General features: G+C 44.6%; 1 protein-coding gene and 2 pseudogenes across 1 annotated transcript; 2 read left to right on the plus strand and 1 right to left on the minus strand.

Moving 5' to 3' along the window:
* The first annotated feature begins 13,063 nt into the window (after positions 1-13,063).
* Positions 13,064-33,304, plus strand: LOC140724316 (uncharacterized). The gene is made up of 4 exons (XM_073038767.1): positions 13,064-13,087; positions 17,970-19,540; positions 30,874-31,258; positions 33,300-33,304. The coding sequence occupies exons 2-4, from the start codon at positions 18,362-18,364 to the stop codon at positions 33,302-33,304; spliced, it is 1,569 nt and encodes a 522-aa protein (XP_072894868.1). The 5' UTR covers positions 13,064-13,087; positions 17,970-18,361.
* Positions 33,305-34,024: 720 nt separating this feature from the next.
* Positions 34,025-45,605, plus strand: LOC140724317 (uncharacterized; annotated as a pseudogene).
* Positions 45,606-55,551: 9,946 nt separating this feature from the next.
* Positions 55,552-59,568, minus strand: LOC140724318 (uncharacterized; annotated as a pseudogene).
* Between the last annotated feature and the right edge of the window lie 50,251 nt (positions 59,569-109,819).

Below are 109,819 nucleotides of genomic sequence, written 5' to 3' on the forward strand. Positions count from 1 at the left end.
CAGGAGTAGCTCGCCCAGCCTGGTGCTGGAGATTCCTCGTCCAGCCCTAGCCACATCCAAGATCCTGGTCTAGTCCAAGCCACGTCCCTGTGATCCCAGTGTTATCTTGTGTCTAGTCTGTTCCTAGTCCCTAGTCCTCGACTGGATCCGGGTTCCGAGCCCGAGTCAAGACCCATGTTCCGGGTCACTGTCCAGTCTCTGTCTCGGAGTCCTAGTCCAGACATCTAGTTCCAAGTTCCTCATCCAGGTCCCGCTTTCACAGTCTGAGTCCTAGACCCGGCTCGGTGTGCTTGTCTCGTCCAGGGCCTGTATCCATGTCCAGCGTCCTTTCCTCCTGACTTCCCTTGCATTCTGGATAATCTTAGCCCTGCTCCCAGTACTTCAGTGTCTGTGTCTTGCATTTGGATCCGCTACCAGCACCCCCCCTCCCCCCGCTGGCAACATACATAAACCAGCCCTAACTGTTCCTAACTGTGATTTCCTCAATATAACGGACATTACCGGGAATCTGGAATCTGCAGCGTTCGCGGTTACAGAGCTACTGACTTGTTAAGTCATCTTTATGTGAGGGTGGAGGTAGAGGTAGAACGCTACCTCCCTCCATTGCTGAGGAATGGGAGGAGAGTGAGGTGTTGAGAAAGTTGTGTGTGGAAAGTGGAGAGCGGGTAGCTGCAGATGAAAGTGAGTGTGTGGAGAGATGGTGGGGAAAAGAGAGGAGGAGAAAGAGAGACCATAAGACATGGAAGTAGAATGAGGCCATCTGGCCTATCGAGTCTGCTCCGCCATTTAATCATGACTAAACCTTTTCCCCTCCTCCTCAATCCCAGTTCCCGCTCTTCTCCCCGTAATGTTCATTGTCATGTCTAATCAAGAACTTGTCAATCTCTGCCTTAAACATACCCAATGATCTGGCCAGCACCGCTGCATGTGGCAACGAATTCCACACATTCAACATACTTTGGCTCGGGAAATTTTTCCGGATCTGTTTTGAAAGGGCGCCCCTCTATCCCGAGGCTGTGCTCTCTTGTCCTAGACTGTCCCACGATGGAAAACATCCTTTCCACACCTACTCTGTCCGGGCCTTTCAACATTTGAAAGGTTTCAATGAGATTCCCCCTCATCCTTCTGAATTCCAGCGATACAGACTCAGAGCCATGTAAAGCTCCTCGTGTGATAACCCTTTCATTCCTGGAATCACCCTTGTGAACCTCCTCTAGACCCTCTCCAATGGCAGCACATCTTTTCTAAGATGACGGGCTCGAAGCTGTTCAAAATACTCAAGGTGAGGCCTCACCAGTGCCTTATAAGGCCTCAGCATCTGATCCTTGCTCTTGTATGCTAGACCTCTTGAAATGAATGCTAACATGGCATTTGCCTTCCTCACCACCGAATGAGCCTGTAAGTTAACCTTCATGGTGTTCTGCACAAGGACTCCCATCTCCCATTGCATCTTAGATTCCTGGAATTTCTCACAGTTTAAAAAATAGTCCGCACATTTGTTTCTGCTACCAAATTGCATGACCCTGCATTTTCCCACATTGTACTTCATTTGCCACTTTCTTCCCCATTCTCCTAAACTAAATCATTCTTCATCCTTCCTGTTTCCTCAACACTATTGCCCCTTCACCAACCTTCGCATCATCTGAAAACTTGGCAGCAAAACAATCTATTCCATTATCTAACTCATTTATATAAAGCATAAAAAGAAGCGGTCCCGTCACTGACCCCTGTGGAACTAGTGACTGGCAAACAACCAGAAATGGGTCCTTTTTATTTTAACTCGCTGCCTCCTGCCAATCAGCCAATGCTCCAACCATTTTAGTGACTTTCCTGTAATACCATGGACTCTTCACTTGGTAAGCAGTTCATGTGTGTGCACCTGGTCAAAGACCTTCTGGAGTTCCAAATGTACAGCATCCAATTCATCACCTTTATCTAATCTACTTGTAATCTCCTTCGAGAATTCCGAAAGATTCGCCAGGCAGGATTTTCCCTGAAGGAAACCATGCTGACTTTGTATTATCTTGTCCTCTGTCACCAGATACTGCATCACCTCACTCTTAACAATTGATTCTAACATCTTCCCAACAACTGAGGTCAGGCTAACTGGTCTATAGTTGCCTTTCTGCTGCCTTCCTCCTTTCTTAAAGAGTGGAGTGGCATCTGCAGTTTTCCAGTCCTCCGACACCATGCTGGAGTCTAATGAATTTTGAAAGGTAATTTCTAATGCCAGCAGAATCTCTAACGCTACCTCTTTCAGCACCCCAGGGTGCAGTTCTTCTGGTCACGGTGACTTGTGTACCTTTAGGTCTCTCAGTATTCTGAGCAGCTTCTCTCTTGTAATAGTAACTGCACCCACTTCTCTTCCTTCCCACAACACAACATCAGGCGTGTTGTTAGTGTCTTCCACAGTGAAGAATGATGCAAAATACTCAATTAGTTTCATCAGCCATCTCATTGTACCCGGTTATTATTTCTCCTGCCTCGTTTTCTAGCGGTCCTTGATCCACTCCAATTTCTCTTTTATTTTTAATATACACTTGGGGAAAAACTTTTATATTCCACTTTGATATTATTTCTCAGCTTGCTTTCATATTTCATCTTTTTCCCTTCTGATGATGTTAGTTGCTCGCACTCGTGTTGCGATCACATTTTCCAAAGGTTCTTCTACTTTAAGCTCCCTAATCGCCTCCCGTTCATTGTATAGCACCCAATCCAGTACAGCTGATTCCGTAGTAGGCTCAACGACAAACTGTTCTGAAAGGCTATCCCTCGGGCATTCAACAAACTCATTACCTTGAGACCCATTACTAACTTGATTTTCCCAGTTGACCTTCATGTTAACATGTCCCATGACTGCCATAACATTGCCCTTTTGACTCGCCTTTTCTATTTCCTGTTGTACCCTGTGGTCCACCTCCCAGCCACTGTTAGAGGCCTCTATATAAGTGCCATCAGCGTCTTTTTACACTTGCTGTTTCTTAACTCAATCCACAAGGATTCAACATCTTCCGGTCCTATGTAACATCACCCTAACTTTACCAGTAGAGCCGCACTACCCACTCTGCCTGCCTTCCTCTCCCTCTTGTATAACATGTAACCTTGGGCATTCAGCTCCCAACTGCAATCATCCTTCAACCACGATTCAGTGATGGCCGCATCATCATACCTGGCAATGTATGATGTTGAGAGTGGACAGTCACGGGGGATATAGAGAGGGGGATTTAGAGATGGTTGGAGCGAGGGGAGAGAGCTGGAGAGTGAGGAGAGTGAGGTAGAGAGAAAGGGATAGAGGGCTAAAAGAAAGGGAGTGGGAGGTTTTTTTTACGGACTTGGATGGAAAGGTGGAATTGGTGGGGGGGGAGGCGGCGTGGTGGGCTACAGAAAGGGGTGAGGAAGGATGGGTGTGCAGGATACCGAGGTGAGCTATAGGGGTGGGGAGGAAGGAGATGTGAGTGAAAATGGCGTCAAGAGAAAGGAGAGGGGGAGACGAGTTTGCAGCGTAAATGAATGAATGAGTGCAGTGTGGAGGGTGTGGTAAACTGACCGGGTTCGTGGAAAGGAGGGTTCAGTGTTTTGGGTGGCGAGGAGAGTGGAGCGATTTGGAAGGGAAGAGGGAGAGGCTGGAAGAAGAGTCCACTGTGAAGGGGAGCGGCAGTGAGGAGTCATGGATGAGTGAGAGGCGGTGCGTCTGGTCAGAATGATTAAACTAACCAGTTATTTATCCACAGTGGCGAATATGTTAGTCATGGGTGAGATTGTGGCCCTCGTTTCGGAATCCCACAGCGAAACTTTTACGGCACATGGCCCCGGTTCTGCAACCCGATGCTGGGGTGGGGTAGGGGGTGTTGTGGGGTGAGGCGGGGGTTGGGGGTATTGCGATTTCCACGCACTGCTCCCGATCTCTGTGTCGACCTGTAAATCCGTCAGATCATGCCCTCCCATCCATGTACTTAACCAAGTTTCTGTATGTACACCAAGTGAGTGTATATTGGACAGCGAAGGAGGCCATCATATCTTGCAGAGGGATTTGGATCAGCTGGATAAATAGCAAATGGACCTTCGGTAGGAACCAGAGGCTAGGGTTTACAGATTAAAAGTCGGACACTGATGAGTGTGTACAACGATGGGGTCTGGGAATACAAGGTCACAATGCGTTGGAAATGGCGTGCTATGTGGATAGGGTCGTAAGGAAATGTTTTGACGCATTGGACTTCATGTACTGGGTGCAGGAGATGGGATGTTATGTCGAAGTTGGTGAGGCCTAATGTAGAGTATTGTTTGCAGTTTTGGTCACTTAACTGCATGAAATATGTAAATAGGTTTGTAAGAATACTTTGAGAATTTACAAGGATAATGCCGCGATTGGAGGACCTACGTTATAAGGAAAGATTGAATAGGTTAGGACTTTATTCCTTGGAATGTAGATTTCCGGGACATTGGATAGAGATTATACAAATTATGAGGCTTACAGGTAGGGTTAATGGAGCGGAGGGATGGGAAGAGAGGGATAGACCGGGGGAAGGGGGAATGAAGGACAAAGGATGTGCAGAGGAGAGTATAGTGGTGGTGAGGGGGGTGCTGACGGAGCGGTGCAGAGCTAGAGGCGAGAGTGTGGGCGGAGAGCGAGGGGGTTGAGAGAGTGCAGAGTGAGTGGAAAGACTGGTGGAGAGAGGGACAGAAATGTGAAGGGTAAGTGGAGTTGGAGCACACAGGGGTGATGATGGTTTCACTCATCTTTCCTCCTCTTCTACACTTCGCTTTCCCCACTCTCTTCCCCAATCTCTTCCCATCCCCTCTCCCGCACTCCATGTCCCCTGTAGAAGATGGTCTTGATTGACGCTAACCAACTCGCACCTTTAAACCTCGCCTCCAGTTGGCACAGAAATCCATTGAAGACACCTTCCCCGGTCTACAGCCTGAAGAGGTCAGTGCATTTCATCACGGGTGGCCATTTTCAATCCGCGGCTCACTCCTTCGCTGATTGTCAATCAGTTTGTCATACCCTCCCTTCGGGCATTTTAACACAGGTGAAAATTTTCAGTGAATGCATCTCTCCCTCCCAGACGACATTCTGACAACAATTTTTTACTGAAGTTCTTCCCTCACCTCCTCCATGGTTCCCAGTTTGGATCAGCCCATCACTCTTTCCCGTGCTAAATCATTTGGCCCTTTGGAATAAGCGACATTCCAAGAGGATTTCGAAAGTGTCTTTCGAAACATAGTCAGAAACAAAATGCGAGACTAGGTGTCGGACACTGGGAAAAGACGCTGGAGAGATAGTAATGGGGAAAGGAAATGGCGGACGAACTGTTTGAGTATTTTGCATCAGCCTTCACATGTGGACGACACGAGCAATATGGTGGAATTTCCGGGTGTCATGGTTCATGAAGTGTGTGAAGTTACCATCATTAGAGCGAAGGCTGTTGGGGAACTAAAAGGTCTGAAGGAAGATAAGTCACCTGGACCAGATGGTGTAGATCCCAGGATTCTGAAAGAGGTGTCTGAGGAGATTGTGGAAGCATTAGTGATGATCATTCAAGAAGCACTGGTTTCTGGAAAGGTTCCAGAACACTGGAAGTTTGCATGTGTCACTCCACTCTTCCAGAAGGGAAAGAGTCAGAAGAAAGGAAATTGTCGGCCAGTTAGGCTGACCTCGGGTTGGAAAGGTGTTGGAGTCTATTATTAAGTAGCTCTGACGGTACTTGGAATCACATGATAAGATAAGCCGTCGTCAGCATGGTTTCCTCAAAGGACAATCTCGACTGATAAATCTGTTGGAATTACCTGAAGAAATAACAAGCAGGAGAGGCAAAGGAGAATCGATCGAAACTGTGTACTCGGATTTTCAGAAGGCCTTTGTCAAGACTCCATACATAGAACATAGAATAGTACAGCACATTACATGCCCTTTGGCCCAGAATGTTGTGCCGACCCTCAAACAGTGCCTCACATATAACTCCCACCTTAAATTCCTCCATATACCTGTCTAGTAGTCTCTTAAACTTCACTAGTGTATCTGCCTCCACCACTGACTCAGGCAGTGCATTCCACGCAGCAACCACTCTGAGTAAAAAATCTTCCTCTAATACCCCCCTTGAACTTCCTTCCCCTTAACTGAAAGCCATGTCCTCGTGTACCGAGCAGTGGTGCCCTGGGGGAAAGGCGCTGGCTGTCCACTCTATCTATTCATCTTAATATCTTGTACATCTCTATCATGACTCCTCTCATCCACCTTCTCTCCAAAGAGTAAAGCCCTAGCTCCCTTAATCTCTGATCATCATCCATACTCTCTAAACCGGGAAGCATCCTGATAAATCTCCTCCGTACTCTTTCGAATGCTTTCACATCCTTCCTACAGTGAGGCTGCTTAAAAAGTTACGAACTCGTGGTATTACAGGAAAGATTCTGGCATAGATAAATCAGTGGCTGATTGGCAGGCGGCAAAGAGCGTGAATAAATCGAGCCTCTTCTGGTTAGCTGGCGATGGCTAGTGGTGTTCCACAGGGACATGTGTTGGGACTGCTTCTTTTTGCGTTGTACGCCAGAATTTGGATGATGTTATTGATTACCTTGTTGAAAAGTTTCAGGTGAGATGAAGAAGGGTGGAGGGACAGGTAGTTTTGAGGAAGTTGAGGAGGTACAGGGGGACGGACAGCCAGATTAGGAGAGTGGACAAAGAAATGGCAGTTGGAACACAGTGTCTGCAAATGTACTGTCAGGCACTTTGGTTGAAGAAGTGGAAGGATTGGGTATTTTCGAAACGGAGGGAAATTACGAAAAAACACGAGGGCGCCAATGCATTTGGGAGTCCTTGTGTTGGATTCCCTAAAGGTGAGTTTTCCGGGTGAGTCTGTGGTGAGGAAGGCAGGTGCAATATTAGCATTCATTTCAAGAGGAATAGAATATAAAAGCAAAGATGTCCTGTTGAGACTTTGTAAAGCACTGGTGAGGCCGCACTGTCAGCAGTTCAGGCCATTACCTTAGAAAAAGTGCTGTGAACCTGGAAGGAGTTCAGACGAAGTTGACGAAAACGATTCTGCGATTGAACGGCTTGTCATATGAAAAGTGTTTGATTCTGGGCCTGTATTCACTGGATTTCAGAAGGATAAGAGGTGACGTAATTGAAGCCTGACTGAAGAGTTTGACGGAGTGGATGTGGAGAGGATGTTCCCTCTGGTGGGAGAGTCTGAGACCAGAGGACGCAACCTCACAATGGAGAGTCGTCCTTCTGGAAGGCATTTATTTTGCCAGGAAGCGGTGAATGTGTGGAATTCTTTGTTACAGGCTGCTGTGGAGGCCAAATCTTTATGTATATTTAAGGAAGAGTTTGATCGACTCTTGATTGGTCAGGGCATGAATGGATACACGGAGAAGGCAGGAGACTGGGGCTCAGACGGAAACGGAATCAGTCGTGATGAAATGGCGGCGCAGACTCGATGGATCTGATGGGCTGATTCTGCACCGATGTCTTATGGTCATTTTGTCTTGTGGACTTTCAGGGAGACAAATTCCACAAATGATTCCGGTTGGATGGGGGCAACAACCCCTGCTTGTGAAATGAAACCCGCTGTTTACCGCGGAGGAGGGGGTTTCTTGCGACAGCAGTTGCCCGGATGGTATGGAAATAATCTCTTAATGTTTGTGTTAAATAATGAACGTGAATAGACTCCTTTAGTTCTAGAATCACTGAGAAAATAATTGCCAACATTTGTTCCTGTTGAGTGAGAGTAAATTGTCGAACGTGTTTTCTCTAATTTCAGCAGAGATTCTAACTCCCCTTCCCGATTTATTAATCTAATACAAAATACACATGGACGGGAGGGATATGGAGGACTCTCCATATTCCAGTTTTAGCTCCAGAGGACCATAAGATCAGAAGACGAAATGCCAGAATTGGGCATCGAGTCTGCTCCGCCAGTTCATGGCTGATCCTGGATTCCACGCAACCCCATATAGTGTCTTCACACTATATCCTTTGATGCCCTGACCTTTCAGGAAACGACAGACTTGCGCTTGAGATGTAAAGCAAGACTTGTCCTCCACCGCAGACTGTAGCAGAGCGTTTCACAGACTCTCATGCTCCATGATAGGTAATTGTAGTATGGCAAGCGGCTGCGGATTGTAACATTAACTCCGTGGTCACACTGGCGCTGCTCAGAATTCTGCATTCTGAGAGACATAACTACCTCTCAAAACTTCAGGAGCTTCACCGCACAGTCGGCGGTGACGTCACATGAAGCGGCTGCTGTGCAGAACGACTTTGAGGAACCTGCTTACAATCATGGGCACAGTATATCCCTCGGTTACTGACATAGGTAAACAGACAGGGCTCTCCATTACTTTAACCTCAGTAACACCTGCTCTCTATGCTCCGGCAAACATGGAACATTATTCACTGCATTATTAAAATGGATATTTTAAATATCTGGCAAATTGACTTATAAATAAATAACTGCAGACCGCCGTTATACCTGTTTCTGTGCTCCATATTCACTGTCCCTGACGACACTGAAACATTCTTTACTCTGACCGAAGAGCACATCGCGGGAATTGCAAAACTTGGACGTTGAAGCGGTCGATTGAAGTGGAATATGGACAGAAACTTCACAGAAAGGCCCTGCCCTGTGTTCACATAATCTGTCGCATTGCGCTGTCTATAGTCAGCACTTAGAATTGATTGGGCAGAAATGATTTCTGATTGTAACAATATCTGGCACCAATAGAATCTGCTGCTGAACCTAGGTTTTGTCTGAAATCGAGATGGTATGTTGTTTCTGTAATCGGTACTATTGAATGGAAATTAATGCAATGAGCTACCTGCACAATCACAGTTAATTTGCAGGTAGATCCCTGCGCTGTCGCGATTGTAGCCATTGGTCACGGTCCATTTATATTCTTCCTGTCATTTTTGTACAGATGTACATCTACAACCTGGCCTCGGTTCCGTCACCCAGCTTACAGCATCGTGTCCTCTCTCCCTCATCCCCTCGGGCCGACTCCCCAAAAGCCCGCCAAAACTAGCTTACAGACCCAGAAGAGAGAATAACATTAATCCCAATTGGTTAACAAATGAATGCAATTCTCGTTATCAGTAAATTTTAACCCAAACAAGCTTCCAGCGCTCTTTTATAACAAAGAAGCATTCTTACTTTTAACAAGACAAAGAAGCCATTTTGATTAACAGACGGAGTAACAAAGAAGAAACGCCCTTTACACTCTCCCCCCCACCAAATAAAAGTCATGTCCTCCTAACTTCTAAATAACTCCCCAACCCTTCCTGCCAATACATACACTAACCCAGGCACAAACAGTGACATTGCTCCCCAACCAGTAGACCTCACGCCCTGTTCCTCAGGGGCTACACAGGTCAACTTATCTGGGAGTTCCTTAACCCTCCGAGACCTCCGTACCCCTTCAGCAAAACCCTTCAGGCTCGGACACAACCGGGGATTCCTCGGGTCCGCTTGCCAACTCCTCTCTCAATCTCTCACTCATGCCCCCACTGCAACTCTGATCCGCCTGCTCTCCACGGCTAACCCTCCCCACTACACCTGACTCAGTGGTGGAAGGGCCAAAGGTCTCTTCCTCAATCGAGGGGAAGTTAGCAAAAGGCAGCATGTACCACACATCCAGCGCATCATCCTTCGAATCCGTATTCTTCCTCACTTCTGCGATCGGTAGCTGCTGTTTGATCTTCTCCAAACGGAAGCACGTGGCCTGCACTGCTCCCCCAGCCTCTTTAGCCTCCCGCAATCGAGACATCAGCTTCCTCTCTGGCTCCTCCAACTCCCGCCACAGTCTCAACAATTCTGTATTCACTGCACTTATCTCCAGCTTTTCCTTCCTGATGACTTCTTCAAGGTCAACCTTCAGGGTTTCCACTTCATTTGGACTGTCGATGGTCATCTTCAGGTTCCCTTCAAGCTTCCGCTTCCCTCTTCCAAGATCTGTCCGCAATTGCTTCACCTCCTCAAACTCCCCTCTCCCCTCGGTTTGCTGTTACTCTTAATCAGATAACTTTCTTGGTCTTCCAACTGATTCCGGATCACTTTCTCCGGTTTCTGCTGAGAATTCGGCCTCTCCATCTCCACATCAAACTTGATTCCGTAGAGACAGTCACTCACGAGCTGCGACTTTCGCCAGACCTGACACGTGACCAGAGAAAGCTTTAGCTCTTTAGTTCTCAGTCGCTCCTGCAACAGTCTCGCTTCAGATTCTCCCGAGGCAAATCCAAATACCAGGAGAACGCCAAAACGCCAAAACTCCAGACACCTCCACATCCCCCATGGTCTTCCACATGCCCCGCGGGAAGGTTGCAAGGGCTCCGGATATGCCCTCTGGCATCTTTTCGTACCGGAAGAATCCTAGGGGACCTATAAAGGCCGTCTTCTCCTTGTCGGCCTCACTCATCGGGATCTGGCAACATTCGCTCCTCAGATCCAGCACCTTAAACCACTTCGCACCACTCAGACAGGCCATCGCCTCTTCGGCCCTCAGGGCCGTATTCTGGTCACTGACAGTGCGCCTCTTCACCGCACTATACTCCACACACACGCTGCCTACGTCTCCTACGGCTTCAGGGCCCAGTCGCCGCGACCTCTCTCTCTCACCGAGGTATCTTCAGCGGTCAACTCCCCTCCCTCGTGGTATTTCGGAGCGTCTACTAAGAGGGTCTCACCCTCAGATACTTGCCCCAGGCCGTACCACCACCGGCTCTCGTTTGAATTCGGTACCGGCCCGTGGCTATTACACAAGTCCTCACAAGCAGCTCGAAACTCTGGGTTTAATAATAATAATAGACAGTACACCATTTGCGATCAAATGATAACACTTTACAGATATTACTAGAACTATGTGATTAATAATGATACAATATATATATAAAGGAAAATAAAATAAAGAAAAGGCCCTAGACTTATCAAATTCCAAACCACTTCGTGTACAACCGTTGGGGCTCAATTAACAAAGTCTTCTGGCCACCATTTGATCTCCTCCGAACTCCTCGACTCGTAGCTCAGGACCACCCGAAGTGATCAACCAAGCACATCTATTTTCGTCTTCTGTCCTCGCCGAACATCCTGGCCTCGGAGCCCCACTCGGGGTCCGTTCCTCACCCAGTTTACAGCATCGCGTCCTCTCTCTCTCTCTCTCACCCCCTCGCGGCGATCTTCCCAAAAGCCCGCCAACAATAGCTTACAGACCCAGAAGAGAGAATAACGTTAATTCCAATTGGTTAACAAATGAATACAATTCCCGTTATCAGTAAATTTAACTCAAACAAGCTTCCAGCACTCTCTTGCAACAAAGAAGGATTCCTACTTTTAACAAAACTAAGAGGCCATTTGATTAACATACGCAGTAACAAAAAAGAAAAATAAACCCTCACAAAGAAGAAACCCCCTTATACTAATAAGAAACCCCCTCTACACAACGTTCTCATGGATGCTGCCCGACCTGCTGAGTTCCTCCAGTGTGTTGTACGTGTTGCCTTTACCAGCGTTTGAATGCCACCGATCCTTGAATGTGGAGTTAGAGATGCAGGAGAAGACAGCGCCCCACTGACGTTTAATATTGTGGATCTGTGAAAGATAAATCAATTCTGTATCAAATCCCACGTCGCAGGTACTTACTGTCACTGCCAAACTCACAATGTACACTAGAGAGGCCACTTGGTCCATCTGCTCTCTGCCCAGGTTTCTGTTCCATATCAGTATTTTAAAAGTTATCTCTCACTCTCCCTGTTGCAACTTGTCACGACTCCGTGGGAGAAGAGATTTCCCTTGAATTCCCAGAATCAGAGAAACCTGCAGCAAATTACAGGTCCTTCGGCCCACAGCAACCAACTCTAGAAAATGCCTAGAATTATCCTACGACAGAACCCTCTATTTTCCTAAGCTCCGTGTACCTATCTAAGGTTCTCTTGAGAGGCTCAATTGTACCCGTCTGTACCACCGTCGCTGGCAGTGCAGTCCACACACCCACCACTCTCTGTATAAAAAAATATATCTCTGACATCTCCCTTGAACTACTTCCAAGCACCTTAACTATGCCCCCCACATGTTAGCCATCTCAGCCCTGGGGGAAAAAAGCCTCTGACTTTTCACACGATCAATGCCTCTCATCATCTTGTACACCTGCATGAATTTCCTGCATGATTTCCCCCAGGCTAATTAACACGATGAGCTCAGTGAGTATTTGACCTTCCCCAGAGCTCTGGACTAAGGTGGTTAAAGTCCTTTTTCCCTGCTTTTTTCAAATTTTGTGTCATTTTCACCAATTTCAAAGGACTGTACCTCAGACAGCTGGGTTCCTGCAATGCACCTCTTAAGCTTGACAGCAGACTAGTGAGTGAATCTTCAGTGGAGCAGAGTCAGAAACCAAAGAGTTGCCAGCACCAATCAGGGCTTTGGGGCTCTGGAAAGAGATGGGGTCTGGAGGTTACGAGCAGGAGGAGGAAGAGGAACCAGACCAGCAGGATGTGGCTATGAATGAAAGATGAGAAACATTTGGAAACTGGTTAATTGAAAAACAAAATGGTTAATTTCTACAAAACATTGCAGGTAATCAGCAGATCAGGCAGCAAATGTGGAGAGGAATAAATGGGCAGCATTTAATCCGAGCCCCTTCAGCATGTCTAGACTGTGTACTCCTCTGCTTAGTTGCTGCCTGAACTGCAGAGTTCCTCCAGTATTGTGTGTGTGTGTGTGTGTATGTGTGTGTGTGTGTCTCTGTATTTCCAGCAACTGCAGAATCTCTTTTGTTTCACATCTGCATTTGTAAGAGGATTGTACTTTGGCATTAGATACACGAAATGCATGTTGATAATGAGTGTATCGTTTATGGGAGCCGCTTTCTGCGTTAAGAAAGCTGCTGAGTTTTCTACACACACAAAAAAACTGAGATATGGACATGGAACCGATGCTTGCAAGAAATTTTTAATGGCACCATGATTACCCATAAAGCCCCGCGGTTCAAATTTCGCTGTCGTTTGAAGCACCGATCAAATGCGCAGGCGTCAGGATTGCTGCCGGCTCTGATAATTACGCATGCGCGCAGTATACAAAATGTCGGGAGGAGCGGAAAGGTAAGGGCTTTTTCGACTCTAATTGAGTGACAATTGCTGTGAGAACCGGAGACTGTGGCCCGCAAACTCGGCACAGGCCAGGTCTTTATCCTATCTCTCAGCCCCAAGATCCGTATACGGGCCCCGGGGAGCTTCCGGCTAATCGGAATGGGAGCAGATAGATCTCACAGACAGAGCTGAGCTCTAGCAATCTGAATGCAAGGATTATGAACTCGGAAAAAGAGAACACAATCTCCCTATCAGCTGTTGAGGAAATCACCTTTGTTCTGCCTCCAACCGCAGCAAGAGAAAATCTGCAGCGGCTGGAAATCCAAGCAACACACAAAATGCCGGAGGAACTCAGCATTAGTACTCTTTTCCATAGATGCTGCCTGGCCTGCTGAGTTCCTCCAGCATTTTGTGTGTGTTGCTTGTTCTACCTCCTCTTGCTCTGGACTTTTCTACCAGTGAGAACATGTTTTGTCCTATTCTCTCTCGGTCCGTAATAATATCAAGCACCTTTGCCCTGGGCAACAAGCAGCTTTAACATCACAAATGTGCCAGACTCAAATGAGACAGACACTGCCCTTGTCTTCATATTCATTGGCATTACCATCACTGAGTTCACCACCATCAGTCATTGGGGGAGGGTTCAGGGGGAATATTTATGTAGAGTACAGAAACTGGGGATGCCTGTTTGCATTTTGGTGATGCAAAAGTTACTGGAGAATTTGCAAGTGGGAAGAAGTGGCGTGATATTTGGAAATCTGACTTTTTAAAGCATAGTTTAGCAAGCAAACCACATATGGACAATGTGCAAAAGCTTTGGTGAGAAAATCCTCTGTTACCCGTTCCAGGCCTGCTACATAGGTTGTGTGAGAGTGCAGATGAACTGGATCAAACCCAGAGGAGATCAAAGTTCCTATTGACAGTGATTTGCCAGCTGTTAGAATGAATGCCTCTCTATATAAAATTCACTGTGCACATCTTGTCACTGGGTAAAAAATGCACAGTACAAGATTTATCTGCACAGTAGTTATTACAAATTAGAGGGGAGCTTTTTACAAATTAGAGAAGTATTGGAGGGAAGGAGGGGAGACCTCCCGTGTCCCTGATGCCCTCACCTACAAGATGTGCATCCAGCTGCAGCTTGTAACCCTGCACTTCAATGAGCTGCAACTTGAAATGGGTGAATTCCAGATCATCCAGCAGTTGGAGGGCGTGATAGATATGACATGAAGAGAGGTGAGTTACACCCAAGGGGCAGGACAAAGGAAACTGGGTGAGAGTCAGGAAGGAAAATGAGGTTAAATAGGCATCACAGAGTACTCTAGTGGCCATCCCCCACAACAACAGGTGGACCACTTTAGAAGCTGTTGGGGGTAATTACCTGGCAGAGGAGTCAAATGATGAGGGGTATTGAGCGTGTGGGTGGCCAGCAGTTTTTTCCCAGGGTTGAAATGGTTAACATGAGGGGGCATAGTTTTAAGGTGCTTGGAAATAGATACTGAGGGGATGTCAGGGGTAAGTTTTTACACAGAGAGTGGTGGGTGCGTGGAATGTGCTGCCAGCTGTGGTTGTTGAGGCAGATACAACAGGGTCTTTCAACAGCCTCTTAGATAGGTACATGTAGCTTAGAAAAATAGAGGGTGTGTGCTGGGGAAATTCGGGGCAGTTACTAGAGTAGGTCACATGATTGGCACAACATTTTAGTCAGAATGGCCTGGAATATGCTGTAGATTTCTACGTTCCATTTCGAACAGTGAAGTAACTTCTCTTCTTTAAACTGTACAGGGTCCATGATTTTAATGCCGCTTTTCCACACTCCCATAGAATCTTTGTCCATATCCTGAGTAAATAGAGAATGGAAAAATATTTAAGATCTCCCCCATCTGCTTTGGTTCCACACGTGGATTGCCATTCTGTTCTTCCAGAGGACCAACTTTGTGTCTTGCAATCCTTTTGCTCTTAATCTATCACTAGAATCCCTGAGGATTATCCTTCACCTTTTCTGTGACAGCAACCTCATGCCTTCTTTTAGCCATCCTGATTTATTTCTTATGTGTTCTCTTGCATTTCTTATACTCCATAAGAAACTGACTGCCTATCCCTGTTATGCAATTCCATTTTGTGCTTTACCAGGGTCTCAATATCTCTTGCAATCCAAGTTTCCCTACAGTTTCTATCTTTACCTTTTATTCTGACAAGCGCATACCCACTTTGTACTTTCAAAATTTTGGTTTGAAGGCCTCCCATTTACCAAGCACACCTTTGCCATAAAGCAGCCTGTCCCAATCCACAGTTGTCAGATGCTAGTGTTGATTCCAGGTGTTGATCCATGCCCTGAACACATCCACCTTTCCTACGCTGCTCCTTGTATTGAAATATATAGGGCTCAGCATATTCACTGCACCATGCTCAACGTTTTCATTCCTGACTTTGTCTGAGGCCTGAACAACATCTGTCTCCACAACCTCTCCACTACCATTCAGGCTCCCATTCCCCCTGCAACTTTAGTTTAAGCCTCCTTACCCCCACCTCCCAGCATGCAGATCTATCACCCCTTTGGCTTTCCTCTCCCAGATCAATAAAAAGGACGTTCATACCAGGTACAGGCAGATAGGAACAAAAGGGGTCCTTATGAAATACAGGAAATTCAAGTGAACACTGATGAAAGAAATAAAAGAAGGCATGAGGTTGCCCCAGCAGACAAGGTGAAGGAGAAACCTCAGGGATTCTGCAGATATGTTAAGAGCAAAACGATTGCATGGGAAAAAAATTAATTCTCTGGAAGATCAGAATGGTAATCCATAAGAAGGGATAACATAGACTTGGGGAGATTTTTTTTGCATCCGTATATACTCAAGAGCTGAACACAGAGTCTACAGAAGTGAGGCAAAGCCGCATCAACTTCATGGACCCTGTACAGATTACAGAGGTGGAGGTGTTTGCTGTCTTAAGGCAGATTAGTGTGGATGAATCCCCAGGGCCTGACAAGTTGTTCCCCAGGATCCTGCGGAGGACAAGTGCAGAAATTGTCAGGGCACAAGCACAGATATTTAAATAATCGTAAGTGACAGGTGAGGTACTGCAGGATTGGAGGACAGCCGATGTTGTTCTGCTGTTCAAGAAAGGCTCTGAAACTAAACTGAGAAATTGTACATTGGTGAGCTTGACATCAGTAGTGGGAAAGTTCTTGGAATGTTATGTGCAGGAACCCAATATATAAGTATTTGGATCGATGTGGACTGATTAAGGAGAGACACCATGGCTTTGTGCATGGTAGGTCATGTCTAACCAATCTTATAGAGTCTCTTGAGGAAGTTATCAGGGAAGTGTATGAAGGCCAAGCAGCAGATGTCTACATGGACTTTAGCAAGGCACTTGACAAAGTCTCATATGGGAGTTTGGTCAAGAAGTTTCAGTCACTCAGCATTCAAGATGAGATAGTAAATTGGATGAGACACTGTCTTTGGGAGAAGCCAGAGTGTGGTAGCAGATGGTTGCCTCTCTGACTAGAGGCCTGTGACTAGTGGTTGCCGCAGGGATCAGTGCTGGATCTGTTGTTGTTTGTCATCTATATCAGTAATCTGGATAATAGTGTGGTTAACTGGATCATTTTGTGGATGACACCAAGACTGGTGGTGTAGTGGACAGTGAGGAAGATTATCGTGGCTTGCAGTGCGATCTGCACCAGCTGGGAAAATGGTTTGAGAAATGGAAAATGGAATTTAATGGAGACACGTGTGAGGTGTTGCACTTTGGTCTGACCTACCAAGGGAGGTCTTTCACAGTGAGTGGTCGGGCACGGAGGAGTGTTGTAGAAGAAAGGGTCCTGGGAGTACAGGTCCTTAATTCACTGAAATTGGTATCACAGTTAGATAGAGATGGAAAAAAAGATTTCAGCCCAATGGCCTTCATGAACCAAAGTACTGACAAATATAGATGGATTTTATGTTCACTTGTAGAAGACATTGGTGAGGCCTAATTTAGAGTATTGTGTGCAGTTTTGGTCACCTGCCTACAGGAAAGATGTAAAAGGTTCAGAGAGTTCAGAGAAAATTCTCAATAAAGTTGCCAGATCCAGAGGACTTGGGTTATAAGGAAAGATTGAACAGGTCAGGGCTTTATTCATTGGAATGTAGAAGATTGAGGGGAGATTTGATTGTGATAGAGGGGCATAGATAGTGTAAATGCAAGCTGGCTTTCTCCACTGAGATTGGCTGGGACTACAACCAGAGGCCATGGGTTAAGGGTGAAAGGTGAAATGTTAAGTGGAACATGAGGGGAAACTTCTTCACACAGTCAGTCATCCGGGTGTGGAATGAGCAGCCAGCATAAGTGGTGCATGCAAGCTCGATCTCAACATTTAAGAGGTTTGTGTAGATACCTGGATGGTAAGGGTATGGGATTGGGCAATTTAAATAGTTCGACATAAACTAGATGGCCGAAAGGGCCTGTTTCTGTGTTGTAATTTTTTATGACTGTGACAAGAACCTGAAATAATACAAAAATTCACTCTAAATCCTTTTATCAGACGTGCGGACATCTCAGCAGGAATTTTTCATATGGTGTTAAAACTGTGGCACTTTAAGTTTATAATACATAAAAGAAAATCCCAGTTGCACGAGGGAATAATACCAATGGAGAGAGTCAAACTGAGCGAGGGTACAAATTGGTGATGGCAGAAATGCCCCATTCTTATAGAGACAGGAAGAGCATCAGGGAATTGATGGTCATTCCAGATACCAGCACTCTGCCCAGTCAGGAGATGATTTCTCTGTCCAGCTTGGGTTGAACCTCACTGTAACAGTGTGATACAGATCAAACCTTGGCAACTCAAGTAATTTCAACTGAAATATTGTCCTAAACCCATTGATGGATTTTGCAAATCTTTTTACAGGTTAAAAACGAGAAGGAATTTGTCGCTGTGAATCTCAAACATGACACGCCAGTTTTGCTGCCTCTGTCTGGATGTTTAAGAAGTGGAGCAAGGGATTCACTCGATCATCCTTCCTGCTCAGACCTTGGAATGGATTCACTCGGTCAACTGACCAACTGGCACACCCATCATTTTACACAAGAGAAAGGCCGTTCACCTCCTCAGACAGTGGGAATGGATTCACTCGGTCATCTCAACTGAAGGTACATTAGCAAGTTCACACTGGGCAAGGCCATTCACCTGTTCTGTGTGTGAGAAAGGATTCAGTCAGTTTTCCCACCTGTGGACACACCAGGCAGAGGCTGGTCATCTGCTGAATTTCTGGGAAAAGATTCACTCAGTCATCTGACGTAATGGCTCACCAGCGAGTTCACAGCAGGGAGCGGCCGTACACCTGCTCAGACTGTGGGAAGGGATTCAGTCAGTCATCTTACCTGCATAGACATCAGCGAGTTCACACTGGGGAGAAGCCGTTCACCTGCTCAGAATGTGGGAAGGGATTCACAGATTCATCCTGCCTACTGGTACATCAGCGAGTTCACACTGGGGAGAAGCCGTTCACCTGCTCAGAATGTGGGAAAGGATTCACTCAGTCATCTCACCTGCAGAGACATCAGCGAGTTCACACTGGGGAGAGGCCTTTCACCTGCTCAGAATGTGGGAAGAGATTCACTGAGTTATCCAACCTAAAGAATCATCAGCGAGTTCACACTGGGGAGAAGCCATTCACCTGCTCAGTCTGTGGGAAGGGATTCACTCACTTATCCAACCTACAGAATCATCAGCGAGTTCACACTGGGGAGAAGCCGTTCACCTGCTCAGACTGTGGGAAGAGATTCACTCACTTATGCAACCTGCAGAATCATCAGCGAGTTCACACTGGGGAGAAGCTGTTCACCTGCTCTGTCTGTGGGAAGGGATTCACTGATTCATCCACCCGGCAGAAACATCAGCGAGTTCACACTGGGGAGAAGTCGTTCACCTGCTCAGAATGTGGGAAGGAATTCACGGATTCATCCTGCCTACAGAGACATCAGCGAGTTCACACTGGGGAGAAGCTGTTCACCTGCTCAGAATGTGGGAAGGGATTCACACAGTCATCCCACCTACAGAGACATCAGCGAGTTCACACTGGGGAGAGGCCATTCACCTGCTCAGACTGTGGGAAGAGATTCACTGAATCTTCCACCCTACAGAGACACCAGCGAGTTCACACTGGGGAGAAGCCGTTCACTTGCTCAGTTTGTGGGAAACGATTCACTCTGTCATCAACCCTACTGGTACATCAGCGAGTTCACACTGGGGAGAAACCGTTCACTTGCTCAGTCTGTGGGAAACGATTCACTCTGTCATTCCAACTACTGAAACACCAGCGAGTTCACACAGGGGAAAGGCCGTTCGCTTGCTCAAAATGTGGGAAGAGATTCGCTGGATCATCCAACCTACAGAGACATCAGCAAGTTCACATTGGGGAGAAGCCGTTCACTTGCTCAGTCTGTGGGAAGAGATTCACTCAATCATCCCAACTACTGGCTCACCAGTCACTTCACAATGGGGAGTGGCCATAGTTATGAATCCCTGGGTTTCGTTTGCTTTGGACTGTCATTTTAAGAGAGAGAGAGAGAGAGATTAAGAAGGTGAATCAGTCTGACTTGCAGCTTGTTTACATCGTGTGCAGCTTGTTTTGTTTTAACCGAGGACACAGACACTCAGAGACAGACGGAGACGAAGGAGGCAAAATGGAAGGATCGAAACCAGGGAACTAATGGCCAAGGGTCACTGTTTGGAATTTTCCTATGCCCACAAGTGTGGGTTAATTATCGATTCAGCGTACATCAAATGTGTGGTTGTTACCTTGTTTGATCCACAGGAATGGATCTGATTTGGGGTACCCTGTGAAGACCACTGATGTGTTAACCCTTGCCTGGGTGTGGTGTGGTTATCCACTTGAAGACGATACCCCTTGTGACAAGTCACTTTTGGTGATAAATTGTATGTGGGTTTGGAACAATGACAAATAAAATTTACAGCGACTGTTCTCTTGTTTTACCACCATGGAACCCGTGGAGTTCGACATAATTGCCTTCTTTCAAAATTTACCCTGGATTACAAATATCTCTCTCATCACCTATTCTGTGGTTGAACTGAACTTTCATACTTTGCCATCTCAAGACTCCAAGTCTTGTTTCCCCCGAGCTCAATAGTTTGGGAGTTATATTTACACACATATATACATATAACACTGTTAACTTTTGTTTATCTTGCTTAAGTTACTATATTACAAGTAGATTCTAATAAAGATAGTTTTAACATCAAAAACAGACTCCAGGTATAGTCTACTGCTGCTGGTTCGTTTCTAAAACGTTATGATTTGTAACAAAATTGGGGTCTGCATCCAGGATATGAACAGATTTGGGGCGTATTGATTAATTATCAATTTCATCCGTTTTCATTTATTTGTGTGTGGAAAATCAGCAGCAATGGATGATGATAGACGTCTGGAATAACCAACCTCTGAGGCATTAGAGGACGCCAGAAGGATTGAGTTGTTGAGCCTTGCTAGGTTAAAACTTGCTAAGGTGAAATTGACAATGAGGAGGGCACAGATGCAGAGGATAATAGCTGAACATTATGAATTTGATGGTGTGTTTAAAGTGGAGGAGTTGGAGGTGTTTCCTGAAAGTAAACCTAGTGAGCTTGAGCTCCAGTACAAGTGAGAAAAATTAAAGCTGGAGGCTGCGGAAAGGCAGAGGCAGTTTGAGGCTCGAGAAGCAGAAAAACAGAGAAGAGGCAGAAAAACAGAAGAAGGAAACAGAAAGACAGAGGCTGTTCGAGCTGGAAAAGATAAAGAGGTTGCAGCAAAGGAGTCTAGCGTTGGTCTCTGGTGATAAATTTGAGGCCAGTTGGGAAGTTAAATTGGTCCCTCCATTTAATGACACAGAGGTTGATAAATACTTTCAGCATTTTGAGAAGGTTGCTCAGAGTTTAAAGTGGCCAGAAGAGGGTTGGCCTATTCTCTTACAGAGTGTAATTAAGGGGAAGGCTCAGCAAGCCTATTCTCCTTTGACAATTGATGAAGCAGCTGATTATGACATAGTGAAACAGGCTGTGCTCAAAGCTTACGAGTTGGTCCCAGAATCATACAGGCAAAAGTTTAGAAATTTGAGGAAATCTGTGAACCAGACTTATCTGGAATTTGCTGCTGAGAAGTTTGTGTGCTTTAACCGCTGGTGCACATATAAAAATGTGAATGATGATATTAACAGCTTGAAAGAATTGCTTTTAATTGAAGAATTCAAAAGGTGCATCCCTGATGACATAAAGACGTATTTAGATGAAAAGAATGCTGCCACTTTGCAGGAGTCTGCTAGATTAGCAGATATGTTTGCTCTAACTCATAAGGTGAAGTTTATCCCAAAAAAGAGTTTCCAAAAGAGTAGCAGGGATCACCAGGGTAAACCAGAAATTAAAGCTGGGACTAATGACAAGAGTAAGGATGAAGGGAAGCATTTGGAGAAATATTCTGGTCTTGCTTGTTACTATTGTAAGAAAGCTGGTCATATGATGGCTAATTGTTCCGTCCTGAAGAGGAAAAAGGAAAAGGGGGCAGTCCCGAATGCCTGTGTTCAGTATGTTGAAACACCTATAAACCCACAGGGTTCTGAACATTCTATTGAGGCTCAGTTAAGGACTGAGAGGTCTGACCGAGTTAAGAAGGGATTCGATCATTTTATGTCAGATGGGTTTGTATTAGTAAAGGAAGGGTCAACCCCGGTACCGGTGAAAATTCTTTGAGTTACTGGGGCTTTTCAGTCACTTATATCAGACAGCGTTCTAAAGTTTGCTGATGAGACTGACACTGGTGAGGTAAATCTTATTAAAGGCATTGGGGGTGACATGGTTTCCGTGCCATTGCACAAGGTTACTTTACTGTCAGGGTTGGTTTTGGGACCTGTTGAGATTGGATTATGCTTCAGTTTACCGGTTGGAGATGTTACTTTGCTGTTAGGGCATGACCTGGCAGATGGTAAAGTTGTTCCTGCAGTGCAGTTAACAACTGACCCAACCACTGATGACCACAGATGGATTTTAACATTTATCCTTCCTGCGCAGGAACTCGAAGTATGGTTAAAATGTCTGCCGATGCAGATGAGTTTATAGCAGAACAGAACCGAGACCCTGAGATTGAAGCTTTAAAAGAAACAGCTCTCTCAGATGATGAGATTAAGAAAGTGCCAGATGAGTATTATCTCAAGGATGGAGTGTTAATGCAGAAGTGGAAGCCACCTACTATACTAGTGAGTGAGGAATGGGCAATTGTTCACCAAGTTGTAGTTCCTAAAGTTTATAGGACTGAAATTTTAACTTTGGCCCACAGTATGCCTTTAGGTGGCCATTTTGGAGTGAATAAAACTGTCAACAGGATTATGAAATAATTCTACTGGCCTAATCTGAGGAAAGATGTGACCTTTTGCAGAACCTGTCACACTTTTCCAGCTGTGAGTAAACCTAATCAGGTCACGACAGTGCCCCACTGCGGTCTATACCTGCATGTGGTGAACCCTTTTCAAAATTTATAGTGGATTGTGTTGGCCCATTGCCAAAGACTAAAGCTGGCCATCAGTATCTGCTAACTATTATGTGTACTGTATCCAGATTCCCAGAGGCAATACCTTTCAGCAATATTAAAGCTAAAACTGTGGCAAAGGCTCTTACCAAGTTTTTTTTTAACTTTATCTGGTTTGCCTGAAGAAATCCAGTCTGATCAAGGAAGCAATTTTACTTCTGGATTATTCCAGCAGGTAGTTTATGAACTGGGAGCTAAACAAATTACATCGTCTGCGTACTATCCAGAATTACAATGGGTTCTAGAAAGATTTCATTCTACCCTCAAAACAATGATTAATACACAATGTGTTCCACACTGTCTCTCTCTCTCACTCTGTGCCTTGTAAAGGCTTGAAAAATTCATCATCGAACGAATGCACCCACACGCCAAAAAAAGACATACTGTGTTGAAAATGGAAAAGACTGGGATGAAGGAATACATTTGCTTTTGTTCGCAGAAAGAGAGTTGGTACAGAAATCACTCGGCTTTAGTCCATTTGAATTTGTATTTGGTCATAGAGTGAGGGGACGTTTGACCTTGTTAAAGGAACAGTGGATTGATGGGGATGTACATGTTAACTTGTTAGACTATGTTTTGAGGTTCAACAATGAACTACTCCAGGCCTGTAGTCTGGCGAGACAAAACTTAAAGATTTCTCAAAACAAAATGAAGTGCTGGTTTTGTTACGAAGAATGAACAACTCTGATGGGCAGAAGGGTGCAGAGTGGCCCCTGCCCCCCCCCCCCCCCTTTTGGAGAATCGCAAATCTCTACTATTTCGATGCTGCTACCAAGGAAGTAAGAGAGAGAAAAGAAAATCTGCCAGGGCAGTTGTTATTGATAACAGCTCATGAAAGAGAATGAGAGAGAGAGGGAGACAGCTAAGAGACACAGCTAAGGCGGAACGTCTCCTACTGACAAAAGAGGAGATTTAATGCTATTGTCTTTTGGAGAAGGATTGGTTACTTGGTACTGTTCTATTCATTGAAGTCACTCAGGGGACAGCCAGAGTGGGCTGGTTTGATGGGTTACGTCATTCAAACATGATTGACACCTGAGACCCCGTGAGTGGGGATAAAAGTGAGGTCTGGGGTAAAACCCCTCAGACGCACCGGTAGAAACGCTACTGAGCATCAGAAACCCTCGAGACAGGGTGGGACTTCGAAGACCGAAAGAAGGGTCGGTAAATTTTAACTCACAGTGTTTTACAGCGAGGCCGGTGGGGGCTTGCGTGTGTGTCCACCCTTGCCTGGGTGACGAGTCCACCACGGAAGAATGGTCTAGCTAAAGGATGGAGGGGTCATACCTGAATGGCCACAACAATAACGCATCGACGGATGAAAATCGTAAAGGAAGGTTGGCAAAATAATAGTTGTTACTGTTCACACGTTTTCTCTCTCTCTCTCTCTTTCTCCAACAATTGCAACACATCGACAAACAACTACCGCAGCCTGTATGAACAGAACTGAACTTTATATTTCCATCTGACAATTCATTATCCCCTAGACAACGATAGAGCCTGTTTGATTAGTGATTATTATTATACCCACACTTTTAGGTTTAGTATTGCTAACGTATATTCTCTGTATATTCGCACTGATATTATTTTGTATATTTTTGCGAATAAATATTGTTGAAAATAGTATCACCAGACTCCAACGGATACTTCTATCTTTGCTGGTAAGGCACCCAGTTTCGGGGTTCGTTACAGTTTGATAAGCGGGCTTGCGAAAGAAAATACCAGGTGGGGATAAGGTGTTTACCTTATCTCCAATGTTGACAAATCCACTTCAGGCGAAACTCAATGGACCCTATGAAATAGTCTCTCAAATTAATAATGTGAATTATGTTATCAAAACACTCGACCGATGTAAACTAACACAGGTGGTACAGATAAACATGATAAAGCCTTATTTTGACAAGCAGGCACCATCTGTGTGTTGTTGTCAAAACGTATGAATCTGGCAACCCTGAGAATGCAACAATTGACTCGTCTGAGACTTTTCACAAGCCAAACATGGTCCCAGTTAGGCTAATGAACTCGGTTGTTCTAGAAATGCTGAGAAGGCTCTTAGAAGGTTTCTGGGAATGGATTCATGTTACCGTAAGTTCTGTAAGAACTTTGCTGGTATTGCTCTTTCTCTGACTAATTTACTGAAGAAGGGTGAAAAGTTTGTTTAGACAGAGCCTTGTCAGAAGGATCGATTTGATCGATTGTTATCAGTATTTGAGATTAGGCCAATCAATGCAGTGCTGTCAGCAAATCTAATTAGCAGATTGGAGCTGTGGGTGGCAACACAAGTCATGGGTGCACAGAAAGTAAAGGAGCGGGCCAAAGAGACAACCCTGTGGGTTATGTGTCCTGAGGGTCAGAGAGACAGAGGAGATGCATCCCACTGTTACCACATGCCGGCGATCTGACAGGAAGTCCAGGATCCAGCTACACAAGGCAGGGTGAAGGCCGAGGTCTCTGAGCTCCTTGTCGGTACTTCACGCCTTCGTATGGCTACTGCTCTGCCCATGACTGCAAGGAACTGCAGAGAACTTTGGAGAGCAGAGAACATCAGAGAAACAAGCCTCCACTCCATGGACTCTCCCGACAATTCCCCTCCCTCGGAAAAGCAGGCCATGTACACAAAGAAGCTCATAACCTGGACATTCTTGCTGCAAACCCGCTCCCACATTGGCGGAGAGATACAAAAGCCATAAAGTGCGTAACACCAGGCTGAAGGATGGCTTTCTGTCTGCAGTTATAAGCCAAATGAATGATAAAATGGACTCGGCCTCACAATGTAACTCGACGTGACCCTGCACCATGTGTCTATCTGCACTGCACTTTCTCTGCAGCCATAATGCTTTGTTACAGTTATTGTTCTGTCGTATATCAGCTCAATGTACTGTTGAAATGTATCGATCTGTGTGGATGGTACGTCAGGCAAGATTTTCACTGTAGCTCAGTACGTGATGATAATAAACAAATTCCCCATTTTAATTGTGTGGAAATATTAGACAGACTGAGCCTCTGCTCTGGAACCTCAGAAGGAAACTGAACGGTTGTCATTTCTATGTAATAAACTATTTTAATTGTGTGGAACTATTTGACTGACTGGGTTGTTGCTTTGGAAATTCTGAAGTGAAGCTGAATTAAACTTTACACATTTATGAGAAGCTCAGATAAACATAAACGGCTAAATTCTCACATAAATGGGTCAGACACCCAGAAACATCGGCAAAACTTCAGCACGTCGAAACAGTGAATGAAACATGCGGAAAATATTACAGAAAAAAAATCATTGTCCACCCACAACGAGAGGACGTGACAGATCCGGAACTCACTGCCTTGTCTGAACAGGGAAAGGTGAAGCTACACGTACACGTAGAGCAGTGACTCGCAAATACTGCAGATCTGCAGAGAAACGTGAACAGGAAACGGGATGAGGACACGGGTGGAGGGACTCCCACCTGAACCGGTGTCTCTGCACCTCTCCCCTCACACGCTGCCCGACCCATCCGCCGCATTCCCCATATTATTCCATATTTACACCAGATACATGCCTACTCTTCCACACCATATCTACACCGATCCCTTCCCCTCGACCCCCAGGTCACAGAGTCACGGGCTCGATTCCCATCCCGCTGCGAAACATAATTCAAGCCGAAACAGGAAGTGTTCACGTTTCATTTAAATCAGTTCTGTGTTTATAAACACTAATTTCTATTCACATTCCTCCGGCTTCAGTGGACAGGAACACTGAAACATCAAGTAAGAAACAGCAGGAGGTGGCCTTTCGGCCCCTCTAACCATCACCAAAATGGCGGCTGCTGTCCCATCTCAGCCACGTTTCAGTCCGATCCTCATTTCCTCGATCCCTTCGGTTTCCACACATCTGCCGGCCTCTTTTCTACGTGAGGATGATCACTGAGTCTTCACCGCCCTCAGTAGAGGGGATTTACAGATATTCACCACCCTCGGAATGGAGACTTTTCCCCTCATCACAGTCCCGGACAGTCCACCCCGTTTTTCAGAGACTGGGATCACTGGTTCAACCGGTAATGATGTTGTGCATTTCAATGTGTTCACCTCTCAGTCCTCGATTCTCTAAATGACATTTAGAGTTATCACATTTGATCTTTCTTCAAGTAATGACCCCACCACTCCAGGTGAATCTTCATTGCACTCTCTATAACAAATACTCTCTAACCTCTTTGTTCATCTTCTGCATTAATTTCCATCTTCTGCATCCCCGTGTTACCCCAACTACTCAGCTCCCACCCCTGTCACTATTTTCACCTTCCACCTCTCACTCCCCAGCTCTTGCCCCATCCCCACCCCTCACCTCTTTTCTCTGACTATTTCCCGTCCACACTCAGTCCAGAGGGAGTCCCCTGTTATGTGTCCGGCTGTGCCGTGTTGTTGATGGAGTGGGCAGCGTGGTGTTTGTCTCGATTCGGGTCACAACACCAGAATTGCCAGCGGGGTCCACACACAGTGTATCAGTCAACAGAAAACCTCTCGTCCCTGCAGTCTTTGTCTCCTGGTAAACCCAACACCCTGACAGTGTGGACCATAGATACCCCTTCCTCTCAGAGTCAGGGAATCACTCAGACAGCTGATCGCTGAGAGGAATTATATTCATTGGTCATTAAAGTTCACCCAGATTCGTTTGGACGGATTTGATGTGGAGTTCGGAATGTCACAGTGAAAGGGCCGGACGGCCGAACTCCCTCCATTGTCCAATCATCATTCCAGGTGAGGCGACACTTCACCTGTCAATCTTCCGGGGTCGCCCGTTGTGTCCGCTGCTCCCGATGTGGCCGCCTCGACATTGGTGACACCGGATCCTCCGCAATTGTGCGGGTAGGAATGTTTTTTAACGGGTGTCGATATTTTTCTTCCCTTTTGTGCGGGAGGGGATGGTTTTGGGGGTTAATGATCGGGATGCCGTCCTTTTTGATGCGGGGGGTGCGGAGGGAGTTTCATTTTATTTTTCTCTCTGAACGACTTTCATGTTTCGTGGTTCTCTGAAGAAGAAAAAAAAGCGTTATTTATGAATACTTGCTTTGATAATAAATTAACCTTTGAACCATCCACTCCGAGCGGGACTTACTTAGTCACTCAGACAGGAACAGTCTGTGAATGCTCCCACCCAATTCACCATTTCCCCTTACACCACAGATATATCTTTCCAGATACTCCCCACACAAGACAGGCTGGAGCCAAAAGTATTTACTACATGCCAGACCCTAAAGACAAATTACAAAATAGTCATAATGGCTTACACACAGAGAACAGACAGAAGCTGTCCTATCTCTACACATGAATGCACAAGGAGTTAAGCATCCTGAAACCCTAGCTATCTACCCTGAAGAAGAAATATGGCTCAGCACGGCTTCGCACATTGGTTGATCATCAGAAGTTACTTTCAGAAAAACAGGCTGCTAATGTTTAACGAAGTGTTAACCCTTTTTAATGTTATTTTTAATGTAGTGTTAACCATTCTGCATACTTTATCATTCCCTCCTTTAGATCATTACATGATCAACAAAGCAGTAACTTTTAACAGAGAAAGCAAACAAGTACAGCATTGACATCTCAGTGGGTAAAAACGGCATATATCAGTAATTATAACAATGATATCTACAACCATTTGGACATACTGCGATATCATGCCCCACATATTACCGACACGTCTTCGAAGATCACCATTCCGACCCTTCGGTGAACCTGTGTAAATGCTGCCCCACTCTCTTTCTGCTGCCAGTCTCCTTGGCAGTGTGCTTGGAGAGGGATGTAACGTTAGTAGCCTCATCAGGGATATAGGTGCAGCATTCTGTGTCAATAATAGCACCGGTTCCCCCTTTCTCAGCTGGGATAAAATCTAAAGCCGTACGATTCTGTAGGACTGTTTGCCGGACTGCAATCATTTCAGTGGATGTTTCTGTTACTTGGGCCTGTGTCTCTGTCAGGGCCCCTGCAGTGTTGTGGCCAGCTCCTCAAGTGCTGTATCCAAATTGATTATCTCTCGTGAATTCCTGGCTACTCCATAGGAGAGAAAAGCGATCATCCAAAATCGTTCAGTCTCAGTTATTCCTCTCGGCTGCTGGGTAACTGCGGTTCTGGCCAGGATGCATGTTTCCCAGTATTGGAAGTTCAGTTTGGTGGGGGCCTGCGATACCATCCCTCAAAACACCGACAACCACAGTCATCTCTGCCTGGCCCACAGTTCCACACTCTCTTCCCCAGGTGTTATTTGAGGAAGCCCAGGCTGATAGTTCCTCACTCTGGTTGAGCAGGATTACAGACATTGGAATCATAGTTTTACCCAGCAGGCCCCTAGTTCTACCTGTTTGGCAAGGTGTGACAGATAGACAGAAAGGTGTTAACATGGAGGCCCCCAGAAAGAGATAAACACGAACACCTCTGTTACTTCCTGTAACGGTTTAAATGAACCAGCCACAATAGACCACACCTGGAGTGTGGTTTTGATATTAAAACCACTGTCTTTATTCGTATCTACTTATAATATAACAAATTAAGCAAAATAATCAAAAGCTGAAAGTGTTATGAGTACACATATGTGTAAATATAACTCCCAAACCACTGAGCTCAGGGAATACCAAGCTTAAAGTCTTGAGATGGTAAGGTATGAATTTCAGTTCATCCACGGAATCAATGACGAGAGAGAGAGATTTGTAATCTAAGGTGAAGGTCAAGAGAAGGCAATTACGTTGAATTCTACAAATTCCACAGTGGTAAAACAGGATAACAGTCGCTGTAGGTCTTATCCGTCGTTGTTCTAAATCCACATACGAATTATCACCAGAAGTAGCTTATCACAGGAGTACTGTCTTCAAAAGGAACTACCACCCAGGCAAAGGTTAACACACAGGTAGCTTCCGCAAGGTACTCCCAATCCAGATCCAACCACAAAGTATTACCGACAGTGATTTCCACAGAATATCCCTGGACCAGGTGGAAATATGGCTTGAGAAATGGAAAATGGAATTCAATGCGGACAAGTGCGAGGTGTTGCATGTTAGTGAAAGGTGAAATGTTAAGAGGAACATGAGGGGAACCTTCTTCACACAGACGGTCATCCGGGTGTGGAATGAGCAGCCAGCACAAGTGGTGCATGCGAGCATGTTTTCAACATTTAAGAGGTTCGTGTAGGTATCTGGATGGTAGGGATGTGGGAGTGGGCAGTTTAATTAGTTCAGCACAAACCAGATGGCCCAAATGGCCTGTTTCCGTATTGTAATTTTCCACAAGAACCTGAAGTAATACTAATATTCACTCTAAGTCCTTTTAACAGCTGTGCAGACCAACCATTCACCTCAGCAGGGATTTTTTATATGGCGTTAAAATTGTGGAACTTTAAGTTAATAATACGTAACAGAAAATCCCAGATGCACGTCAACAAAGACAATTTGCATGAGAGTGTTTCAGTTATTGTGGGGCCAGGCACGCATGCAGCTCAGCAGGAAGAGGGAATAATACCAATGGAGAGAGTCAAACTGCGCCAGGGTACAAATTGGTGCTGGCAGAAATGCCCCATTGTTATAGAAATAGGAAAAGCATCGGGGAATTAATGATCATTCTAGATACCAACACTCTACCCAGTCAGGAGATGACTTCTCTGTCCAACTTGGGTTCCACCTCATTGTAACAGTGAGGAACAGCCAGATCAAAACTTGCCGACTCAAGCAATCTCATCTGAAATGTTGTCCTACAGCCATTGATGGAATTTGTAAATCATTTCAAAGGTTAAAACGAGAAGGAACTTATTTCCAGGAATCTCAAACACAGCACGCCAGTTTTACTGTCTCCGTACAGATATTTAAGAAGTGGAGCGAGGGATTGAATCGACCATCCTTCCTACTCAGACTGTGGGGAGGGATTTATTCGGTCATCTGACCAACTGGCACGCCCGTCATTTTACACAGGAGAAAGGCCGTTCACCTTCTCAGACAGTGGGAATAGATACACTCGGTCATCTCAACTGAAGGTACATCAGCAAGTCCACACTGTGCAAGGCCATTCACCTGTTCCTTGTGTGAGAAAGGATTCAATCGGTCTTCCCACCTGCCGACACACCAGTCAGTTCACACCGGGCAGAGGCTGGTGATCTGCTGAATTTGTGGGAAAGGATTCACTCAATCATCTGAAGTAATGGCACACCATCGGGTTCACACTGGGGAGAAGCTCTTCATTTGTTCAGAATGTGGGAAGCTATTCACTCGATCTTCCACCCTACAGATACATCAGCGAGTTCACACCGGGGAGAAGCCATTCACCTGCTCAGTCTGTGGTGAGAGGTTCAGTCAGTCATCCAACCTACGGAGTCACTTGCGAGTTCACACTGGGGAGAAGCCGTTCACCTGCTCAGTCTGTGGGAAGGGATTCAGTAAGTCATCCAACCTACAGAGTCATCAGCGAGTTCACACTGGGGAGAAGCCATTCACCTGCTCAGTCTGTGGCAAAAAATTCACTCAGTCATCCCACCTACAGATTCATCAGCGAGTTCACACTGGGGAGAAGCCATTCACCTGCTCAGTCTGTGGGAAGCGATTCAGTCAGTCATCCAACCTACGGAGTCACTTGAGAGTTCACACTGGGGAGAAGCCGTTCACCTGCTCAGTCTGTGGGAAGGGATTCACTCGGTCATCCACCCTACAGAGACACCAGCGAGTTCACACTGGGGAGAAGCCGTTCACCTGCTCAGTCTGTGGGAAGGGATTCAGTAAGTCATCCACCCTACAGAGTCACCAGCGAGCTCACACTGGGGAGAAGCCGTTCACCTGCTCAGAATGAGGGCAGTGATTCACTCGGTCATCCCAAGTACTGGCACATCAGTCAGATCACAATGGGGAGTGACCGTTGTTATGAATCCCTAGATTTCGTTTGAAGTGGACTGTCATTTTAAGAGAGAGAAATTAAAAAGTTAAATCAGTTTGACTTGCAGCTTCTTTACATCACTCGCAGCTTGTTTAGTTTTAACCGAGGACACAGACACTCACAGTCAGACGTAGACGAAGACGGAAAAATGGGAAGATCAAAACAAGGGAAGTGGCGGCCAAGGGTCACTGATCGCAACATTCCTATGCCCACAAGGGTGAGTTAATTATCGATTCGCGTACTCAAATGTGTGGTTGTCAACTCGTTTGATCCGTAGGAGTGGATCTGATTTGGGGTATCCTGTGAAGACCACTGATGTGTTAACCCTTGCCTGGGTGTGGTGTGGTAATTCACTTGAAAACGATACCCCTTGTGACAAGTGACTTTCCGTGATAATTCGTATGTAGATTTGTAATGATGACGGATAAAATTTACAGCAACTGTTGTCTTGTTTTACCACCATGAAACCTGTGGAATTCGACATAATTGCCTTCTCTCAACATTTAGGCTGGATTACAAATATCTCTCTCATCACCTATTCCATGGTTGAACTGAACTTTCATACTTTGCCTTCTCAAGACTCCGTCTTGTTTCTCCCGAGCTCAATAATTTTGGAGTTATATTTGCACATATATATACACATAACAATGTTAACTTTTGTTTATCTTGATTGTTACTATATTATAAGTAGATTCTAATAAAGATTGTTTTAACTTCAAAAACAGACTCCAGCTGTAGTCTATTGCTGCTGGTTCATTTCTAAAGCGTTATGATTCATAACAAAATTGGGCCTGCGTCCGAGATATCAACAGTTTTGGGGGCATTGTCATTAATTATCGATTTCATTGAGGAAGTCCCTCTGATTTATTTGTGTGTGGAAAATCAGCAGCAATGGATGTTGATAGATGTCAGGAAGCGCCAACCTCTGAGGTATTAGAGGACGCCAGAAGGGTTGAGTTGTTGAGTCTTGCTAGAAGGTTAAAACTTGCTAAGGTGAAATCAACAATAAGGAGGGTACAGATGCAGAGGATAATAGCTGAACATTATGTATCTGAGGGAGTGTTTAAAGTGGAGGAGTTGGAGGTGTTTCCTGAAAGTAAACCTCATGAGCGTGTGCTGCAATACAAGTGAGAAAAATTAAAGCTGCAGAAGGCAGAGGCAGTTTGAGGCTAGGGAGGCAGAAAAAGAGGGAGGAAGCAGAAAGACAGAGGCTGTTTAAGCTGGAAAAGATAGAGTGATTGCAGCAAATGGGTCTCGCGTTAGACTCTAGTGATAAGTTTAAAGCTAGTCAGGAATTTAAATTGACACCTCCATTTGACGAAGCAGAGGTTGATAAATACTTTCAGCATTTTGAGAAGGTTGCTCAAAGTTTAAAGTTGCCAAAAGAGGGTTGGCCCTTTCTCTTACGAAGTGTAATTAAGGGGAAGGCTCAGCAAGCCTATTCTGCTTTGACAGTTGATGAAGCAGCTGATTATGACATAGTGAAACAGTCTGTTCTCAAAGTTTACGAGTTCTTCCCAGAATCATGCAGGCAAAAGTTTGGAAATTTGAAGAAATCTGTGAAACAGACTTATATGGAACTTGCTTATGAGAAGCTTGTGTGTTTTGACCGCCGGTGCACATGTAAAAATATAAATGATAATTGTAACAGCTTGAAAGTGTTGCTTTTAATTCAAGAATTCAAAAGGTGCATTCCTGATGACATAAAGACCTATTTAGATGAAAAGGATGCTGCCACTTTGCAGGAGTCTGATAGAATAACAGATGAGTTTGTTTTTATTCATAAGGTTAAGATTGTCCCGAATAAGAGCTTTCAAAAGAGGAGCAGGGATCACCAGGGTAAACCAGAAATTAAAGCTGGAATACTGACAAGAGTAAGGATGAAGGGAAGCAGTTGAAGGAGAAATATTCTGGTCTCACTTGTTACTATTGTAAGAAAACTGGTTATATTAATGCTAATTGTTCCATCCTCAAGAGGAAAAAGGAAAAGGAGTCAGTCCCAAATGCCTGTGTCAGTATGTTGAAGCACCTATCAACCCACAGGGTTCTGAACATTCTGTTTGCGGCTCAGTTAGGGTCTGAGAGGTCTGACCGAGTTAAGAAGGGATTCGATCATTTTATGTCAGATGGGTTTGTATTAGTAAAGAAAGGGTCAACCCGGGTACCAGTGAAAATTCTTTGAGTTACTGGGGCTTCTCAGTCACTTATATCAGACAGCGTTCTAAAGTTTGGTGATGAGACTAACACTGGTGAGGTAAATCTTATTAAAGTCATTGGGGGCGACATGGTTTCCGTGCCATTGCACAAGCTAACTTTACTGTCAGGGTTGGTTTCAGGACCTGTTCAGATCGGAGTATGCTCCAGTTTACCAGAGGAAGATGTTACTTTGCTGTTAGTGAATGACCTGGCAGATGGTAAAGTTGTTCCTGCAGTGCAGGTAACAACTAACCCAAACACTGACGACCCACGGATGGATTTTAACATTTATCCTTCCTGCGCAGGAACTCGAAGTATGGATAAAATGTCTGCTGACGCAGACGAGTTTATCACAGAACAGAACCAAGACCCTGAGTTTGAAGCTTTAAAAGAAACAGCTTTCTCAGATGATGAAATTAAGAAGGTGCCAGTAGGGTATTATCTCAAGGATGGAGTGATAATGAGGAAATGGAGGCCAACTGCTATACCAGCGAGTGCGAAATGGGCAATTGTTCACCGTTGTAGTTCCTGAAGTTTATAGGACTGAAATTTTAACTTTGGCCCAAAGTCTGCCCTCAGTTGGCCATTTTGGAGTAAATAAAACTGTAAACAGGATTATGAAATAATTCTACTGGCCTAATCTGAGGAAAGATGTTGTGACCTTTTGCAAAAACTGTCACATTAGTCAAGTTGTAGGTAAACCTAATCAGATCTCCACAGTGCCGCACTGCAGTCTATATATAACTGCATTTGGTGAACCCTTTTCAAAATGTATAGTGAATTGTGTTGGCCCATTGCCAAAGACTAAAGCTAGCCATCAGTATCTGCTAACTATCATGTGAACTGCATCCAGATTCTCAGAGGCAATAGCTCTCAGAAATATTAAAGCTAAAACTGTGGCGAAGGCTCTTACCAAGATTTTTTTACTTTATTTGATTTGCCTAAAGAAATCCAGTCTGATCAAGGAAGCAATTTAACATCTGGATTATTCCAGCAGGTATTTTATGTACTGGGAGCTAAACAAATTACATCGTCTGCGTACCATCCAGAATTACGATGGGTTCTAGGAAGATTTTATTCTACCCTCAAAACAATGATTAAAACATAATGTGTTCCACACTGTCTCTCTCTCTCTCTCTCTCTCTCTCTCTCTCACTCCATGACTTGTAAAGGCTTGAAAAATACATTATCGGACGCACGCATGCACATGCCAAAAAAAAGACATACTGTGTTGAAAATGGAAAAGACTGAGATGAAGGAATATATTTGCTTTTGTTCGCAGTAAGAGAGTTGGTACAGGAATCACTGGGCTTTAGTCCATTTGAATTTGTATTTGGTCATAGAGTGAGGGGAGCTTTGACCTTGTTAAAGGAACAGTGAATGGATGGGGATGTGCATGATAACTTGTTAGACTAAGTTTTGAAGTTCAACAACATAACTACTCCAGGCCTGTAGTCTAGCGAGACAAAACTTAAAGATTTCTCAAAACAAACTGAAGTGTTGGTTTGATAAGTGGGATTGCGAAAGAAAATACCAGGTGGTGGATAAGGTGCTTACCTTATCTCCAATGTTGACAAATCCACTTCAGGCAAAACTCAATCGACCGGAAGAAATAGTCTCTCAAATTAATAATGCGAATTATGTTATCAAAACACCCGACCGATGTAAACTAACACAGGTGGTACAGATAAATATAATAAAGCCTTATTTTGACAAGCAGGCATCATCTGTGAGTGTTGTTGTCAAAACATATGAATCTGGCAACCCTGAGAATGAAACAATTGACTTGTCTGAGACTTTTCACAAGCCAAACATTGCCCCAGTTAGGCTAATGAACTCGGTTGTTCCAGAAAACATTGATAACAGGTTGGCTCACCTGCAGCCAAAACAACAACAACAGCTGAAGGAATTAATTCTGAAGTTTAAAGATTTATTTCCCGATGTTCCCAAGCAAACCACGGTCGCAATACATGATGTAGATATTGGTTAAACCGATTAAACAACACCCATATCGCATGAACGTAGAAAAGTGTAAATAGGCTGAGAAAGAAATTGAAAAAATACTGGAAAATGGTATTATCAGTCCTTCAGCATCAGATTGGAGTCACCCCCCGTTATTGTGCCCAGACCTGATGGTAGTATTAGATTTTGCACTGGTTATAGGAAGGCAAATGCAGTAACAAAAACACATGCCTATTCTATCTCTAGGATGGATGATTGCATCAATAACGTTGGAAAAGCTGAATTTCTTACAAAGTTTGATCTGTTTACAGGGTATTGGTGTGTTCCATTGACGGACAGAGGTAGAATAAATTCTGCATTTATGATACCATCTGGGTTGTATGAATATAATGTCTTGCTGTTTGGGAATGAAAACTGGTCCAGGAACATTCTGGAGAATGAATGATTCTGTAATTCGAGGGTTAGAACACACAGATGCCTATATTGATGACTTAGTCACAGGGAGTGACACTTGGGAAGAGCATATCTCTGCAGTATAAAAGCTGTTTGACAGGTTTTCCCAGGCCAGCCTTACAGTTAACTTAGCTAAGAGTGAATTTGGCCATGCCACTGTGACCTGTCTTGGCTATGTTGTAGGTCAATGCAAGTTGGCTCCTTTTCGGGAAAAATTCCAGGCAATTTCTTGAATTCCTATTCTGACTGCTAAGAAGGCTCTTAGAAGGTTTCTGGGAATGGATGGATATTACCGTAAGTACTGTAAGAACTTTGCTGCTATCGCTCTTCCTCTGACTAATCTCCTGAAGAAGGGTGAAAAGTTTGTTTGGACCGAGCCTTGTCAGGAGGCATTTGTGCACAAATCATGTGTGCACAGAAAATAAAGGAGAGGGCCAAAGAGACAACTCTGTGGGTTATGTGTCCTGAGGGTCAGAGAGACAGAGGAGATGGAGCCCACTCTTACCACCTGCCGGCGATCTGACAGGAAGTCCAGGATCCAGCTACACAAGACAGAATGAAGGCCGAGGTCTCTGAGCTCCTTGTGGATACTTCACGCCTTTGTATGGCTACTGCTCTGCCCATGACTGCAAGGAACATGCAGAGAACTTTGGAGAGCAGAGAACATCAGAGAAACAAGCCGCCACTCCATGGATTCTTCCTACACTTCCCCTCCCTCGGAAAAGCAGGCCATGTACACAAAGAACCTCATAACCTGGACATTATTGCTGCAAACCCGCTCCCACATTGGCGGAGAGATACAAAAGCCTTAAAGTGCGTAACACCAGGCTGAAGGACGGCTTCCTGTCTGCAGTTATAAGCCAAATGAATGATAAAATGGACTCGACCTCACAATGTAACTCGACATGACCCTGCACTATATGTCTATCTGCACTGCACTTTCCCTGCAGCCTAATGCTTTGTTACAGTTATTGTTTTCTTGTATATCAGCTCAATGTACTGTTGTAATGTATCGATCTCTGTGGATGGTACATCAGGCAAGATTCTCACTGTAGCTCAGTACGTGATAAGAATAAACAAATTCCCCATTTTAATTGTGTGGAAATATTAGACAGACTGAGCTTCTGCTCTGGAACCACAGAAGGAAACTGAACTGTTGTCATTTCTGTGGAAAGCAAATATATGGAAAATGCTTCAATCTCTCATTACGATCTGCGGTAACTGGGATCAGGTGACCGGTGTTGTGTCTCCCATATCAGTATCAGAATCAGGTTTAATAGCACCGGCATATGCCATGAAATACGTCGTCTCTGCGGTAGCAGTAGAACCTAATTCTTAACAAAAGATTTTAACAGTTGTGATTTAAAATAAGTGTGTATATATATAGTACAAAAATAGAAAAAATAAAAATGTAATAAACTATTTTAATTGTGTAAATGTAATAAAGTATTTTAATTGTGTGGATCTATTTGACTGACTGGGTTGTTGCTTTGGAAATTCTGAAGTGAAGCTGAATTAAACTTTACACATTTATGAGAAGCTCAGATAAATACAGAAGGCTAAATTCTCACATAAATGGGTCAGCCACCCAGAAACATCGGCTGCACTTCAGCACGTCGAAACAGTGAATGAAACATGCAGAAAAATTTGCACGAAAAAAAACATTGTCCACCCACAACGAGAGGACGTGACTGATCCGAATCTCACTGCCTTGTCTGAAGGGGCAAAATGTGAAGCTACACGGACACGTTGAGCAGTGACCCGCAGATGCTGCAGATCTGCAGAAAAACGTGAACAGGAAACGAGATCAGGTCACGGGTGGATGGTCTCCCACCTGAACCGGTGACTCTGCTCCTCGCCCCTCACTCGCTGCCCGAACCACCCGCGCATTCCCCACATTATTCCATATTTACACCAGATACATGTCTACTTTTCCACACCATATCTGCACCGATCCCTTTTCCTCCACCCCCAGGTCACAGAGTCACGGGCTCGATTCCCATCCCGGTCCGAAACATAATTCAAGCCCAAACAGGAAGTGTTCACGTTTCATTTTAATCGGCTCTGTGTTTATAAACACTAATTTGTATTCAAATTCCTCCGGCTTCAGTGGACAGGAACACTGAAACATCAAGTGAGAAACAGCAGGAAGTGGCCATTCTGCCCATCTAACAATCAACAAGATGGCGGCTGCTCTCCCATCTCAGCCACGTTTCTGTCCGATCCTCATTTCCTCGATCCTTTCGGTCTCCACACATCTGCCGGACTCTTTTCTACCTGAGAACGATCACTGAGTCTTCACCGCTCTCTGTGGAGGGGATTTACAGATATTCACCACCCTCGGAATGGAGACATCCAATCATCTCAGTCCCGGCCCATCCACCCACTTTTTCAGAGACTGGGATCCCTGGATCAAACGGTAATGATGTGCATTTCAATGTGTTCTCCTCTCAGTCCTCGATTCTCTAAATGACATTTAGAGTTATCACATTTGATCTTTCTTCAAGTTATGACCCCACCACTCCAGGGATCAGTCAGGTGAATCTTCATTGCACTTTCTATAACAAATACTCTCTAACCTCTTTGTTCATCCTCTATGGAATTAATTTCCATCTTCTGCAGCCCCGTGTTGACCCAACCACTCACCTCCCACCCCTGTCACTATTTTCGCCTTCCACCTACCCCCTCACCTGGATCCACCTATCAATCCCCAGCTCTTGCCCCATCCCCACCCCTCACCCTTTATCTCTGACTATTTCCCGTCCACTCTCAGTCCAGAGGGAGGGTCTCGCCCCGAAATGTTGACTGTCTATTTCCCTCCACAGATGCTGCCCGACCCACTGAGTTCCTCCGGCAATTTTTTCTTTGGTCTGTATAACCCGTGTTAGTATGGGGATCGGGAATTTACACCATATTGCAGGGATAGGGTTTGTGTTAATGGACTTTTCGGTGAGACAACAACATTAATCACGCGTTTCCTCACTGAATCCAGTGTTGTGAGATATAAAGTCCCCTGTTATGTGTCCGGCTGTGCCGTGTTGTTGGTGGAGTGGGCAGCGTGGTGTTTGTCTCGATTCGGGTCACAACAACAAAATTGCCAGCGGGGTCCACACACAGTGTATTAGTCAACAGAAAACCTCTTGTCACTGCAGACTTTGTCTCCTGGTAAACTCAACACCCTGGCAGTGTGACCCGTAGATGCCCCTTCCTCTCAGAGTCAGGGAATCATTCTGTCAGCTGATCGACGAGAGGATATTATATTTATTGGTCATTAAAGTTCACCCAGATTTGTTTGGACGGATTTGATGTGGAGTTCGGGGTGTCACAGTGAAAGGGCCGGACGGCCGAACTCTCCCAGTTGTCCAATCGTCCTTCCAGGTGAGGCGACACTTCACCTGTCAAGCTTCTGCAGTCGCCCATTGTGTCCGCTGCTCCCGATGCGGCCGCCTCGACGCTGGTGACACCGGCTCCTCCTCAGTTTTGCCGGGTAGGAATGTTTTTTAACGGGAGTCGATATTTTTCTTCCCTTTTGTGCGGGAGGGGTGGGTTTTGGGGGTTGATGATCGGGAGGCCGTCATTTTTGATGCGGGGGGTGGGGAGGGAGTTTCATTTTTTTTCTCTCTGAACGACTTTCCTGTTTTCTTTGTTTCGTGGTTCTCTGGAGAAGAAAAGAAAAACTCAGCGTTGTTTATGGATACCTGCTTTGATAATAAATTAACCTTTGAACTATCCGATCCGAGCAGGACTTACTTAGTTAGTCACTCAGACAGGAACAGTCTGTGAATGCTCCCACCCAATTCACCAATTCCCCTTACACCACAGATATATCTGTCCAGATACTCCCCACACAAGACAGGCTGGAGCCAAATTTTTTACTACATGACAGACCCTAAAGACAAATTACAAAATAGTCATAATGGCTTACACACACAGAACAGACTGAAGCTGTCCTATCTCTACACATGAGTGCACAAGGAGATAAGCATCCTGAAACCTTGGCTAGCTACCCTGAAGAAGAAATATGGCTCAGCACGGCTTAACACATTGGTTGATCATCAGAAGTTTCTTTCAGAAAAACAGGCTGCTATTTTTAATGTAGTGTTAACCATTTTGCATACTATATCATTCCCTCCTTTAGATCATTCATGATTAACAAAGTAGTAACTTTTTACGGAGAAAGAAACCAAGTAGAGTATTAATTTCTCAATGGGTAAAACCGGCATACATCAGTAATTATAACAATGGTATGTACAACCATTTGGACATAATGCAATATCATGCCCCACATATTACTGACAGGTCTTCGAAGATCACCATTTCGACCCTTCGGTGAACCCGTGTAAATCCTGCCCTACTCTCTTGATGCTGTCAGTCTCCTTGGCAGTGTGCTCGGAGTGGGATATAACGTTAGTAGCCTCATCAGGGATATGGGTGCAGCATTCTGTGTCAGTAATAGCACAGGTTCCCCCTTTCTCAGCTGGGATAAAATCTAAAGCCGTACGATTCTGTACGACTGTTTGCCAGATTGCAATCATTTCAGTGGATATTTCTGTTACTTGGGCCTGTGTTTCTGTCAGGGCCACTGCAGTATTGTGGCCAGCTCCTCAAGTGCTTGTAGCTAAATCGATTATCTCTCGTGAATTCCCGGCTACTCCATAGGAGAGAAAAGCGATCATCCAAAATCGCTCAGTCTCTGTTATTCCTCTCGGCTGCTGGGCACCTGCGGTTCTCGCCAGGATGCATGTTTCCCAGTATAGGAAATTCAGTTTGGTGGGGGCCTGCGATACCATCCCTCAAAACACCGACAGCCACAGTCATCTCTGACTGGACCACAGTTACTCACTCTCTTCCCCAGGTGTTATTTGAGGAAGCCCAGGCTCAGAGTTCCTCACTCTGGTTTAGCAGGATTACAGACATTGGAATCATAGTTTTACCCAGCAGGCCCCTAGTTCTACCTGTTTGGCAAGGTGTGAGAGAGAGACAGAAAGGTGTTAACATGGGGGCCCCCAGAAAGACATAAACACGAACACCTCTGTTACATTCCCGTAACGGTTTAAATGAACCAGCAGCAATAGACCACACCTGGAGTGTACTTTTGATGTTAAAACCACTGGCTTTATTCGTATCCACTTATAATATTACAAATTAAGCAAAATAATCAAAAGCTAAAAGTGTTATGAGGACACATATGTGTAAATATAACTCCCAAACCACTGAGCTCAGGGAATACCAAGCTTAAAGTCTTGAGATGGGAAAGTATGAAATTCAGTTCATCCACGGAATCAATGACGAGAGAGAGATATTTGTAATCCAAGGTGAATGTCAAGAGAAGGCAATTACGTTGAATTCCACAAATTCCACAGTGGTAAAACAGGATAACAGTCGCTGTAGGTCTTATTCGTCGTTGTTCTAAATCCACATACGAATTATCACCAGAAGTAGCTTATCACAGGAGTACTGTCTTCAGAAGGAACTACCACCCAGGCAAGGGTTAACACACAGGTAGATTCCGCAAGGTACTCCCAATCCAGACCCAACACACAAAGTATTACCGACAGTGATTTCCACAGAATATCCCTTCTCACAAGTGTTTACCACATAACACACCCGAATCCAGCTAAGGGTTAACAAAAGTGGTAGCCACGGGATACTCCAACAAAATCCCCAGATGGATTATACGAATTATCACCAACAGTGATTGGTCACAGGGGTACCCTTTTCAAGTGAATTACCACACCAAGGCAAGGGTTAGCACAAGTGGTCCTCACAGGATACTCCCAAACCAACAGATCCACTCCAATGGATCAAACAAAGTGACAATCACATATTCGGTTTACGCTGGATCAATAGTCAACCCACCTTGGGGGCATAGGAGAGTCCAAACAGTGGCCTTTGACCTCTAGGAACCTTTGTTTCGAACTTTCCATCTTCCTTCTTTCTCTCTGGCTGACGGTGTTTGTGACTGTCCTTGCTTAAATAAAACAAACTGTGAGCTATGTAAACACAAGCTGCAAGCAAGTGTAAACACGCTGCATGGTCAAATAGTTCCGCCCCTCTGTCTGTCTCAGTAAGAATTAAACAGGAGCCGGGAAAGCCAGGCTTGTTTACACAGGAATTTAGTAGGAGAATTTAGAATTTTGTATTTTCTCCCCGTATTACCTTTTTAGATATCTTCTGTTGCTCTTTAAAAGTTTCCCAATCCTCTGGCTTCCCTCTCATCTTTGCTATGTAATACATCTTCTCTTTTATTTTTATACTGTCCTTGAATTCCCTTGTCATCCACGGTCGCCCCCTACTCCCCTTAGCTGGCTTTTACCACAGAGATTGCGTGGGACTACAACCAGAGGCCATGGGTTAAGGGTGAAAGGTGAAATGTTAAGGGGAACATGAGGGGAAACTTCTTTACACAGACGGTCATCCGGGTGTGGAATGAGCAGCCAGCACAAGTGGTGCATGCGAGCATGTTTTCAATATTTAGGAGGTTCGTGTAGGTACCTGGATGGTAGGGATGTGGGAGTGGGCAGTTTAATTAGTTCAGCACAAACCAGATGGCCCAAATGGCCTGTTTCTGTATTGTAATTTTCCACAAGAACCTGAAGTAATAGTAATATTCACTCTAAGTCCTTTTAACAGCTGTACAGACCAACCATTCATCTCAGCAGGGATTTTTTATATGGCGTTAAAATTGTGGAACTTTAAGTTAATAATACGTTGAAGAAAATCCCAGATGCACGTCAAGAAAGGCAATTTGCATGAGATTGTTTCAGTTACTGTGGGGCCAGGCACCCATGCAGCTCAGCAGGAAGAGGGAATAATACCAATGGAGAGAGTCAAACTGAGCCAAGGCACAGATTGGAGATGGCAGAAATGCCCCATTCTTATAGAGACAGGACGAGCATCAGGGAATTGATGGTCAGTCCAGATACCAGCACTCTGCCCAGTCAGGAGATGATTTCTCTCAACTTGGGTTGAACCTCATTGTAACAGTGAGGAACAGCCAGATCAAAACTTGGCGATTCCAACAATCTCATCTGAAATATTGTCCTACAGCCATTGATGGACTTTGTAAATCATTTCGCAGGTTAAAACAAGAAGGAATTTGTCTCCAGAAATCTCAAACACAGCACACCAGTTTTGCTGTCTCTGTCCAGATATTTAAGAAGTGGAGTGAAGGATTCAATCGACTATCCTTCCTACTCAGACTGTGGGGAGGGGGGAGGATTTATTCGGTCATCTGACCAACTGGCACGCCCGTCATTTTACACAGGAGAAAGGCCGTTCACCTGCTCAGACAGTGGGAATAGATTCACTCGGTCCTCTCAACTGAAGGTACATCAGCAAGTTCACACTGGGCAAGGCCATTCACCTGTTCTGTGTGTGAGAAAGGATTCAATTGGTCTTCCCACCTGCCGACACACCAGTCAATTCACATCGGGTAAAGGCTGGTGATCTGCTGAATTTGTGGGAAAGGATTCACTCAATCATCTGACGTAATGTTACACCAGCGAGTTCACACTGGGGAGAGGCTATTCACCTGCTCAGTCTGTGGAGCGGGATTCACTTGGTCTTCCAACCTGCAGAGACACCAGCGAGTTCACACTGGGGAGAAGCCATTCACCTGCTTAGTCTGTGAGGAGAGATTCACTCGGTCAGACTTACTACAGGTACATCAGCGACTTCACACCGGGGAGATGCCATTCACTTGCTCAGTCTGTGGGAAGCGATTCACTCAGTCATCCCACCTACAGAGTCATCAGCGAGTTCACACCGGGGAGAAGCCATTCACCTGCTCAGTCTGTGGGAAGGGATTCAGTCAGTCAGCCAACCTACAGAGTCACTTGCGAGTTCACACTGGGGAGATGCCATTCACCTGCTCAGTTTGTGGCGCGGGATTCACTCAGTCTTCCAACCTACAGAGACACCAGCGAGTTCACAGTGGGGAGAAGCCATTCACCTGCTCAGTCTGTGGCGCGGGATTCACTCAGTCTTCCAACCTACAGAGACACCAGCGAGTTCACAGTGGGGAGAAGCCATTCACCTGCTCAGTCTGTGGGGAGAGATTCACTCGGTCAGACAAGCTACAGACTCATCAGCGAGTTCACACTGGGGAGAAGCCGTTCTCCTGCTCAGAATGACGGAAAGGATTCACTCAGTCATCTCAAGTACTGGCACATCAGTCAGTTCACAATGGGGAGTGGCCGTTGTTATGAATTCCTGGGTTTCGTTTGCTGTGGACTGTCATTTTAAGAGAGATTAAGAAGGCGAATCAGTTTGACTTTTAGCTTGTTTACATCGCTCGCAGCTTGTTTAGTTTTAACCGAGGACACAGACACTCAGAGTCAGATGGAGACGAAGGAGGAAAAATGGAAAGATCAAAACAAGGGAACTAGTGGCCAAGGGTCACTGATCGCAACTTTCCTATGCCCACAAGGGTGAGTTAATTATCGATTCAGCGTACTGAAAAGTGTGGTTGTCACCTCGTTTGATCCGTAGGAGTGGATCTGATTTGGGGTATCCTGTGAAGGCCACCGATCAAAACAATGCTCAAATTGGAGACGGCAGAAATGCCCCATTCTGATAGAGACAGGAAGAGTATCAGAGAATTGATGGTCATTCCAGATACCAGCACTCTGCCCAGTCAGGAGATGGTTTCTCTTCCAACTTGGGATTAACGTCAATGTAACAATGTGATACCAAATCAAACGTTGGCAACTCATGTAATCTCATCCGAAATGTTGTCCTACAGTCATTGACGAATTTTGTAAATCTTTTTACAGGTTAAAAATTAGAAGGAATTTGTCTCCAGGAATCTCAAACAAAGCACGCCAGTTTTGCTCTCTCTGTCTAGGTATTTAAGAAGTGGAGCGAGGGACTCAATCGACCATCCTTCCTACTCAGACTGTGGGGAGGGATTAATTCGGTCAACTGACCAACTGGCACGCCTGTCATCTTACACAGGAGAGAGGCTGTTCACCTGCTCAGAATGTGCGAAACGATTCACTCGGTCATCCGACCTACAGAGACATCAGCCAGTTCACACCGGGGAGAAGCCATTCACCTGCACAGTCTGTGGGAAGGGATTCACTCAGTCACATCACCTACAGAGTCACTTGCGAGTTCACACTGGGGAGAAGCCGTTCACCTGCTCAGTCTGTCGGAAGGGATTCACTCAGTCATCCCACCTACAGAGTCATTTGCGAGTTCACACTGGGGAGAAGCCGTTCACCTGCTCAGTCTGTGGGAAGGGATTCACTCAGTCATTCCACCTACAGAGTCACTTGCGAGTTCACACCGAGGAGAAGCCGTTCACCTGCTCTGAATGAGGGAAGCGATTCACTCGGTCAGCCAACCTACAGAGTCAACAGCGATTTCACACTGGGGAGAGGACGTTCACCTGCTCAGAATGTGGGAAAGGATTCACTCAGTCATCCCAAGTACTGACTCATCAGTCAGTTCACAATGGGGAGTTGCCGTTGTTATGAATCCCTAGATTTCGTTTGCTGTGGATTGTCATTTTAAGAGAGTGAAATTAAAAATTTAAATCAGTTTGACTTGCAGCTTCTTTACATCGTTCGCAGCTTGTTTAGTTTTAACCGACGACACAGACACTCAGAGTCAGACGGAGACGAAGGAGGAAAAATGAAAGGATGGCAACCAGGGAACTAGTGACCAAGTGTCACTGATCGCAACTTTCCTATGCCCCCAAGGGTGGGTTAATTATCGATTCAGCGTACTCAAATGTATGGTTGTCACCTCGTTTGATCCGTAGGAGTGGATCTGATTGGGGTATCCTGTGAAGACCACTGATGTGTTAACCCTTGCCTGGGTGTGGTGGGGTAATTCACTTGAAGACGATACCCCTTGTGACAAGTCACTTTCCGTGATAATTCGTATGTGGATTTGGAATGATGACGGATAAAATCTACAGCAACTGTTGTCTCATTTTACCACCATGAAACCTGTGTAATTCGACATAATTGCCTTCTCTCAACATTTACGCTGGATTACAAATATCTCTCTCATCACCTATTCCATGGTTGAACTGAACTTTCCTACTTTGCCATCTCAAGATTCCAAGCCTTGTTTCTCCCGAGCTCAATAGTCTGGGAGTTATAAGTACACACATATATACACATAACACATTTGTTTCTCTTGCTTAAGTTACTATATTATAAGTAGATTCTAATAAAGATAGTTTTAACATTAAAACAGACTCCAGGTGTAGCCTATTGCTGCTGGTCGTTTCTAAAGCGTCACAATTCATAACAAAATTTGGGCCTGCGTCTGGGATACGAACAGATTAGGCGGCGTAGTCATTAGTTATCAATTTCATTGGGGAAATACCTTTTGATTTATTTATGTGTGGAAAATCAGTAGCAATGGATGTTGATAGATGTCTCGAAGTGCCAGGCATTGGAGGACGCCAGAAGGGTTGAGTTGTTATGTATTGCTAAAAGGTTAAAACTTGCTAAGGGGAAATCGACAATGTGGTGGGCACAGATGCAGAGTGTGATAGCTGAACATTATATATCTGAGGATGTGTTTAAAGTGGAGGAGTTAGACGTGTTTCCTGAAAGTAAACCTCGTGAGCTTGAGCTCCCGTACAAGTGAGAAAATTAAATGCGGAGGCTGCGGAAAGGCAGAGGCAGTTTGAGGCTAGAGAGGCAGGAAAACAGGGAGGAAGCAGAAAGGCAGAGGTTGTTCGAGCTGGAAAAGAGAGAGAGATTGCAGCAAAGCGGTCGAGCGTTAGACTCTAGTGATAAGTTTAAGGCCAGTCGGGAAGTTAAATTGGTACCTCGATTTGACGAAGCAGAGGTTGATAAATACTTTCAGCATTTTGAGAAGGTTGCTCAGAGATTAAAGTGGCCAAAAGAGGGTTGGCCTATTCTCTTACAAAGTGTAATTAAGGGGAAGGCTCAGCAAGCCTATTCTGCTTTGACAGTTGATGAAGCAGCTGATTATGACATTGTGAAACAGGCTGTGCTCAAAGCTTACGAGTTTTTCCCAGAATCATACAGGCAAAAGTTTAGAAATTTGAGGAAGGCTGTGAACCAAACTTATATGGAACTTGCTTATGAGAAGTTTGTGTGTTTTGACCGCTGGTGCACATATAAAAATATAAATGATGATTTTAACAGCTTGAAAGTGTTGCGTCTAATTGAAGAATTCAAAAGGTGCGTGCCTGATGACATAAAGAGATATTTAGATGAAAAGGATGCTGCCGCTTTGCAGGAGTCTGCTGGATTAACAGATGAGTTTGCTTTAACTCATAACGTTAAGTTTACCTTGAATAAGAGCTTCCAAAAGAGTAGCACGGATCGCCAGAGAAAACCAGAAATTAAAGCTGGGACTAGTGACAAGAGTAAGGATGAAGGGAAGCAGTTGAAGGAGAAATATGCAGGTCTTACTTGTTACTATTGTAAGAAAGTTGCTCATATGATGGTTAATTGTTGCCTCCTGGGGAAGAAAAAGGAAAAGGAGGCAGTCCCGAATGCCTGTGATCAGTCTGTTGAAGCACCTGTAAACCCACAGGGTTCTGAACATTCTGTTGAGGTTCAGATAAGGATTTGAGAGGTCTGACCCAGTGTCATTTTATGTCAGACGGGATTGTATTATTAAAGGAAGGCTCAACCCCGGTACCACTGAAAATTGTTTGAGATACAGGGGCTTCGCAGTCACTTATATTAGACAGCGTTCCAAAGTCTGGTGATGAGACTGAAACCGGTAAGGTAAATCTTATTAAAGGCATTGGGGGCGGTATGGTTTCTGTTCCATTGTACAAGGTAACTTTACAGACAGGGTTGGTTTCGGGACCTGTTGAGATCGGATTATGCTCCAGTTTACCGGTGGAAGATGTTACCTTGCTGTCAGGGAATGACCTGGCAGATAAAGTTGTTCCTGCAGTGTAGTTGACAACTAAGCCAACCACTGACGACCCACAGATGGATTTTAACATTTATCCTTCCTGCCCAGTAACTCGAAGTATGGTTAAAAAGTCTGCCGACGCAGACGGTTCTGAGCAGCATGATTCTGATACCCGTGATAGCCAAAATCGGGATGCAGGTTATGATGACTTCTCAGGAACTTTTCTGCCTTCATTCTTTCAAAAGGATTCAGGTAGTAAGTCTGACGAGAAAGATATATCCCTGTCCAGGAAGGAGTTTATAGCAGAACAGAACTGAGGCCCTGAGAGTGAAGCTTCATAAAAACAGCTCTCTGAGATGATTAGATTAAGAAAGTGCCAGTAGGGTATTATCTAATGGATGGAGTGATAATGAGGAAGTGGAGGCCACCTGCTATACCAGCGAGTGAGGAATGGGCAATTGTTCACCAAATTGTAGTTCCTAAAGATTATAGGGCTCACATTTTAACTTTGGCCCACAGTATGCCCTTAGGTAGCCATTTTGGAGTGAATATAACTGTGAACAGGTTTATGAAATAAATTTACTGGCCTAATTTGAGGAAAGCTGTGACCTTTTGCAAACCTGTCACACTTGTCCAGTTGTGGGTAAACCCCAACAGGTCACCCCAGTGGCCCCACTGTGGTCTATACCTGCATTTGGTGAACCCTTTTCTAAAGTTATAGTGGATTGTGTTGGCCCATTGCCAAAGCCTAAAGCTGGCCATCAGTATCTGCTAACTACAAAGTATTATGTATACTGCATCCAGATTCACAGAGGCAATACCTTTCAGAAATATTTAAGCTAAAACTGTGGCGAAGGCTCTTACCAAGTTGTTTTTCTACTTTTTCTGGATTGCCTAAATAAATCCAATCTGATCAAGAAAGTAATTTTACACCTGGATTATTTCAGTAGGTAGTTTATGAACTAGGAGCTGAACAAATAACGTCATCTGCGTACCATCTGGAATCACACTCAAAACAATGATTAAGAAATATTGTGTTGAAAATGGAAAGACTGGAACGAAGGAATAAATTTGCTTTTGTTCTCAGTAAGAGAGTCAGTACAGAATCACTGGGCTTTAGTCCATTTGAACTAGTATTTGGTTGTAGACTGAGGAGACCTTTGACCTTGTTAAAGGAACAGTGGATTGATGAGGATGTGCATGTTAACTTGTTAGACTATGTTTTGAAGTTCAAAAATAAACTACACCAAGCGTGTAGTCCAGTGAGACAAAACTTCAAGATTTCTCAAAACAAAATGAAATGTTGGTTTGATAAACGGGCTTGCGAAAGAAAATACCAGGTGGGGGATATCTTATCTTATCTTATTTTATCTCCAATGTTGACGAATCCACTCCACGTGAAATTCAACGGACCGTATGAAATAGGCTCTCAAATTAATGATGTGAATTATGTTATTAAAACACCCGACTGACGTAAACTAACACAGATTGTGCACATAAATATGATAAAGCCTTATTTTGACAAACAGGCACCATCTGTGAGTGTTGTTGTCAAAACATATGAATCTGGTAACCCTAAGAATGAAACAATTGACTCGTCTGAGACTTTTCACAAGCCAAACATGGTCCCAGTTAGACTAATGAACTCGGTTGTTCTAGAAAACATTGATAACAAGTTGGCTCATCTGCAGTCAAAGCAACAACAACAGCTGAAGGAATTAATTCTGAAGTTTAAAGATTTATTTCCCGATGTTCCCAGGCAAACCACGGTGGCGGTACATTATGTAGATATTGGTCAAGCCAAACCGATTAAACAACACCAATATCGTATGAAAGTAGAAAAGTGTAAATTGGCTGAGCAAGAAATTAAAAATATGCTGGCAAATGGTACTATTAGTCATTCAGCATCAGATTGGAGCTCACCCTGCGTTATTGTGCACAAATGGTAGTGTTAGATTTTGCACTGATTGTAGGAAGGTAAATGCAGCAACAAAAAGAGATGCCTATCCTATCCCTAGGGTGGATGATTGCATCGATAAAGTTGGAAAAGCTAAATTTCCAACAAAGATTGATCTGTTGAAAGGGTTTTGGTGTGTTCCATTGATGGAGAGAGGTAGAGAAATTTCTGCGTTTGTGAGACCTTCTGAGTCGTATGAATACAATGTTTTGCCTTTTGGAATGAAAAAAAAAATGGTCCAGGATCATTCCAGAGAACGTTTAATTCTGTAATTCGAGGGTTAGAACACACAGTTGCCTGTATTGATGACTTAGTCACAGGGAGTGACACTTGAGAAGAGCATATCTCTGCAGTAGAGAAGCTGTTTGACAGGCTTTCCCAGGTCAGCCTTACATTTAGCTAAGAGTGAATTTTGCCATGCCACTGTGACTTATCTTGGCTATGTTGTAGGTCAAAGCAAGTTGGCTCCTGTTCAGGCAAAAGTCCAGGCAATTTCTGAAGTTCCTGTTTCGACTGGTAAGAAGGCTCTTAGAAGGTTTCTGGGAATGGTTGGATAAAGTTCACCAATAAATTTACTGATATCGCTCTTCCTCTGACTAATCTCCTGAGCAAAAATATTTTTTTTTTGGGGGAGGGGATATGTTATGAATCCCTAGGTTTCGTTTGCTGTGAACTGTCACTTTAAGAGAGTGCCTGAGTGAGGTGGGGACTAACAATGACGTCAGCCACTGACCTTCTCAGCTCATTTTTTATTTTTACAGAGAGAGAGAGAGATCAAGGAGGCGGGACTGTCTGACTTGCAGCTTGTTTACATTACTTGCAGTTTGTTTCGTTTTAAGCGAGGACACAGACACTCACAGTCAGAAGGACGCAAAGAAAGAGAACAAAAGGATTTAGACAAGGAAACTAATGGCCAAGGGTCATTGTTTAGAACTCTCCTGTGCCCACAAGGGTGGTTTGATTATCGATCCAGTGCACATCGGAAGTGTACCTGTCACCTCGAATAATCCACAGAAGTGGGTTTTGTTTGAGCAATCCTGTGGAGAGCACTTATGTGTTAACCCTTGCCTGGGTATGTGGTCTGGCGATTCACTTGAAGACGATATCCCTAAAAGCAAACACGAGGATATCTGCAGATGCTGGAAATTCAAACAACAGCACACACAAAATGCTGGTGGAACACAGCAGGCCAGGCAGCATCTATAGGGAGAAGCGCTGTCGACGTATCGGGCCGAGACCCTTCGTCAGGACTAACCGAAAGTAAGATTGTAAGAGATTTGAAAGTAGTGGGGGGAGGAGAAAATGCGAAATGATAGGAGAAGACCGGAGGTGGTGGGATGAAGCTAAGAGCTGGAAAAGTGATTGGCGAAAATGATACAGAGCTGAAGGGAAAGGATCATGGGACGGGAGGCCTTGGGAGAAAGAAAGGAGAGGGAGGAGATGGTGAACAGGTAAACAACATATATGTCAGGGATGGGGTAAGAAGGGGAGGAGGGCATTAACGGAAGGTAGACATTTTAATTACACGTCCCATTCCCATTCTGATATGTCTATACATGGCCTCCTCTATTGTCAAAATGTTCATGCCATCAAGTTGGAGGAACAACACCTTATATACCGACTGAGTATCATCCAACCTGATGGCACGAACATTGACTTCTCTAACTTCCGTTAATGCCCCTACTCCCCCATCCCTGACATATTTAGTTGTTTGCATGTTCTCCATCTCCCTCTGGTGTCCCACCCCCCTTTCTTTCTTCCGAGGCCTCCCGTCCCATGATCCTTACCCTTCTCCAGCACTGTATCACTTTCGCCAATCACCTTCCCAGCTCTTAGCTTCACCCCACCTCCTCCGGTCTTCTCCTATCATTTCGCATTTCCCCCTCCCCCCCACTACTTTCAACTCTGTTACCATCTTTCCTTTCAGTTAGTCCTGACGAAGGGTCTAAGCCCGAAACGTTGAGAGCGCTTCTCCCTATAGATGCTGCCAGGCCTGCTGTGTTCCACCAGTATTTTGTGTGTGTTGTTGATCCCTGTGACAAGTCACTTTCGGTGATAATTATTATGTGGATTTGGAACGGCGACGGATAAAACCTGCGATGACTGTTATCTCATTTTACCACCGTGGACCCTATGGAATTCAACGTAATTGCCTTCTCTCTGCATTTGCCCTGGATTACAATTATCTCTCTCCCATCCCTTATTCCGTGAATGAACTACACTTTCATACTTTACCACCTCAAAACTCTAAGCCTTGTTCCCCCGACCACCCCCCCCAACCCACCACCGAGCTCAATAGTTTGGGAGGTATATTTACACATACATATACACACATATCTTGCTTAAGTTACTATATTGTAAGTAGATACTAATGAAGATAGTGGTTTTAACATGAAAAACGTGCTAGTCAGAGCCGACATAGGAAATAGGAGGATATTTCAGATGAATACGTGGCTTGAAAAATGGTGCAAGGGGGAGGGATTCAAATTTCTGGGGCATTGTAACCAGTTCTGGGGGAGGTGGGACCGGTATGTCTGCACCTGGGCTGGACTGGAACCAATGTCTTAAGGGTAGCGTTTGCTACTGCTGTTCAGGAGGATTTAAACTAATGTGGCAGGGGGATGGGAACAAGTGCAGAGAGACAGAGGGGTGTAAAATGAGAGTAGAAGCAAAAAGTAGTAAAGTGAAAAGTAAAAGTGGCAGGCAGGGAAATCCAGGGCAAAAAGCAAAAAGAGCCACTTTTCAACATAATTGTAAAAGGGCTAAGAGTGTTGTGACAACAAGCCTGAAGGCTTTGTGTGTCAATGTGAGGAGCATTTGTAACAAGGTGGATGAACTGAATGTGCAGATAGTTATTAATGAATATGATATTGTTGGGATCAGAGACATGGCTCCAGGGTGACCAAGAATGGGAGCACAACATCCAGGGATATTCAATATTCAGGAGGGATAGACAGGAAAGAAAAGGAGGTGAGGTAGCATTGCTGGTTAGAGAGGAGATTAACGCAATAGAAAGGAAGGACATTAGCCTGGAGGATGTGCAATCGATATGGGTAGAGCTGCATAACACTAAGGGGTAGAAAACGCTGGTGGGAGTTGTGTACGGGCCACCTAACAATAGTAGTGAGGTTGGAGATGGCATTAAACAGGAAATTAGAAATGCGTGCAATAAAGGAACAGTAGTTATAATGGGTGACTTCAATCTAAATATAGATTGGGTGTACCAAATTGGTAAGGGTGCTGAAGAAGAGGATTTCTTGGAATGTATGCGGGATGGTTTTCTGAACCAACATGTCGAGGAACCAACTAGAGAGCAGGCCATTCTAGATTGGGTATTGAGCAATGAGGAAGGGTTAGTTAGCAATTTAAAGAATCTTCAAAAATAATCTTCCGGAAATAGTAAGGGACCGAGGGTCTAGTGAGATGGAGGAACTGAGGGAAATACATGTTAGTAGGGAAGTGGTGTTAGTTAAATTGAAGGGATTAAAGGCAGATAAATCCCCAGGGCCAGATGGTCTGCATCCTAGAGTGCTTAAGGAAGTAGCCTAAGAAATAATGGATGCATTGGTGATAATTTTTCAGAACTCCTTAGATTCTGGATTAGTTCCTGAGGATAGGAGGGTGGCTAATGTAACCGCACTTTTTAAAAAAGGAGGGAGAGAAAAACCGGGGAATTATAGACCGGTTAGTCTGATGTCAGTAGTGGGGAAAATGCTAGAGTCGGCTATCAAAGATGTGAAAGCAGCACATTTGGAAAGAGGTGAAATCATCGTACAATGTCAGCATGGATTTGTGAAAGGAAAATCACGTCTGACGAATCTTATAGAATTTTTTGAAGATGCATCTAGTAGAGTGGATAGGGGAGAGCCAGTGGATGTGGTATATTTAGATTTTCAAAAGGCTTTTGACAAGGTCCCACACAGGAGATTAGTGTGCAAACTTAAAGCACACTGTATTGGGGTATGGTATTGATCTGGATAGAGAATTGGTTGGCAGACAGGAAGCAAAGAGTGGGAGTAAACGGGACCTTTTCAGAATGGCAGGCAGTGACTAGTGGGGTATCGCAAGGCTCAGTGCTGGGACCCCAGTTGTTTACAATATATATTAATGATCTAGACGAGGGAATTAAATGCAGCATCTCCAAGTTTGCGGATGACATGAAGCTGGGCGGCGGTGTTAGCCGTGGGGAGGATGCTAAGAGGATGCAGGGTGACTTGGATAGGTTAGGTGATTGGGCAAATTCATGGCAGATGCAATTTAATGTGGATAAATGTGAGGTTATCCACTTTGGTTGCAAGAACAGGAAAACAGATTATTATCTGAACGGTGGCCGATTAGGAAAAGGGGAGGTGCGACGAGACCTGGGTGTCATTGTACACCAGTCATTGAAGGTGGGCATGCAGATACAGCAGGCGGTGAAAAAGGCAAATGGTATTTTGGCATTCATAGCAAAAGGATTTGAGTACAGGAGCAGGGAGGTTCTACTGCAGTTGTACAAGGACTTGGTGAGACCGCACCTAGAATATTGTGTGCAGTTTTGTTCCCCTAATCTGAGGAAATACATTCTTGCCATAGAGGGAGTACAGAGAAGGTTCACCAGATTGATTCCTGGGATGGCAGGACTTTCATATGAAGAAAGACTGGATCGACTAGGCTTATACTCACTGGAATTTAGAAGATTGAGGGGGGATCTTACTGAAACGTATAAAATTCTAAAGGGATTGTACTGACTAGATGCAGGAAGATTGTTTCTGATGTTGGGGAAGTCCAGAACGAGGGTCACAGTTTAAGGATAAAGGGGAAGCCTTTTAGGACCGAAATGAGGAGAAACGTCTTCACATAGAGAGTGGTGAATCTGTGGAATTCTCTGCCACAGGAAACAGTTGAGGCCAGTTCATTGGCTACATTTGAGGAAGTTAGATATGGCCCTTGTGTCTAAAGGGCTCAGGGGGTATGGAGAGAAAGCAGGCACAGGGTTCTGAGTTGGATAATCAGCCATGGTCATACTGAATGGTGGTGCAGGCTCGAAGGGCCGAATGGTCTACTCCTACACCTATTTTCTCTGGTTCTGAAGCCAGACTCCAGGTGCAGTCTGTTCCTGCTGGTTTGTTTCTAAAGTGTTACTGTTCATAACAAAATGTTGGAATCTATCCTGCCATACCCTATGATCGTAGCTTACAACTCTTACCCGACCAGGTGCTGCATTCAATTACAGCTCTTGTTGTTCTAGCTAAAAAAAAAAACGATTCCTGGAAATATCAGTGAGATAGAAGGTGCAAGCTAATACTTCACAATGAAGTCAAATGTTACAGGAAACTTTACTGATACACTGTACATCATTGCCTCAGTCAAAGTAAGAATTATAAAGCTCAATTGTTTAATCACATATTGTGTACCATTTGTTATTTTGGGGTACAGTACTGATTTGTAACAGGGGACACAACACGCAGCATCCACCCAATTGAGATTTCTTAAGTTTGGCTGGGTGGGGAGAGGCGCTATAACCTCCTATTTTAAGCTGCTAGCCGAAGCGAGAGTTACATAAGGTTTGATGAATAAGCGAATCGCTCCCCACATTCACAGTAGGTGAACAGCCTCTCCCCAGTGTAAAGTCAGTGATGCACATTTGGTTGATTTGGCTGAGAGAATCTCTTCCCAAAGTCCGAGCAGGAGATCGGCCTCTCCCCAGTGTGAATTCGCTGGTGTCTTCATAGTTGAGATGACCGAGTGAATCCCTTCCCACAGTCTGAGCAGGAGAACAGCCTCTCTGCAGTGTGAACTAACTTGTGTATCAGTAGGTCAGATGACCAAGTAAACCCCTTCCTACAGTCTGAGCAAGTGAACGCCCTCTCTCCAGTGTGAACTCTCTGATGTTTCTTCAGTTGTGATGAATAAGAGAATCCCTTCGCGCAGTCTGAGAAGGTGAACGGCCTTTCCCCAGTGTGAACTGACTTGTGTACCAGTAGGTGGGATGACCGAGTAAACCTCTTCCCACAATCTGAGCAGGAGAACAGCCTCTCTCCAGTCTGAACTAATTTGTGTATCAGTAGGTCAGATGACCGAGTAAACCCTTTCCCACAGTCTGAGCAGGTGAATGGCTTCTCCTCAGTGTGAACTCGTTGGTGTGCCAGTAGGTCGGATGACCGAGTAAATCCCTTCCTACAATTTGAGCAAGTGAACACCCTCTCTCCACTGTGAATTCTCTGATGTTTCTTCAGTTGTGATGACCAAGAAAATCCCTTCCTGCAGTTTAAGCAGGTGAACGGCCTCTCCCCAGTGTGAACTCTCTGTTGTACTTTCAGATTAGATGAGCAAGTGAATCCCTTCCCACAGTCTGAGCAGGTGAATGGCTTCTACCCGATGTGAAATCGCTGATTTACCTCCAGTTGAGATGATGAAGTGAATTCCTTCCCACAGTGTGAGCAGGTGAACAGCCTCTCTCCAGTGTGAACTCTCTGATGTGCCTTCAGTTGGGATAAGCAAGTGAATCCCTTCTCACATTCCAAGCATGTGAATGACCGCTTCCCGGTGTGACCTGACTTGTGTACCAGTAGGTGCGATGACAGAGTGAATCCCTTCCCGCAGTCTGAACAGGTGAATGGCCTCTCTCCAGTATAAACTCTCCAATGTTCTTTCAGTTTAGATGACTGCGTGCATCCCTTCCCACAGTGTCAGCAGGTGAACGGCCTCTCCCCAGTGTGAACTGACTTGTGTACCAGTAGGTGGGATGACCAAGTTAATCCCTTCCCACAGTCTGAGCAGCTGAACGGCCTCTCGCCAGAGTGAACACGCTGATGTTCCTCAAGATCAGATGACGAAGTGAATCCCTTCCCACAGTCTGAGCAGGTGAATGGCCTCTTTCCAATGTGAAATCTCTGATGTACCTTCAGTTGGGATGAGCAAGTGAATCCCTTCTCACATTCCAAGCATGTGAATGGCCGCTTCCCGGTGTGAACTGACCTGTGTACCAGTAGGTGCGATGACCGAGTGAATCCCTCCCCATGGTATGAGCAGGAATGATGATCAAGTGAATCCCTTGTTCCACTTCTTAAATATCTGGACAGAGACAACAAAACTGGTGTGTTGTGTTCACGATTCCCGCAAATCCCTTGTCATTTGTAATCTGTAAAGAGATTTAAAAAACCATCAATGGGTGTAGGACAACATTTCAGATGAGATCACTTGAGATGTCAAGGTGTGATCTGGCATCACACTGTTACAGTGAAGTTCAACACAAGTTGGAGAAGGAAATCACCTTCTAACTGGGCACAGTGCTGGTATCTGGAATGACCATCAAACTCTCTGATGCTCTTCCTGTCTCTATAAGAATGGGGCATTTCTGCCATCTCCAATCTGTGACCAGGCTCAGTTTGACTCTCTCCATTGGTATTATTCCCTGTTCCCACTGAGCTGTGTGGGATCCTGGCCCCAAAGTATCTGAAACACTCTCACACAAATAGCTGGCAGTGCATTCCACACACCCACCACTCTGTGTAAAAAAAAACATGAGAGTATAGATAGGGTAAAGTCAAGCAGCTTTTCCACTGAGTTTGGGTCGGATGACAACCAGAGGTAGTGGGTAAGTGGGGAGGGTGAAAATTTAACGGGAACATTTGGAAAAGCTCTTTACTGAAATGGCTGTGAGAGTGTGGAATGAGATGCCAGCACAAGTGGTGAATATGAGCTCGGTTTCACCATTTAAAGGAAGTTTGGATGGGAGCCTGGATGGTAGGGGTATGGAGGGCGATGGTCCCAGTGCAGGTAGTTGCATGAAACAGCTTAAATGTTTTTTTTCAGCATTGACTAGATGCGCCAAATAGCCTGTTTCTCCACTGAACTTCTCCATGTTTCTGTAACAGAGAAGCTGGCCAAACTTGTTTGGAAGGGAAAAGGTAGGAGTGACAACGGAGCAGCAATGTCTGGAGTTTCTGGGAGCAATTTGGGAGCTGAGCGATCGATACATCCCAAAGAAGTGGAAGCATTGGAAAGGCAGGAGGACACAACTGTGGCTGGAATGAGGAGCCAAAGCCAACATAAAAGCCAAAGAGAGGGCAAACAAAAGAGCTAAAACTATTGGGAAGCTAGAAACCAACAGAAGACAACTAAAAAAAAAGTCAGATGAGCTCAGGACGTGGAATGATGATTAATGAGTCAGTCATTAATGAGTCTTGGTAGCACCAAACAGTCTGAGGCATTTATAGGAACAAAATACCCGGGGCCTCAATATCTCCTGAAAGCCAAGGTTCCCTGCACCAGTTACGTTTCAACTTTTACGTTGTTATGCACATACAAACTCTACACCCTCAAAATTTCACTTCTGAAGGCCTCCCACTTACTAAGTACTCCTTTGTCAGAAAACAGGCTGTCCCAAACCACACTTGTCAGATCCTTTCTGATACCATCAAAAGTGACCTTTCTCCAATATAGAATCGCAACCCATGGTGCAGACCTCTCTTTTTCCATCTTTATTTTGAATTTCATGTCATTATGATCACTAATTTCTGTCACCAGCCCTGAGCATTGCCTAACAGCTTATTGCAGACTTCTATGTACTGATTAAGGGCACATTTGGCAAATTCTACCCCATCTAGTCCTTTTACAGTATGGGAGTCCCAGTCAATATATGGGAAGTTAAAATCACTTCCAATCTCGACCTTTGTTTTTTGGCAGAGTCTGTGATCTCTCTACAAATTTGTTCCTCTAAATCCCTCGGACTGTTGGGTGTAAACAAGTCCTATAATGGCTACAATATCATAATTCCCTGTCCTGAGCTCATCTGGCTTTCCTGTGATGCTTCTTGCATTGTGATATACACAGCTCAGCACATTCATCTCACCATGCTCAACCATTTGATTGCTGACTCTATCTGAGGTCTGAACAACATCTGACTGGTGTCAAGAAAACAAACTCTCCGTCATTGTCACAAAAACAATGGAGCTGATTGTGGACAAGAGGAGGAATGGAGACAGGCTAACCCCTACTGACTTCAATAGATCTGGGGTTGAGGGGGTGACCAGCTTTAAGCTCCTTGGCATAAACATCACCGAGGATCACATATGTTGTCTTGTCAAAGGGTCTCGGCCCAAAACGTCGACAGAGCTTCTTCCTATAGATGCAGCCTGGCCTGCTGCGTTCCTCCAGCATTTTGTGTGTATTTCCAGCATCTGCAGATTTTCCCTTGTTTGTGATTGGAAGTGGAACAAATGTGATTTTCTCAACTGGTGATGTAAAAGATTTTGATCCCTTTCTTTGAGTTCCTAATCCTTGCATTTAGATAGCTGGAGCTCAGCTCTGTCTGAGAGATCCATCGCTTCCCATGCCCTCAGCGGCCGGAATCTCCCCGGGGCTCCTATACGGATCGTGGGGCTGAGAGAGAGGGAAGAGAGCAGGACTGTGCCGAGATTGCGGGCCATGATGCCCGCAGTTCACAGCAATTGACCCTCACTCGGTGTTTAAAACAGTCGCCCCGAGGTAATCGCTTACCTGCGTCCGAGTGCAGCTGTAGCGCTGCCGAGGCCTTTTGTGAACTGCGCGCATGCGTGATATTCGCCAACGTCATCAACCTTGACGCCTGCGCATATCATCGATGCTTCAGCGCCGACGAAACTTTTAATGCACGGCATTAAGGGTAATCACAGTGCCATTAACAGTTTCTGCAAGCACTGGTTCCATGTCCATACATCAGTATTTGTTTGTATATAGAAAACTCAGCAGCTGTTTTAACGCAGAATGCGGCTCTCAGAAACAATATACTGTGTCTGCCGGGTAAAATGCTTCACAGATCAGACATTGAAATTCCAGCGCGTCTGGATGTTTCCGTCCTAAGTGGAGTCGAAGCACGGAATGACATTCTTTTATAGAATAATCTGTTACCAATAATGGCAACGACCTGTACAGTGACTGGCATCAATTACCACTAATGAAACATTATTTCTCTGCTGTAGCGAACCGCTGTGCCAATGGGGAAATAACTCAATTTAGTTCATAGATCCAAACGCAGCACCTGTCATGAAGCCTCAATGGACGGCCGATGTTGTGACCGCAGCACCAAGTACAATGTTGTCAAACTACTCGGTGCAATGACAGGACGTTATCTGAGCAGGTTAGTAGTGTGTAATCCTGTGGGTGAGTCCTCAGCGCTGATTCCACTCTAACCCTGCGAGTGGAGACTCTGCTCCGGTGTAATGACAGGACGTTATCTGAGCAGCTGGTAGTGTGTAATCCTGTGGGTGAGTCCTCAGCGCTGATTCCACTCTAACCCTGCGAGTGGAGACTCTGCTCCGGTGTAATGACAGGACGTTATCTGAGCAGGTAGTAGTGTGTAATCCTGTGGGTGAGTCCTCAGCGCTGATTCCACTCTAACCCTGCGAGTGAACACTCTGCTCCGGTGTAATGACAGGACGTTATCTGAGCAGGTAGTAGTATGTAATCCTGTGGGTGAGTCATCAGCGCTGATTCCACTCTAACCCTGCGAGTGGAGACTCTGCTCCGGTGTAATGACAGGACGTTATCTGAGCAGGTAGTAGTGTGTAATCCTGTGGGTGAGTCCTCAGCGCTGATTCCACTCTAACCCTGCGAGTGGAGACTCTGCTCCGGTGTAATGACAGGACGTTATCTGAGCAGGTAGTAGTGTGTAATCCTGTGGGTGAGTCCTCAGCGCTGATTCCACTCTAACCCTGCAATTCTGCTCCGGTGTAATGACAGGACGTTATCTGAGCAGGTAGTAGTGTGTAATCCTGTGGGTGAGTCCACAGCGCTGATTCCACTCTAACCCTGCGAGTGGAGACTCTGCTCCGGTGTAATGACAGGACGTTATCTGAGCAGGTAGTAGTGTGTAATCCTGTGGGTGAGTCCTCAGCGCTGATTCCACTCTAACCCTGCGAGTGGAGACTCTGCTCCGGTGTAATGACAGGACGTTATCTGAGCAGGTAGTAGTGTGTAATCCTGTGGGTGAGTCCTCAGCGCTGATTCCACTCTAACCCTGCGAGTGGAGACTCTGCTCCGGTGTAATGACAGGACGTTATCTGAGCAGGTAGTAGTGTGTAATCCTGTGGGTGAGTCCTCAGCGCTGATTCCACTCTAACCCTGCGAGTGGAGACTCTGCTCCGGTGTAATGACAGGACGTTATCTGAGCAGGTAGTAGTGTGTAATCCTGTGGGTGAGTCCTCAGCGCTGATTCCACTCTAACCCTGCGAGTGGAGACTCTGCTCCGGTGTAATGACAGGACGTTATCTGAGCAGGTAGTAGTGTGTAATCCTGTGGGTGAGTCCTCAGCGCTGATTCCACTCTAACCCTGCGAGTGGAGATTCTGCTCCGGTGTAATGACAGGACGTTATCTGAGCAGGTAGTAGTGTGTAATCCTGTGGGTGAGTCCTCAGCGCTGATTCCACTCTAACCCTGCGAGTGGAGACTCTGCTCCGGTGTAATGACAGGACGTTATCTGAGCAGGTAGTAGTGTGTAATCCTGTGGGTGAGTCCTCAGCGCTGATTCCACTCTAACCCTGCGAGTGGAGACTCTGCTCCGGTGTAATGACAGGACGTTATCTGAGCAGGTAGTAGTGTGTAATCCTGTGGGTGAGTCCTCAGCGCTGATTCCACTCTAACCCTGCAATTCTGCTCCGGTGTAATGACAGGACGTTATCTGAGCAGGTAGTAGTGTGTAATCCTGTGGGTGAGTCCTCAGCGCTGATTCCACTCTAACCCTGCGAGTGGAGACTCTGCTCCGGTGTAATGACAGGACGTTATCTGAGCAGGTAGTAGTGTGTAATCCTGTGGGTGAGTCCTCAGCGCTGATTCCACTCTAACCCTGCGAGTGGAGACTCTGCTCCGGTGTAATGACAGGACGTTATCTGAGCAGGTAGTAATGTGTAATCCTGTGGGTGAGTCCTCAGCGCTGATTCCACTCTAACCCTGCGAGTGGAGACTCTGCTCCGGTGTAATGACAGGACGTTATCTGAGCAGGTAGTAGTGTGTAATCCTGTGGGTGAGTCCTCAGCGCTGATTCCACTCTAACCCTGCGAGTGAACACTCTGCTCCGGTGGAATGACAGGACGTTATCTGAGCAGGTAGTAGTGTGTAATCCTGTGGGTGAGTCCTCAGCGCTGATTCCACTCTAACCCTGCGAGTGGAGATACTGCTCCGGTGTAATGACAGGACGTTATCTGAGCAGGTAGTAGTGTGTAATCCTGTGGGTGAGTCCTCAGCGCTGATTCCACTCTAACCCTGCGAGTGGAGATTTTGCTCCGGTGTAATGACAGGACGTTATCTGAGCAGGTAGTAGTGTGTAATCCTGTGGGTGAGTCCTCAGCGCTGATTCCACTCTAACCCTGCAATTCTGCTCCGGTGTAATGACAGGACGTTATCTGAGCAGGTAGTAGTATGTAATCCTGTGGGTGAGTCATCAGCGCTGATTCCACTCTAACCCTGCGAGTGGAGACTCTGCTCCGGTGTAATGACAGGACGTTATCTGAGCAGGTAGTAGTGTGTAATCCTGTGGGTGAGTCCACAGCGCTGATTCCACTCTAACCCTGCGAGTGGAGACTCTGCTCCGGTGTAATGACAGGACGTTATCTGAGCAGGTAGTAGTGTGTAATCCTGTGGGTGAGTCCTCAGCGCTGATTCCACTCTAACCCTGCGAGTGGAGACTCTGCTCCGGTGTAATGACAGGACGTTATCTGAGCAGGTAGTAGTGTGTAATCCTGTGGGTGAGTCCTCAGCGCTGATTCCACTCTAACCCTGCGAGTGGAGACTCTGCTCCGGTGTAATGACAGGACGTTATCTGAGCAGGTAGTAGTGTGTAATCCTGTGGGTGAGTCCTCAGCGCTGATTCCACTCTAACCCTGCGAGTGGAGACTCTGTTCCGGTGTAATGACAGGACGTTATCTGAGCAGGTAGTAGTGTGTAATCCTGTGGGTGAGTCCTCAGCGCTGATTCCACTCTAACCCTGCGAGTGGAGACTCTGCTCCGGTGTAATAACAGGACGTTATCTGAGCAGGTAGTAGTGTGTAATCCTGTGGGTGAGTCCTCAGCGCTGATTCCACTCTAACCTTGCGAGTGGAGACTCTGCTCCGGTGCAAATGATCGAAACTTTTATTGAACAATAAAGTCAGCACTCCCTTGTTGTTTCTCTGCGATCACGCATCCTTAGTATGATTCACTGTTACTTTGTGCCGGTGATAAATTTTTCACGATATGACACATTAACATTATCGTTATTGGCCCAAACCGTCACTGTCTGCGCTGTTCCCGGAGTCAGCCGAAAACACAGATGCCGGCAAGTATGCAGCGCGAGGTAGAAAACAAATATCCTGCATTACTGACCCGATCCTCCACCGCTGCTGTCGCGTTTACTCCCAGAGACAGGATGAAAAAAAACCCAGAAAACATTCTACAACGTTGGCTTTAATGCATAACAATGCTAGTAACGATATTTAATATGTTATTGAGTTAGCAGAACATTTGGAAAGTTGGACTTGAGAAAGTAACTGAGGGAAGAAGATAACGTGCGTATTAAGCTGCTAAACAGAGATGAACCGCGGAAAGGGACATAATTCACGTGCACAGTAAAGCATCAGGATATATAAACGAGCTATTCCTGGAGCATACTCTTCTCGTGTTCAGACAGAGAAACAACAGAAGCTGGGGGCGGGGGTTCTTTGACATTTCATGAAACATCAGATTACCACAGGAATTCTGCCTCAATTCAGCCACCGGACATTAGGAACAGAGTGGAGGTGCAAGCAGAGACGCTTTCGCAACAAACGCAGCATTCTGAAACCGGTATCAATAGCTAAGCTTTTTGGCTCTGCAGTGACCTGAAATTATAGCTGTTCAGTTATCTGCGTGTCGGAGAAAGTTGGTTCATGGTATATCAGGGAGCAGTCTGGCGCTAACTGTCGAGCCCCTTTGTATGGGCATGAGAATAAAATGATTAATTGTCCGCAGCAATCCCCTCCGCGAGGATCCGTATATCATGGATTGTATGACTAATCAAGATAAAGTGTCTCCACCTGAAAGGCCGATATTCCTCCACAGATGCTGCCCGGCATGTTCGGTTCCTTCAGCGTCGTCCCGGTTCCTCATACATTCAATCAAATGAGTTGCCGGGCTTGCTCAAGGCCAAGTCAGGAGACGCCAAATTCATTAGGTAATTCCTACTTCGTACTTGGAAAGAAGTATGTAGTTTTTGCCAATTGTGATGATCTTTATCGCTCTGGAGATCATTTCGCAGTTGCATTTGGTGACAGAGTCACAGAGCAGAGAATCATAGAACAGTAGGGTACTGAAACAGGCTCTTCTGATCATCCGTCAGCGTCGAAGTAACATCCGCCCTAGTCCCATGGAGATTGCACATGGACCATGCCGTCCATACACGCCCCCCCTCGCATTCATGTTGTATCAAATTTCCTATTAAATGTTGAAATCGGACCTCATCCACCACTTCCTCAGGAAGCTCGTTCAACACTCTCACCGCCGTATGAGGATGTTCCGCCGCGTATCGCCCCGAAATATTCACCTTTCTTTCTTAACTTATGTGTCTTCGTTTTTCTCTAATCAAACCCCAGTGAAAATGTCCGCTCATATTTACCCTACCGATATGCCGTGTAGGTAGCATCCAAACTGATGGAATCAACATCGATTTCTCTAACTTCCAGTAATGCCCCATACCACCCCCTTCACCACTTAACACCCCCCTATCCCTCTCTTACCCTATCCCCTTGCCCGCCCATCACATCAATCATCTTCCCAGCTCTTTACCTGATCCCTTCCCCTTCATGTTTCACCTATCACCTTGATTTTCTCTTTGCCCTCTCTCGATCTTTTAACCCTACTCCTCAGCTGTTTTTATTTCTCCAGTCCTTCAGCCCGAAACGTCGAATGTACTCTTTTCCATAGATGTTGCCTGGCCTGCTGAGTTCCTCCAGCATTTTGTCTATAAAGGCCTTGGATACAGCCCATTCCATCACAGGAAACACCCAAGTCAACAGTCCGGAAAATCTCTTGCCACCGTTGAGCACCTAAGACCAAACGACACAGGAGCAGAACAGGCCTTTCAACCCATCGAGTCTGCTTTGCCTTTCCATCATGGCTGATCCCGGATCTCACTCAGACTCATAAACATTCCTTCTCGCCATATCCTTTGACGCCCTGACCAATTATGAAGAATATCAAGGACCGTCTCAAATATACCGCTGAGCTCCTGCTGTTCTCGGTTTTCGGACTACCCTGGTCATGGGGTATGAAGGGAAGTATCTGGACAAACAGGAACATTAGCGATAGTCCGTCTGGGCCAGCCCGTAGTAGGTCATGTCTAACCAATCTCACAGAGCTTCACTAGGTAGTTACCCGCAATGCGGTTGAAAAAATGTGTCAGGTTTCCGTGTGGGAGGATGCTTCAGAAGATTCAATCGCTCGGCTTTCACAATGAGGAAGTAAATTGGATTAGCCATCGGGTACGTTGGGGAAGCTAGAGTGTGTTAATGGATGGTTGTCTCTCTGACTGGGGACCTGTGATGAGTGGAGTGCCCCAGGGATCGTTGTTGCGTCCGTTCTTGTTTCTCATCTATATCAATGATCTGGATAATAATGCCGTTAGCTAGATCAGCAAATTTGCCAATGACAGCAACATTACGGGTGTAGGCCACAGCGAGGAAGAATACCGGAGCGTGAAGCGGGACCTGGACCAGCTGGAAAAATGGGTTGAAATGTCAGATCGGATTTAACACACACAACTGTTAGATATTGCCCTTTGGGCGGACCAGCCAGGGTTGGTCTGACACAATGAGAAATAGGGCACTGAGGAGTATGATAGAACAAACGAATCTGGGAATGCAGGTCCATAATTCAATGAAAGTTGCGGCGCAGTTAGACAGGGTCGTAAAAACAGCTTTTCGCACTCTTGCCTTCATAGACCAAAGTACTGAGTGCAGGAATTGGGATCTTACGTTGTTATGGTTTCAGGCTTTATTGGGGCCCAATTTGGAATATTGTGTGCGGTTGGGCTCAACTACCTGTGGGAAAGATGCAAATAAGATTGAAAAAATGCAGAAAAAAATCAACACCGCCATTGCCGGGACTGAATGTTTTGAATTAAAAGGAAAGATTACATATATCAGCACTTTATTCCCGAGCGGGTAGGGGACTGAGGGGAGATTTGACAGAGGTATACAACAGTATGAGGCGTATAGAGAGTGTAAATGCCAGCGGGCTTTCTCCACTGATGTTGGGCGAGAATACAACTGGAGATCATGGGTGAAGGGTGAATTATGAAATGTTTACGGGAAACAAGAGGGGAAACTTCTTCACCCAGAGAGTGGTCAGAGTGTAGACAGTGCTGTCAACGCAAGTGGTAATTGTGATTCCGATGTCAACGTTTAAGAGATGATTGGGGAAGTACATAGATGAGAGGGATATGGATTGACACGGTCCGGGTGAGGTCGATGGGAGTAGGCAGTTTAAATAATTCCTCAGTGACTGGACGGCCTGAAGACCCTGTTTCTGTGCGGTGGTTTCCTCTGGATGTCAGACTGTATGTCTGGGTTAGAGCTTCAGTGTCTCACAGCACCGACCAATCTAGAAAGTCGTTGATACTGTTCGATCCCTCTGTCCTTGTACACACTGAAGCATGGAGACTGAGATAATGGATGGTTACAGTGTGAGAAGATGGAAGCTTTTGAAATTGTTTATTCTGTATTCTCCAATTGCCTGCGATGCTTTTGAAGGAAGACAAGTGTGAGTTCGGATATTTGATTTTGCCTTCGCTGGGTTTTCAGTTTGTTTAGTTTTGTGTGTTTCATTTATTATTGATTTCAGAGGGAGACACGGATTCCACACCGGCCATGTGGATTCAGGGTTAAAGGGATCGAAATATGAGCGTATCCTCACCCGATACGATAAAACCACGATTCAGAGGTAAATTGACATTAGGATAAATTGGTGTGTACCTGAATTGGGAATTTAGAATTGACATTTTGGAAGGCTGGTTCTTTTAATAAGCGCCAGAAGCTGCTGCTGAGCACTTTGAAATGCTGGTTTTAAATTGTAGGGCTCCACTGGAAAAGGTGTTTTGCAGACATTGTAGCATTTGCCCAGTAATATGTAAATGACAGGTCAGTTCAGAAAACGCGCTGGTGCGGTCAATAGCTCAGCCATTTGCTTACGTCATCAGCCCTAATTCCATTAATTATGCGGGTGCCGCTGTGTGGTCAGATTAAAAAGATTAATTACTCAGCCCTATTTCTCGGAGCACTGCAACTGCAGACTCGCAATAGACTTGTAAAGTGTACCGAAGTTTCGACTCTCCATGCGGAACACGGCTGCCATTTGTCTTCCAGCCGGAATTTATTCTGTCTACTACATCATCTGCCTTCTGTTAGGAAGCCAATTCCGAATCAACGCAACCAGGTTTCCCTCGATCCCCTGCCTCCTGACTTTCTGAATGAGTCTACTATGGGGAACTGATCAAACGCCTGACCATAATTAATGCCCCCACATCGACTGTCCTGGTTCATCCGTTAGTTTTATTTTAAATTTTTCAATTCAATCAATCTGGCTCATTAATGACAACATACCATGCGTTCTCTCCGTAGCCAGACTACGTTTCTCCAAATACTCATTAATTCCCTCTTTAGTAATTGTCTCCAGTAGTTTACCCACTACTGACGTAAGACTCCCTGGTCTATAATTCCAAGAAGTATCCCTGTCATTTTTCTTCAACAAATGAATAACATTTTCCACGCTCCAATCTTCTAGTTCTACTTCCGTGGCCAGCGAAAACACAAATATCCTGTCCAAAAGCTCAACAATATTTGAGTTCGCTTTCCAAAATTAGCTGGACTATAACTCTTCCGGCACCCGGGAATCATCTATCATAATGTTTTCCCAAGTTTCCAGCGCATCCTCTTTCTCAGCGTCGGCACGTTCGAGCATATCTGCCTTATTACGTTGTGGACACATTGATCAATGCATTCAGTAAGGATCTTCACTGTTTCCTTGGTCTCCAGACACAAGTTTTCCTCTTTTACCTCTGATCTGCCCACACTCTCCCCAGTCTCCTCCTGTTCTTCACAGTGCAAACTCGTCAAGGATTTCTCAAATCCCCCTATCACTCCTTTCAGTCCACTGTTATATTCCTTCCTGTCTACATTGTGACTCGCTATAGCGTTATTTGATCCTTTCTTCCTGTTCTGTAAGTATCGTTCTTTCTTCCTCTTGACGTGTTGTCCAACTTTCTTGTCTCCCAGGGTTACTTTACACTGTCATCCTTTCCCTGCGTCACTGAGACAAGCCTATACTGAACCCCGTGTAAGTACCCCCTAAACAATCCCCACATATCTGTTGCGCAATACCCCGAGTGCATCATTTTCCAATGTACCTTCCTAAACTCCTGCCAGGCAGCACCATAATACGCAGACCCCCAATTAAACACACTCCATACTCTCTGGTCCTATCCCTGGGCAAGGTAAGTGGAGGGGAGTTCTGTCCTATCGTTCTGAATTGCTGACCCGCGAAGAGATCTGTCACCTGACCCGTTTCCTTTTCTAATATTAGATTCGGTACGGAGTGTTCGCTAGTGCACCTGTCTTCTCATAGTGACGTGAATCCTTCCTGGACACTATCAAGAAATTATGCCATAATTAAAACTTTTACCCTGGGGAGATGCCAAAGAAAATTATGGATGTTTCAGTTACCCATGTAAATAACCTGGAAAATGTCCAAGTCCCGCTTCCCGATCGGTTCCTCTCTGTTCCAGTTGCAGTTTTTCTGTTAGAGGGCGGCTGTACAGAATACTCCAAATGTTTCTGCGTTCGTCTCACATTTTATTAACAAACGAACGCTCCCCGTTGTTCTCCCTTTCTGCAGTTCCGATACTATCCCTGGTTAGTCATCGCACTCCCTTTACATTATATTACACGACCCTGTCCATTTTGAAACATCTAAAACTCGGAAAGCCCTGAAGCCATCCCTGCCCTTGTAACAGTCGGGTGTCTGTGATAGTTTGGAACATACTTCAACCAGTGTAATATTCACGCCAGCAGCAATGAGCGCTTGTATTGCCACCAACCTGAACTTATGATGTGGGCAATCTTCCGCCAATTCTGCAATTTCCGGGCGACCAGGCACATGATTGTTTGAGTTTATGACATATTTGTCAAACCTGTTCATTGCAAAACGGCTTTATTTGAAAACTCCGCTGAATTGTCATAAGACACGGGCATTATCTACACAGATGGCCATTTAATGTAAACACATACTTCATTCCATTCCTCAGCTCTTCTCTGAATTTCCTTTGTGTCAGTGTATAGATACAAGTATTGGTGCACATGCTGAGTGTTTGCAACATGAACCTAAATTGTTGCAGGATGTATACCGGGGAACTCAAATATCTGTCCTCGTAAAAATAGTTTTGCGCTTGCCATTTCAGGGTATGGGCTACAGAGGGCATCCACAATAATATGAAATTAGCTGAAATAGAAAAAAGCAAAATCATCGATTTTCTGCGTTTTTCCACCTCGGCATCTTTCTGATTGTCGCTGCTGTGCCGAAGCCTTCTGCGGACTCTATTTGCCACAACGATATGCCTTACGGTTAACCCGTTAAACACCAGGATTAAGCCGATTGGTAGAAATGGTGTTAAAATACTGAGCAGTAATTGGTATCCTCTCCACACGGGTGAAGTAGTGTATTCATATGTGCCGGTGCACCGCCACGGCGTGTTGTCAATGATGACGTAAGGTTCAATGGCAAAGTATAACGGGGCACATCTCCCGCAGCTCACTATAACCACGGTCACGATAACCACCGTTGCTGTTCTCTCGGTGCAGTATCGCTCCCGCAGCTTTCGCCAACATATTGCGATGAAGCGATCGAAGGTAAAACTGACCGTGAACCAAACAGAACAGTCCGTCGTTACAACCCGAAATACAAGTGTCAGAGCGCACACAGGAGTGATGAGCAAGGATCTGGAATAAATGTAGATATTGTTGGTCTGGTCCACTAAAGCAACAAAGATAACCACCATCAGATCCGCTGTTGCCATTCCAACCAGGTAACGGGTGATGCATTTGGAGAGTCCGCATTTTCCCCGAGATAGTATCACAATCGCCGTTAAATTAACTGCAAGAAGTTGGGAACGAAAATAGAAATACGGTCAGTTCCCTGAATGCCCCCATTCTACAGATGCTATGCAGGGTATGGTCTGTTTGGAAGTGGAAAGCGGGAATCCAGTGTGTGCGGTCTCGGTCGCTGCACTCCGGCTGGAGGACAATGACGGATGTGAGTGTCAGTGGATTGGCGACATTCCCACAGTTTAGAGTGAGGCATCCGAGTTCCACGACTCACGGACCGGTGATTAGTCGATCGCACCTGTAAACAACATCATTTCCATTATTAGAGCGGAAAGAACAGACAGGATTATTTGTAGCGGTGTCAAAGTGGCATCATGGAGATATAAAGCACGAGTTCTCATTTACTGACTTACAGAAGAACAGACCTACGTGTCGTAAATAGACTGGACCGTCATTTAAATAAGCTGCCACGTTGTTATAAGGTCGGAGTGTCTGCACTGATAGAGACTCGGACCAAGAAAAGCAGAGACCAGCATCACTTCAGAAAGCCTAGCGAGATGAAATTATGAAACAATGTCAATATCAACACGAACATAATTGATAAAAGAAAAATCACTTTGATCAAATTATGAAACAACGACAATATCGACACCAGCTTAATTGAGAAAAGAAGAAAACACTGCGATCGAAATATGAAAAATGAAAAAAAAACTATTAGAGGCCTAAATCCTCCATGCTGAAAACACGTTTCAGGCGATGGTAGCATCTGTGCTTAGTAACAGTGCGGATACCGCAGCAGAGTAACGACGGCACCATACATAAAGTAACCAGCTCCGGCATCTTACCGGGGACACCAACCGCTACAAGTGTGGGATAGAAAACGGCCGCGATGTAGTAAATCGCCGGATATCCCATATTCCGTCAGAAGCAGCGTTCAGTTGTACGGAGCGTTTCAGCTGCTCAGATGGACTGGAGATCGGTTTAGCAGACTTTTATTGAGGAGAGAGCAATTCCACTGAGGCAATTAGCGTGGCGATCACGTCAGGGACATTAGTGACAACCAACTGCACAAACACTTACGTTAAGCTATTTGTGCTCACTCAATCCCCGTGTCGTGAATTTGACTCCTCTGCAACGTCAATTCTTCAAAACAAAATATGATGTGCTTTTTTTCATGTTATTTTCCATGATACCTGGCTTCAGCTATTTAAATGAAGATATATTTTGTCATTGTTGCTTTTAAATCAGGCATTCAGCTTGAAGTCCATTTATTTGGAATATTTGACGGAGCACATTCGCTTCTGAAATTGAGGGAAGCAGTTTGTTCTGGCTGGTAAAATGGAGAACACTTCTTTATTAAAGGGAAACATTCGTTCATTCTTTTCTTTCCTTCGTGCCAGTCATTCTGGGCTGTTTCAGTGATGGAAATCACAGTGACAGCTGACATATGTTACAATAAAATATACTGCACATCTTCCTCCAAACACTTTTAAAGATCCACAGCGATATTCCAGAGACCTGTCGTCAAAAAGGGAGAGTGTCCTCGGGAGATTAGCGAGGGCTGTGGACAGTTTGAAGAACAATGTTTCCAGCGCACACATGGGCAGTTTGGCAGGAACTTGACCTCTGCCAGTGAAGGACTTGACCGCCCCATACCCGTGACGTGCGATGCAGTCTGTTTAACTTCAAAGATATTCTCAGACCTGCCACAATTCTACCACTATTTCTCCATCCATTCTCTGTTTGAACAAATATAGTAAGCAAAATCTATGATCAATCAGCAGGTTCTCAGGCTGCTGTATAATTTGCCACGAAGTTGCATTTTCTCCTCCTGATCTACTGTCAGGTATATTGCCTTTCGAGCGTCACTATGAGTATGTGCAGAACAGCGGATGTGTTCAAGCTCACCTGTCAATCACACTTCCTTCTGCTCCTGCAGTGAACCGCTCCGTGCTGATTGTGGTTCTCGTACCGATGAACGGCTCTCGGCTAATTGGAGAAAGTCTCATCACTCTGTTTCCATTGTGAAACTCGTACTAATGTGCGGCCCTCGATTGAATCGAGAAAGTATCACCACTGCCTTCAAATTCATCTTCCCAAAGTGAATCACTCCGTAACGTTCAGGGTTGAACTCCATCTGTAACTTCTCAGCGCTGCTCTGCGTCCTGTCACTGTCCTGTTGTAAACTCTGACTACCTTCTATACTATCCATAATCCCACCAACTTGCACATCATTGGAAATACAATAACTCACCGTTCCACTTCCTTTTTCACATCATTTTAAAAGCAGAAACATCCGGGGGTCTCAGAACAGATCTCTGCACGACAACAGTGGCGCCAACATCCAAATAGAAAACGCTCCATCCACAACTACACTCTGCCTTCTTTGGCGTCAGTCCTGAAGCCACAAGCCAACTTTTCCAGGATACAAAGTTTTCTAAAGTTCTGAAAGGTGATACCATGTTTAACAGAAGGATGACCGTCACATCCTCACAGAATTGAATCAAGCACGTGAGAGATGATCTGCCCCTCACAAAGCCACACTGATTCTTCCAAATCAGTTACTGCTTCTGGAAATTCCCGTAAATCCTGTATCTAAGAATGTTCTCCAATTATTAGCCCGTTACTGAAGTAGGACTCACCGCCTCCCGCAGTCAACCAGGGATTCTCCCGACCACACAAGAAGGCTTATTTAACCTACTGGTTTTATTTCAAAAGTTCCAGTACAGCCTCTCTCTTAAGCTCGATATGTTGTCGCACGTCGGCCCGTGTAACGCTCTCCTCGCAAGTATCCCCTTCACTGGTGAATACTGAATTCAAGTCTTCATTCAGAACTTGCCCTTCCACCACCCCCCCCCCCACTCCACCCCCCGACTTCAGGGGCTTGTTTCATCTTCTATCCCCAACAGGTCCTATACTCATTCCAGTCATCATTTTCTTCACATACTACTTAATGAGATAGTCTGCTCTTTTATTTATTCTACCAAAGTGCATTCCTATGTACCTCCGACATTGTCTTCCATCTGCCATTTCTTTGCCATTCCCTAATCCGTGTGTCCTTCTTTAGTCTCCCTATGACCTCAATGGGATATGACCCTCATCTGTTTTTGTCCCACCCCTAAATCTGCCATAAAACCATCAACAACTTCATCGAAGTCATTGACATAGAACGCAAAAAAAGTGGTCCCAACCCCCGAGGTTACTGGAAACGAAACATGGGTTAGAACAATTTTATCATGTTCTTAGAAGTACCTCGAGTCTTCATCCTCAATAACAGTCTATAACAATGTCCAAAACACTGGTCACCTTCACTCACATCGCCCCTAAGTAGAACATATTCTACTTAAAAGAAAGAGATAAAATATATTGCAAAACAGTCGCCCCCTCAGCCCGGTTTCTGGAACAAGGAACAACAATAAGCATTTGTTGTGGTGTGTTGGTCAGGCCGGGATATTCAACACTATTTTTGCACGATTTTTAATCTATTGAATATGCATATATTTATTTGTATATGTATTTCCGTAATTATGTATTTATGCGTGTCCATATTTATGGATGTGTGTATTTATTTGATCCTTGTTTCTTTGCTTATTTATCTATTTCTCTTCTATATTATGTATTGCATTGAACCACTGATGCTAAGGTAACAAATTTCACCACACATGCCTGTGATAATAAACCTGATTCTGATTCCGTAGTAACGAACTATGTGACGTATATAAAGCAAGGACATGATACACCTTGGTCATTGCCGTGTCCGTCGGTCACCACTGGGTGGCTCTCCCCTCTTCAGAATAATTCACCGGTGTATTAGAGAACTCTCGCTCTCGGTCAGCTCGTCGCCAGTCTCCGTCAGACTCATCCGTTCTCCTCAGCTCAGGTAAGATGCTTATTGAAGGAAGGGACTGAACCATAGGGCAGTTACATTCATATGAAGAGGAACAGTGAAAGCAAGAGTGACGAGTGAGATCACCGCAGCTGTGTGTTGTAACCACTGCCATTCATCCCATCGAGGTGCACTGGCACCAAATACACCATCACACTCATGTTTCATTAATTCCATTTTAATCACAATATTCCAATCTGCTCCGTTGGTTAAACCAGACCAAGATATCAGCGGCCTATTAAACGACCTATCGTGAAAGGATATTACTCACAACACGCATAAGAAAGCGAGAAGAATATGACAGAAGAGCAGAAATAGTTGCATTTTTCAGCAGCACTGCGTCGGTCTGATCAGTGGTCATAGTGGAATAGAGAAGGGACTTACAATCCCAAACGGATGCTCAGCATCTCCGTAGTAGTCGTGAAGAGCTCGCCACTTCAACAGAGGCTCAGTGAAGTGTCAGAATCTGATCACATGCGACGCGTCGGAACTGTTTCATAGTTCTGTCCAGAAGTGGAATTGTGTGCGCTGCAGGTTCAGTGTGAAAAACAACAAAGGAATTACCCAGCTCTGGACAATCTTGAGTACATTCCGATGACTCTGGGTGGCTACGACAGCTGCACTCAGGTGGCGAAGTCCACAAGATGAACCCCATGTCAGCGTCCTGGAAGATGGAAACACTGCACTCTCGTCCTTGGCTGGTCCGTACCGTGTCACACGGTGTCACTGGACAACTGGACGCTTGCAGCATTGGACTGGTATATATTTTAGTTTCTCATAATCAAGTATCAGAAATCTTCAAGTAGCATGCTATTGAAGTTATGAATTAACTTCTAATTAACGCCTAATTAATGTAATTAATTAATGCTCATGGAAGGACTGCCTGGGACCCTGAATGGTGGTAAGAGAGGAGCATGCCATGATGAGGCCAAACTCAGGTTGGGGGAGCAACAGCTCAGACACCATCTGGGTAGTCTCCAGCCCCTTGGTACGGGACATCGAATTCTCTAACTTCCGGTAATTCTCTCCCTCTCCCTTTCCCCATCCCACCTTCACTCTGTCTCCTCTTCTAGCTGCCTATCACCTCTCTCATGATCCTGCCTTCTTCTACTACCCATAGTGCTTTCCCCTTACATTCCTTCTTCACCTCTCCTGCCTATCCCCTCCCTGCTTCCCCCCACCCCCACACCTTGATCTTTCCTCTGATTAGTTTTTCACCTGGCACCTTCAACCCTCCCCCCACCTTCTTTATATGGACCCTGCCCCCTCTTTCTTCAGTCCTGACGAAGGGTCTCGGCCCGAATCGTTGACTGCTTATTTCAACGGATGCTGCCTGAACTGCTGAGTTCATCCAGCGTTTATACGTGTTGAGATTAATTGAGTTTGAGATTAGTTTGTGCCTTAAGCGAATTTCCGACTCAGGCAACATTTGCATTTCGTCACACTGAAAGGGATCAAAGGAGGGTTATTTTGGTGTCTGGCCTCATTCCTCAACTGAGTGAATTTTATCAACAGGATAACGGTGAAGGTGATGCGCAATTCCAGTGCGCCAGCTATTTCTGGTGCATGGTTTTAGGAGCGGTCGGATCCGTGGCTTCAGCTTTTGGTTATTTATAGTTGGGAGAAGACGGGGAGCTGAGGGGAATAGTCATGTCTGGATCAGGCAAACAACCCACCCGTTCGGACATGTTCAACAATGAGTAGCGAGGCGAAGCGGCTTGAACACAAGAACCAAACGGAGAATATTTGCGGCTTTTGTGAACAAATCCAAATATCAGAGAAGGGGTGGAACGGCCAGAAGCCGCGATATTCCAGCTGCAAAGTGTGTCCCCGGCTTTAAAATGCGGGACAGTGAGTGCGTTTGCATTGGATGTGGGATGATCTCTGCAAGGTCTTGACGAAACCCTGTGGGAACATGTTTCCTTTTGTGAATAAAGGAGGATCTACCGCGTGCAAACTCAAATTATATCCCTCAGAGCAAAAACAAAGATGGACCGTTTAGAAGTTAAATACACGCCATCTACAGGGTGAGGGGCGAGCACAAAACAAAATAGAACATTCGCAGCTGGAGAGTCGTCCTGACAGCTGCGACATCCATCTAAACAACGCATGTTCCAGATGAAGTTCAAACTCACAGCGTCAGCATTTCCCCACCGTGTACTGACATATAGCGGGGCCCTGCAGAGTCAGCATACGGCTTTGAATATCAGGAATGTCGGCTGAGAATAAAGACTTTTCTGAATAATGGCTGCCTCATCTTTCAGAGAGACAAACACTCATTCGGGAAGCAGGGTAGGAAGGAGAAATGAATATCTGGCCCGAAGAATGACTAAGCATCTACGTGCAAATACAGGTAAAAGTTTCTTCGGAAAACACCATGACGAAATCCATAGTTGAGTAAATCACAGTCTGACCGCCTAATCCATGGGAGATTTTATTTGGTGACAATAAAAACCTTCCCTTCACTCAAAGCGAACGAAAGCGGCACCAGAGCGGACCTCTACCGAACACCACTAATCAGCTCCGTTCAGTCCCACTCCTAACATTTTGCCATTCGCACAATCTTCCATTCATCACAGTATATTTCTGTATTAAAGACGTTTTATCCTGTTTGAAGCCTCAAGCGCGGAACAATGTGAAAGGCCTTCTGAAAATCCAAGTAAACAACATCCACTGACTCTCCTGTGTGGAATCTGCCTTTCGATTTCCTCAACTCATTCCAACAGATTTATAAAGCTACATTTCCCCCTTTAGGAAACTACGGTAAAATACGCCCTATATTATCATTAGTCGCCATATACGAGAAATCTCATCATTATTAATGGGGTCCTGCATCTTTCCAACCAGTGGGGTCAGGCTATCCAGCCTATAGCTTCCTGTCGTTTGCCCACCTCTCTTCTCAGAGTGGCGTGGATTGACATTTGTTACTTCTTACTCTTCCGGATTATTCCAAAATCCAATCATTATTCAAAGTTCACCGCTAATGCCGTCCTCAGCCACGTCTTTCAGAAAACGCAGGCTGTTGTCAGATCCACAGCCCCAGATTCCCCGGTGCAAATACTTTGCATCTGGCAACAGATGGCAACAAACTGATCAGACATCAATGCGTCTGTGAACCAGACAGAGCATCCTGGCCTCCTCCAGCTGGTCCAGATGATTAGTGCTTCGAACTTCGCGTATTTCAGCCTCTCAAACATCTTCTCCTCAGCAATAGCAACTACACTCACTTCCATCAATAACAGTCGCAACATTCCTTCATACTGCTGGTGTCATTCACGCTGCAGAATGATGTGAAATATTAGGTTCATCGTTACCGTAAAGGAAAGAGGGATGATATTAATTATTGTATTAATGGGCGTGTGGATGAATTGCAGAGTTTGATTAGACGGTGGAATATTAGTGGGTGGGTTGAGAGAGAGGCGAAAAGGATTATATTGGGTACAGCATTAAGCGGCGTGTGGGAAGGACATTATGGATTTACACTAGGTGAAGTGTACGAGGTTAAGTGGATAAAGCGGAATTTGGAATTCTGTCTTGTCTGAGGAGGTGACATGGCGTAGGGTGAGGTATTAAGGGAGCGAAGAGGGTTGGAATAGACGGCGAAATTATTTTTTTTCGAAGGGAGATCTAGGTGTAACGATACTCATTGATGTGTTAATGGGTGTATAGAGGGAAAGGTTGTTAGGGGATGGGAGATATTGATTGAAGGAAGTTTAGAATGGGTTTGAAGCACTAGAGTAGTAATCTTTCTGTATAGGGAGAGGACGTTAGGGGACGGGAGATGTTAATCGGATTGTGGAAGGATGTTAGAATGAGTTTGTAATACGAGTGTAGCAATCGTTGTGTCGGGGGTGTTCGGTGACGGGAGATATTACTCGGAGTGTGGAGCTAGATAAGAATGGGTATGAAATAATGGTGTGGGAATCTTTGTGCAGAGGGAGAGAAGATTGGTATTTGAGTGGAGATATTAATGGTTGAATGGATGATGATAATTCGCGCAGTGAACTGGTGTGTGATGGAATGGGAGACTCAATAATGATCGTCAGTAGGTCAAGCAACATCTACGACAATAAATAAACAGTCTACGTTTTCGCCCATGGTTTTTCATCAGAGCTTGAAACGAAAGTAGAAGTTGCCAGAATATGAAGGCTTGCAGGAGAGGAGAAGAGGTAAGATAGCAAGGTGGAGAAATGAGGAATAAGGAAGGAAGTAGGGAAACATATCAGAAGTTAGATGAATCGATGGTGATGCCATTAGATTAGAGGATACCTAGACGGAATATGAGGTGTTACTTATCCAAACTAAAAGTGGCCTCATTATGGCACAAGATGAGACCATGGACAAACATGTCGGAAACGGAGTGGGTAAGTGTATTGAAAGTGTCTGGCACTGTGAATTCCCGCATTTTTGTGGATAGAGCTGAGGTGCTCGAGAAAGTGTTAATCAATATGATTAACAGTTTCCCTGCGTTCAGTCCAAGTTTACAATTTAGATTTGTACATTAAGATTCTACAATTTTGTGCCATACCTCATCACAATTGGGATTTTACTTGAAGGACATCATGTTTATTTTTACCCCAGCTGTTGGAAGACACGTCAGCCTTGTGTAGTATTGAATATTCAGCGTGCTGGAGCGAGTATAAATGAATGACCGTGGAGATTCATCAGCTCAGAGTTTCTTCAGCGAGATCGCGGGCAGCTGGAAGACAGGCTGAATCTCACACAGCATGATTGAAACATTTTACCGTGTGAGGAAGATATGGTACATGATCATTGCCGTTATCGGTGTTCCTGGTAAGAACATGGGCGAAGTAACATTTGCGGCTGTGACTGCGCGTTCTTTAGACTAGTTCGGTTGTTATGCGGTTATAAGTGCGGTGGAGACATTGTGACAGCACTCCGTGTTCGTTGTGAAGTTTCTTTGCAGTTTGATCCGTAGTCTCGGCCGAAAATAGATCGGCAGCTTAAACAGATGTAGAGTGGAAGATCGCGGAGACGAATTCATTTTGTGGGTTCATGGCGGGCAGTTTTGATTTATCAATGCAAAGCATCTGCTAAAGTAAGTTCCGATAATCTGGACCGCTGGACATCTTTACGGACTATTGGTGTAATTCCGTATCAACACTGTAACATACTTTAAATTCAAATTTAAAGGTACTGCGCTATGCGTTTAGAAATCGCTACAAGTTTGAAGGGAATGCGAGAAGAGAATCGCCGTTGAGATTTCGGGAAGAAACGCAGACAGCACTTGTCAGTCTCAAACATCCGGAGTTTCGAAAGATTAAAGAAAAAGTTCTGTGTAGGTCCAGTGTAGCAGGATTTGTTTTATGCCCTGTTATCCGTGAAGTGAAGAGGGAGTGAAGGGACAAGATCGCGAAGTCTGATGAAGCTTAGCTGGGGTAAGATCCCTGCGATTCTCCGCTCAGGAACAATGAGCATTGAAGTATTTGGAACAATGCTGCAGCAGTTTGGGGCAACTCATGACAAGACATACGAACGGGGGAAATCTGCTTTTCTGATGGACAAAGGCGGATAGGCGGTGCTTCGCTGCATGAGGAGAGTGTCAGTACATCGGTGACGGGATCGCGGCAGTGAGAAATGCACAAGAGTATCCAGTCTTTACACATCAGCCTAAAGGAGGACAATGTTTATGAAGTGCCTATGTTATTCCTTTTTTTTTCTTTATGTATTGGATGTTCAAAGCACTAACGTGCAAGATACATCAGGCATTCAGTGGACCAGGCAAAATTATTAAAAGGGCGAATAGGAACTTTCTGGTCGGACACTTTGACATGGTGTGATGGACCCCGGGAAGGAGTAGCTGCAGAATTTAAAAGAAGCGAGGCAAGCGGGGCCCCTGCGGGCGGGTGACGAACGGAAATCAAAGAGGGGACGAGGACATGCGACGGGTGGCTGTAAATTTGCTTTGGACTGTGTAAGTGGACAGAGGCGGAGGGAGCGGGACCGCTGTATCGGGAGAGTGACAGACCATAACGGTGACAGTAACGCGGCAACCATCATCGCTGAGAAATTTGCCCTGGTAGCCAGGCTCCACGTATCACTAGAAAACCTGATTGCTGGAGATTTACGTTAATTTCTCCAGAGCCCTCTCGGCGATCAATTGACAATGCCTTCTTCCCAAACACTGCTCCTCTTCCAGTACCGAGCAGCGTGCCGTTTTACATTTGTAAACTTCCAGAAATGAGTTGTCTGCGAAGTTGTAATGTGCTCAAATTCCAGCTTAACTATGGCTTCAGACTCACGGAACGGTGAGACAGTAATTCACATTTTGTTTTTTTGCTGTTCCCGCAGTGAATTTAGTGGCGATTCTGATCCTGTCCCGGGGAAGGTGCGGCCTCTCTACCTGCACCACTCGCTACCTGGTGGCCATGGCAACAGCGGACCTACTAATCATCATATCTCAGGTTATATTGTGGCGGATCAGTTATTATTACTTCCCAGGAACTTTCCTGGACATCACCCCCGTATGCAGTGTGATCTTTGCCCTAGGACAGGCAGCCACTGACTGTTCAGTCTGGTTCACCGTCACTTTTACATTTGATCGGTTTGTTGCCATTTGTTTCCAGAAGCGGAAAGAAAAGTATTGCACCGGGAAAACTGCGGCTGTGGTTCTGACAACAACCGGCGTTTTGTTCTGCTTTAAAAATGTACCCAACTTCTTTATATACCAACCTGTGACAGTGATTCACAATATACCCTGGGACTGTACTGAAATACCGGGCTACTATACAAATCCCGAGTGGGTGGGATTTGACTCGCTTTCTACCTTCCTAACGCCGCTACTCCCGTTCGTGTTAATACTGCTGTTCAAAGCTCTGACAGTCAGACACATTTTAGTGACTAGTCGCGTCCGTAAGGGGCTGAGGGGTCAGAGCAAGACGGAGAACGGCAGTGACCCGGAGATGGAGAGCAGGAAGAGGTCTGTGATCTTACTTCTCACCATCTCCGGAAGCTTCATTATCCTGTGGTCGGTGACTGTTGGCGAATTTCTTTATTGCACGATTTCCGGATTGGATCAGAATAATTACAATGATTCGGAATATATATTTGGACACACGGGAGATATGTTGCTGGTGTTAAGTTGCTGCACAAACACGTTTATTTATGGGTAACTCAGTCCAAGTTCAGAGAGCAGTTCATCAGCGCAGCAAAATTTCCGCTCTTGTCAATTACTCAACTGATTAATAAATAATATATATTGAGTTGTTTTTACAGGCGGTCGCACTGTTTTCCATCTTGACACTGCAGAACTGACTGTCACCGGACAACGTGCCAGCGGGGGGAATAAAACTGGGGGAACAGGAGGGGCAGGACTGGCAGCTCAATGCTCCAGGGTTCGGATGTTTCAGACGTGTTAGAAGCAGAGGAAAGACGGGTAGGGGGGCATTGCTAGTTAGGGAAAATGTCACAGCAGTGCTCAGGCAGGACAGATTAGAGGGCTTGTCTACTGAGGACATATGTGTGGAGCTGAGAAACAGGAAAGGTATGACCACATTAATGGAGTTGTGTTATAGACCACCCAATATTAGGCGAGAATTGGAGGAGCAAATCTGCAGAGAGATGGTGGACAACTGCAGGAACATAAAATTTTGATAGTAGGGGACTATAATTTTCCACATATGTATTGGGATTCCCATGCGGTTAAAGCTCTAGACGGTTTAGAGTTTGTAAAATATGTTTAAGAAAGATTTCTAAACCAATATATAGAGGTACCAAATAGAGAGGATGCAATATTAGATCTCCTATTAGGAAACGAGTTAGGACAGGTGACGGAAGTGTGTGCAGGGGAACACTTTAGTTCCAGTGATCACAGCAACATTCGTTTCAACATGATCATGGTTAAAGATAAATCTGGTCCTCGGGTTGAGGTTCTAAACAGGAAAAAGAACAAATTTGTAGAAATGAGAAAGGATCTAAAGAGCGTGGATTGGGACAGGTTGTTCTCTGGCAAGGATGTGATTGGTAAGTGGGAGGCCTTCAAAGGATAAAGATTGAGAGTGCTGAGTTTCTATATTCCTGTTAGGATTAAGGGCAAAGTGCATAAAAATAAGGAACTTTGGTTCTCGAGGGATATTGGAACTCTGCTAAAGAAGAAGAGAGAGATGTATGTGATCTATAGGCAACAGGAAGCAAATCAGGTGCTTGAGCAGTATAAAATTGCAAAAAAATATACTGAAGAAAGAAATCAGGAAGGCTAAAAGAAGACATGAGGGTGATTTGGCAGTCAAGGTGAAGGATAATCCAAAGAGCTTCTACAAGTATACTAAGAGCAAAAAGAGAGTAAGGGATACAAATGGTCCTCCTGATGAACGGAGTGGTCGGCTATGTATGGAACAAAAAAAAATAGGGAGATCTTAAATGTTTTTTTTTTTGCATCTGTAGTTACTAAGGAAACTGGCCTGGAATGTATGGAAATAAGGCCAACAAGTCATGGAGGTAGTAAATTGGATGATAGGAAATAGAGGAGGAGGTGCTTGGTATCTTAAGACAATTCAGTGTAGATAAATCCCCTAGACCTGACAGGGTATTCCCTCGGACCTTGAAGAAGACTGGTGTTGAAATTGCAGGGGCCCTGGCAGATAAAATGTCGGTCTCTGCGGGGGAGGTACTCACGGGTTAGAGGACAGCTCATGTTGTACCGTTACTTAAAAAACGCTCTAAAAGTAATCCGGAAATTTATAGGCGTAAATTTGACGCCATTACTAGGTAAATTATTGGAAGGAGTACTAAAAGATAGGATCTACAAATATTTGGTTAGACAGGGACTTATTAGGGAGAGACAACACGGCTTCGTGCGTGGTAGGTCATTTATAACCATTCTATTAGAGTTTTTCGAGGAGGTTACCAGGAAAGTGGATGAAGGGAAGGCAATGGATGTTGTCCACATGGACTTCAGTAAGTCATTTGACAAGGTCCGCATGAGAAGTTGGTTAGGAAGATTCATTCGCTAGGTGTACATCGAGAGGTAGTAAAATGGATTAGACATTGGCTCAATGGAAGAAGCCAGAGAGTGGTAGCAGAGGATTACTACTCTGATGTGCCACTGGGATCAGCGCTGGGTGCATTGTTATTTGTCATTTATATTACTGATCTAGAAGATAATGTGGTAAATTGGATCAGCAAAGTTGCTGATGTTGCAAAGACTGGAGGGGTAGTGGCCAGTGAGGAAGGTTATCAAAGCTTGCAGAGGGATTTGGACCAGCTGGAAACTTGGGCTGAAAATGACAGATGGAGTTTAATGCAGACATATGTGACGTATTGCACTTTGGAAGGACAAACCAAGGTAGAACATACAAGGTAAATGGTAGGACACTGAGGAGTTCAGTACAATAGAGGGATCTGGGAATACAGATAAAAAGTTCCCAAAAAGTGGGGTCACAGGTAGCTAGGGTCGTAAACAGAGCTTTTGGTACATTGGCCTTTATAAATCAAGCTACTTAATATCAGAGTTGGAATGTAATGGTGAGGTTGTATAAGGAATTGGAGAGGCCGAATTTGGAGTATTGTGTCCAGTTTTGGTCACCTAATTACAGGACAGATATTAATAAGGTTGAAAGAGTGCAGAGAAGGTTTACAAGGATGTTGCCGGGATTTAAGAAACTGAGTTACAGAGAAAGGTTGAATAGGTTAGGACTTTATTCCCTGGAGCGTAGAAAAATGAGGGGAGAATTGATAGAGGTATATAAAATTATGATGGGTATAGATAGAGTGAATGCAAGCAGGTATTTTCCACTGAGGCTAGGGCAGAAAAAAAAACAGAGGACATGTGTTAAGGGTGAAGGGGGCAAAGTTTAAAGGGAACAGTAGGGGGACCTTCTTCACACATAGAGTGGTGGGAGTGTGGAATGAGCTGGCAAAATAAGTGGTAAATGCGGGCTCACTTCTAACATTTAAGAAAAACTTGTACATGTACATAGATGAGAGGGGTTTGGATGAATATGGTGTATTTGTAAGTCAGTAGGACTAGGGAGAAAATGGTTCGGCACAGCCAAGAAGGGCTAAAAGGCCTGTTTCTGTGTTGTAATGTTCTGTGTTTCTGTGGTCCAGAACCTGAGGGAGACATAGCTTCGGAACTGTCGTCACCCAGCCCACGATAACTACTTCCTACCAATTATTAAACTCGCCCTTCCCTTTGTTTTCATTTATTTTTTTTCAACCATAGTCCCGGTCTTGTCAACCGGCATACCGCTTTCGATATTGAATCCAGCACGCGAACGTAAATGTTCATCGGTTAGCAGGCCAACAAAGCCGTTACATCCCCACGAAAACTACGGAGAGGACAGGTCGTAGGATCCGATCCGGTGGGGACCGTGATTCGGTGGAGACAACGTGGGGAGTCTGCTGCGGATCGATGAGTCCGGGTTTTGGAAGTTTTGTGCTCCAGCCTCTGCACATTCAGTAATATTTCAGCTCTAAATAAACTTCTTTTTTATTTGCATACCGTGTGAATTTGTTATCTCCTGTGACGAGCTGTAACAGGGCAGCAAAACACACAGCATTCAGACAAATGCTGAGGCGTGGGTGGGCGGGACATCCCGATCTCTCGGACTGGCGGGACCGAGCGTGTAAACCGCAGACGTACCAGGCTGGAGAATTGCGGGTTTCTCGGCGCTGAGTTGGAGACTGCCGGCGAGGGCGAAGGAGCCGTATACTGAGATGTCCGGGACGAAAGGGGGTTTCCGAATCAATCCTGAGAATCCCCACGACTCAACTCCAACGACACCCCCATATCTGTGATCGTACCTATATTTGACGACACATCCCGAAATGTATACATTGCCAAATCCCTGTACACCCTCAAACGCGCTGACATCCCCACATGCACACATCGTTATCCGAGTGAAAAATAATAATAATCTCAAGTAGTTCACAAAATAGTTGTCTCCTCGTTAAGGAAGCAGTTTAAAGTTCAGTTTAAAGTGCATTTATACATTTATTAATAAAGTATCTAGAAATGAAACATTCCTGAGATACGTCACGTGTCCAAATGCACCGACACTCTGCAAATTCGTGCGCAGCCACATATTTGACGACACGCCCATAAATCAGCGCACACCCCGAAGTGCTTGTGCATCCTAAATCCGCGTACACCCACAAACCTGCTCAAACCCCCATCTGACTATTTCATTATCTCAGAGAACGTGTCATTTCAAACATTTCACGGAATTTCTGCCTCCATATTAGAGACGTAGACAGAACAAGTTTCAGTTTAAGCCCATCTATTATGAAAATACCTGTAAATGAAGTAAGTTCGAGACCCTGGTCCACTGGCAACGCCAAATCCGTGTGCATCCATATGCGCCAATAAATCCCTAAATCTGCTCACGTACTCCCACATCCGAGTGCACCCTAAATTCCTCTGCGCCAATATTCCCCAACACACTCCATAATCTGCGCACATCCCTAACTCCATATGAACCCCAAATCCGTCACATCGCCAAACCTGTTGACACCCCACACGCTCATTTGATTATCCCAGAGCAAGAAACCTTTCAAAAAGTTCAGAAAATAACTGTATCCACATTACTAATACAGCAAGAGCAAAGTTCAACATTGAAAGTGCATTTATTGTTTAGGCGTCTACAAGTGAAACAGCCTCGAGATTGTCATATCTCCAAATCAACCGACATACGCACTTGCAACCGTTTTTCACCAACACAACCCTAAATCTGCGCACAGCCCCAAATCTACATGCAACATCAAATCAGTGTGCAGGTCCAAATCCATGGGCACCACCAACTACGCCTGAACCCCACAAATCCACACACCCCGACAGACGCAAATCTCCGCACATCCCCGAAATTCGTTTGCAATTCCAGAGTGGCTGACACACAGTTAAATCAATGAACATACCCAAATTAGTGTGCACCTCCATATTGGCGGACATATCAATAAATCACAGAGCAGGAATCATTTCAAACAGTTGAGAAAAAAATGACTGCATCAACATTAAAAATCCGCACATAACATAACATTGCTTTTCAGCTCCAGATCCGCGTGCACCCCCATTTTCCAGATCACACCCCTAAGACTGCGAGCATCCCCAAATCCGTGCACCCAGCGAATGCTTCCGCGCTCCCATATTTGAAGCATACACCTAAATCTGTGCAATCCAAAATTCAGTATGTAGCCCCATATTAGAGAAAACACCCTAAATCCGTCCGCATCCCGAAATCCGGACAGCTTTGTGGTGATTGCTGAGGACTTTAACCACACCAGCTTAAAGACTTGTGTTCCCCAAATTCCTGCAATATGTGGATTTCAAAACCAGCGGAGACAACACACTGGACTTGGTTTATACCAACACCCCACAGGCATACAAAGCAGCCCCCTGCCCCCATCTTGGCCACTCTGACCACATATCTGTCATGTTAACACCAGCATATAAACCACAGTTTAAACATGTGAGATAAAGAGAAAAGGCGGATAAGGGTCTGGCCAAAAGGATCAGCCTCGGCACTACAAGACTGTCTTTTGCACACAGACTGGGGCATATTCAAAACAGCAGCCTCCTATGATGACCATACAGACATTCAGGAGTATGTGGAGGCAGTAATCAGCTACACAGCCAAATGCACGGAGGATGTCACTGTGATGAAAATCTTCACCGCACGTGGTTATAAAAAGCCATGGATGACAACAGAGGTGCGTTCACTACTGAAGGCCCGTGATCAGCCTACAGATCGGGGGACAGGAGTACGCTTCGCTCAGCCAGGTCTGCGCTTTCTCTAGGGATCAGGAAAGCGAAAAATACATGGACACTTCTGTGACACAGGTGACACCAGACGGATGTGGCAGGGAATTAAAGCTCTGACAGTCTACAAGATCAGGCAGAAAACCGATGACAACGTCGCCTCTTTTCCAAATATGCTTAACAAATTCTTTGCACGCTTCGAAGCATCAAACAATACAGCAAGGGGGAGAGCCAGTCCCTTCTTACCATCTGACCAGCCGGCTCCAATCATTGATTCAGAGCACACACAGAGAACCCTTGCCATAGTCAACCCACGAAAAACGGGAGATCCCGACAACATCCCTGGAAGTGTGCTTTAGGAATGTGCTGATGTATTAGCAGATGTCCTGTCAGACATTTTCAACATTTCCCTTAGTCAAGCCATTGTCCCCAGATGCTTCAAAACCTCCACAATCATCCCTGTAGCAAAGAAATCAGTTGTAGCCTGTCTGAATGATTACCGTCCCGTCGCCCTGACCCCCATAGTGATGAAATGTTTTTAACGGCTTGTCAAGCCTCATATCACAGCCAGCCTCTCCTCATCGCTGCATCCTCTACAGTTTGCTTATCGTCCAAATCGCTCTACGGAGGACGCAATATTCACCACACTGCACACAGTTCTCTCTCACTTGGACAACAAAGACCCTTATGCCAGAATCCTGTATATTGATTTCAGTTCAGCGTTCAATACCATCATCCCGCAGAGACTAGTGGAGAAACCGTCACTGCTTGGCCTTAACACTGCCATGTGTCACTGGATTCTGGATTTCTTGACAGAGAGACCACAGTCAGTCCGTGTTGGTCGGAAGATCTCTGACTCCATCACACTGAACACTGGATCCCCACAAGGCTGTTTGCTTAGCCCATTGCTGTTTACATTGCTAACACATGACTGTGCAGCCAGATTCAAAGCCAACCTGATCATTAAATTTGCTGATGATACCACAGTGGTGGGGCTCATCAGCAAAAATGATGAAACAATGTACAGGGAGGAGGTCAAACACCTAGAGAGCTGGTGCAGTGACAACTTGTTGCTTAATGTCACCAAAACCAAGGAGATGATCGCCGATTTCAGACGGTCTCAGCCTGAGCACACACCCCTCAGCATCAGCGGCTCCACAGTGGAGAGTGGAAAACATCAAGTTCCTTGGCGGGCAGATCTCGGACAATCTTACCTGGTCCAGGAACACCACTGGGATTGTGAAACAAGCCCAGCAGAGATTGCACTTTCTGAGGAAACTTAAACAAGCATCACTCCCCACTAACATCTTAACTACATTCTACAGAGGCGTGGTTGAGTGTGTGCTGACCTTTTGCATCACAACCTGGTACTCCATCTGCAGTGCCGCCGACAAAAAAGCCTTGCAGAGGGTGGTTAGGGGAGCAGAGAAAGTTATTGGGGTCTCCCTACCTTCTGTCCAGGACCACCTTCAGAGTCGATGCCTCCAGTAGACACAGTACATCATTAAAGACCTGTCACACCCTCTCCATGAACTGTTTGTTCTTCTGCCATCAGTCAAACGTTAGAGGAGCATCAAAACAAAAACCACAAGGCTACCAAACAGCTTCCTCCCACAGGCAGTCAGGCTGCTAAATAGCTGTTCTACCTAACTTGCACTGGACACTTATAACTTGACTTTAACTGACATGTGGCAGTTGTGTTTTACTATTTATTGATATGTTTATTATTTAGTGTTGCTTTTGTTATGTTATGATTGCACTGCCCCTGGGAAACACTGTCTCAATCTGCCCTGCAGAGTTGATGTACGGTTAGAATGACAATAAAGTTTTTGAATCTTGAATATTGAATCTTGAAAAAATTCCATCATGAACACTAGCTTGCCTCTTATCGAGGATCCCTTCAAAAGGAAACATTAAGGACACACAACCAGACATGATACAGCCTTTTCTCATTAATGAAAATTAAAATTAATAGGAGAGGAGGTACAGACACATGAAGACACACACTCATTTTTTACGAACAGCATTTCCCCCTCCAGCATCAGTTTCCTGGACGAGCAGGAACTATTTTTGGTTTGGTAATGATTATTTATTTATTTATTTATTTGTTTTTTATATTTTCAGTTAATTAAGGCATCAGTTAATTTGGGTAGCAATTTATTTGGGACCACTCTTGAAGAATATAAACGAAGTAGTTAAAATGTCCGGAAATTCCCTTCATTTATTGAGGACACTATGCCGCTTAATTGAGTCCTTCATCTATCTTTGTATCATCGGCAAATTTATCTACAATTCCATTAATCGCATAATTCACATCACAGACATATATCTTAAAAAGGAGCTGGTCCAACGCAGAACCCTGTGGAACTCCATCGGTAACCGACAGCCAGGGAGAATGGGATCTCTTTATTCCCACTCCCTGTTTACTGCTGAGCAACCAAAGACCCACTAATGCTAGTAACTCCCCTGTAATTCGATAGGCTCTTGTGTTGCTAAGCAGCCTTGTGTGTCAAAGGACTTCTGAAAATACAAGCACACCACATCCACTGCATCTCCTTTGTTTACCCTGTTTGTAATTTCCTCAAAGAATGTAGTAATTTTAGGACACCATGCTGACATTGGCCTATCTTGTCAGGTCCCTCCAGGTACTCCGTAATCTCATCCCTAACAATCGATTCCAACAACTTCCCAACCACTGATGTCAGGCTAACATGTCTATAGTTTCAGTTCTGCTGCCTCCCACCTTCTTAAGTAGCGGAGTAACATTTGCAGTTCTCCAGTCATTCTGCAATTACTGGAAGATCATTGTTGATGCCTCTGCAATCTCTCCAGCTACTTCCTTCAGAACCCTGGGGTGCATTCCATCAGGTCCAGGAGATTTATCAACCTCTAGACCATTAAGTCTCCTGAACACCTTATCAGTCGTAATTTTCACTGCACATACTTCACTTCCCTGACACTCTTGAATATCTGGTATACTGCAGACGTCTTCCACTGTGAAGACTGATGCAAGATACTCATTCATTTCCTATGCCATCTCTTCGGCTCTCATTACAATCACTCCGGCATTAGTTTCCATTGGTCCTATAGTTACCCTTTATATCTTATCTATATCTGTACCCTTTACCCTTTATATACTTATACAAAAACTTTCCTATCTTCTTTGATATTAGACGCCAGCTTCCTTTCATAATTTATCATTTCCTTCTTAATGACCTTCTTAGTTCCGTTGTGCAAGTTTTTAAAAGCTTCCCAATCCGCTATCTTCCCACTAACTATGGCTTCCTTGTATGCTGTTACTTTTGTTTTTGCTTTGGCTTTGATTTAATTTGTCAGCCACGGTGGAGTTCGTCTTCCATTCGAAAATTTCTTCTTATTTGAAATAGTTCTGTCTTTCACTTTCAACATTTTTCGCAGAAACTCCAGTCAATGCTGTTCTGCAGTCATTCCTGCTAGTGTCCCTTTTCATTCTGCCTTGGCCATTTCCCCCCTCATATTATTGCCATTTCCTTTATTCCACCGAAATAACGACACGTTAGAATTTAGTTTCTCCTCCTCAGATTTCAAAGTCAACTCGATCATATTGTGATCAATGTTCCCTAAGCGTTCTTTAAACTTAAGCTCCCTCATCACCTCCGGATCATTGCACAAAACCCACTCCAGCACAGCCGATACCTTAGGGGCTCGACAACAAGATGTTCTAAAAAGCCGTCCCTTAGGCATTCAACAAATTTTCTTTCTGAGGTCCAGTACTGTCTAGTTTTTCTCAATTCACTTTCATGTTAAAATCCCCAACGATTATCATGACATTGACCTTCTGCCATGCCTTTTCAATCTCCTTCTGAAGTTTGTAATTCATATCCCGGCTGCTGTTTGGAGGCCTGTATACAGCTGCCACTATGGTACATTTACTCGCCAGTTGTTTCCTCAACCCATAGAGACTCTACAACTTCCAGTCATATGCCATCCTTTTTGATGCTTTAATATTATTTCTTATACGCAGGGCCACTCACCCCTTCTGCCTACTAGCCTATCTTTCCGATAGACCATATACCTTTGGAAGTTCAGCTCCCAAAGAATGGCAGCCATTCTTTAGCCAAGTTTAAGACATGGCCACAAAGTCATGTTTGCCAAACTGTAGCTGAATTTCACTATCGGCCATTTTATTTCTTATTCTGCGTTCATTCAAATATCACACTTTCAGTCCAGTATGTGTTGTTTCTATTGTAACTGCACCAGGCATCTATAGTCCTGTAACTCATCCCACTGGCTGTGATTATGCCTCATCTCCTGCCTGCCCTTTCTGTCATCTGTGTCGCGCACTATCTCTGATTTATTTCAGTTTTCCCCTTCCTCAGCCCCATCACTCCGGTTCCTATCCCCCTGTCAAATTTGTTTAATTAAATTCCACTGTTTAACGTTTTTTTTTTCCATAGAGATGATTCATTTTTCTGAACTGGCCTCTCATGTAGGTTTTCTGGTCTGTTTTCATTTTAGCAGACTTCCATATACTCTCATGGAGTGCTGAATCCTGTTTATTTTTTATATACAAATACATACTTTAGAAGTGTTATCAGACTGTTCGGTGATTTTTTGAAAAGTCTTTATAGCTTTTCATCCTTCTGTCCTCGGTAATGTTAATCTAAGGGGGTTTCAGTGTAAACAGTGTTTCTTTTGAATTTGTCATTTCAGTTCTTATTTTTCATTTGTAAAGTTTCCAGATCGGAATGGGACCAAGTAAATTTTGCCGAAATAATACTTAAATAATTGGTGTAGCAGAAGTGTTTATTGCTTTTGATGTATTTGCTATACAATGGAGATCTGCTTGGCAAATGTTCTTAAGCCTTGCAGTAAATTTTGTCATGTTTTCCCTTTATCGCACTACTTTATGTTTCACTTGCCTGTTGGCATTCCAGAAACCCGCGTATCAAGAGTTCTGATGCAACGTCTTAGCCCAAACCTTTGATTCCCGTCCATAAAATGCGGCCTGACCTGGTGAGCCCCTTCAGCACGTTATGTGTATTGCTCTGGATTCTCAGCACCTGCAGTATCCACCACATCTCATGTGTCCCATATACTTGTAACTTTATAGAAAGGACACGCAGGTACGTAGAAAAGGTTGCGTTGCTCTGTTGGTAAAAAAAAAAAATCAAATTTTAGCATTCATTTCAAGAGGACTTAATATTGTGGCTTAATAAAGTACTGGCGAGGTTTCACTTGGAATACTGTAAGCAGTTTTGTGCCCCTGATCTTAGAAAGGATGCACGAGTATGAAGTGAGTTTAACGGAGGTTAACGAAATTGATTCCAGGGTTGAATATCTTGTCATAAGAAGAGAAACTGATGGCTGATATAATTGAAACCTATCTAATGTCTCGATGGATTGGATGTGGAGAGAATGTTCTATGGTGGGAGAGTCTAGAACCAGAGGACACAGTTTCTGAATAGAGGGGCGTCCTTTTGGAGCGAAGATGAGATTAGCCAGAGAGTGGTGAATCTGTGGAATTCGTTGCCAATGGCAGTGGTGGAGGCCAGTTCACTACGTTTATTTCAGACAGTGTTTGATAGATTCTCCATTGGTCAGGAGATGAAGGGATATAGGGAGAAAGCAAGAGATTGGGGCTGCGTGGAAAGTTAGATCAGCCATGATGAAATGGCGGAGCAGACTCGATGAGCCAATAATTGCTCCTGCGTCTTATGGTCTCATGTTTCATGCTCATCTCTTGGTGGTATTGTATCTTGCTGATTCTACCAGCTCTATTACAACTTTCATGCTTTACCTGGCTCTGCACTTATCTTTTCCAATGTTCGTGTTTACATCTTTAGATATAAATTCTATTAATTAAATTAATTGCTCTGCCTTTGATGATGAAGCAGCGATCGTCCGCCTATAGAGGATTTGTCGATCTATAACAAACAATTATTATATTTATATTGTTTCTCAGCTCAAGCTGGTAAAACTGGAAGTCCGGGCAGCGCGAAACGCACTCATTTCTCAGTTTGCTAGGAACTTGTCTGCTCATCTCGCGGGGATGTTTTCAACGGAGGGACATTAGAGGTTAACTTAATCTTCTATAGTGACCATTTCTTCATTTCCCTGGATTGTGCTTTCACTTAAGTTTATCTGTCTGTACTTCTTATTATTTTTTACACATCCGTCATGGAGTGCGAATCCTGGTTTCGTTATAGAAAATATATCCTGAGGAGATATTTTACTTCACCACCCCCCTCCCTGTTTCATCAATAAACTACCTTATACTTCCTCCCCTGCCCCGTACACCTCTTACTCTGACTTACCATCTATTTCCCCACCAATACCAATAATGAAAGAGCATAGGGGGCAGAAGTGAGCATAGATGCGATTACTGAGGAGAATATGTGCTTTGGAAGCTGAAAGGCCTGAAGGTAGATAAGACTCCTGGACCAGTGTTCAGAAAAAGGTAGTTGAAGAGTTTGTGAAGGCATTAGAGCCATATAACACTAAAACACAAAAATCCCATTCGGCCAATTTAGTCTGTGCCAACTCCGTAATCGGACCAGTTCCAGCAATCTCCAGCGGAGCCATATCCTTCCGTACCCCTCGCTTCCATGTATCCATCCAAATTCACTGAAATGTAGAAATCGATACAGCCACTTGCTCTATCAGCCCATTCCACATTCTCAGCGCCTCTGAGTGAAGAAGTGCCGCCTCATGTTTCTCTTACAGAAGGAGTAATGATCTTTCAAGAGGTTTTCGATTTTGGAATGTTTCTTGGGGACTAGAAAGTTGCAAATGCCACTCCACTCTTTTAAAAGGAGGGAGGAAGAAGAAGGGACATGATAGAACAGATGGTCTGACTTCAGTGGTTGGGAAGACTTTGGATTCCTTTCAGGATGATTTCTCGGTCTACTTGGAGGCGCATGAGTTTTCCTTTGGGGAAATCTTTCCTGAGAAATCTGTTGGAATTCTTTGAGTAATTAATAAGCAAGATAGAGAAATGAAAGGCAGTGGATGTTGTTTGCATGAATTTTCAGATGATCTTTAGCAAGGTTTTGCACATGAGGCTGCTTAACAGCATCACAGGTCATGGTATTACAGGAATGCTACTGGCATGGATCGATGGCTGGATTACTGGCAAGAGCAAAGAGTCAGTACAATGCGAGCCGACACTCTTTGCAGCCGGTAACTAACGGTATGTTGCTGGGGTCAGTATTGAGAACGCCTCTTTTCTTGTTAGATATCAACTATCTGAATGAATGATCAGTTCTGGATTCCGGACCAATGATCAGAATTTATGGCCTAGTGACCAGCTTTTCAGATGATACAAACGTAAGTGCAGGATAGGCAGCTTCGAGCAAAGTGGGTGCCTGCAGAAGGACTCAGACAGGTTTGAAGAACCGACAATGAAGTGGCAGATGGAATACAGTGTAGGGACTGCGGTCTGCAGTCAGGTACTCAGGTTCCCTCAGTATAATATTGCATGAACATTATTAGCAAAAAACTGCGCCACAATATAAGTTTCATTTCGTTACAGACAGAAATTCCATCTTGGTACTACAAGTACATTTCCACAGTGGCAGAGGAACACCCAATCACCCCTCGCCATCCGTAAATCCCTTTCAACCCCTACATTACTCCCCATTTCTGTAAAACCCTCCGACCCCTACAGCACTCGGCATCTCAGCAAAACCCTCCACCATCCACCCTGGAGCATTTAACGACAGCTGACCCGAGAAAGACGCTGTCCGTGGCCGAAGGAAGGGCCCATAAAACACCCTGCTGACTAAAAGAAACTACTGTCTGATCAAGGACAGGGGAAGCAGACACACCAGTTCTCTCTGTTTCCCCCGCGAGTTTGTCTACTCTTGGATAATCTAATCAGAGAAACTGAATGTGGACACAGGAAGCTTCAGGTGAAGATCTGCTAAACCTGAGACCATTCTCAAACAAGTCGCCATTTGTTATGTTAAGGGACTGATTTCTCTACCTCACTTCCCCCCCCCCCCCCCCACACACACCATTTTGTGGACTCTGAACTGATTCTTGCTTTTGGATAATCTAATCAGAGCTACTGAACGTGGACACCGGAAGCTTCAGTTGACGATCTGCTAACTCTGAGACTACTGTCAAACAAGTAGCCTTTTGTTATGTAAAGGCTCTGATTTCTCTACCACCACCCCCACCCCACCCCCCCACACACACACCATTCGGTGGACTCTGGACTGATTCTTGCTCTTGGATAATCTAATCAGAGCAAACAACTGTGGTGGAAGGTTCAGGTAATGATCTGCTAAACCTGAGGCCATTCTCAAACAAATAACCATTTGGATTCTGAACTGATTCTTGATTCTGGGACAATCTAATGAGAATAATAAACCTGAGACCATTCTCAGAGTTGGAGCTACTTGTTATGTAAAATGCCAGACCTACCAAAGAAGAAATCTGTAATCTCGCGAGACTCTGTCTGGTTTGCCTCATTGAACTGTCGTGGACCAGTCAGAGTGTAAAGACACAAATACAGAAGGCTGAGGTGGGCAGAGCCATGAAACAATGTTGGTTGTAGCCCTGTACAATGACCAGTAACCAGGTGACCCAGGTCGGTCAGGTGACCTTGAGCCAATGGGTTGGAGATCCCATGGTTCAATTGATAAGGAACAATTTATGACGGAGCTCCAAATATGCAGGGGAGATAACTCTCCAGCAGCCAGAGACCAACCATCGTGGAGAAGGAGGACCGCACAGACACGTGGAGATCGAGATCACGAGGAAAGCCTGATCAGTATAGACTCCTTTCCCGTTTAATACCTTTTCTTTTCATTGACTGTTCATGGAGTGTCAGGGGTTCTAGTAGGGTGCACACAGATAGATAGCGTGTGACCCTACGCGCCATTTAGTTGAAATAGTAAAAGATACTTGTTGTTAAATACCGATTCTCTGTGACTCACTGATCATTATTAGACGGGGTGATCCTTGTAACAGTGGCGTCCATCATTAAAGCCGCCACCAACAGGAAACGCCCTCTGCACAGTGTTACCGTCGGGAAGGGGAGTCAGAAGCCTGGAAGCTCACGCTCAGCAATTCAGAAACAGCTTCTTCCCCGCCAGTACTTAGTTTTTCCCTATTTTTATTTATCCTGTATTACATTGTACTGTTGCCGTAAAGTTGACAAATTTCACGACGTATGGCTGTGATTTTACATCTGGTTCCGATTCAGATTCAGATGCGGGGTGGGGGTGTTAGATTGAACTTAAATTAGTTGAAAGGTTCTTAGAAACTCGTGGGACGAAGGGTTGTATTGTGCTGTAGTATTTTCTGTTCTATATCTTGTCTAGTCTACTGTATCATACGATCTCCGTCCAGTCGATTAATTATTTAAAGCTACGACGCCTTGCTTTTCCAGACAGCTCTCAAAGCGTTTGATAATAAAATGCTGGAGGAGAATTTAACACGAAAAGGCCATAAATGTCAATGCCGGCCGCTGGTTGATATCGATAGTTTTGCTTGGAAGGGACTCGTCAAGTATTACGTAATGAGGATTTGCCCTCGGTGTTCAGATTACGCTGGTCATGGGGTATGAAGAGAAGTATATGAACAAAAAGGAACATGAGCGACTGTCAGTATGGGCCAGTCCGTACTAGGTCATGTCTAACCAATCTTACAGGCCTTCCCGTGGTACTGACCAGGAATGGCGTTGAAGGCAAGGCAGTGGATGCCGTCTACAGGTACTTCAGCAAGGAATTTGCAAGGTTCCGTATGGGAGAATGCTGGAGAAGGTTCGGTCGCTTGACTTTCACGATAAGGCAGTGAATTGGATTAGCCATTGGCTATGTTGGGGAAGCTAGTGTGTGGTAATAGATGGCTGTCTCTCTGACTGGGGACCTGTGACAAGTGAAGTGCCGCAGGGGTCGAGGCTGTGTCTGTAGTTGTTTGTCATCCATTTCAACGAACTGCATAATAATGTCGTTAACTGGATCAGCATATTTGCCGATGACAACAACACTGCGGGTGTAGTTAACAACGAGGAAGTCTGCTGGAGCAGAAAGCGGGATCTGGACCAGATGGAACAATGGGCTGAAAAATGGCAGATTGGAATTAACTCAGACAAGTGTTAGATTTTGTCCTTTGGGCGGACTAGCCAGGGTTGGTCTGACACAATGAGAAACAGGGCACAGAGGAGTACGATAGAACAAACGAATCTGGGAATGCAGGTTCATAATTCAATGAAAGTTCCGGCACAGTTTGACAGGGTCGTTAAAAAATCTTTGCGCGCTTTGGACCTCAGAATGGAAATCAGAATCAGATTCATGTTATTATCGTCGGTGTGAAACGTGAAATTTGTTAACTTAGCAGCAGCAGTTCAATGCAAAAGATAATATAGAAGACAAATAATAATAATGATTCATACGTAAGTAAATCAATTACAGTATACGTACATTGAATAGATTAAGTATCATGCAAAAAGCAAAAAAAAAGATACATATTTCAAAAATGAGGTAGTGTTCACTCGTTCAATGTCCATTAGGAATCGGATGGCGGAGGGGAAGAAGCTGTTCCTGAATCTCTGAGTGGGTGACTTCAGGCTACTGTACCTTCAGCCTGATGGTAAAAGTGAGAAAAGGGCATGCACTGGGCGCTGGAGGCCCTTAATAATGGACGCTGCTTTTTTGAGACACCGCTCCTTGAAGATGTCCTGGTGAACTTGTGGGCTAGTAACTAAGTTGGAGCCTATTAAATTCACAACCCTCTGCAACTTCTTTTATTTTAAATCTACGCACGATTTCTACTTTATTCAATAGATGTATACTGTAATTTACTTATTTATTTGTTATTATTATTTTATTCTGATTTTTTTCTTCTATATAATGTATTGCATTGAAATGCTGCTGCTAAGTTAACACAATTCACCTCACATGCCTCTGATAATAAACCTGATTCTGATTCTGATTCGGAGATTCTTTCGGTCCTGTGCAGTAGCCAGACCAGACAGTGATGCAAGCTATCAGAATGCTTTCATGGTAAATCCATAAAAGTTTTTAGTGTATTTGTTGGCGTACCAAATCTCCTCAAATTCCGAAGGAGGATTCGCATGTGTTCCTTCTTCTTACCCTTCCTGGTGTCCACAATCAGCTCTTCCGTCTTACTGACGTTGAGTGCCGGGTTGTTGCTGTGATACCACTCAAGTAGTTGGTATATCTCACTGTTCTACGCCCTCTCGTCGCCATATAAGATTCTGCCAACAATGGTTGTATCATCAGCGAGTTTATAGATACTATTTGAGTTATGTCTAGCCACACAGTCATGCGTATATAGAGAATAGAACAGTGAGCTAAGCACACGACCTTGAGGCGCATCAGTGTTGATCGTCAGCGAGGAGGAGATATTTTCACTTATCCGCACAGATTGTATACTTCGGTTAGGAAGTCGAGTGTTCAATTATAGAGGCCGAGGATCTGTAACTTCTCAATCAGGATTATGGGAAAGATTGTCGATTAAAGTACTGATTACATGGGAAGTTATGTTCATGTTGTTTAAGACTTTGTTGAGGCTTAATTTGGAATGTTATTGCAGTTTTGTTCAGCTACCTGCAGGAAATATGTAAATAAGTTTGAAGGAATGCAGAAAAAAATTACACTGCTTTTGCCGGGTCTGGATGTGTTGCATTCAAAGGAACGATTACATATGTTAGCACTTTATTCCCGAGCGGAAATTGGAGGTGGGAAACCTCGGAAGTCGTTGGATGCTTGGAGTTGTGGAGTCGTCATATTTTTATTGTGTTGAATATTAACTCGTCGACGATATTCACTCCGGGACCACTTTTGGGGCAGGTGTGACCCGTACAAAAAGAAGGGTTACACTTTAATCCCAGGGGGACCAATACCCTGGCGGGGAGATTTGCTAAGGCTACTGGGCAGACTTCAAACTAGAATGGTTCGGGAGGGGGGGAGTGGGTGGGAATCAATTTGAAGAGACTAGGGGAGAGGAGGTTAGTTCACAAATAGAGCAAGCTAGTAGACAGTGTGTGAGGGAGGATAGGCAGGTGATAGAAAAGGGGAGCGCTCAGACCGAAGATGTCGGGGAGAAGGAGGAAATAGATAATAAAGTTGATTGCATTGTTAGGGATAAACAGAGAGGAAGAGGTGGAGAGTTTCTTAAATGCATCTATTTTGATGTTAGGAGCTTTGTAAGAAAGGTGGATGAGCTTAAAGCATGGATTGATACCTGGAAATATGATGTTATAGCTATTAGTGAAACATGGTTGCAGGAGGGTTGTGATTTGCAACTAAATATTCCTGGATTTCGCTGCTTCAGGTGTGATAGAATCGGAGGGGGAGCAGGAGGTGTTGCATTGCTCATCCGAGAAAATGTTACAGTGGTGCTTTGGCAGGTTAGATTACGGGGCCCATCTAGGGAGAGTATTTGAGTGGAATTGAGTCATGAGAATGGTGTAGTAATACTTATATAGGCATGTATTATAGACCACCTAATGGGGAGCGAGAATTAGAGGAGCAAATTTGTAAGGAGATAGCAGATATTTATAGTAAGCATAAGGTTGTGATTGTGGGAGATTTTAATTTTCCACACATAGATAGTGAAGCCCATTCTGTAAAAGGGCTGGATTGTTTGGAGTATGTAAAATGTGTGCAGGATAGTTGTTTTTTCTTTGCAGCAATACATAGAGGTACCAACTAGAGAAGGGGCAGTTTTGGATCTCCTGTTAGGGAATGAGATCGGTCAGGTGACGGACGTTTGTGTTGCGGAGCACTTCGTGTCCAGTGATCACAAGACCATTAGATTCAATATAATTATAGAGCAGGATAGGACTGGACCCAGGGTTGAGATGTCTGTTTCGAGAAAGGCTAACTTTGAGGAGATGCGAAAGGATTTAGAAGTAGTGGATTGGGACAATTTATTTTATGGGAAGGATGTAATTGACAAATGGAGGTCATTTAAAGGTGAAATTTTGAGGGTACAGAATCTTTATGATCCTATTAGGTTGAAAAGAAAGGTTAAAAGTTTGAGAGCACCATGGTTTTCAAGAGATATTGGAGACTTGGTTCGGAAAAAGAGGGAGATCTACAATAAATATAGGCAGCACGGAGTAAATGAGGTTCTCGAGGAATATAAAGAATGTAAAAAGAATCTTAAGGAAGAAATTAGAAAAGCTAAAAGAAGATACGAGGTTGCTTTGGCAAGTAAGGGGAAAATAAATCTGAAGGGTTTCTACAGTTATATTAATAGCAAAAGGATAGTGAGGGATAAAATTGGTCCCTTTGAGAATCAGAGTGGACAGCTATGTGTGGAGCCGAAAGAGATGGGGAAGATTTTGAACAATTTCTTTTCTTCGGTATTCACTAAGGAGAAGGATATTGAATTGTGTAAGTTCAGGGAAACAAGCAGGGAACTTATGGAAACTATGACGATTAAAGAGGAGGAAGTATTGGCGCTTTTAAGGAATATGAATGTGGATAATTCTCCGGGTCCTGACAGGATATTCCCAAGGACCTTGAGGGAAGTTAATGTAGATATAGCAGGGGCTCTGACATAAATATTTCAAGTGTCATTAGAAACGTAGATGGTGCCAGAGGATTGACGGATTGCGCATGTGTTTCCATTGTTTAAAAAGGGTTCTAGGAGTAAACCTAGCAATTATAGTCCTGTCAGTTTGACATCAGTAGTGGGTAAATTAATGGAATGTATTCTTGAGATGGTATATATAATTTTCTGGATAGACAGGGTCTGATTAGGAACAGTCAACTTGGATTACAAATTGTACATGTAAGGTCATGTTTGACAAATCTTATTGAATTTCTTGAAGAGGTTACGAGGAAAGTTGACGAGTGTAAAGCAGTGGATGTTGTCTATATGGACTTCAGTAAAGCTTTTGACAAGGTTCCCCATAGAAGGTGAGTAGTAAAATGGATTCACCAGTGGCTAGATGGGAGATGCCAGAAAGCAGTGGTGGATAACTGTTTGTCAGGTTGGAGTCCGGTGACTAATGGTGTGCCTCAGGGATCTGTACTGGGTCCAATGTTGTTTGTCATATACATTAATGATCTGGATGATGGGTTAGTAAGTATGCAGATTATACTAAGGTAGGTGGCATTGTGGATAGTGAAGTAGGTTTCCAAAGCTTGCAGACAGATTTAGGCCAGTTAGAAGAGTGAGCAGAACGATGGCAGTTGGAATTTAATGCTGATGAGTGTGAGAGCATTGAGTATAGGAGTTGGGATGTAATGTTAAAATTGTACAACGCATTGTAAAGGCCGAATTTGGAGTATTGTCTACAGTTCTGGTCACCGAATTATAGGAAAGATGTCAACAAAATAGAGAGAGTACAGAGAAGATATACTTAGAATGTTACCTGGGTTTCAGCACCTAAGTTACAGAGAAAGCTTGAACAAGTTAGGTCTTTATTCTTTGGAGAGTAGAAGGTTGAGAGGTGACTTGATAGAAGTATTTAAAATTATGAGGGGGCTAGATCGAGTTGACGTCGATAGGCTTTTTCCATTGAGAATAGGGGAGATTCAAAAAAGAGGACATGATTTGTGAATTAGTGGGCAAGAGACTGTTGGCTGTGTGGAATGCGCTTCCAGTAGAAGTGGTAGAGGCAGGTTCGATATTGTCATTCAAAGTAAAATTGGATAGGTATATGGGCAGGAAAGGAATGGAGGGTTATGGGCTGAGTGCGGGCCAGTGGAACTAGGTGAGAGGAAGCGTTCGGCACGGACTAGAAAGGTCGAGATATCCTGCTTTTGTGCTGTAATTGTTATATGGTTATATGGATATATTACTTTCTGCGTCTCTTTGTCTTGGAGTCGAAAGGCTTTACTAAATATTGCATGATTGCAATTACAGATGTTTGCTAACTATTGAACAAATAAGGGTATGTCATTTTCTGCGATATTTTGAAAATATGAATGCATTGGGGATTTATATATATATATATAGCACGAGGTTTGGACATATTTGAGTTCAATTTAAAGAGAAATAGAAAGATTACAGCCATGAATGACTTCATGGTAGTCATGTGTTTCTGTAGATTGTGCTGGATGGATAATTAAATTAATCTTCTTTTACACCATACATGAGGCAGACAATTTGTGTCTCCTTGCGAGAAGTGTTTTCCAGGAACTGATGCGAAATTCGGAGACTGCATATCTTTCCGAAATTTTAAAGAAGTGCTAATGTATGTGAGTCTCAGGTCTCCACGTCTCACTCTGCTAGGTTCTCTAGAATACTTGCTGAGGCCTTTTGCTTTGGAAATTGTTTATTCTATATTTCCCAATTGCCTGCGACGGTGTTGCAGGAAGGCAAGTGTGAGCCCGGATGTTTGGTTTGCTTGCGCCGCGTTTTTAGTTTGTGTAGTTATGTATGCTTCATTTAATATGGATTTCTGATGGAGACACGGACTCCACACCGGCCATGTAGATTCAGGATTAAAGGGATCGAAATTTGACCGTTTCTACACCCGAAACAATAAAATCACGATTCAGAGGTCAATTGGATTTAGGATAAATTGGTGGGTACTTGAATTGGCATTTTGGAAGGCTGGTTCTTTCAATGAGAAGCAAAAGCTGCTGCTGAACACTTTGGAATGTTGGCATTAAGTTGTAGGTCTCATTGGAAAAGATTGTTTTGAGGTCATTGTACCATTTGCCCTGTAATATGTAATTGACAGGTCAGTTTAGATAACGTGGCGGTGTAGTCAATCGCTCAGCGATTTGCTTACGTCATCAGCCCTAATTCCATAAATTATCCAGCTGCTGCTGGGTGGTCAGATTAAATCGGTTATTTCCCTCTATAAATGCAAAGTCCAAATATAGTTGAAAAGTGTACCGAAATTTCGACCCACTACTGACATAATACTCGCTGGTCTGCAATTAGAAGGAGTATCCCTATTATCTCTCGTCAACAAAGGACTAACATTTGCCACCCCCCCCCCCCCAAACCCCCAATCTTCTTGTTCTACTTCCTTGGCCAGCTGAGACATAAATATTCCGTCTAAAAGTACAGCAATATCTTCGCTCGCTTTCCAAAATTACCTGGACTGTATCCCTTCTGACACCGGAGAATCATCTATCATAATGTTTTCCAAGTTTCTTAGCGTCGGCATGTTCTAGCCTTTTGACGCTGTGTTCACATTCATCATTGTATTCAGTGAGGATCCTTCACCGCCTCCTTTGATTCCAAACACAGTTTTCCTCTTTTACCCCTGATCTGCCCACGCTCGATCTAGTCATCCTCCTGTTCTTCGCTTACTTTAGTGCAACTCGCTAAGGCATTCTCAAGTCCCCTTATGTCTTTTCTAAGTCCACTGTTAAATTATTTCCTGTCTGCATTGAGACTCGCCATTACCCTACCAGATCCTTTCTTCCTAAACCTAAACTACCTTTTTCTTCTTCTTGAATCGTCCATATTTCTTGTTACTTTACGCTATCATTCTTTCCCTGCGTCAATGAGACAAGCACTTACTGAACCCCGTGTCAATGCTCCCTAAACAATACTCACATATCTGCTGCGCCTTTCACTGAGTACATCACTCTTGGCCCTCTTTTACTCTTGAGACATCTGATAAATGATTTTGGTGTCCAATTTTACATTACTGGCTAGCTTGTATTCATATTTCACATTTTCTCTGCATATTGTTTTTTAAATTGCCGCTTTTGATTAATGAAAGCTCCTAATTTCTCTAGTTTCAACTATTTTTGCTATCTGGGATGACATCTTAAATCAGTATCTAGATAGTCCAACAAAAGCAGGAGCTGTAATGGACCTCGGTTTGTGTACTTATTCTTGCAAGATGCCCGACCATTTGGTAGTTGAACAGTTAGGGCAGAACGCCTCAAGTTTAAGAGAGCTAAAGAGAAGGAAAGTGTAGACTTTGCGGGAAGGTAATGAATTGGATCAGTGTAAATTACGAATTCATAAGGCAGGAACTAGGGAGAGTTAATGGGAAACAAAAGCTTCTGGCAAGTCCACATCTGACATGTAGGAGGCATTTAAAGTCCATCTGCACGGAGTAAAGGACGGGTATATTCCAGTATGAAGAAATGACGAGATTGGCAGCGTTTGAGAACCTTAAATATCGTGAGAAGTGATGAATTTAGTCAAGCAAGATAAGGAGAAGTATGTAAAGCTCAGGATGGTCGAATCAAACATAGCCCTCCAGGATGAGTGTGAGGTCCTTAATGAGTAACTTACATCAGTAGTTACCAAGGAGAAAGATATGGAGGATAGGGAGATCAGTGCGGAGAGTACAAGTATGCTCGGGCATTTTGAAATAAAGGATGAGACAGTGTTGGGCCCCTTAAAGTGCATTAAGGCGTATACGTCTCCAGACCCATCAGGGAACAGAGAGAGGAAAGTGAAGAGTGAAGGCCTTGATCAATATCATTGTGTCCTGCCTAGCCACCAGCAAACTCCTAGAGAACCTCATGTAGATGCATTATTCAAGAAGTGATCCAGGGAATAAACCTGATCAGCATTGAAACTGCCGAGATACAGTTAGCTATGAACCAAGTGCTGATAAATGGGAGCAGTGTAGACAGTGAGTGGATGGTCAGAAAAGGTATGGCTGGCCAAAGGCCTGTTTCCGTGCTGTGTAACACGCCATTCCGGACATGCTAAGCTAACGATGGTGGCACCGCAGGGCACAGATTTCAAAACACCACACCCCTCTCCAACCTGAAATAAACCCCTTTGTCACCACTGGGAATATCTGTTTCTGTCAAGGTAACGTAAAGATTGGTCACTTCTGCTAATCAACTGGCAATTGATGAAGTTCCTGTGTCTTCTTCCATTAATGTTGTTTTCTTACAGTAAAACTAACCTTCTCACTGTGTCAGAATCAGTGATTAAATCCGGGCCCAGACACTGCTTTCATCCCTGCACATTGTAATTTGAACCATCTCACTGAGGGTTTGATGGAGATCCAACCCCTGCTCTCAACACATGCGATCACATCTCCCCTGCTTCTGACATTTCAAATACCCTCAGAATGGTTTTCCGATTCAGTCTGAAGGTTATGCTAAATTTAACTCGTTTTCAGACCTGACAAACCATGTCTTCCCACAGCCAGTTCCACCTGTTGGTGTGTCCTCTTTCCTCCACCTCCAGGGAAGCTGCATTTCCATAAGACCATAAGACCTCCTTCCAATTAGGCATTAATTTATCAATGCTGGAATCTTTCCTGTAACACCACGGGCTCGTAGCTTGCTAAGCAGCCTCGAGCGTGGCACCTTGTCACAGGGCTTTCGAAAATCAAAGTACCCAACATCAACGTATTCACCTCTCTCTAACCCGCCTGTTACTTCTTCAAATAGAAATAGCCGAATATCCTGCTACTAATTCAATATGCCAGCAACAACCTCCGACAAATAAGAGACCCCGTGAATTTAATGTTTCGAGTTCTTCCATCACTCACTGATGAAAAACGCTTGATGTATGTGCGAAGTAAATGCGATATCAGGCAAATTCACCAGCGGGAAATGGTCTAAATTTCATATGATGGCGCTGTGATCCTACAATTTGTTTCCAGTAAGTGAACGATAAACTGAAGGAGAAGGGCATCCTTATCTTGCTGTCGATTTTGACTGGTGGTTATCTCTGGGAGATAGTAATCTCGGCACAGCCGCTCCCCACTTGCCCATTACCCTAATGTTACAACTGCAGACAACTGTTAAAGATTTCTTTTAAATTGGCCAACTTAAAATCAGTGCAGGTGCAGGCTACGGGAGCACAGCCAAATCTGGAGAAAGGGAATGCCTACTGTTCAAAAGAGAACATTATTCCCAATACATAATATTCCATCAGAGTGAAGAGCGCCCTTCCTTCTGCTGTCTCTGTGCAATATATCCAGAGCGATCTTTGCCCTGAGCTGCTGCTGGAGTTTATAATCTGACAATAAACTGGTCCCAAGGTGAACAAAAACTCAAAGCGACAGCACCAACCGAACGGAACCAGGATGCGGGTTGTGATTCCTCTCTGGAGGTGGTAAAATTTCGCGCACTGAAGTATTAATTCTAGTTCGGACCACAGGTTAGAAAGACTCATTGAAGCAAGGTGAGTCTTTGTTTGGTTTAACACAAGCGTTGTGGAACAAGGTGTGGCGGTACATTCTGAATAGACTGAAGTTCAGGTTTATGAGCGTGTTATCAACTGAACATTGCTCAGGGTGTGTTCACTTACTGTTAGTGTCTATACAATTCTGATTCTCAGATTCACTGAAACTAGACCCGGTAGCTCTGCATCAGGTAGGAACATGGACTGTATTCGGCAGTGTTATGGCGTTTTAATAAGCCCACTTGTAACGGCAGTATTTCTAATATTTCTACCATATCAATATTATCATTGAGATCGCGCGGCTTTACGGATCTGTGTGCTCGATTATTCTGTATATGTTTTTTAGGGAAGACGAGGTACTTCTGGCAGTGATATTTATATTACAAAATAATGTGGTAATTCTCACTGGCCGTAGATAAAACTAGTAAATTCTACCCCCAGTGGGCACTTTACAATGTACCTCCTGTACCTAATAATGTGGCCACTGATTGCATGTCCGGGGGCTTCTTTTGCCGTTGCCCGTCCACTTCAATGCTGACCACTGCGCTGTGTTCACTGGTATTCGATAAAGACGGGGAATTGATTGATTCCTTGTTATTTAGGAGGTGAGGAGGTTGTATCCGCTGATTCCTTGCTGGGGACATTGAACATTACGCGGAGTCTGGACAGGAAAGTGGCGAACACGAGGGAATGTGCAGATGCTGGAAATTCAAACAACAGCACACACAAAATGCTGGTGGAACACAACAGGCCAGGCAGCATCTATAAGGAGAAGCGCTGTCGACGTTTCAGGCCAAGAGCCTTCGTCAGGACTAACTGAATGGAAATATACTAAGAGATTTGAAAGCAGTGGGGGGGGACGGGGAAATGCGAAATGATAGGAGGACCGGAGGGGGTGGGATGAAGCTAAAAGCTGGAAAGGTGATTGGCGAAAGTGATACATAGCAGGAGAAAGGAAAGGATCATGGGACGGGAGGACTCGGGAGAAAGAAAGGGAGAGAGGGGAGCACCACAAGTCCGGTGCTGCCGGTGTGGCCTTTTATATGTTGGTGAGACCCGACGCAGACTGGGAGACCATTTCACTGAATACCTACGCTCTGACCGCCAAAGAAAGCAGGATCCCCCAGAGGTCACACATTTTAATTCCACGTCCCATTCCCATTCTGATATGTCTGTCCATGGCCTCCTCTACTGTCAAAATGAAGCGACACTCAGGTTGGAGTATCAACACCTTATATAACGACTGGGTATCCTCCAACCTGATGGCATGAACATTGCCTTCTCTCCCTTCCATTAATGCCCCTCTTTCCCTTCTAAACCCCATCTCTGACATATTTCGTTGTTTGTTTTTTTTTTTCTCTCTCTCTGCCCATCACTCTGCCTGTTCTCAATCTCCATCTGGTGCTCTCCCCTCCCTTTCTTTCTCCCGAGGCCTCCGGTCACATGGTCCTTTCCCTTCTCCAGCTCTGTATCACTTTCACCAATCACCTTTCCATCTCTTAGCTTCATCCCAGCTCCTCTGGTCTTCTATCATTTCGTATTTCCCCCTCCCCCACTACTTTCAAATCTCTTACTATCTTTCCTTTCGGTTAGTCCTGACGAAGGGTCTCGACCCGAAACGTCGACATCGCTTCTCCCTATAGATGCTGCCTGGCCTGTTGTGTTCCACCAGCATTTTGTCTGTGTTGTAGGAATGTGGCGAACATGTTTATGAAACACAAGAAGATAGATGCGATTATTTTTTCTGAGGTGGAACTAATGTGTCTTCCACAAATGAAGGTAGAAACAGAGCATTCTTTCAATGTACTTAATTCTGCAGAACACAGATTCTCTACAGGCAAGGGAGTGAACTGTCCCAGGCGGTCGCAGGGGTGTGTCACTGAAATCACAGTTCTGCTGTGGTCATAGAGATTGGAGGAACAGGACTGAGTGGACGAATGTCCTGTTACTATTTCAACATACCAACAGCGCACTCTGAGAGATCAGAAACAAAGTGAATTTAGTGTTTGGTGATTTTTCTATCGATCTCAGCCGAGGAACGGGAGATGTCCTAGTAAAATAAGTGCGATGCCAGGCAAGTTTGCCAGCGGGAAAAGATCATAATTTTATGTGATTCTACAGAGACATGGTAACTTGTTTCCAGTAAGTGAGTAATAAACTGAAGGGGAAGGGTGTTCTTATCTTGCTTTTGAATTTGACCGGCTGTTATCTCTGGAAGATTGTTATCTCGGCACAGTTCCTCCACAATCGTCCAATTGTTCTAATGGTCCAACTGCGGACTTCTGTTAAAGTGGGTCTTTATAAACAGGCTGACATTGAAGTACCTACTTCAGGCAGCCGGGGTACACTTACAGAATGCCCAGTTTTCAAAAGGAAACAAAAAATAAATGGCTCCAAATGCAGAATATTTTACAACAGTTGACTGCGCCCTTCCTTCTGCTGTCTCTGTGCAATAAACCCACAGCGATCTTTGCCCTGAGCTGTCTCTGGGGTTTATAATCTGACAATAAACTAGTCCTAAGGTGAACAATAAATTAAAGCCGACGACACCAAAAGAACCGAACCAGGATGCGGGTTGTGATTCCTCTCTGGAGCGGATCAAATATTCTAGAGAGGAAATTACTGCATCGCTTGCGCTGTAGTATTAATTCTGGCTTTGACCACTTTTAAGAGTGACTCATTCATGTAAAATAAGGTTTCATGTGGTTTAACACAAGCGTTGTGGAACAAGGTGTGGCGTTACATGCTGAATAGACTGAAGTTCATGTTTATGAGCGTGTTATCAACTGGATATTGCTCAGCGTGTGTTCACTTACTGTTAGGGACATAACATTCAGATGCTCGGATTCGCCGAGAGCTGACTCGGGAGTCCAGCCCCAGGTAAGAACAGGGACTATCGGGGGAAATGTTATGGTTGTTAAATCGCCCACTTGTCCCGGGGTAGCATTTCTACCCTCCATGGAGAATAAAAATAGTCTGCAACCACTCTTTGCCTACTGTGGGCAAGCCAATTCTGGATCCACAGAGCAATGCCCCTTCGGATCCCATACCTCCATCCTTGGTTCTGTTACGTCACGATCATCTCAAAATGCGTTGACAATTCCCTCACTTTGTAAGATGCCCCAAGTGCTTCGCGCTGTAGTGATCGCCAAAAAATTGGAATTGTCATGAATTACAGTAACATATCACTGATTCCTTTGGCTATTGAAACCTGCAATGATACTCTTGCCCTCCAGTGTAGCGTTGCACAGGCCTCTGCTAGCAACAAACTCATTTGAAGTCAAATGTCCTTGCATCACCTTTCATTCAAACCTAACTAGCAACTGCCAACCAATAATTTACATACCCTGGAGTCATCAAGTACTTTTCTACTAAATAAGTTGTAAGAACGAATGAACCGCTAATTAAGCGGTATTGAAATAAAGTTATGTTCCAAATTGACCCTGTACCAAAGGCATGGCTTATAACTGTACTTGCAATGGACGAATATAATTGCAGCCAGGTCAGCTGGAGCTGCCGGGGTCGGTGTAAACTCAGTTATTGCGGGATGGAAACCAGAGTATTGGGTCAGATGATGGATCGGTTGATATAAAGGTAGGTGCGATGTTCAGAGAGGCTTTGGAAGGATTAACTGTGGGCAGGCATCATGTAGCAGTTGGGTTGGTTGAAATGTGTTAACTTTAATACGATATGTATTAAGAATAAGAGTAATTTAGAACATGGTTCAGTACATTGATGGTACGTGTTAACACCGTCACACAGACTTGACTGTTACAATGACAGAATTGGCTCTTTGTTCCAAAGTGTAGTTGGTTCCGAATGCATATGGAGGGAGGTCAAATAGGGACAATCGTTATGACTAATCAGCGATGGTATCACGGTACAGGAACGGAGGACATCATGGAGGAACCGTCTACAGACTCTGTGTGGGTGAAGGTCAGTAGCAGGAAGGGGCCAATCATACTGGAGCATTATATAGGCCTCCCCCAAAGCTTCTAGGATAATGAGAGCAGATAACCTGACAGTTTTGGGAACGGTACAAATGCAATCATTGTTGAACTCAACTTTCCTGACGTTGATCCCACCTCCTTGTTCCAAAATGTGTCAATGGGACACAATGCGTTGTGTGTCCAGGAAGAATTCTTGACATAATATGTGGATGGGCT

Source organism: Hemitrygon akajei, unplaced genomic scaffold (genome assembly GCF_048418815.1).
Source record: "Hemitrygon akajei unplaced genomic scaffold, sHemAka1.3 Scf000187, whole genome shotgun sequence".
Lineage (NCBI taxonomy): Eukaryota > Metazoa > Chordata > Chondrichthyes > Myliobatiformes > Dasyatidae > Hemitrygon > Hemitrygon akajei.

Coding starts and splice junctions, on each gene's coding strand:
- LOC140724316 (XM_073038767.1), top strand. CDS start 18,362: ATGGCTCACCAGCGAGTTCACAGCAGGGAGCGGCCGTACACCTGCTCA. Junction 19,541..30,873: donor CTCAATCATCCCAACTACTG/GCTCACCAGTCA, acceptor TCCACCCTACAG/ATACATCAGCGAGTTCACAC.